This window comes from Coturnix japonica, chromosome 2 (genome assembly GCF_054131305.1).
Source record: "Coturnix japonica strain WE chromosome 2, WE-NBRP24, whole genome shotgun sequence".
In the NCBI taxonomy this organism is placed as follows: domain Eukaryota; kingdom Metazoa; phylum Chordata; class Aves; order Galliformes; family Phasianidae; genus Coturnix; species Coturnix japonica.
In genome coordinates this window covers 46,466,670-46,581,490 of record NC_140664.1, presented here as the reverse complement: position 1 = coordinate 46,581,490, position 114,821 = coordinate 46,466,670, and the positions used below count along the sequence as shown (strand labels likewise).

The following is a 114,821-nucleotide window of genomic DNA, read 5'->3' as shown; positions in this document are numbered from 1 at the left end:
CAGCGCTGCACCACTTCATCACGGCCTCACTTGCACAAAAAGGTGCACTGAATCCAATGGGATTTCCACCAGCAGTTTCAAAAGGTTTGCATCTGAGAAATGACTCAGGATTTTTGGAACCATGACAGTAGATTGCTGCATGATGAGGCTGCACGTCAGGAAGCATGCCCGCAATTACAAGGCACTACAAAGGCAGCAGCCGGAGACTAAGAGTAAGGGCCTTGCTTTCCCTTTTTTGTATGGAAACACAAAGGTGTGGGCAAGGATGAATCCAAGGCTAAGTGTGTTCCACGTGGCATAACTTACCCCTCCTGACACAAAAATGAAGGGTAGGTATTAAACACAGCACCATGCACGCTGAATTTTATTATTTGATTCATTTGCCATATTTTTTCCCCTCTGAGAAATATTTTCCAAGAGCTTTTTCCTTCTCTCCAGCACTTGCTGTTAATTTAAAAGAAAATTACTATTTGCTTCAAGCAATAAATAACCAAAGAATCATTAAGGCTAGAAAAGCCCTCTAAGACCACCCAGTCCAACCACCAGCCCACCCCCACCATGTCCCTCAGTGCTACATCCACACAGCTCTTGAACACCTCCAGGGATGGGGCCCAAAACTGAACACAGGAGCTGAGGTAAAGAAAGAAGATTTCTTCTCAGGCAGCAAAAAAGATGGTTGCAAGGAATCAAACCACAAGTATCCTCATTAGCTAAGGGAACACTGATTATCTAAGCTGACACTGCTCCCACAGACCTTTCCCATGGGAACCACACAGCCCTTCCCGAGGCATTCTGTTGGAAAATAAAGCTGCGCAAGGTAGCATGGCTTTCAAATAAAGAACAAGCTAACAGTTTGAGCTGTTTGGAATTGCATCTCCTGGTCTCCCATTGCATTGCCCTCTGTTTTAACATTGTGAGGCCTGTGTGGAGCAGTGCGTCCAGGCCTGGGGCCTATAGAACAAGGCCGCGCTGCTCCCCGCCGGGTGGGCGGTAAGAGCACACCGCCATCTGGCGGCCACTACCGAATCGGAACGATTGCTCCAACGTTTTATCTCCTGATGCAGATACATAAACGATATCTGGAAGATAATTGTGTGTGTGCACACATACAGCTTACATTTAAGGACCTTGCTCATGGAATTACCCGCATTTTTAATGAGCAACATCACACATTCGCTAGAAGCACCCAAAGAGTTACACAAACTCCCAAACAAGTGACACAAATGGTCAGTCTGACATATTAGCCTATTATTGGCTCACCCTGCTCTATTACAAAAGCTTGCTCTTCTCATGACTGCCTCCTCTACATGACACCAGCCACTCCCAAGCTCCCACTTGAATATGAGGCACCCATGCATCTCACCTTCTCCAAGTTTTAAACTAACCCGAGGTGATTAAGAAGGCAATAAAGGCAAATTTGGTACTGCATGAGCTTTCATCTTCTACAGAGCACCCTTCCATTATCAAAGCTTCACTCATTACCAGCTTGGATGAGAGCTCCAGAGAGCTGCATTTGACCCAGGTTCAGCTGTTCTCCCAAGCTTTCTCAAAGCGTGGCTCTATGAACCACACAGTCCTGCATGATGACTCAAGGCAATGCCTCAAATACTACGGAACAGAGCATCTTCACCCATCAAAGCAGTTACTAAATCCTGGTCATCACTGCTTTCTAAGCCAGCCTTCACACCAGTGCAGAAGCACACCGCACTCTGAAAAGCTGTCCCATCAGTGAGGCACTCACTACTTTCAAGGGAACACATAACTGTGGATTTAACCTCTAAGAGTCTCCTACTGTTGGAACACATTTGCCCGCAGCAGCCCAACATGGCTGGGTCTGAAGAGGTGTGTGACACTCCTGGAAGAAGCACCTCCAAAAATCAAAGGACACCTCTCCTTGGACTACCCATAGAGCAATGGAAAAATAACTTGCTGCTCCTCAGTGCAGAGCAAGTCATACCACCATGGTGGTTTTATAGGCTTAGGACTATTTATTTTCTTCTACTTGAAAAGTTCAAACAGCACCAACTTCATAAAAACCTTCTGTTATGCACTCACATGTTCTAATATTGCCCAAATGTTTAGGTGTGTTTTGGTTTTGTTGGTTTCATTATTATTCTTATTGGGTTTGGGGGTATTTCTTGGTTTTGGTGCCGTCTTTAGTAAGGTCAGGCTGTAACGCCAGTGAATGCGATCCACTGTTAAACACCTCTAACAGAGGTGTTTTCTGATAACACAGCTTCAGGGACAGAAAAGCAACAGCTACTTCTTTGAGGTGGTTCTTTAAAAGCCTACAAAAGACTTTCATGCAACATAAAGCAGCATTTTGGAAACCAAGCAAAATTAAAATACATGAAAATGGGTTGTGCCTCCATCACCCTGTCCCAACTATCTGCTCCAGCACTTGTGCCCATCTCAAAAATGAGGATGAGCAAGTCTTACTGATGAAGACTGCCATTTAATTACTGCCTGGATGCTGACCACCAGGGGCAATCTCTGAATTCACCTATATTCTTGAATCTATATGAACTCAGCATTGGTGAGGCCTCACCTCAAGTACTGTGTTCAGTTTTGGGCACCTCAGAACAGAAAAGACATTGAGGTGCTGGAGAAGGTAAAAAGAAGGGCAAGGCTTGCGAAGGGCTTGGAGAATGTGCCCTGTGAAGAGAGACTGAAGGAACTGGAGCTGTTTATAGTCTGTGGAAAAGGAAGCTGAGGGGAGACCTTATTGCTCTATTCCAATATCTGAAAGGTGCTTACAGTGTGAGCGGGGGTGGTCTCTTCTCACTGGTGACAGATGACAGGATGAGTGGAAATGCCCTCAAGTTGTGCCAAGGTAAGCTTAGGCTGGATATCAGGAAAAACTACTGTACAGAAAGGGTTGTGAAGCACTAGAATAGGCTCCTCCGGGAGGTGGTTAAGTCACCAGCCCTGGGTGTGTTTAAAAACCTTTTGGAACCTTTGGTGCTCAGGGACATGATTTAGTGGAGGGTTGGTTAGGCTGCAGTTGGACTTGGTCTTAAAGACCTTAAAGACTTTTCCAACCTGAGTGATTCTATGATTTACAACAACTTCTAAAGTTTTGTTTTTGTCGTGTTTTTGCATAAGGTGGATGATAAGCAGATTAATAAAAGAAAGCCACACTGCCTTTTTCTTCTACATGAGATTAGAAGGTAAGAATTAACAACTATTTCAGTCACCTTTCAATTAGCTTTCCATGTAAGGGTCTGAGCTGAGACTCCCTAGCTATTATCATTCATAGCTGTCTGTCTCATGTGCCTGAATACCGTAACACCCCTTAAAGATTTCTAAAGGGAGGGCGATGAAGAGCATCTTGCTGTTGCTGCCAAAAACAGGAGCTACTGTACACACCAGGATTCAATGTGCTGCTGGCAGCGTTAGCAGTGTTACATAAACTGGTACCAAGCTTTAAATCAAATGGCATTGCAGCACAGCAGGGGAGGTGACCGTACCACCATTTAATTTGTCAAACATGAAAAATCTGGATTTCATCCAAATCAGTTCCCAAGTGCAGATCGCCACACAAATGTGTGAACCCCTGTCCCGGCAAGGGTTGAAGAAGCACTAATGGCTTTATACAAGAGCTTGCTGCTATACAGCCACTTGTCATTTAAAGGGGGGGAAAAAGACACCACCACCACTTCTGCAATCCTGCCACAGTCAGCATGCAAGAACAAAAGCACAACAGACCAACTGCAAATATATACTCTGTTATGTTACTTGAATGCCCTGGAGAAGTTCAGACAGGGAATAAAGAAATCGCTCTCATTTAATTGTCACTCCTAGAGGAGCCCAATCCCTTGTGAAAACTGACTCTGGTGTTTAAGCCCCCCATCTCAGCCAACATCTAAGTCAGACCCCAGACCAAGGCTGCCGCAGAGGACAAAGCCCAGCAAGGACATTCAGTGTGGTAGCAGGGGTCTGCGCTAGCCCAGGATGTAGCTTCCAGCATACAGTCTGCAATGATGCTCTACTGAAACCTGGCAGTGAACTACAGTGTTCACAGAAACGTGGCTAAAAAAAACACAATGCAGAAACTGAATCCACCCATAAACACCAAGAGCAGGGCAGGTCAATACCGATTGATATGATGGCTGCTCTGTAACTATGGAGATCTGCCATCTCTTGCAAGACTGAAGCAAGTTTGTGCTGGCAAGCCTGCTCAAGCACACTTGTCACTCCAAACAAGAAAATAAGATAACTCTTGGTCATGATGATTACTGTAAATCACGCAAGTCATCAGCACCCAGTGCAGGGCAGATTCACTCCAGCACTCAATCTCCATCCATGCCAGTTTCATGCCATCTGCCAGCAGCACCTAAAGCAGGCACCCGTAAGATGGCCCTAAATAGAGACCTACATACACCTACTGGGTATCCTAAAGCCTAGAGAACATAAGCATTCAGGGAGAAGTTTCATAATAAAAAAGGACACTACTAAGTTTTTAATGGTTTATTAACACTTCAGCTTTTAATATCTTTGAAGAAGGCCTGAAAAATAAGTTTTGCTTATTGACTTTGTCTTTCCCCTTTGCAAGATGTCATCTTCCACCTCCTCCCTCCACCCCCTCTCCTTCCAAGACGATAATGACGTTTCAAAGCTAATGTTTGGTTGCTTCTCAAATGGAAATCAGTTTCAATCATAGCAGCAGAAAACATGCAAGCCTGAACAATAGACTCTAAAAGTCTAACAGCTTTTAGAGAATGAGGAGAATTGCACAAATAAATTGTGCATTGATGCAAATAACTGTTTTAAAATGAACTTCATACATATACGCTTTTCTACTGTGGATTAAATTTGGTGCCCAGAATTACTACAGAAGTTCTATTTTCTATTTAACAAGGCTTTTTCTTCACCTGAATAATCACATTACCCTTTTGTGAAGTGACGAGTTCAGAAAAGCTTTAAATACTACTTTGATACTGTATACTTGCTCCATCTTGTCCTTCTGAAAAGTCACAATGGGACTAGCGTTGTATATTTAACTGAAGTTGCACATTTAGCCTCACGGGACTTCACGGGCACTGTCACCTGATCTTGTCATTAGGAGCAGCAGAGGCTATTTCCCCACGCTTACATACACGAGTAAGCCGGCAGACAAAGCAAAAAGTTCTAACCATTTCAGGAACAAACACAAACAATTTAATCCATATTACAGAATTCACTGAATACAGTTGATCTCATCCAAAGTGACTCCTGAGAGCAAAATAGTTTTAGCATTACATTTTATATACAGCTATGAAGGGAATATTGGAAACCAAAGACAGTCTCCTTATACCATCAGTAAGTACACTGGTTACGAGACCGTACACTTTCACTTTGAAGACATTACTCAAACCATGACCAAGTTCTATGACCACCTGTTTTGTATTTATGAAAATAGTTCATTTCCATATTTATCTATCATTGTTTTTACCTCATTACTGCTGCCAGACATCAAAGCCTGTTGGCTGCACTGAGCGATGACTCCTTTGTCTGCTCTCAAGTCCTGAAAGATACCCTTGAAAACCTCCATGCACTACGCTGAAAACATTTTGAGATCTCCAAGGAATGATTTTTTTCCTTCTGATCAGGAATGGACTGCTCTGTCTCAGGCAAACTACATCCTGCAAACTTATATTGCCTTCATTACGTTCAACATAAGTTTGGAACAGGCTATGGAAGTCTGATGTGTCAATGTTCTATTTCAAGAAAAAAAATAAACTGGGAGAATTACACCATTTCAAACCAGCAGAACCAAAATAATCGAGACCTTAAACAGTGTTTCCAGTCACTGGGATGGAAGGCGACTTGAATGTAGATACTGGAGCAAGTAATTGGAAACATCTGTGTTTGCATGCTTATGTGAAAAGATAAACAGTATTTGTATTTTCATCATCTTCCTTGCATGTATGCAAGATTTTATAAAAAGTTCATCACAGACAAATGACAGAACATGGTAATTATACTGTTTTCTTTAAAAAAAAAAAAAAAAAAAAGCACTAGAAATCAAAGGCAACCAAGATAACACACATCTTCTCTAGAACATTTTTCTCAGCTACGTAACGTGTGCACATACCAAGGTCTAACACACTTAGCTGCACCACATCAAGTCAAGCTGTCCAAGAGCAAACACAATTTCATTTACAGGAGTATAACCCTTCGTAATTTTTCCGTTTTACAAGTAATTCCCTTGTATGGGATTATGCTTAGTTACAAGTACAGCTATTATGTTGCATTAATACTGAGTGTTTTAGGACATATTTGAAGATGAGGCAAGACTTAAGACTAAGTGCAGGGAAGCATTTTAGACCCCCAAAATGCATTCTTTAAAACGTAGCTACACGTGGTTAACATGGGTATGTCTGCCAAGAGTTGCATAAAACAACTTGTTCTCAAGAAGGGAGCAACTAAGGCTCACTCAGCAAATACCAACTCTTCTGCATCATGGAATTCATTATGGGTATCTGAATCATTCAAATTACATTTCTGATTATCTACTAAAACGGAATTACAAACCCAGTAAGTCGGTACGTTTGAATTAAGCACCCTTAAGAAATCAAAGGAGAATAACGTTGACTCCTGGAAGACACCCAAAAAACCCAAGGATGGAGCAGAAGGTTGATTATTACACTCTCGCACACTGCAAGCAAATTGTTGATATACTGATAACATTCGTGCCCGGTATTTGTACCTGCTGGATATCCAAATTATTCTGTCCCAAAACAAGTTGGATAATTATCCTCTCCATAGCTGAAAGCAGCCAGAAACCATCTGGGTATTTTTTTTGACAAACAGAATGGAGACCCTTTTTTTTTTCCTCTTCCCACTTCAATTACAACAGTCTAAGCCAAAGACTTATGCAGATAAACTTCAAAATTTGTTACAAGTAGCAAACTGCCATGGACATTGAACTTGTTACGAATCCCCTTCTAAAAGTATGACACACACAAACAGGCTACCCAGCAGAAAAATCTGTTAACGATTTTATTTCTCTCGTAATGTTAAATATTATGGGACAGGATTGTAAGGATGAAGAACTCTCAACAATGCCTCACGAGGGATAAGAAAGAAATTCTGCCATGATATTAGCAAAGTAAGGTAAGGAGAAAATTTACACAGTAAGAGGCACCATTTCCCCCAGAATACCTCTTGTCATATTCCTGAATGAGTGGGATTAGCAATCTAATAGATCATTTTTTTCCAAGAGGTAACAGCAACAGATAAAATTTTAAAGGATTATTAAAATAACATTTACAAGACTCTGAACAAGTTCTGAACTCTTATTAAAACCACAGAAAGAAAGAACAATTCTTTATTTATGAATTTTCATAAAGGACTGACTGTGCAACTGACACCTGCTAGTGATGACTTAATGTACAATTTTGTCCAGTAGCCGAACAGTTTGTCTTTTTAGATTGTGTTTCCTAACCGTGCGAGATCATTAAAGGCAAAGCCTGTTATGATGCTGTACACAAAAATGGTCACTTGGGCCATACTACCAATGAAATGGTAGGTAAACAAATCTTTGTCTGGCCAAGGAAAAAAAAACAAAAACAAAACAAAAAAAAACAAAACAAAAAAGAAAAACCAGAAGCTGCATTTTGCATGCTTCTCTCGCTCATTCTTTCTACAAGATGAATTTCCCTAGAAAGAATCCAATGAAAATGGCTGCAATTACAACAAGAAGTGATGGAAGAGAATTAGAGCCATTATCTCTGAGGGCCAAAGTTGTGGGTGATCCAGATTTATCCGAGTGTGCTATCTTTCTGAGCCTCAAGCCTTCATCCTGAGGGGGGAAAAAAGAAAACCATACAGAGATGAAGAATACAAAAAGACCTTTCTTTTTTAATTTATTATAATTATTATTTACAATTTTATATATCCTAACTCAAAGGTCAAATTTACTGTTTAACATTTAAATAAGGACAGTAATTCGTAAAGTAATACTGTAGTAGGTTAAACCCAGAGAGCAAATAGGGACATGTCAAATACAGACCAGTTTGCCCATGCTCTGCTTAAGAATGATTCTAAAATTTCTGCTAGGCAAAACAAAGAATCCTACTTTTACTTACCATGTAAGAATGAAACAGTGGTAATTCCTTACTGTCACAGAGAAACACCTGCTTTGTATTCTATTTATCAAAGTGTTCAATTGACAGCATAAGTACATGTAAAGAAACATCCTTACTTTAGAGATCATTAAGAGGCTGCATTTGCCTAGGAAATTTCCAGATACCCAATACCAAATACACAGAAAAGTCACAAAGTTGCCTAACAATTATTTACAACTCACTAAAGAAGCACCTTTACAAGAAGGTACTGGAAAGCAATGTTTGCTTACCTCCTCTGGCCAAGCAGTTGTTCCTTTCCATTAATAATCTGAGATGCTGTGTTAGTGACTTGTATATCATTTACTCATTCTTAAGAATGAATAATAAAACTATTCTATTAAAAGCTAGTATGTCTAAACCTGAGATGTAAAAGTAATTAAGACCACCTTAACTAGGCCTATATTTACCGCATTTCATTTAAGAAAACCATGTATCCTCGGTATCTCACCCATGACAATCCTCAAATCTCAATCACAGAGATATATAAATTACATAAGACAGTGAAATTACACTGCAAATCAACCTTAACATTCCAACAATTGTATCTAATTCCAGAATAAACATTTCTAAGCCTAATCACAAACCAGACTTCTCAATCAAGAAGCACAAAATCATTTCAATATAAACAAGGAAGCGGAACTTACTCTCAGGTGCCGATTTTCTTCTGACAGCTTCATAACCTCTGCCTGAAGTCTTTTGCACTCTTCCACTAGCTTCCTTGTTTCAGTATCATTAAGTGAAACACTATGTGGTTTTGGCATCGGTCCATCCTGCTTAGATGTATTCTGTACCGGAGCGGGTTTGCTTGCGTCTATATCATTCTACAAATATTAAGAATGGCTTGAGAATTTTACTTACCTAGAGAAAAATTATCCACAGCTTAAAACTGAAACACAATCCAGCTACTAATATAGACAGTTATATTTACAGTACTCTAAATAAAAGACTTCCGTGATTGGTTCAGTTCTGATTACTGAAAGTATTAAAGGGCAAGACAAGAATCCACTGTTCACATTTTATACCACATGCCACTGAGACAAAACCAAACACTTAAGCTGCTTAACACTAACTCAGTGTTAGTGATAGGGCCCCATCCCTGGAGGTGCTAAAGGCCAGGTTGGATGGGGCCCTGAGCAGCTGAGCTGGTGGGGGGCAGCCCTGCCCACGGCACGGGGCGGGGCTGGGTGGGCTTTGAGGTCCCCTACAGACCAAGCCATCTTGTGGTCCTCTAAGGGAACAGCGCAAAGCTGTGCTGAAGTTCAAACTGGACAATAGACTCATATTAAAATTCAAGCTGCGCTATGTCTACTAGATAAACTACAGAGCTATATCATCCCTTAGACCTTGTACTGCATGGAAAGCAGTCCAAGATGAACATGACAGAAAACCAATTAAAAGGTAATGTATCTACCATATCTACATACTAACATCTACTTGCATTTTAAACCTTTGACAAAGCACCCATGGGCAGCCTAGGAGACATACCCTGCTATTCTACACAGGTACTCTGCTAACTGAATCGAAGAAGACCAGCCTATTTTTACCATGAGTAAGCAGAGAAGGACTTGGAGCTTAGGTTTTTTTGGTTCACTAGCTAAAAAGAGCTCCTTTCATAGTATTGGAACTTCAACAGAGACCTTATCTCCCCCAAAGCAAACCTTCTTCTGCGGTCTCACCACCCTGACTGGTTCCCCTATGTCAGTCTCCAGGCTGTGACTGGTAGGCACCTGAAGAAAGCAGCAGCCAACCGGAGTGAAGTATTTGCACCCTGGCATAGGTACATTCTGAGGGTCCTGGCAGATTTCTCATCACAAGGCTTAAGTCAGTGCCTAAGCCTGCTAAAACATTAGGTTTCACAACCTCATGCTGCTACTCAGAAAAACATAACTATGTACAGTCTATACTATGAAGGTATCACGTTAAAGAAAGTATAGATGTACTTAGTACTACTTTGTTCTAAGTAAGAGGCATATTCAGGCAATTCGCACAGCTGAATAAAAGCCCACACCTCAGTTATCCTTAACCAAAAAAGATGACCTTCCCCTAATATACCTTATAGACTACAGTACAAACTGGACAGTACTAAAGAAAACTCAAAGCCATTACGTGCTTCAGCACTTTATCTCATGATGCTAAAAGTAGCACCAAAAAAAAAAACCCAAAACAAATTAAAGGTAAGTAGGAACGTACAGTATTAAGACTCCATAAATCAAAAGAACGAGGGTAAAAAAAAACATTAATACTAAGAATTTCAGCCATATTCCAAAAAAGCGAGATATTTGACAGTTAAACATCAGATGACACAAAACAGACATCTTCAGGCCATACAATGAAAGTGTCATCTCCTATACAAATAGAACTGATTTTGTTTGAAGTCAGAAGCATTTAAGAGGTTTTTTTCCACCTGGATTATCTGTCTGTACCACTACCTTAAATGATGCACTTAGTGCTCCCAGAGCACAAATTAATTTCTAAACAGTGCCTTCCTCATTGGCATGAGTTAGAAAGAGAATTTTTAAAACTGAAATGCATTTAATACTTCAAAAAGCAAATGATTCCATTTGCTTCTTCCTGTATGTAGTACTGAAGACTCAGTTTTTATCTGACAGCAATATAACGCTAATTTAAGTCAGTAATAAGAATAACGAAAGGATCTTCTTTTTTTGCATTACTTTGAACAACTTGAAATTATGGTACCATGGCAAATTATATACAATAGACGGCAACACTAATTTGTTTGCACTACAACACGCAAACCATGCACAAAGAATATCAGTACTCATCCTGAAATTTAACGTAGTCCACCCCATATCTTGTTATACAACCCAGTCATCCTTCCCATTTAATTTAGCAGGTTCCAATGATTCCTTTAACCAACAAATCAAACAGCTTTAAGAAAAAGTTTCAAACAAGTTTCTGTAGGATCCTAACAGTCAGGGTATGACAGCTGGTCTGGTTTTTTTACTCTTCTCTTACTTACCAGTTTATCATTTTCATTGGGCATTTCAAACACACATCTCAATTTGGAGTCCATCAACTCATCAGGTTTTGCTTCTTTCCACTAAAACAAGTAACACAGTTATTTAATAAGCCAGTCGCACACAAATCTGAACAGTTCATAAGCCTGCAATTACGGCTTCCCTATAACTCCTACAAAACTGAATACTATCCTTGCCCAGCTGACATTTTCAGACTTGCTTTTGAACACTTTTTGTCCACCTTTGACTACTATAAAAGTACTAAAAGCCAGACATGGCTCAACTTAAGTCTGAAAACGGAATCAAGTCAAGTGAATGTCAAGGCAGATCCAGAGATTTGTAGGACACAATCAGACATAGAGCACCATCTGAGTCGGTCTAACAATGCTCATTGTATGTGTTCCTCACATTCTATCCTGGAAGCACCCACTTTAAATAAATTACTGAAAGACACTTTTAGGGATTCTATACTTAGCTCCACAGTAAGTTTTTTTAGTTCTCTTTCATCACTGGCATTAACTGCACACTAACTCATATCTATTATTACTGATTTTCTGCCAGATTTGTTCCTCAATATTCTTTACTTCAACACACTGAGAAAGCCGCTATTTGAAAGGTATTTCTAAAATGGATTTTTATATTCTCACCAAATGCTTGATGCTTCACTTCTCACACATAAACAAGAGCTATCAGAGCATATTAAAAATAAGTAAACCAGACAACAAGGAGGAGAGACGTTATTTTTGTAGCTGCATGCCTCAAAAGCTTAACAAAAACTTTTCCAGTGTTTTCAGTTCAGAGAAATACCACAATAATCTTTGCCTTCATACATACGGGAAGTGAGCCTAAGCCTGCAGAGGCTTAGTGGATTTTAATGATTCATAAACCTTATCTTCACTTTGTTTACCTTCTCCTCCTCTGCCTTCAGTGAGCATGGAACTGCATGAATCACCATGTGAACTCAGGGAAGTGTTTAGAAACAGGGGCCTGTGCATCATTCCCCTGGACTCTGATATATACAAGCTCATGGGAGCCCATGTATACTCTAATGAGCATGTTCTGCAACTGAAGGCCAGCATTCCAATTGCTTCTAAGTTGTCCTTCTGAATAACAGGTGCAAAACTAAATATGCTCTTTCTGGATCTTTCATCAGATCAGTCCCACCCAAAAACAGAATACACAGCTTGTTCTACTAATAAAGAAAATAAATCTATCATTTGAGCTGCATGTAGCCACTTGGTGTCTTTGAGAGAGGCAGAATAATCCTTCAAATGTTTTGGTTCCTTACAATACCATTCAACTTTTCAGATAAACGCTTCTTAGTCCAAATGTACCCATTCCACACAACTTCAGGCTTGCTGCTTGCATATACCCTTGATTCCTTTAAATACAACCTATTTATTCCCTCCCAATGAGCTGCAGACCAGATACTATACAACAGTAACTAAACACTGAACAGACCTTACCTCTGATTTACTACTACTTTGATTTAAACAGTTCAATAGGCAAATTCTGAGAACTGAGCTTGTATTTAGTATTAAAAACCCTGAATCACTTATGGAAATGGTATTTGTTCAGAGGAAATTCAATTTTCTAAAACCTAAACATTTCAAAATGTGATTCACTTAAAGTTAAGGCTGATTTTAAAGAAACAATCCAAACTAGTCATACTATCCAATTTTTACTTACCACTGCCTCCATATCTGAAATATTTGGTGGTGCATAGATTGTTTGTACCATAAACTTGTGTTTACTCTTCTCGTTTGGGTCATAGTCAAAAGGCTGCAGCATTACTGTTCAAAAGAGTAAAATAAAACATTTAAGAACATGATCAAATCACTTCAAAAAAAAAAAAAAAAAAAAAAAAAAAAGCTATACATCAGATTCTCATTGACCAGACACCAAAAGTACAGATGTGAAGGGAACATTGAAAACACTGTAGATACACACTGTAGCAATAAGTAATGAGAGGAAACACCTTAACAGTGTAGCTTTAAAGATTCTTTCTCCACCTACTATAGCAAGAAGACATTTAGGATACAAGTAAATACAAATACATCCTGTAAGACAAAGAGCAAATAAACACCGTAGGATTTTCCCTTGGAATAAACACTTTGTGACCGAGTGAATGCAAAGGTAAAAAAACTCTGGAATGAGTTCAACAACTTCATGGCATCTACCCAAGGGAGAAAGGGAAGAGAACTTACATTAGGCTAGCCATCAACCAGTAGAAGCTCAACTGACTTCTACAGGCATACTGATCTAAGCTAGGAGCAACTACTAAAATACTTAATTAAAACCAGAAGTATTAAAAGAAGTAATGCTGTCAAGGCCTTTAATAGTTCACTGTAGAAAAGTTTCAAATTCAGTTCTTAAAAGATAAAGTGATTAGTTGTGAATAACTAGAAAACACATTTTATACAGGTTTTGACATTATTATCCTTATGTCCAGCACTCACAATCCATGTATGCATTTGAATTCTACATATTACCAGCGGAGAAAGAGGGAATTCAAAACCAAGCTCTCTGTAAAGGCAGCTGCAAGTGAAAGATTAAATACTTAAAATACAGAGTTCGTACTACAATTACCAGAGATAGAATATACAAGGGTTATTTTTGTGACAGGACAATTTCTGAATAACTGCTTTCTGAAGTTGAAAATTCTGTTGGTCAAGAAGGGAAATTCACATTTCAAAGTTGTTATTTTGAAGTATGCACAATTTCAGTGGAAAAATAAATAATATCAACGTAATATTATTCATAATCTCAATTATTACTACACTACTACGGTATTTTTAAAGGAATGCTTCAATTACAGGAGTGCAGAATCTTCATCCATCCAAACTGTACAAAGCCATTAGGAGGCTGCTTTCCTGTTAGTGAAGGTGGTTTTGTTTAGAAAACAGCCCAGAGGGGAAGCCAGGTCACCCTGGTGTCATTATTTTTGTGGTTTCTTTAGTTCAAAGTGACTGAAAATCATGTCTCTAAATTAGACCAGAACGTTATAGGATGTAGTTGCCTATCTATAGGAGTAATGGGCACAGTATAAGGAATATCTGAGCATACCAGGTTTGTCATAGTAACACTGTAGGACTACTGAAGTATAAGGATGAATAGATGACCAGCACAGTCTGCCTCCACTGAGCAGACCATGAAAGACAATTAGTTGACTCAATCCAGACAGGAGTCCAGACAGTAAGAACTTTAAGTATCTGTACATGCATGTACACACACGTTCACACTTCCAGCTTTCTACCAGAGGATGATGACCCAGAGCGATCTGTAAAGACAGATTATTTGACAACGCACTTAAACTTGAGTCTCACTGAAATTAAACTCAAGTTTAGCGCATCTTCATGTAAAACTAAGATAAATGCAAGTAATTTCAGATAAAATGAATTATGTACTTATGGAGTCCTATGAACGGGAATCTGTACTGCTAGTTGTTTTACAGCAATGAAAAAGAACCTAGAGCAGAAATATCCATTTAGCTAGAAAAACACACTGCATACTCTGAACAAGCTTCCCATATGTTCTCAAGAAGTTCAGTCAGAAGATTCCAATACTGTTGTAATTGAATTGTTGGAAATTGCATTTCCCACAATTCTAAATCTTCATTGGATGAACAGCTCAACACCCTTGCTTTCACACAAAGCAAATTCTTTACAGTAGAACTGAATTGTATAAGTTAATAAAACAGTAAGTACAATATCAAAATGATTAACTTTGTCTCTCCAAATTCACTAGTCCGTATGAAAAGTTACTTCCAAATTTAATCATACTGCCATCTAATTTTAGACCCTATGCACTATGTACTGGTTGCATGTTGCAGATGTTTGCTGCTGGGTGGTTATAAGATGTTTTTCCCTGTTGAAAGCTGCATACGGCATAATCAAAGAATAAATAAATAATCTATCATTGTATCTAGCAATCTGAGTTAAAATAAATCAGTGAAAGGAAGCGAAGGTCTCCCCCTAAGATCCCACATCTCCAAAGTGAACAATCCCAGCTCCTTCAGCTATTCCCCACAAGACTTGTGCTCTGGACCCCTTACCAGCTTTGTTGCCATTCTCTGGACATGCTCCAGAGCCTCAATATCTTTCTTGCAGTAAGGAGCACAAAGCTGAACACACAGTACTCATGGAGCAGGCTCACCAGAGCTGAGTACAGGGGGACAGTCACCCCTGCTCCTGCTGGCAACACTTGTTTCTGAAACAAGTCAGGATGCCATTGGCCTTCTTGGACACCCAAGCACACTGCTTGCTCATGTTCAGCCAAGCATCATCCAATATCCTCAGATTCATTTCCTCTACACTGTCTTACAGCCACTCTGCCCCAAGCCTGTAGTGTTGCCTGGGGTTGTTGTGGCCAAAGTGAAGGATCCAGCATTTGTTCTGGTTGAACCTCATCCTATTGGCTTCAGCTCAGCTATCCAGCCTGTCTGTAGGGCCTTGCTATCCCTAGGTAGACAGACACTTCCAGCCAGCCAACTTGGTGTCATCTGCAAACTTGCAAAGGGTGCACTCAGTGCCCTCATCCAGGTCATCAATGAAGATACTGAAAAGGACAGGCCCCAGTACTGACCCCTGGAGAACACCACTTGTGACCAGACACCAGCTGGATTTAACTCCATTCACCACCACTCTCTGAGCCCAGCCCTCCAGACAGTTCCTTATCCAGACAAAAGTGTACCTGTCCAAGCCACAGGCTGTCAGCTTCTTCAGGAGAATACTGTGGGAGACAATGTCAAAGGCTTTGCTGAAGTCTAGGTAGACCACATCAACAGCCTTTCCCCTATCCACCAGGCAGGTCACTCCATCATAGAAGGAAATCAGGTTGGTCAAGCAGGACCTGCCCTTGATGAACCCATGCTGGCTGGGCCTGATCCCCCAGTTGTCCTACACATGTCACGTGATCTCCCTCAAAACAATCTGCCCCATAACCTTCCCTGGCATCAAGGTCAGGCTGACAGGCCTGTAGTTCCCCGGATCCCCCTTACAAGCGTCTTGTAGATGGGAGTTATCCTTCCTTATTTTTCTTTCTTCATGGAAAGAATCCATGAATTCAAAATATTATTAAAAGCTATGTTAGGTTTTGAATAATCATGGAAAGCCTCATGAATATAATAAGCTGCAGTTTTCAGCACATTCTTGGAATCCAGAAATAGTTCACATAGCAGCCCTAAGAGAATTACAACAGTTATGAAATCAAGCCTCCTGTTAGCAAGGTTTTCCACATTGGAGGGCTTTATCTCCATAGCATATGTCTTAAATGGGTCTGAAAACTAGAAAGAAGAACGGAAACAAGTAACAGTAACAAGCTGAGAAGAAAGAACAGTAGCATTCGATAAAGTAAAATCAACAGGAAGCTACTAGTAGAGATGATACATAATAAACAGTTAATTTCATTCATTAAAGTAAAGGAAAAACCACTCAGACCAACAGTAAGAAATCTCAGGTCTCAATGACTTAGAATTTTTGGAAGAATGTATAAACACTGTTGGAAAATGGTTACCTGGTCATTCACAATTGAATGACACATAAAATGTCCATAGGCTTCATTAAAATGACTTATAAGTCACATTTCCAATAATAAATTTTAAAACTCCCTTGACTCTGAATCAACTGATGTATATATATGGGCTAAAGTCAGCTAATGCTGACAACATTTAGTTTTGAACACAGGTCAATATCTACTCCTTGTTCATTTTCTCGAGAACGACAGAGTCCAATCTCATATACATTTAGATCACTATATGTCCAACTATCAAAACACTTCTGACTGTTAAAATGAAGTATATAAGCCAAACCCAAAGAGAGTTTAATGGGGAAAAAAACAGAAGTATTGTGTGGCTTCAAGGTTCACAAGGCTGAGTAGCAAGGATCCTCTTTTTAATCCTTACCCAAGAAAAACAGATTAAGTCTTCCCATGTCTAGATTTTACAAATCTTAGGGCTACAGAACAGCTCTACCTAAATTAACAGGGGGAAAAAAAAAACTAAAAGCAATTTAATGACTGTCACTTCACATATGCTATGTAACACCCACAACTCTTCTATGAAACAACAGAGTTCAGACAACAGGCACCAGTACTATCAAAACAACTATTCCACAGCTGTCAACGTTTTGGGTTTTTGTTTAATGCAATGAACTATCAGATGTTAAACTTGAGACGCATCAGAGCAGTCAAGTAATGTCCCATTTGAAGACATAAACATGAATACAGTAGTTAGAAGCAAAGGTATCGTTAATGTCACTGTCCATTTCCAACTTTCATCCTTCCTGTACACATAGAGAGCTGCAGGTAAATATGACAAACAGCAATTATTTCTGGCACACAGCATCTTGCATCACTGCAAGTCTACATCATCAAAAGTCGATATTTACACTAATGAAGGGAAACAGTTTTCTTTTAAAGAAGTCTTTTGGAAAAGCTGGCATACTTACAACAGCCTCCAAGATCACCATTAGAGAACCTGATGAAGGGTCTAAAAACATACAACCCTACAACTATTTGATTTTACCTGAAACAATTACAGATGATCCTGGGTCAATAATTCCACTGTTTGGCCTCACACAGTACCGACGAGGTGCTGTGGTCTTCACTTTGAAGCATACTTTTCTATCTGATGGATTTCGTAGCTTAAGATTTGTAGTTACGACATCTGTAAAGGGACCTGAGAAGGAAAAAAAAGGTCGTTGTTTTAAATATGCATGTATCTGTGGAAAGGAAACCTTCTTGTACGGTACAAATTACTCTTAATTTAATGTAATTTGAAGGCAATATGTTTCTAAAAACTGGTTAAATCATACATCTGTTAAGCACATAAACTGCTACATGAAAAGCACACTCTATCATCTTAGTTACAATAACATATACTAAAGTAATGAAGAAATAAATAGTATGATTGATTCAAGCTGCTGGTGCAAGAAGTTCATATAAACATATATAGACAGATTATTATTTTTGCTTTTAAGCAGGAGTCATTATGTTAATTTTATCACAGCTTTCTTAACATTTTAAGTACCTGGAAGGTAATGGTCAAATGCAAAACTAAGTTCTGCTGGATCTTCCTTTAGGGATAGAGACACAACATGTACTTTAAACATTTGGAAGAGTTCCAAAGACAGTAAATACTATGATACTGGACCAGACTAACCACACCTGACATTTCAATTACTGTTAGATTTCTGAGTTGCTGCAGACTTGACAGAAGCACATAAACCTCATCATTTCAATCCAAAGCAGGCAAGGAAGACGATATTCTATTTATTCATATACTCTAACAAATTCATAGAAAAGAAACTAATTGCCACATTCACCTATCTGATGCAGTATATTGGCTGCATTAAGCCATCAAGATAGGAATTGACTCTGGGATTGGATTGCACAACAGCAGCATAATTTCAATATCAAGCTGTAAAAGCTCTTCTAGAATAGATCAGCTCCATTTGGTGCCATGCAGTAACAGCAAGAAAGGTTCGGTGTTCTGAGCGGTGCCCATCATCTGAAAGCATGAATGCACAGGCACTAAAGGAATACAGCTTAGAAAATTGTATTCCCAATGAACATGAAATGTATTCAATATTATTTCACATGCACTTTAACTTTCAAGAAGCCTCTTGACTATTCTTTCCAAATTTCAAACATAATCACTACAAAATGTAGTCATTTCACTTGAAATTGCAACAACTATTATTCTACTTTTAACAAGCCTCCTATTGTACAGGATTAAAAAATAAATGTTTTTATACAAGTTGGAAGGTACAAGAAAACCACTGATGGTAAAATACATCGACTCTGAGACACAGTGTTTCACAGAGGTCTCAGGACTACTCTGAAAGAAGTGGTACTGAGACTAGCAAGCACGTTATTACACTAGAGGGCTCACTATCTGACCAAAGTTTCATCTCCATAACCCTCTTTCAGTCCACATCCTTGATTTTGAAAGAGTACTGAACGCAGCCTTGATATAAAACAACAAGATACAAGTCAATAAAGACTAGAACTGGGTCTGAGAACCAGAACGGTGAGCTGTTCGCTGTTCGCGAAAACGCACACAAACCAGTTAAAACTCCAGACTTTTATTCTGAGAAAACAGGATTTAATTGGTATTACCGGTCTGAAAAATTCATTTCTAGTCTGTTTTTTTATGGTAGAGGAAAATAATCACCCTCTTAATCCACCCGAACTTGGCATATGACCCACGAGGAAGGTTTACAGAACAACTTCAAAGTTTCCTGCCACTCGCCCCTTGATAGCCCTAGCAGGATCCAGTTGCATTTGCTTACAGAGTCTCATCTAAAAATAACTTCCACAACCCACAGCACAAGCTGAAGTCAAAGCAGGTATCTGAATAATCCTCTGAGACTGGCGATACACTCAGACCAACCATTTCTTTTTTTTGTGCTATAGGAACGTTATTAAGGACATAATTCTTGGGTTTATTTATAGCCATGCAGGCAGTACCTTTGCAGTGCCTGGCAGCATACGACACCTCAAACTTGGCTTGGCTTTTTTGTGTTAGGTTTTTTCTTCCCACCCCTTTCATTTCCCCATTCCCTGGCTGCCCAGGGAGGTGGTGGAGTCTCCTTCTCTGGAGATATTCAAGACCCGCCTGGACGCCTACCTGTGTGACGTGGTGTAGGGAGCCTGCTTTGGCAGGGTGGTTGGACTCGATCTCTAGAGGTCCCTTCCAACCCCTGCAGTTCTATGATTCCATGATTTTGGTGGATTGTTAATTGCAAATCTAGACAAGCTCTACAAAAGCCAATACAAAACCTCTCCAACTCAAAACAGTCAGATTTAAAAAAACAGCTCATAAGGAACTTCTGCACCAACAGAAAACAAGAACAGACCAAAACCAACTTCCCCTGTTCCTGCAGCACCCAGCTATTTAGTTTAGTGCCAGTACTGACCTTAAGCAGAGGTGTAGGTGTAGACCTTCCTGACACAAGGATGGATAGTCAGAAAAAAAATCTATTAACATTCTGAGGAACATCATATTCTAAATCAGAATGGCATATCCTACAAATAAGAAACCACGCAACAGCAGAAGAGGATTCAGGAGTTTCCAATCAGACAGACATACCGCTAACACTGGGAACACGAGAACAAGTAATTGGTTGATACTAGCAGCCCAAGCACAAGAGCTTAAATCATGACAGCCCCTTGAGAAAAGCAAGAGAATGGAAGGGAGAAGAACTGGAAACGTTAAAATGATAGACTGTGGGATCTGCAACTAGGATTTCCAGAACAAGATTTTCAATATACACTGATATAACTGTGATGTACAGTGACAAGACAGCGATGCTTTTTAAACCTGTGATTTCAATCTAACAGCTCCTGGGAATCAGAGTTATTTCAAAGGGAACAGGGAGTTAAAAAAACCCATTTGGCAGTGTGGAGCCAAGATACCAGTTACAGCATCTTTCCAGAATAAAAACTCTGAGAGTGCCAGGTTATTCCAACTGTTGTGAAAGGTGCAGTGACAACCCATGCCAAGGTTTTTTCTGCCTTTTCGACTTCAAATGGCCTCAGAAAGGAATGACTGACACTGCCTACACTCTGAGAAACCAGAGATCTCCAAAAACATGATACACTGAATTTCCATTCCAGCAATCCTAACTGTGCAGCCGCAGCAACATTAATGCCGAGGTTGCCTCTGGCAACCACATATCTTGGACTACAGCAAGTAGCAAGAGGGAAGAAATGACACAGATTCTGCAGAGCCAGCTTCCACTGCTGAAATGCAGTCCCAAGTTTCCTGGCTTGCCACAACCTTGCTAGTTACACTGCAGTAGAACCTAAAGATGATGTATTACTGGAGAATTAGGATCTGTACAAAGGTCTTTTGGGATCAGTGTTGTCATATTTGCTCTTTAAATTCAGGTTTTCTGAGCACCCAGCCCCCCCTTCTGTCCAAACAAGTCAAACATAAGGGAGAAAATTATGACATGTCCAAAAAAATACAAGTATACATAAGAAGGTACATGGAACAGCAGAAAGGTTCTAAGCTCCTTAAAAGTGGGTAAGTTGCAGTAATAAGTTCAAAAATTATTTCTACTATGTGCTCTAAGTGGGATGGAGTTTTTCCATAACTGCTTCATTGCATTTCAGTATCTGGGAGCGCTCAATATACACAGAAGACTTCAAGGAATCTCTTTGTTTTGCATATAATAAAGTCAGGTTGGGCAGGCAAAGAAAAATAATTTACTGCACTTAATGTCTTCAGTACTAATGCAAGAGACAGGAGCTAAAGTCAATACTTTTCCTGATGCATCCTGGTACACCACTAGTCTTTGCGGCAAGAGAACACTGAAGACTCCCATTCAACTTGCTGTCCACCAGGACACCCAGCTCCAATCCCACAAAGCTGTGCAACTCAGTATTTCCTCTCATTGAACCCTGTGAGATTCCTGTTAGTCCATTTCTCCAGCATGACCAGGTCCCACTGGATGGCAGCACTATTCCCTGGTCTATCTACTCCTGAGAGTTTTGTGTCATCTGCAAACTTACAGAAGACGCACCCTGCTCTATGATCCAGATCGTTAATAATGTGGTTAAATGGGATGAAACACACTACTGACCCCTGTGGTACACCATGAGTTACTCTCCTCCAGCAAGTCTTTGCACCACTGACCACTAATCTCTGGGTCCAGACACTCACTCAGCCTCCTTCTTATCCACCTCCCAGTCTGCTCGTCCAGATTCATTCATCAACAGTTTTTCTATAAGGATCACATGAAAAGTGTGTCAAAATCCTCAATGAATGTCCAGGCAGAAAGCATCTACTGTTCTCTCCTCATCTACCAGGCCAGCCACTTCATCAGAGAAGCTCATCAAATTGGTCTCCCCATGGAGAATCCACACTGACTACTCGGGATGACTCCCTTGCCCTTCACATGCCTAGCAATACTTTCTAGGATTAGGTGTTCTATCACCCTCTCAGAGATCAAGGTGAAGCTGACTAGCCTGCAGTCCCTGGGTCCTCCTTCTTGAAACAGGAGTGCCATTTGCTTTCCTCCAGTCATCCAGCACTTCTCTCAGTCACCACCTCAATTAAAGATTATAAAGAGTGGCCTTACAGTAATGCCCCACCAACTCCCTCAGCACTCATGCATGGGTACATTCCATCTGGGCCCACGGACTTCAGTATGTCCAGTTCGCTTAAGTACTGCCTGACCTGACCTTCAACAACCATGGATGCTTCTTCCTTGTTCCAGACTTTCTCCTTGGCTTCTGGGACATGGGATTCCAGAAGTTACTAATGAAGACTGAGGCAAAGAAGGTGTTAAGTACTGTTAAGCCTTCTACATGTCCTATCTAATCAAGTCCAACATCTCCTTCAGCAGTAGGCACATATTTCCCTTTTATCAGCAATGTACACATTAACTCATTTATTTTCTTTTTAAGCAGTAGGAAACAGCCGCTGTGATACATCAGTTGTCTTCCTGAATATGAATACTGATTGAAATAGGTAGCACAGTTAAAAACCAGCTATTTCACAAAGGGCCTGAAATTCATTCTACAAGCTTCTTTCAGCCAGAGACTCCAGCTTTCTCTCCGTGTACCCTACCAAGAATAGTGCTGCCCTGATTACCTTCAGATTTTGCCTCTTGAGTTTATCCAACTATTTTTAAAAGCCCTTAGAAATAGTTCTGTTTCACCTCATACTACGGAAGTACACTTATTAATTTAAAACAAAGAAAAACAAACTGCCAGAATTAAGTTGCAACCTGCATGTTATTAGCAAGCAAACATCAATCTACTGAAAAAAACAAAGGTAAGATGTCTACATTTGGAAGACCGGTGTTTAGCAGTGATTCAAACAACCCTAACTAATACATAACCTCGCGGATCTTAAAATACAGACAGGATTTGAAGCACTTAATTGCTATGAATTTAATTTTATAATACTAAAATAGGTGACACAGTTGGTACAAATAAAAAAAGAACAAGAGGAATCTTACTTCTATCAACCGGTTTGAAGCCACTCATATTCCTCATATTCAAATCTTTGTCAAAAAGAATCTAAACAGAATCCATAACATCCACTGCCAATGAATACTGCTCACCTTTCTCATGAAATATCAAAAATGTGATGACATGAATATCCTATAAACTCAAAGAAAAACTCCAGCTGCCATAGATGACCAATGTTAAAAATAGTCATGGTTTACAAAGCACAACAGCTTATACTTCATGACCTGATGCTTCAACATCGTAAGTCCAAATGATTGGGAATAATCAGTAGGCGAAGTTGCAAGATTAACATCCACAAATAGTCACAGAATCACAGAATTGTAGGGGTTGGAAGGGACCTCTAGAGATCATTGAGTCCACCCCCCCCCCCTCCAAAGCAGGCTCCCTACACCACGTCACACAGGTAGGCGTCCAGGCGGGTCTTGAATATCCACCACTTCCCTGGGCAGCCTGTTCCAGCCATTGCTCTCAGGTATATATCCATATATTAGAGCAATGATGCAGAATCTCTCTTCTCATCCCATCCTAGCACTTGAGAAATAGCTCTTAATTTTGTCATCAATTTGCACATAGATGTCACCATGCAAAAAAAAAATTGTAACAAGAAATCTAATAGGCCTTAACAAGCACAGCTCCAGAAGGCTTGCTCTAGGCTAGCACTGATTATCATGGGAAACACATTTTTATCCACGCTGCTCACAATGACACACTGTCAGTATCCACGCTGACAGCCTATTCACCAAACACTTTTCTTACCAAAAGCTGAGACAACGCCCATTTTTAATCCTAAAAGGGTTCGTTTTTCCTCAAAGAGACAAGGACATCCCATTGGCAGCAATATGACTTGAGAGCGGTGCTTGTACAGATGCTCACTTGCATGCTTTTACTGAGGGCTGGCCTAAGAGAAATGAGAACTGAAACCTTTTGACTCTCGTCCAATGCAGAAAAGAGAAGAATACAGTACAGCAGCATTTCCAGCCAGACAAAACAAACTTTTTTTTTCCTTTATATTTTCTCTCTGGATTAGGCCCTGGAACAGGCTGCCCAGGGAGGTTGTGGATGCCCCGTCCTTGGAGGTGTTCAAGACCAGGTTGGACGGGGCCCTGGGCAACCTGATCTAGTAAATGTGTATGTTTGGTGGCCCTGCCAGGCAGGGGGGTTGGAACTACATGATCCTTGAGGTCCCTTCCAACACAGGTCATTCTGTGCTCAGAATTTCATATTTACTCCAGCTTGCTCCTGGCATGTTAGTGGCCAAGAACTACAGGAAAAACACAATAAGCATCTGTCTCAAGGGTAAAGTGCAGCCACAGATGATTTCCATGAATTCTGATAAACAGAACATTATCTACTTTATATGCTGGGTAAAATACAGACTAACAGGAGATTGTCCTGAGGTTAAATATGGACAAAGATTTCTTTAGTTTCAACAACAAGCACTAATAATAACACAGCAGAACGTGCAATAACTTCATCTAAAGATATTAATGCTATTATTTAGTTTAAGCCCCAAATCTAACGCTGACATGGCTATTCTTTGACATTTTTCCTATTTAAAGAGCACGGTTACTAAAGGAACGTCATGTTACCAGTGATAAAAGGAAGTTCATCTTAACCCTCCATTATTGTGAATTCTCTGCTTGGAATTTAGATCTCTGGTTATCCTGATATCTTGCCTAATATACTCTAAGCATACTAAAATTGGTGGCTCGTAATTCTACTAGGATAAAAGCTTAAGAATTTAACAACACAGCATTATTCATCCTAAAGCACCCTCTCTGCTGAAACAACAGCAGTAGAAATATTTTACTACTGATCACCTTGAGTATATTAGACAGCAAACGATGCCCAAAGTCCTTAACAACCAGAAATACAAATAAGCATTCACACAGAATCACAGAATGACCCGGGTTGGAAGGGACCTCAAGGATCATGTAGTTCCAACCCCCCTGCCTGGCAGGGCCACCAAACATACACATTTACTAGATCAGGTTGCCCAGGGCCCCGTCCAACCTGGTCTTGAACACCTCCAAGGACGGGGCATCCACAACCTCCCTGGGCAGCCTGTTCCAGGGCCTAACCACTCTCCTAGTGAAGAACTTCCCCCTAACATCCAACCTAAATCTTCCCTCTTTCAACTTAAATCCATTTCCCCGTGTCCTGCTATTGTCAGCAGCACATACTGAGTACTGAGAACAGATACTGTTCCTTCAGTACATCCTGAGTAAGTGGTTAATATGGTGTAAGAGCTACGATACAAACTCTTCCTGCTGGTGCAACTGTTCTCTTGCAGGAGGCAGAATAACTTTAATTTGGTAATTACAGGCTCTTAGACTTCAAAGAATAATATTAGATTTGAACAACAGAACTAGTTAAATAAGTAACTTCCTCCTGTCTTTTTCTTATATACTTTTTTTCTATATTTTAAGCTCCTATAGTTTATAACAGGTCTCAGTGATGCTGAAAAGCCCAGATCTGCTGATTAAAATATTCAAGAATACAGCAGATCAGCCATAAAACTTCCAATTGGCTGCACCTGTCTGATCTGAACTGCAACATTCCAGATATTCTCCAAGCTATAAAGCGGTAATCAGAACTTGCCTAATTACCTCAGCTGACAGCTGCAATAGCATGCAGCATTCTGTGCAAAGACTCATTTCCTTGAAGGCCTGACCTAAAGCTGCGTGCTTCTTCCAGCACGTGTCCAAAAGAACTGGATATCAGAGGTCAAACATTGAACAAAACACCAGAACCCTTCTGACTTTCACCGGTTTCCTTGCAAGCGGCATCCCAAGAGCCTAAACAAAGAGTATGGGAATTGTTAGGTCAGGGCTTGAGCTGGTGACAGAGCTCCTGGTGAAAGAGTGTGGCTAGCCCTGGGAGAAGAAAGGCCAGAAAGGGTGGGTACAGGACAGAGCCATGTTGGGTTCATATAAAGGCAGCCACTAAAGGGGGAGCATCTCTTTGGCCTTGGCTGCTTCCTTAGAGGGAGTGCTGTATGGCCAGAGAGCCCCTCCGCCAGCTGGGTGAGTTCAGCTTTTCATTCTGTACGTAACTATTGACCTACCTGCAAATACTTTGCCTGGTATCACCAAGAGAGCCTGTCAGAAGCATCTTGACTCCTTTGTGAGCAGAACACAACGTAACTTTAATTTCATGCTAACGACATCTAACTCCTGCAACTGGCACACAGAGCCCCACCTAAACAGGCTTATGTATCAGGCACTAATATCTTAATTAAAAGACATAGAGATTTTGGAAAGGGTCCAGAGGAGGGCCACAAAGATGATCAGGGGGCTGGAGCACCCCCCCTATGAGGACAGGCTGAGGGAGTTGGGTTTGTTCAGCCCAGAGAAGAGAAGGTTGCAGGGTGACCTCATTGCAGCCTTTCAATACCTGAAGGGAACTTACACCCAGGAGGGGAGGTAAACTCTTCGAAAGGGCTGACAATAGCAGGACACGGGGAAATGGTTTTGAGTTGAAAGAGGGAAGATTTAGGTTGGATGTTAGGGGGAAGTTCTTCACTAGGAGAGTGGTTAGGCCCTGGAACAGGCTGCCCAGGGAGGTTGTGGATGCCCCGTCCTTGGAGGTGTTCAAGACCAGGTTGGACGGGGCCCTGGGCAACCTGATCTAGTAAATGTGTATGTTTGGTGGCCCTGCCAGGCAGGGGGGTTGGAACTACATGATCCTTGAGGTCCCTTCCAACCCGGGTCATTCTGTGATTCTGTGATCTCCTAGGGACAGATGCAGCACCTCTAGAAGCACAGGACTCCAGCTCTCAGACCTCTGGAAGCTGAGTATGGCACATCCCACAGTTAATCTGGAAAACAAACATCTGCTTTGCAGCTTGCTTGGTCACCACTCCCTCTCCAACAGGATCACGAGCTCCATTCCCTCACTGCTTTCCCTTCTCAGAAGTAAGCTGAGCTAATGCAACCGCTCTCTCCAGGAGGCAGCTTACTTCCCCAAAAGCAGTTAGCTCTAATGTGAGCCCTAACAGCCTTCGTTTCCTAACAGGGAAGTGACCAAATGTCTCGTTCACATCTGAAATGAAAACCCAAACCGTTTTTCTTTTCACTGGGCCTACAAGGCTTAGCAGCCATTTTCAATTCAGTCCTATGAATTCTAATAACTGCCTTTACTTGGCATCTGCATCAGTTACTCCTATGTGTACAACTTCTTATCTTCCAAACATCTCTTCTTTATAAGAAGAAAAAAAAAAACACTGAACACATCTCTATGCTGCATACAGAATCACAGATTCATTTGAGTTGGAAGGGACCTGTAATGGTCATCTATTCCAACTACAACATCACTCCTTTTAGCAAGTTAGTTCAGACTGACACATTCAGATTTGAAATTCAGATTGTTTCTAATGACCTAAACGCACTCATAGCCACTTAATGCCAATTCATTTTTGTACCAATCCTATGCTTCAGCCCATATAGCCACTCCCCCAGTGCCTACTTTGTTACAGATAGGAATCAGATCCCCTTTCAGTCATCATTTTGCTAAGACAAACAAGCCATGCTATTCTATTTTGTTGACATTAGTAACTTTTCCCTTCTACCAGCCCCAGATAGGTGACCTGTCATGTACATAATAAGCCTATAACTAAGTATTAGTATCTAGTCTTATTCCTTCATCACTTCCAACTAAAACAAGAAAGCATCAAAGCATCAGCGCTATTAGTGGCACACACCAAAGGCACAATTTTATCATTCATCCTATGCCCTAACCTCACAACACCAGCAAGTTCCACAAGCACAATCCCATTCACACCAAGGTCACAAGGCAATATACTGAAGATTCCAGGTTTATAAATACCTGAGGTGTGGGAGCCATAGAGGTGAGGCTGGTCTCTTTTCAGTAGTGTGTGGGGACAGGACTAGGGGTAATGGGATGAAACTACAGCATAGGAAGTTCTGCATGAATGTGCAGAAGAACTTCTTTACAGTGAGGGTGACGGAGCACTGGAACAGGCTGCCCAGGGAGGTGGTGGAGTCTCCTTCTCTGGAGATATTCAAGACCCGCCTGGACGCCTACCTGTGTGACGTGGTGTAGGGAGCCTGCTTTGGCAGGGGGGTTGGACTCGATGATCTCTAGAGGTCCCTTCCAACCCCTACAATTCTGCGATTCTGTGAAGATACTAAGCCAAGTTCAAACATGAAAGAATCCATCCTTTGAAGCTTTATAAAGATATTTCTAAGAGTTCAACAGTTGCCCTGTGATTGATTTTCTAGCCTGTTCCTTCTCCACCTTAATGCTTACCCACTAAGCTGCTTCACCCACAGGGACTGGTTTTGCAGATACCTCTGTATGAAGTCACTGAACAAGTCTAAATCCAACAGTCAGGTCAGTTTTTATCTGGAGAGGGGGCACACAGAACAGACCAAAGGAGAGGCAGAGAGCAGAGAGGGGGTCATACACCACACTGACTCTATACCCAGGGCACTTTTTGTTCCATGTTCCATTTACCCTCAAGCCTTTAATTATTCTTTCCTCCAAGGCTCTGCATACTATTTAGGTAGGATCTACGCAAGCACCCAAGTGTTAAAATAAACATTACTGCAAGTGAAACCACATTTTGAGAAACACGGGAGTGCCCGAAGTGACTATTGCTTCAATATTCAGGCAGGCCACTGTTTCTCCTGTTCTTCCTTCTTTTTGTTATTAAAAAGCAAGTACCTGAAGTCCTACAGCAGGGTTATCTTTAGCAAAGTATCTGAGCTATCAAGACTTTTTCCTTATAGAAAAAATCAAAAATATTTATTTTAATTCACATAACCACATGTCTCTAAATACCTTAAAACCATAACACGGCATCTGCATTGCTCAATAATTTTCAAGGCAATTAAATACATCGACACTATTCAACAACATACTGAAGGGCAAGAGGCCAGGATCGCTAAGCATCAGATAAAATCTTACTACTCAAAGGAAAATAAAGTGACTGGGGTTCTAACTTGTGCTTCTGCATTTTTATTTTCAACAATACTTCATCATAAATTACCTTATTAGTCATTTTACTGCTTTGGGTTTTTTGAGCAATTAGCTTATATAGACCTATTTGGCTCATCTGACAACAAAAGCCTTACAACTTTACGTTACAGTGGGAAATACAACACTTATCTCATTATTCAGTCATTTTTTTCCCATCCTACGTACATTAAGTTCTCTCTGGAAGGCTTTTCCAACTCGAATTAATGGCTTGTAAGCTAAGTACGTAATAAAGACCTGCATGACAGACTAATTCCAGAGACAAACTTGGTCAGAAAGTAGAACACACTCACAAACCACAGACAAGACAAAGCAGGAGCAACTCACAACATCACAGCATAGAGTTGGTGCACTTTATTTCCCCTGTACTCAGCTCTGGTGAGGCCGGACCTCGAGTACTGCGTCCAGTTTTGGGCCCCTCACTTCAAGAAAGACATTGAGGCCCTGGAACGTGTTCAGAGGAGGGCAACAAAGCTGGTGAGGGGTCTGGAGCACAGGCCTTATGAGGAGAGGCTGAGGGAGCTGGGAATGTTCAACCTGGAGAAGGGGAGGCTCAGGGGAGACCTTATTGCTCTCTATAACTTCCTGAAGGGAGGTTGTGGTGAGCTGGGGGTTGGCCTCTTCTCTCGTGCCATTAGTGATAGGACCAGAGAGAATGGTTTCAAGCTGTGGCAGGGGAGATTCAGGCTGGACATTAGGAAATATTACTTCTCAGAAAGGGTGGTGAGGCAGTGGAATGCACTGCCCAGGGAGGTGGTGGAGTCACCGACCCTGAGGGTGTTCAAGAAAAGACTGGATGTTGTGTTGAGGGACATGGTTTAGTGGGAGCTATTAGTAATAGGTGAACCGCTGGACTGGATGATCTTTTAGGCCTTTTCCTACCTTGGCGATTCTATGATTCTATATATTCAGCTCTATTAACCAATGCATAAAACACCTGTTCCTGTTCAAGGTAACATTCTATTCTTTAACTAGGCCTTAAGCAATGGTACAACACTCAGATACAGTACAGTGTTTTTGTAATACTGACATACTATAGTGATGTAGAACACTTACTTGAGCTATCAGCAAGCAGAACGAGTGGGCACTTCATACAATGACAATGTAATGGTGAAAGGTTTATACTGATGGCTGCACTACAAGTATAAGCCAGTCATGCCCGTCTAGTGGCTCTCACTTCACTGAAGATGCAATATGGAGTCCTACAAACTGCAGGGGAAGGACAGAACATCCCAATTTGTACTTCAGCATTCTTCTTCCAATACTGAATTTCATCCAACACCTACAGTGAACGTGGCCTCACCTGGATCAGCACAAACCCTGCTCATCGGGCAGCCTGAAAGACGGTCTGAACACTGCAGTAGAAACCTAAACATGAACCACCTCTGAAGCAACTACTGGTAAAATCTCTTCCTTTCTCTTCCTCAGCACATTCCCACTAATCACTCGGTGCCTTTTGTTTCGTTTATGCTCAACTTGAAAAAACAAAATACTAACAGATATTGCATTTGAGTCAGAAAACAATGGGGAGACATACAAGATGATTAAATAATGCCAGGAAATCTTTTTGGATTTAAAAGCAAAGTCAGATACCACACAGTGAATATTCATTCTGTCTCACTGTTTAGCTCCAAAAATATTCTGGAATGAAGACACCAGAAACCTTTTCTTTTTAACTAAAGCTATCTTAGAAAGCAGGGACGTCACAAATGCACCAGTCCTTTGGATAGAGTGAAAATAGGCTTAAAATGTGACCTGATCCAGACACACACAAATAAGGCAGCAAGATCGCAGTTAAGGAGTTCAAATCCTGCACTCCAAAGACACCCTGGGCCAATTCTGACAGCAGATCCTTGAGGACAGGAGATAGATTTAACATAGAGCTATTTTTACCTTTCAGTTCCACCTTCGTGATTCGCAGCAGCACACACACTCTGGCTTTCACTGTTACCAATAGCAGGGTAATGATTACAAAATGATCAGCAGTATTAGTTTTGTGTTATTTAAAGGGAAACCTGCATTACAGATGGAGCTACGATATCCAAGAGAAGTGCTGTTTGCCTTACCTGGAAAGAGCTGTTTGAATATATGCCATCTGATAGGCGATTTTAATACGCTAACGATCCTAGAGTATGAATCAGATTAGTAATGGGAAATTAAGCATCATACAGATCTCTTCCAGTAACTCAAACCACAGAAGTGAGTATTTTAGTGCGTGGTGACATTCACAGAAGTTGATTTTAGGCTGCTTACTTGCCAATTTATTTCTGGCCTCGATAAAACAAGAAGAAATGGAAATGTTTGTCTCTCTTTTGAGACATTTACAAAGGTGGCATAGCTGGATTTCACATGCTTGCAAGCAACAACTTCCATAAAGGATGTCTATGTAGACTATTCATAAATCCTTATAGCATCTGACAGAACTGCTCGTCAGGCATCTCTGAAGCACATGAAATACAAAGCTCTGAATACTGCCTGCTGATCTTCCAAGGCTCATCAAAACAGCAAGTCTTGATTTTCAACTACATGTTAGAGGCCTCACCTCGAGTACTGTGTTCAGTTTTGGGCACCTCAGCACAGGAAAGACATGGAGGTACTGGAGCAGGTCCAGAGAAGGGCAACGAGGCTCATGAAGGGCTTGGAGAATCAACCCTATGAGGAGAGGCTGAGGGAGCTGGGGCTGTTTAGTCTGGGGAAAAGGAGGCTGAGGGGAAACCTTATCGCCCTCTTCCAGTACCTGAAAGGTGCTTACAGTGAGAGTGGGGCAGGACGAGGGGAAATGACCTCAAGTTGCACCAGGGCAAGTTTAGGTTGGATATTAGGAAGTACTTCTTTACAGAAAGGGTAGTTAGGCACTGGAATAGGCTCCCAGGGAGGTGGTTGAATCGCCATCCCTGGTTGTGTTTAAGAGCCATTTGGATGTGGTGCTCAGGGATATGATTTAGTGTAGGTTTTTTAGAGTTAGGGTTCTGGTTAGGCTGCGGTTGGACATGATGATCTTCAAGGTCTTTTCCAACCAGGCTAATTCTATGATTCTATGTCGCAAAAGCAGGTCTTATGTCTGGGTAAAGATCTGGAGTATGTTTTTTCTTAAAAGAACCATTTTCTAAGAACAACCTAAATGTGAGTTAACTTGCAATTACATCACTGTCTCTTTTGATTTCAGGAAGACCAGCTGAGTTTCCATCACAAAACTAGAAAGTTTGGACTTGAAAACTTCAAGCGTCGTCATCCCACTACATGACTGTTCAGCAGCTAAAATAGATCTAAAAAAACAAGGTATTTACTCACAAGGAACCAATTCCAAATGATGATAATCTTCCTTAAACGAGACCTACAGACAATTCTGTTCCTCTTGACACATTTGCACAACACTCCAAAATACATTTATTTGCCTTGTGGTTCCCCTTAGGCATCCCCGATGGCCCCACAACCCAAAGAAACACAGCTATCACAGCAGCAGAGGGAATCGCCCAACACCAACGCGCTATCAGTGGATTCCTAGGAATGCCAGGTACTACAAGAATGGGATTCTAATCTTTCTGACACCAAAGCAAACACAGCGTGTTAACCACGATGAGACAAGTTTATAGGCTCCTTTTGAAAGGTGCGGAATCAAATTCAGCACGTAGTTTCTCTATGAGCCAACAACAGCTTCATCAGACAGTGCTGATGAATTTTAAGTGCTGTCAAGTGTTCCTCACATAAGTTCTACCAACCCTTTAATTTAAGTCCTTGTTTGCAAAAGGGCACTTTAACACATTTCACTGCTACCCTAAAGGTTGGCAAATTCTCTACAAGTCACTGTATGAGGCAAGAAAACCTATGGAGCTATTTGTTCTGTTCTGATGGCTGGACATCAACAGTATTAGGACGATAATACCAATATTGGACAACCATCCCAGTAAACAATTCTGAATAACCAACTACACTGGAAAAAAAAAAGGAGATCATATGATTTTCCTACATCTAAGTTACGCTGAGAAACTCTGAGTCATGCACTCTCTTAGTAACCAATTATGTTTCAAAAGATAATACTTGCTGTTCTCTTCAGCCAATAGTGAACTCTTCCATGCAACACTTCAGAACTGAATGACTGCCTGTGGCCCACAGACCTTTCTGAAGACCTCAGAACAATAAGCAGGTGGAAAATATTTACCTGTGTGACGTGGTGTAGGGAGCCTGCTTTGGCAGGGGGGTTGGACTTGATGATCTCTAGAGGTCCCTTCCAACCCCTACAATTCTGTGATTCTGTGAAAGCACCAGCTGCTCTTTAAATAGGTAGGTGTTGCTGTAGCGTATTACAGTAATAATACAGTATTAGAGAGCGCTTGCCATGGTGTCCCACTGCAGTTCCATTACACTTCAGACTTCGGGTTCGCTCAATCTGCTCAACATTTTCCTACCATGTGCATGAGCCTGAAACCAAACTTCGTGCCTAATAAACGCGTTTTGTAAACGCATGACAGCACCAAGCACTGTCTGACAATAGCTTCATCCTGACAATTTCTACGTCTAGTACTCGCTGTATTCACTGTCACCAACACCGTTTCAAACCACACAAACACAGCTTGCTTCCAGCTTGAAGACAACGCAAGATGCAGGAGCTTCAACCTGCTCCTGCAAGAGTGCAGCGCATTGAAACCCAGGTGCAGATATTCTAACACAATACATAAGCTCCCACTGTGGTTTTGGTTGTACCTTTGGATGTGCAATTTCAAAACTGCAGCTATTAGGAAGTTAAGATGCGTGACACGACAGAATTCTTCCTTTTTTTCTGTTTTAAGTGATTTGATGGCTCTCCAAAACAGATGAAGCTTGAGAAAAGCCCCTTTGATGAAGCAGACTTCAGTCTTATTGCCAGGACCAGACAAAAGTATCTGGGGGAAATAGTGTTTGTCTTTGATATGACCATCAACCTGCTCTGATTGTTCGGCTCTTTAAATGGACAGGGCAGGATGCTCGATTCCCCCTTAAACAATGAAAAACGAGCCTAATAAAAACCAAACACCAACACTTACAGGATTATGCAAGTATGAGTGTTGACACCAGCTACAAAAGATGTAAGCTAAGCATATGAGCAACATCTCCTCATTCCAGCACGTTTGCTTTGCCGTTGCATTTGGCTCTTCTTAACACACACACCTTTCCAGAATCACTCTGCAGGAGCCACAGCTATCCCAGCTGTGGGAAGGGAGTGATTGGTGAGGAGGGGATAACACCCCACACACCAACAGCGCCGACCGCAGCCCCTTCTGACAGCGGCGCACCCGACAAACGTGACATGCCCGAAAACACCTCAGCCCGGGGACCTCCCTCCCGGCCCTACCTGCAGCGGACAGCGCCGGCGGAGCTGACAGCAGGGCTGCCCGTGTAGGCACTCATGGCAGGGGGCGGCCGGAGCCGCTGTGCGGGCAGACCGGGCGCGGTGCCCGCCGGGGGCCGGGCCGCGGCGCTGCCGGGGCCGCGGACGCGCCGGAGCCGCCGCGGGATCGCAAGATGGCGGCGGCCGAGCCCGCTCCCCGCCTCGGCGGCACCCCCCACCCCGCCGCCCCCACCCCGGCGCCGGCGGCCTCCTCGAGGGACCCGAGCGGGCAGGGCCCGGCCCCGCGGAACGGGGTGAGGCTCCTCGCGACGGCCGAGGGAAGCGGGACACCCCCCCGCCCCGGCCGCCCGGCGCCCCGCTGCCCCTCACCTTTGAATTTAAGGTCGGTGGGCGGATCGAGCACCAGAATCTGCTCGTGCTTCGCCAGAGCCCCGGCGGCCGCCATCTCGCTCGTTCGCTACGGCGGGAGGAGGAGAGGGGGAGGGTGGGAGGGGGAGGGGGAGGAGGAGGAGAAGGAGGAGGAGGAAGAGAACGAGGGGCGGGACGGGGAGCCCGGGCGGCGGTAGCGCTTTTCCCTACGCCTTGCGGCGGGTGCAGCCGCTCTTTAGCCCGGCGCTGCTCGCTGCTCACCGCTCGCTCCCCACGTCGCACCGGCGGCCCCCGGCAACGCCGCCACTCCGCGGGCACGAGGGCGGAGGCGGCAGTGGCCGGGCCTGCTGTGCGCATGCGCCCTCCCGCTTTGCTCGCTCGCTCCCCCACCGCCGGTCGCCGGCCCTGACGGGCGCCCTGCGACGGAGCCGAGCGGGAAGGAGCGGATCCACGCTGCGGGAACGGGCTGTGGGAGCGCTGCGCATCTCACAGTATCACAGTGTTGTGCGGGTTGGAAGGGACCTGAGAGATCATCGAGTCCAACCCCCGGGATTCCAGCCTCTGTGTAGCAGAGCGGCACTTCTACCACTTGCGCCACAGGGGGATTCGAACCCTGGGCCTCCAGTGTTGCAACGCGGCATTGCTACCACTGCGCCACCGGGGCACACGCATGCGCCGCTGGGGGTTGTAGTGTTTCTCGGTGCCTGGTGGGCTCTGTAGTCCAGTTTGGGGTGGTGTGTGGTGATGTGGCGGCGTGCTCTGCCTGGCGTCTCAGTGTGGTGTCATTGAAGCTGCCGGAGAGAGGGTAAGAGTGGGTGAAAAGTGAAAGGCCTGGGTGAGTTCATGCAAGATCTGAGTGTGGGTGATGGAATTTCTTCTCTCGTGGACTCACCAAAGATTACTCCACAGTGTTTCTCTGAAGCAATAATTCAGCCCCGGAATTATGTGGTAGTTATATACCTGAAGAATTTCTGAGTTTTTTTTCTCAAAGAATTTCGTGGTGTAGGGAACCTGCTTTGGCAGGGGGGTTGGACTCGATGATCTCTAGAGGTCCCTTCCAACCCCTACAATTCTGTGATTCTGTGAGATACGAGGAGCTGCTGCAAAACTCTAAATACCTCCAGAGGTTCTCTCCTTTCTCTTTTTAAATAGGCTGTCTTGACTCTGTTGCAGTCAGTAGCAAAACCTCTCACCAATTGCAGTGAGATGTCATTCACAGAGTCACAGAATGAGCCGGGTTGGAAGGGACCTCAAGGATCATGTAGTTCCATCCCCCCTGCCTGGCAGGGCCACCAAACATACACCTTTACTAGATCAGGTTGCCCAGGGCCCCGTCCAACCTGGCCTTGAACACCTCCAAGGACGGGGCATCCACAACCTCCCTGGGCAGCCTGTTCTAGGGCCTAACCACTCTCCTAGTATGTCATTCCAGAGGTGTCTCTAGTATCTGTATCACTGCTTGCAGGCAGCTAACATTTGCTTAACGTGAGTTTAACATTTGTCCTGTGTGCTTGTAGATCTTCATGTTTATTCACATTGTGAATTCAGCATCATTGTTGTTATAGTATCTCAGTTTGGAGACTGCCTGACATTTTTCAGAGCTGTTTGCTATTAAATATTAAATGAGTTTTCTTTATGCCTGAGAAGTATCAATGTAGGCTCAGTTTCATAATACTCTTTTCCACTGTTTATTATTCAGGTAGTTTATTCAGTTCCGCCAACTCTGAACTTGAAAGTGTCTTGCAATAAAACAATATCATGGCTTGCTTTGCAATTCCTTGGTGTTATTAAGACTGTCAGAAAAAGCAACCAAGTGCCACGTTACTTGTCATGTTAATGGAAAAACCTCAGTCTCGCTCACTGAAGTAACATACGTATCCTGTACTGCCAAGTCAATGAATATTGCAAAGTAAAGCTGAAGGTCTGTTTTTATTTCTCTTTAAGGAAATACCTGGCCTCTTGGTGCTGCAATTTGTCTTCTGAAACACAAAACTATTCATAGCATACACACAGATTACAGCAGGCCGTGGTCATAATTTACTTAGCAGCTAATGAGTTCCATATATAATTTGAGGCCTACTCGTTATATTGTAAATCAAGGGTAAAATTACAATCCATACCTCTCTGAAGATTTATGACACTATTCCAATGTTACCACAGGCTAGAAAAGTAGATCTTAACTGAGTATCACATCAAGTTTGTTAGACTACAGTGTATTTCTCTACCTAATGAGGTCATTATAAAAACAGGTGATACATACTGAATATGAAAGCAGAGAAAAGCTAATAACACATAACAGCATTCTGATACGTTGCTGTGGTGAGAATTTTTGTCTAAGTGTCGTAACACAAAAATGCATCGATTGATTATTCGTGTAGGAACAAGATAAAAATGGTGTTTTGCCCTTTGCAAAGTATCATCTAACGAACTGAATGAATCCTGAGCCAATGTTAAATGTGCTAAGGACCATTAGTCCTTTGGTAAAGGACAGCGTTGTTGAGGAAATAGGTTTTTGGATATTGTTTTCAAGAATCGGTTCTTAAAGTCCACATACGTTTGCGATGTAATGAGACAATGAATATGCAAAATGCAGGATATGCGTTGGAGGTTGTTTGCTGATGTTGCAGTTCTAAAAACACATAAACTCTATGCTGAAAAGTAGCCAAAAATAAAATATGTGTAGATAAGCATATAAATCTAAGTACGTAGCTGAAACTCTCTTTGTACCGAGAGTAAAACTGTATTAAATTACACTTTCAGCCTGAGAAGAAATCCTACAGAAACAGCATGGCGGTGTCCTACAGTCATTGCACTTCTTTTCCACTCTGGTATTCTGGCAAACAAAGCCACGGTGTTTCTCAGTCTGTTTTGAGAACTCATCTGGCAACAAGGACTCAAATTTCACCTTTCATTTACTCTGTTAATACACATAGGAGCTCAGAGATGCTAACTCTGAGTCTCCCGGGAGACCCCAACAAGCCCTCAAATTACATCTTCCAATTGTGCCTAGATTCTGTTCTAATGGCTCACAAAGTAAATATGAGCATATAGAATCACAGAATTGTAGGGGTTGGAAGGGACCTCTAGAGATCATCGAGTCCAACCCCCCTGCCAAATCAGGTTCCCTACACCACGTCACACAGGTAGGCGTCCAGGCGGGTCTTGAATATCTCCAGAGAAGGAGACTCCACCACCTCCCTGGGCAGCCTGTTCCAGTGCTCCATCACCCTCACTGTAAAGAAGTTCTTGTGCACATTTGTGCGGAACTTCCTATGCTGTACTTTCATCCCATTACCCCTAGTCCTGTCCCCATGCACTACTGAAAAGAGACCAGACTCACCACTATGGCTCCCACACCTCAGGTATTTATAAACCTGGATCAAGTCCCCTCTCAGCCTTCTTTTCTCAAGGCTAAACAGACCCAGTTCCCTAAGTCTCCCCTCATAGGGGAGATGCTCCAGGCCCTTCACCATCTTAGTGGCCCTCCGCTGGACTCTTTTGAAGAGATCCCTGTCTTTTTTATACTGATATAATGTATTGATTAGCAAAAGACGAGCATGGTACTGAGACTGTGCACAACACACATATTCCCTCTACTAAATGCTGTGCTCAAGTGCTGTGTCCAGTTTTGGGTGCTATCCTTCAGGAAAGATGTGGAGTGACTGGAGCAGGATGCTCAGAGAGGTTGTCAAGTCTCCTCCTCTATTCAAGACCCTCCTGGACACCTTCCTCTGCAGCTTGCTCTGGGGAGCCAGTCTCAGAAGGGGGTTGGGCTGGGTGATCTCTAGATGTCACAGAATCACAGAATCATTGGGGTTGGAAGGGACCTCCAGAGATCATCGGGTCCAATCCCACTGCCAAAGCAGGTTTCCTGCACCAGGTCCCTCTCAGTCCCAGCAATTCTGTGATTCTATGAACTGAAGGGAGGCCAGAAGAAAGCACCAGTAATGGCTGAGGTCCAGAAAACAGGAAGGCTGAAGCATAAGAATAGAGTGAAAAACTGAGGTTGTTTCGCCTAAGGAAGACATAACTGAGTCATGCAGTGATAACAGTTTTCAAATACATTAGAAGCTAATGCGGAGAGGAAGAAAACAGTCTGCTCTCACTTTCCTTGGCTAGGGCTGGAAGTCATGGGTGTTGATTGGAGCAAAGAACTTTTTAATGGTGAGAACAGTTAGCTGCCTGGAGGGGCAATCCATTGAGTCCCAGTCAGTGACCTCCAAGAACAGGTTAGACGTCTGTTGTGAGGTATAGATTGATCCGATCTTGCCTTGAGATGTGACCTCCAAAGTCCTTTTCAATGCTATGAGTCTTTCTTTGTATAAATTCCAGTGTGCTCAGAGATTAAACTGATCATCTGCGGTGGAATTGCACATTCCCTAAGGTCTGAGCCACGGTCCATTAAAATCAGAGGGAATTCTTCCAGTGCCTTTAATAAGCATTGGATCAGGCCCTAATTGAGTGTGTAATTTGGAGCTGAGTATGGAATTTGGTCGACAATTCTGTTAATGATATTTGCAAATGAGAGGAATCCAACTCCTTTTCCCAGGGTACATTAGTTTGCAATGGTTACAAGAGAAAGTAAACACATGCTGAACAACCAGGACTTTATTTTTATAGGAACTGAGTAGAGATGACTGAAGACAAAGACAAGAAGAAGATCTCTGGGGAAACTTCAGCAACTTTTCTCAAAGAATATTTTAGACAGTTTTACATCAATTAAAACAGGAGACAGCAAAAAGCTACAGTAACAATGCTTTAAAAATACATAGATATCATAGATGTGAGAATTAAGTGTTTGCTGAAAGACCAAATTAGGGTGAGCCTGAAAATGAGCAGAGGAAAGAAGGTGAGACGTTAAAATTTGGGCTGTCAGTGGATTCAATTGCTTGCATAGTGACTGACAGGGAAGGATCTGCTCCCCTGCAGCCTGTTACCTAAACTGCATAAAGATGTTACTCAGCTCTAAACGATCAACTAAATCGCAAGCACTTATGCCAACAAAAGCTCTGCTTCTGCAGTTGCATGTTTCTATCCACTGAAATCCATGTATGAATTCTCAAATGCATAAACTTAAGGGTTTGCAGCTTTGCAACATCATGGCTCACGTGGGCATCTGCAGCTGCTCTGCCTTCATGGGCTTCAACCAGCCTCTGGAAATGCCTTCTCTTTCCCCCTCCTGTAGAAGCAGACAAGGGCTCACAGCACCCTTGGAACAGATGCCAGAAGCTAAGGTTACTAACACATGGTTAATACACAAACGAAAGATCTTTGCTCTTGATTAATTCATTGCATCTTGAAGTAAGGATGCAAGGTTTCTAGAATCATGTCCCCATTCCAATTTGTTGCAGATATCTCCTGTATCTGCACACAAGCTTGAGCATTCTACCCGAAATATTGACTTACTTTGCATTCCAGGGGTAAAAAGTCTGCATAGCATTATTGATGGCATCTTTGACTGCCAAATACTGAATAATTTATGGCTTAATTGTAAAAATGATACCCACGAGAAGCTGTTTTGTTGCAATATGCAATTGATACACCACGCAGACAGAAATTTGTCTTTCACATCACTAAGATCGCCCAGTCCAGCTGCCAGCCCATCACACCATGCCCACTGACCGTCCCTCAGTGCCACATACACACGGTTCTTGAGCACCTGCAGCAATGGTGACCTCATCACCTTCCTGGGCAGCCTGTGATAGTGCCTTACCATTCTTTGAGAGAAGAAAAGTTTTCTGCTGCCACTCCATCAACCTGAACCTTCAAGTGAAGAAGGTGCTTCTTCTCCTTTGTCCTTAGTACAAGGCTCTTTTCAGGGTTGCACATGGAAAGGACAAGGGGCAGCAGGCAAAAACTGCAACTCAGGAAGTGCCATAAAAACATCAGAAAGACCTTTCTTAACTGTGAGGGTGACAGAGCACTTTAACAGGCTGTGTGGAGAGGTTGTGGAGTCTCTTTCTATGGGGATATTCTTTCCTGTGCACCCTGCTGTAGGGATCTGCTTTAGCATAGAGGTGGACTGGATGATGTCCAGAGGCCCCTTCCAACCCCTACGATTCTGTGATTCTTCTGTGGAGTCACCAACCCTGGGGGTGTTCAAGGAACGACTGGATGTTGTATTGAGGGACATGGTTTAGAGGAGCTATTGGTAATAGGTGAACGGTTGGACTGGATGATCTTTTAGGTCTTTTCCAACCTTGGTGATTCTATGATTCTGTGATTCTAATCTATGAGAAATTATACTAATTTAACAGAAAAACAATCACTGCAAATCTGGAATGTATTTTATTTTACGTGTGCCAGGCTATTCCTTGCTTTTTCCCTTCCCTGAGTAAGGCAAAGAGAAATAAGGGAAAAGGGGATCTATAGTGTCCCCATTCATATACTGTGCCAGCACCAGATGCAAGTCCCGCCACCAGCAGGCAGGGAATAGCACCTCATCCACACGGAGACTCATGGTATTTGTAAATACTTACTGACAGCTGAAGATCTGAAGAACAGTGCTAAAAAGCTTCATGTTGTTTTGTTCTTATCATTGTTTTCTTTCCATTTCCAGCAATTTTTGTGTCATTTGCCAAGTTAGAAGCAAAAATGTTATGTTTCCTTCCAGATCACTGATAAAGACATTGAATGGCAATGTCTCCTTTGAAGCCGTTAATAACCCATTAGAAGAGAGCAGAAACATGCTGATATAGCTGCTAATTGGTTCTGAGGGCATGTAATGCGGGTAAATTTATTTTGCACAGTACTGTTGTTTTTTTATCCAGATTGTCATGCAGAGCTACACTGAATACCTTAAAGTAATCCATGCCTCAAATCAATCCATCTACCTTAAGCAACTGCATTTTAGTCTCATCTCCTGTGGTTTGAAAGCACCTATTTTAGATTTAAAATGTATGGATTAACATTACATACATTTTTGTCTGTGAATTAATACTGATTTGCTTCCCGTGTCTGTCTTGACATTATTTTGCCCAGGCTTCATGTCATGCTTGTTATTATCAGAACCCTTCACATTTATTCTTTGCAGTGCACCAGGTTCACTTTTTATCCATTTCCCTTGTGCACCAATATTTGTTCAGATTGAATACGAATGGCTCTCCACCGGTTTTTGTAATACTCCTGGGGGCATTCAGCCCTGAATATTTAACTGTGTTTTGCTTTCACTGATGAACATTCTCTAACACATTCAGTGAGAGAAAAATTCATATCAATTCATTATTGTAACAGAAAAAATCAAGCTTTTCAAAGTAGCTTAGTAAAAACTCTGCTTTCTTATCCAGAAATTATTCCCGAGGTGCATATCTAGGTTTCACTCACATTAGAGGCAGAAAATTACTGTGTTTGGCTCTTGTTAGCTGTTCAGAGACAATACAGTTGTGAGGGAAAGAGCTGAGCTGGATTTTGGCTTATGCATCATTAATGAAACTTTTAAGTAAGTTAAGATGTGGGATGTTCAATCTCAGAGGTGGCTAAGCCAAAAGATCACTCCGTAGGCAATTTTCCCATCTCAAGCTGAGGTTGGCACGTAATGTTGAGCAAATCTTAGGAGGCATCCTTGGGATGGTTTTTATGGACAGTAAAGCAAGGAATGGAATTGTTCCATTTTTACCAAGTCCAATTTTACAATTGAGAATTAGAGTCTTCCCTGAAAGCTTTAGGTCGTGAGACTGGGTAAGGCTGTGTGTGTCAGTGACATCACATGTGTTTCTTCCAACCCCCTTTTTTTTCCTCTGTATTTATTCAAAAGTGAAATGATGTTTCAAATCTTACATTTTCTGCTTTTTTTTTTAGAGGGCAAGTTGGATAGAGAATTCAGAACAACTCTCTTGGGCCAATTTTCACAGATTCCAATAACTTCTCATTATAAAAGACTGAGGGATGGTGGGCTTCTGGCCACGACGTTGCAACTAACCAGACTTTGGATCTGTCTCAGTCCAGACAATATAGACGGATGCATCCTTAAACCCAAGTAGATGTAGTTCACTTGATGAGATGATCACAACAACATCTGACTACTTTCCTAGAAACTGGTGGAGCAGTAGAGTTTTCACAAGCTGAGCTTAATCAGGACATTGGCACATTTTCAGTTTTACTGTCTGTTACCTTCACACAGCTTGGAGTAGCTAATAACATGCAAGACTTTCCAAGATTTTATCATCTGCAGATGACAGGTGACATCATGAAGAAATTGAATGTTTGCATTTGCCTCACAGGAAAACATAGAAATGCACAAAAATGCCCATGAAGCTCTTCTATGTGACAACACTGTGGCCAGCTCTGAAGGAAGTGATGGGGTCACCATGGAGGCCTGACAGTGTGCTAACTTAGCATACACACCAACCTCAGTCCTCAGAGCCTCAGAGGGCTGTCTCGGAATTGCTCCTACTCAGGGGATTCATAGAAGGAGGGCAGGATAAGAAAGGACAGCTGCATAAATTGGAGGCATTCACCTTGGTGGAAGAAAGGTAAGTTTGTGCCACATCATAATCAGTCAGAATCTCATGCTTCATCAACCAGTGCTGAGTTCAAAAGTATATAAAATGACAAAGTAATGGACATCCTGTGACACCACAACAATTCTGTTTAAAGTTGCAGGTGTGGATAAAATCTGAGAGAAGAATCCTGCGTTGCCTCATCACACACTTTGTATGGCATGGGTGTGTATCACATCAGATAGGCTACTTTGCTTCAAACACAACTTGCTTACATTTCTAGCATGACCCAAAGATATCCGAAGGCAGTCACGCATTCCCTAATTCTAATTACTTGCCTGTGGCTGGCTTAAAATGTGCACCATAATTATCTAACTTCCAGGATATAGTTGCTACACCTTGGAGGCCCTGCTGAGAGGAAGGACAAAGATTCCAGCACTGGTTTAAAACATCAGGGAGCACAATGTCTTTCCTCAAACATCTTGAAGAGTGAGAGTCTCTCGCAGGAATTCTGGCACTGCTTCACTGAAAAATCAGGTGTTCTTCAAAAGCAGACCTGTCAGAAGGCAGCCTGAATAGCATTGGGTGAGATTTTCATGCATCTTTCACTGGGGTGTGATTTGCAGCAAGGTGAGGTGCAGTGTGTGAAAGGCATTCCCGCTGACATGAAGATAACTTGATGACTCAAGTCTGGCGGATCTTCGAAGACATTAGTTCCCTCCTGGGAAAAGTAAAATAAAATAATCTTCCATTTTATATTCCAGTGATGGATGCTTTGTTATTGTGTAGCCTTTATACTCCCAGCAGCAAGTACTGAAGAACATGAAGAACTGCTGTGGTTAAATCACTCAATGCAAATCTACTTGGATACACTTGCCCTTTCTTCTGTAGCCTTCTCTGGAATGATTTGCCCTCTTCCTACAAAAACAACCCACCATGCCAAGACATCCTTTAGCTGAAATGAAGCTTCCTGAAAGGCTAAACCATGTAGGGAGAATGGCTATACAAGTGCACGGCAGTGTGTTCACCACAGTCATTAGTCCAAGGCTCCTACTTGCTAACCTATCACGAGCTACGTGAATGGGCGTCATCTTTTATGCAATGGGCTTTGCACTCTGTATATTCAGGAATACACATAGATAAAGTCTTATTTTCCACAGGCGGAGTCTTTAGCCACCTGAGGCACTCTTCATCTTGTGTTTGTTTACACTCATTTGTGAGCCAGGGTTCCTTAGTAACGACGGTGTTAATGAGGCTGTGCCATGAAATACGTGTATATGCACTTTGACCGTTTATGATGTGATAACCCTTTTACATCAAATTTCCATTTCAGATATCTCTTTTGTTCTCTGTCTGTCACCTCAGTGGGGTTGTTACCAACCTCCAGGAGTATCTTCCAAGGTAGGAGGACATCATTATGTTGTTTCCTCCTTCTTTCCTCTTCACTATTTTATTGCCAATGTGACATTCTGGCTTTGTTCTCATTTCAAGAAAACTAATTCCTCTTCAAAAATTCTGGCTTCTGAAAAGGAACAACCTCCATTGGAAATGTCAGCTGCTGATAAGACTTCTGTCCCTCTGTTCTGTGACGGTGGGGTGGGGAACTGGTCAGGTGCCAACAGGCGGTTCAGGTCACCACCTTGAAAGCAAATTTTCCTTGAGAATGGAGAACGAATGTTGCAAATCTCAGAAGGACAAATGGTATCTCTGAAGGGAGTGGCACTGGGAAAGCATTCTGATTTCCATTCCTGAATGTCTCAAAAAATAGCACAGAAAACCTATGCGTTCATTTTGAATATCCCTTCCGGGGGCCCTTGGGAGATTCCTACCACACACTTAAGCTTCTTTTGTTAAAGATCTATCGTGCAGAATTGTATCATACAGAGAGTGATGAACACAGAGCGTAACTTGGATAGTTGGTAGTAATTCTCTGTCTGCTGATGATTTGTTTTTTTGCAGAGCTGTTGTATTGGAAAGGGATTTTGAAAAGCATGGTGTTACCCAGGCTGCATCCATTGCTCTTTCGTGCTAAACTGCTATGAAACTTCCCAGCTTGTATTTGTCAGCACAGCAGCCTGGTTTTTTGAAGACAACCAGAAGCAGGGATTTCTTTTGTAAGGTGCTTAACCTACATTTCAACCCTATTAAAACAAGCAAAGAGAAACCAGTACCGTCCTCTTATTCATTTCGTACTTATTTGCTAAGTGAGTAACAGCAGTGCTATCTCTTGCCTACCAAATCATGCTGTACCGTCAGACAGGAGGAAACGGGACGTTCATTTTCCTCAAGGGCATCTCTTAGGCATGTGAGCTGACTTCCTCATTGATTGCCACTTGTCAATATGTAATCAGAAGCCGAGCGGTTGCCTCTTTCATAGTCTGCCACAGAGCATTCCCCTAGAGCTCTATGCTTATTAGAGGGGAATAGGGATCTGGTTGTTAGGTATTTATTCTCTTATTTCAACACACATTTTACCATAGCAAAGGGAGCAGAAACGACATTGACTAAAGTAAAATAAATTGGCATTAAGAGGATTTCAGTGGATGTGTGGTTTTGTTTCCTAAAATACCCAGAGTGTGGGAATGAGAAAGGTTGAGGCTTTCGTCATCAATTTGGTGTGTCTTACAGAAAGGTTCAAAGGTGGTCGGAAAGATCAGGCTTGGCTTCGCCAGGAGCTTTTGAGAAACAAGGTCAGCACCTTTTGCAGAAAGTCTATTTGTTTGCAGTACTTCAGGGAGTCGCAGGGATGAAATGGTTTCTGATCAGAGTAATTTAACAGCCAAGAGAAGAAGAAAAATAAACCTAAATCCTTCCCAAGATGATAAATTTTTAATTCCAAACCAGAAGCCTCAAAATTCTTTTCCACACCCCAGCGCTTGACTTCTGTGCACTGAATAATGACGTCTTATTAAACACTTGTTAATTGCTGTGACACCAAATGCAAGTTAGTACAGGTCGATTGCATTTCCAGTTCTGCCAGCGTGTAGTCCCCAAGCTTTCACAACTACCGTGTTACAAAACAATTCCAATAATACTTCTGCACCTTATCTGTTGAAAACACACCATTATGAATCTTCATATAATGAGCATGCCCTCATATTTCTACAGAACACGTTGCCGTAAGTGGCCATACAAACCAATCTCTATCAGGACACACTCGGCAGTATCAGCATGATGCAAATGCAGACATTTTGCAGCAAGGATTCTTCTTGTAGAGCTTATTGCAGAGATGAGAAAATCACCTGAAATTGATTTTTCAGACAAGCCGTGTTATGCTGCATTATGCTATGACTTATTACTTCTCAACCTGATAAATGCGGTCAACTATTGATTTTGCAGTCTTTACGGAAGGGTTTTACTTTGGGACAGTGAAAGAGCAACTATGTTCAATCAAACAATGAAATCTGCACTGGCACAGATGCTAAATAGATTCTAATCCAAAGCAGATCTTATTAATGGTCAAGAACACCATCACACATGAATGCATCTCATTGTGGAAGCCGAGTCCTCAGGGAGCAACCTACACCAATTAGCAGAGGCCTTGGCACAAACACTTCCAGCCACTCCGTCCTCCCGTACACGTCTCAATGCTTTTAAGAAAATTACACTGTAGCCTCGTGTATAACAGCATCAAGGAGGGAAACAAAAATCTTGCAGCTTTCTGTTTTCCTTTCAGAGAAAAAGAGAGGTTTCACAATCTGATAATGCAGCCTAAACACTCTTACAGCTTAGTTGAGGGGGCGGAAGCATGAAGGAGATACACAGACTGTTTCATCAGATTTTCTGTCCTCATTTCAGAAGAGTGTTCAAGAGATCACAGCAGGGCGTCCTATGGTGCTCTGCAGAAAGACTGAAGCTGTATTAGGGAAGTTTTTGAAGTCCGTAACATCAAATGATTTTCCCTATCTGCCCAGAGACACAATCTTCAGTTTTCAAAAGGGAAGCAGAGGGGGTTTATTTCCCAACCAATTGTGCTGCTCCCCTCTTAAGGCAAAATAAAGCTGCAAATTAACACGAAGCACTACAAGAACACGCTTCCAGGCCACGTGAAACATCCCACTGATAACGCCAGGATATGGATGTCAAAGGGCACAGCTCTTCACAATGAAAGCAAAAACAGCACTCCTGACTCTCCAACATCAAGAATAGCTGCAAGAGGCTTCTTAGGCTTTCATTGAATTATGTACAGAATCCCGGCATGGCTGAGGCAGGCAGGGCCCTCTGGGTCCCCCAGTCCCAGCCCTGCTGCAGCAGGGCCACCCAGAGCAGGGTGCCCAGGCGGCTTCTGGAGACCTCCAAGGAGGAAACCCCACAGCCTCTGGGCAGCCTCACAACAGAGGCGCTCCTTCATCTCCATGACCCTACACTGGTCTTTTTCTAGTAAGCCCACAGTTCTCTTGTACTGGGTGACCCAAAACTGGAGCCAGCACTTCATGTGCGGCCTCACCAGTGCTGTGTAGAGGAGGATCAATTCTGAGCTCCTGGCAGTGTTCCGATGCAGCCAAGAATATCGTCATCCTTCTTAGCAGCAAGGGCATGCTGCTGGCTCCGGTTCAACTTGGCATCTGTGCCATCTTTTCCATTTTACATTTATGAATCTGACTTAAATTTTTATTTTTGAATAGCTGGAAATAAATACATAGTTTTTCAATGTGATTATGAATGCTTTTAAAGTGGGAAACAGATCCTGCTGGGTATCTTTAAGTAGGAAGTAAACTCACAGAGGCTCCTCTGAAATTCTGGTTTCTCCTTATAAAGGGTTGTTTGGGTTGCTTGGTATTATTTGGTCACCATGTTCCCAACAGATGTGTCATTCACAGGCTTTCTAACAGCGCTTCTCATGTGTTGGTGTGAGTTTATCTCAGTCATTGGAAAAGCTCTTCTCCAGAATCCCATTTTTCCTTATAGATAACAAAGTAAAAGATACATTCACAGTCCTCATTTTGATGGTAATATCTGTGAAGCTACAAATTGGATCACACAAGAAAATCACAGTGAATGTACAAACCCCTTGAAACAACATCACTGGGAAGCACTATGTACTGCATACTCTTGAAGGGAGTGTTAAATCTTAACTCTTAAGGAAAATCTCAAGAGTCATAAATCAGACATGAAATGCACTGTCGTAAATAAAAAGGTACAAAATAGAAAATGCCACAAGAGCCACACGTGTTATGTTTACTATTAAAGTGCACGGTACCTCCAAGGTCACTTCTTCCCAACAACCACTGTTCCAAGTTTCCCCACTGGGACAAACCAGTCTTCTAATGGGTTAAGTCGAACAACTTCTAGCAAAGGGATGCTCACACTTTCTGTCCACCTGCACTTTGGGATCCTCCCGGAATGCATTCAGCTCTGCTGAGAGACCAGCTGTGCATATTTCAAGCAGCATTCTTTTAAATCCCAGTTAGGCAACACGCAGACAGGAAACAGCCATTTTTGGAGAGCAAATAATGAGAAAAAAGGGACCTCTTTTGTTCTGCTTTATTGAAACCAGGCATCCTCAAATCAGAGGCATTTAAAACATTTATTAGCATTAATCATTGCAGGTTAAATAAAACACTGAAGGTACATCTCAGGGCAAAAATATAATTAGGTATGATACAATTAATATGTAAAATGGAAGGTAAAGTATGAACAGATTGCAGCATCCCATACATGCAGCATGTGGGTCCAGCCCAATCAAAGCCCTTACATAAACAAAACAGAGGAAGAGTACTTGGAAAGTGATTTTAAATGGACAATTTACCACTGACTCTGGCTTAAATAGTTAAGGGTAGGATAGCAAACTACATCATCACTGTACTGAAAAGGTCTGCGTGTAGACTGAATGCTCTTGTTACAACCTAATAATGTATACCATCATGTGCCATGAAGGATTACAGAGCAGACAAGGGACAATAGGTAACTTTCCCAGTTACTAACGTATACGCATGGTATGTTATAGTACTTTAGATAGACCTGCTATACCATGAATAAAAATAATCTGAATTTTTTTTTTTAATGCAACTTCAACTCTTCCAAATGCCAAACATTGGACAATAATGACCTTTTCTATATTTCTCAGCTGCAAGACCAGCTTTTCCACAATATGCCATTTTCATGCATAAGAACGGCGAGTCAACGATTGTACCTATGCGTATCTCCATCTTCTTGCTACCCTCAGCCTTCAGTTTTAACTTCATAAAGGTGAAACGACCATAAACAAAAAATGTACTTACAGAATACAATGTTCAGTATATGAGACCCAGCCATAGTGGAAAAAATACACTACTTGTCAGCGTAACAATAAAAAACTGCACTTATATACACACTCATATGCAGAGCTCACGATAAGCCGGAAAAGCGAGTCACCTGCAGCTGGAGGGTCACAGCCATGAATCACGGTGCAAACAGACTCCACCTGGCACCACACAGTGCCCCAGTCCTGCTGCCAGCACGCTTAAGACAAGCAGACTCCAACAGAGCCAACACCAGCTGGTCGATGAAGAACTGCACACTGTTCTTATCACTGTCAGGAGAGCAGAACAACGACAGAGTTAAGTGCTCCTGTACGGTCATGGAGCTTTCAACCGGCCATTAGCCAGTAGGGAATTATGATCACTGCTGAAAGCTTTGATTCAGAGATTGTTTGCTTCTCTGTCGTTTTTCTGGCTGTTTATGAAGGGTGGTGCTACTTACTTTGCAAACAACAAAGGCAATGAAAGAAAGCAAAAATTCTACACGTGAAGATTGCTATTTCTTAAACCAACCATTCCCCCACAGGAAGAGGCAGGCTAAAGCTGTACTTCAGCTTTGACAAACAGGAGATAAACTGACATCATCACTGAAGGCTAGCCCTATCATAAAAGTAAACACAAGCTACTACACAGCATTGTGCCGTGCTATTTCTACACGAGGCTCCAGAGTTCTCTGCCGAAGCTCACCATAACCCAAGAGGAGCTCAAGGCCAGGTTGGATGGGCCCTGGCAAGCTGAGCTGGTGGCTGGCAGCCCTGCTCATGGCAGGAGGTGGGCTGGATGAGCTCTGAGGTCCCAAGCCACCCTGTGACTCCAAGATTCCATGAACTTATTTGAGTGAGAAAAAGAAGAAAAAGGTAATTGAGATTTGGCCTACCTAACGCAAAAATACCTTTGAGCCTACTTTGCTAGCATTTGAATTGTAAAATCTGCCAGAAATCCTTTGTAACGATTTCCAATTTTACACTATTTAAAGGCGTAACTCAAAAACCTGTTCTGAATCACAAGCAGCTTGCTGGCAGCTGTGAGAACTGGTTGGTCAAGACAACATCTGTCCCATTCAGATCCGCATGAATGGCCAGCTCTAGCAAAAACTCGGAGTACAAAGTACTCGAAGAACCGTATTACAAAGCCTTCAGTCATTTCAATTTGAGCTTAATGAGATTTGAGACATCACATTATGAAGACAGATACCATAGAGATCTGTGAAAAGTTAAAAATCGGTCATGCGTGACTACTATACATTCAGCTAAATTTTGTGTTAAAACATGTGGGTTCCACCTCACCTTGTTTAACAAGTGTAGCCTTTCACAGATGGGCCACAGACCCCATCAATACCATTAATCTGTGTTGGTGATCAGTTCCTAATAGTTTAGGCCATGGTAACCTCTCTCGCCTTCCTGTTTATGATTTATAACAATAAGTTACTTTCCTCTTTTATAAGGCCCCCAGAAAAGGTGTGGTGAGGTCAATTCTCTCAGTAAGAGAACAAAGCAATGTTGGACTATGAGGTGAACTCACCCTAATTTAGATTTCCAACTGAACTGATGAAAAAGCAAAATCAGTCACATGTATTCATAAGAGATGGAAGCGAAGAACACAATTTCACGTTATTTCTAGTTCATAGCCATCCATGGGATTTATTTTTCTACACTGTGCTGCAAATAAGCTTCAAAGGCATCATGCAGTAGTCCCTCTGTATTGCATCCCACGTTGCTGAAGAAACTATTCCGCAAAAGAAGAGAACGGAACTTATAAGGAAACACTCTATGTTGCTTTATTAGATTCCAGCCTTTAAGCCCAAACAGTTTTTGCACAGAACTGTCATCCTTCCAACAGCCTTCTGGAGATGTCTTGGAGCGAGTTAGGGAAGGGGTCCTCCTGACCCACTGGGGCAACGTGGCACTCTCTTCTAGAAATAGAAGTGGGATTGTTAAGCTGAGAGATCTTTAGCCTGGGACACAGATTTGGAGGAAACTTGATAATAGTAATTAAGCTGATATTTGTGGTTTTTTTTTAAACAATTTCAGCAATTAATGAAGCGTATGCCATGGAAATCACTTCAAGCAAAATGCAGCTGCTGCTACTTCAGTTCTTTCCAGAGCAATGGGGACTGTGTGGGGTCCCAGCAGCCTCCTTCGCGACAATTCCTTCCTTCACATGGCACAGCTCCTCCCGGCGCAGATGTAGACTTGCAGCCTGAACAAACCGCACTTGCTCATCCTTTGGATCCATTTTTCTAGTTAGTAAATTAAGTTCAAATCTTGCTGGTATTTACTGAAAGCACAAGATGAAGCTTCATCTCCAGAAAAATATAGAAGCAGAGTCCAGCTAACAAGGCAGAGAAACTTTCCCAAAACTCAGGAGTTATAGGTTTTTGCACTTTGTTATTACACAGAAAACTCTAAAAACATGCCAAGTCCACTTTGCAGTATAAAAAGAGATTTCTTATGGTAGCAAATCTAGAACTTTTATAAAAAGGTTCTTTTTATTAAAAAAAAAGAAAAAAAAAAAAAAAAAGACAGTCATTAGCTGAAACAGAGGATCAGAACACCCTGACACTCTAATTTTGACAGGATATTTAGAGAGGATTTTCCAAGTAGGTTTTTACAAAATCCATTTTAAAAGCAAAGCTTTCTGCTTCTGGTCCTTGTGTTATCACTCGCGGGAAGTATTGAAATTACTGCTTTCAAGATCAGGAGCCGCATCACTGAGATCATGAAGTCCTTTCTCCGTGAATGTGTAAATGGAGCTGTTTTTCAAGTAAATCTCAAAAGATCAAGTTGGGTCAACAGCACCGCCTACCCGTCTGTGAAGTCTGCCTTCCAAGTTTGATTGCTCCATTGTTACCATTTTCATGAGGATCTAAGGGTGGAATTTGCTGACCTGAAATACATGAGGAGACAGTTAATTCAATTTTCCTGATGCAGTAACAACACGGGCAGATAACAGTTATGGCGATTTAGCTTGCGTAACAATTACATCTGTAAAATTTAACCAGAAAAGAAGCATCTTCTCTGCACCTTAAATCTTTTTCCCTTGCATCCCGCTTATGCAAGAAGAGTGCGTTCACACACACACATATATAAATATGTCTATCAAGAAAGTATTAAGGATGCTAAAATTATTATACATGTATTCCAAAAGCAGATATCTTACTGAGAGCTGAAACACTAAGATGCAGAAAATTCTCATCTTTCTCCTAGTTGCACTTAAATGCGAATGGTGCTGGTTCAATGAGATCCTGACATTCCTAAATTTGCATGGCATTCATTTGTTGTACACCAGAGTTTTACAAAGCGCTGTAATTACACACATGCTGCCTGCACTTGGAAAAGAAAAACAAATCTGTTCTTTCCACTGCATTTCTCCATCCTTTGAGGGCTACCTGTGTCTTCACAGTTGAAGGCACTCATTAATTAACAGCATCCCTCCCCAGCTCTTCTGACTTCTTCATTTTATGGGATGATTACTTTAAGCATTTGAAACACTGTCAGCCAGGGCTCTCTCCTCGGGGAACAAAGAACTGCTCCTCACTTCTTCAATACTGCTCCATCCTTGCTCTTACAGGTTTAACCACTCATGGACAACATAATATGTGCTCAATAATCAGAATTATATGAAGGAAAATAAGATCCTCCCTGGTCCAGTTTATACTAAGTCTCTTGTCAGGCCTGGCTTTTCAATTCCTCTCACTGAGTGATCTATTTTTTCAGTATCGTAGAGAGCTTGCAGTCATGGTAACTTACTTTCTCACTGCCTTGTGGACTTGCTGGATGTTTTTTTTTCCCTGAAGCTGAGTCTACTTGCTATGAATGACTCCTGTTTTTACTACTACCTGTGTTAAACAACGAGACTAAATGTTTAATATTTGCTATGTGCCACTTTCAGTGGCAACGATCATAATTCAGGTCAGCCTCAAGAGTTCAGATTTCCCCATCCTCTGCCATATTTATACACAGCTGTCTCCTGATTGCTCCATGAATTACATTTGTATGTTGAAATTTTAGTCCTGCAAAAAAAAACCCGAATGAATTAAAATCATTCAGGTAGAATTCAATCCCAATGAAATCACACAGCAAAATTTCATTTGTAAAACTTACCCATAAATAACCTTTGATCAAATCCAGTAAATTTTTACTTATATTATTCCATCATTTCTGAACAGGTATGTTATACCACAAAAGCGTGACTCTTGAAGCAGATAATCCTGGGATCTCCATACAACTGAATGAGAGGACAAACACTGCCCATACTAATAAGCAAAAATACTTGGTCCCAAACTGAGAGAAACAGGCATCTGGAGGACGTAAGCATGTCTAAGCACTGATATTACAGTGCTGCACTTGCACTTTATTTTAGGTCACTGAAACAGCGGCTTTACACCCTGCTTACAAACATGAAGTCTCACCAGAACACAAGTGCCCTTCTAAAGTAAAATGAAAAGCAGACGAGGTGGGTCAGAGACATCACATGGCATCAGTTCTATCAGTACTGTGTGAGATGGAGTCCACTCATTCTAAAAAAGCTCTGTAAAATATGTGGAATGTGTCATCCATAAGATGTTTTCCACAGAGGTAACACTATTGTTTTAGAAATCCACTTAGCATTTTTAATGTGCCATGACCTCAGTACCAGCAAAAATAAAACTTTGGCCATTTGTCTCTGGCTAAAAATAGTTGGGATCTATGGACGTGGTTTCCACACAAAGCCATTAAGCGAACAGTGCCTAAACATGTTCTCCTAATGGCAAGTTTAGAAGGGGAAAGTTTGCACAGACAAACCAGCCTAGCTTTTATTTCAAAAGCTCACATTGAACCTCTATTTGTTTCTCATTCAACATTTCACGGTTCTTATGAGCTCTGAGTCTCTCCAATAACACTCTGATGTGTATGCAAAGGACCAGGTAAGTTTATCTTTGGAGCAAAAACTCTGCAGGTTTCAAGGTCAGAGAGCATTCTGTCCAGTTCAGAACAGGACACCATGAAGGTAGTTAAGAATCAACCTGGTTCATTTCATTTCTAAAAATGATAAAGAATAAACAAAGATAACAACTGCAAAGAATAAAGGGAAAAATCTCCAGACACGGTATTTGTCGATTCATTATTCCACCTTTGATCTTAAGTATTGTTTGTCATTAACCAGTCTTGTTTTCTGCTGTTTGGTTAATCCCCCTGAATTCAACACATGAAAAAGCAGTTTTAAACAGCTTAAAGTTTACAAAAGTTTGAGACTTTTTCTTTAATAGGTGAGGTTTTTTTTTCCCCCTCACTATTTCTCCTGTCATCAGATTTAAGTCATTGAGTGAAGCCATTTTAATCCTAGTAACAGGATTTATCCCTGCCGAGGGAACTTGTACCATCTCATGTGCAGCCAATGGGTAACTCTGCTGGAATATAAAGCTCACATAACTCTCACTACAGAGCAATGGATCTAGGTAATAAGAAAATAACTACAGCTGTCTCACAACCAGGTTGCAACAGAGAAAGGCTCAAGCACCAGCAGCACACCAAGGATTAGCAGAGAAATGCTGAGCCTTCATCTGTATCTGGTGCTTGTGCAACAGCTCAATCACTACTGTTAAAAGGACCGTGATCACCTTAACTTGTAATTCAGCTATTGACAAATACAGCGTCTATATTGCTGACATCAGTGCAATCCAGCTGGCGCTGAGTCAGAACCAAAAGAGGTCATAAAATGAATTAATTTTAGAAAGTGTGAAAGTGTATACTGATTTCATGAGTATTTTTCACTGTCATACGTGGCCTCTGTTCCAGAGGAATAAAAGGTACCCACATAGGAGATAACCTATAGCATCATTAAGTTATGCTATTTTTCTCAGGCAGTTGACATCAGGTAGGAGCAGCAGCGCCCCAGCACTCAGCCTGACAGTTCTCCTGCTCAAAAAATAAGTAGATTAAGAAAATTCCTCTTCAGATCAAAGGCTGCTCTGTTAAAATTTAGGGCTATTTTATTAAATCATCCTGTTAGAGAAGGTGGAAAGCTCCATATGGTTCCCACTGCTGGCATTTCTGTGGAGCAAAGTCTACCTGACATCAATTTGAAGTCAGATCTTTGCATCTACATTAATCATCTAATTATATATTTTGAATTAATTTCAGCAATATTCAGAGCACGTTTCATGTATTACTTTATGCAACAAAACTGTTTGTGACATTCACCTCTATGCATCTGTGTGGCAGAGCTGGGCTCCTCCACGAGCTCATTCCAGTAAGCATATAATGGTGTGCAAAATAAACATCGCAAGAGACTGCTCAAAGGTAGGATCACAGGAATGTCAACATTCTGAAGTGAACCTTGCAGGTTAACGGGTGGGAAGCATTAAACCCATCGCATCTCCCACTTTCTGGCACGCCTGAGTTGGGCTGAGGCAGCCCAGAATGAAGGTCAGGGTCTTCATGATGCCTGGCTGAGCTCCAGCTGCTGCTATTAAATCTGAGATTTGTAATGCTAAGAGATTAATTGGCACTCCGGGAATTGTGGTTCAGAGAGAGCCAGAGGCAAAGGGATTGAGAAATGAGAGGGAAGGAGGGGCAAGAGGTAAACAAAATAGGAAGGGAGAAAAAGAAAACTGGAGCAGGAAGCAAGAGAGACAAGAGGGACTGGGTGACAGCTCTGCAAACAGAACTGACAAGAGGCAGACGGAGATTGCTCTGTTGCAGCTGGAAGCCTGATGCATCATCAACAGTAACAAAATCTGCTCTTTGTTCCTTTTTGAATGCAATGCTCCAGTTCTAAGTGTTGAACAGATTGTCATTTAGCGTGTGCAGCAGAAAGGGAAGTGGATGCCATCAGCCTTAGCTAGTACAGGCAGGTGATGAATTTCAAGTCCAAAAGCAGTGCAGTATTATTACCTGATAAAACCACCGTTTAGCTAAGGGTAAGGGGCAAGACATCATCTTGCCCCACCAGGGCTTCCTGGGCATTTCTCCCATCTATTTCCTCTCTGGAAATGGGTTACAGCTTATAGAAGAAGGGGAAATTTTCACTGGGATGTGAAATCCATCTTGCTTGGCTACAAAGCAGCGGCCACAGCTTTCTGACAACATGCTGATGAGAAGAGCTGGACTGCATCAAGCAGCAGTTAGGCAATGGCCAGAATCCCTTCCTAAAAATGCCACTGTATCACAGCAAGGTGAACCTGCAAAGTGTTGCTTTCCGTAACCCACATTATGAAGCTCAGGATGAAGCAGGCACATCTTATCCAACATGTTGGGCCTTTGCATATATAACCCCTTGTGCACTTGTAGGACTTAAGACATTCACACTTATCTCCTCAAATCCTTTCATCCTCTGAAACCAGTTTCACTGGTATTGCAGAATTTCCTTATATCTCCAAGGTGGGTTATAAAGTTTGGCCCAGTAGTCAGTCTCTTTTCCTTTTCCTCTCCATACTTGCAGTGAAGCAGAATACTGTTTACTTCATGTATTAAATTTTCACACAAGGTAACACACTTACGATAAAAGGATATTGCGTAATTAAACAGTTACATTGCAATTCTTTTAGTACTTCTAGCACCTCCAACAACAAAAATCCTTCCTGCAAAGGCATAAGCTTTTGCCAGGTGAAACAGCAATACAATGACACTTTGTTCACGTCATCAAAATACACAGGAAAAACGACAAATCTTAAATGCGTCAAAGTAAATAACAGAATGCCTGATGGCTTCGATTAGTCAGAGCTCTAATCTTGATCCGAGGTAATTAACACTGAGCTGTTCTGGTTCACTGTCTGGTTCATGCAGAAGAGCTCTCTTACTGTTGGAGGAAAACCACGACCTCATAAAGTCAGAGTAGTCCAAAGGTGAGTGAATTTTGCTTCACTAATTAAAAATTGGAAAGCAAGATGAAAAACAATCCTTGAAAACAGCAAGCATAAAGACTAGTTTCAAATGTAGGTAAGTTAGGGCAACGCTGTTCCACTTCATTCATTCACACCCCCAACACCCCAAAAAAATTCATTTATGAGGTTGGACTCATAGCAAATCACATGCCAGAAGCGGTACATGAATTACCTTGCAGTGTAAGTGTACTTGATCTACCTAAGGCTTCTGTTATAGACCTCTCTAAGGTAGCTCACAGATCTCTGCAAATCAGCAGATAACAGGACAAAAACCACACCAATCTCTGTCATTGTCTACCTGCAATTCCATCCATGGCAAGGCCATTTGAGTTCAGGGCAAACATCGAGTGTCTGCTGGAGGGAATCCACGCTGTCCCACAGACAGACATCTCACACACTCCTCTGCAGTTTGTTGAATAGATAACTAGATAAACTGTAAATCCTGGAAGTTTTTTGTTTTGGTTTTCATCTCCCAGTACTTCTAGGAAATGAATATTTGGGTTACATTAAAAATTCAGTATACCTGCTGCTGGCAAGGCATCAGAAAGTCAATAGCTTAATATATTTGTAACTGAGCATTTACCACATGAAAGCTTGTATCTGGAGACAGAAACTCCCTGCTCTAATTAGCAAGCCTAACCTAAGAAAAGCTTTCTTACACAGCTTGTTAAACATGAGCCCGCCTCATTCTCTTGGTGGTAGCATCAATAAGGCCAAATGCTGTAACAGCTCTTCACAGGCTCTCTGCAAAGCGATTCTGATTATCATTCCTCAACACCTTTCTTGCCCTTCACAGACAACGCAGAAATGCTTCAACCTCAGTCCCTCTGTCAGCACATCAGCCCCCTTTATTTGCCAGACTTCAAGAAACAATGCACAATCAGCATGTATTTGTCGTCTAAGTGCATGTTTATTACATATTTCATTTGATAGGAATTCTCCATCAGCCTATTGCCCTGTACCTGCTTACCTTTGGACCTGCGGAGGCAGAGGGCTGTTAACCCAGAAGGCACGGCCTCGGCTCCACCACACACGGAGGATGACTTTATGCAATCTTCAGCTTCCTATCTGGGGCACCTCTGTGCTCAGATAACAGGCAGTATGCACACACCAAAGAGAAACAGCTGGGCATGTACGAGACTCAAATAATGTAACTGAGGCTTATTTTATTTGTTAAATGAGCGGGTGTCTGAGAATTAGGAGGGCGTGATTGCTACTAAATTACAGTACACCTGGGGAAGCTTGTTTAGTCATTTAAAACCAGATGCGTAAACTGCTTTTGCAGGCACCATCAGCGGTCAGAGTATTAACACCCCATGCATAGAAGAGAGAATGCAGACCTGGCATGACTCAACGCACAATCACAACTCTACCAATATTTTTTAACACATTCCTGGCATTTTTGCTGTTGCTGAAATCTGTACCAGTGATGAGCAACCAGAAGCTTCTGGGGCTACAATTCTGCTAAGGAAGGGAACAAATAAGACTGACAACATTTATTAATAGCTAAGTGTCTATGCAAGCAAAAGGAACAAAACCAACAGAACTACAGGAATGCACTGGGGAAAAAACCAAACCCCAAACCAAAAACACTACATCTTAAGCCTTTTTGATGTCAAGAACCTTTCAAAGAGATGTTTGACAAAATCTATCCGAAGCAGGATACATACATATGGCTGTAGTAATGACATTCTTTTCTTGTTTACAGAGAAACAAGCAGCCACACGACGTTTTACAACCACAGCCAGCCTTCAGCCAGACGCTGCTAAACGTGATCAGGTTAAGTTGCCTGGCTTGCCGCTGGAAATCAGAGTTACAACACACAGCCCAGAGCTGCACCCTGTTATGCAGTTCAGTGAAAAGTCTCCAGCACAGAGGACATTGGCTTTCCTGACTTTCCTTAATCTGTACACCCAGCTTTATTTGCCCAAGCAGACTGCCTGCAAAGTCCCTGTCCTGACAGGCTGGCACAATGGTCAAAAATCAAGAACTTTTATGCATTCTAGTCTTTCACATCCTGAGATTTATCAGGAAGAATTAAAACCAATGTACTTGTGTTGAAGCTGTGTCACTAAGACATACCTCAAAGGTATTGAATCCTGAAATCCTAAGGGATGTATTAAGAAACAATTAAAAAATAATAATAATAACCAATACAATAACTTCAGAAATTAAGCGATCTCTACTTTTTTTGTCAAGATTGATGTGGTTGCCAGCAAAACTAGCCAGTTTTCATTTTATTTGCCACCTTCTCTGTATCATTATTTTGATGATCCTAGTGATGTTTTCCAACCTTAACAATTCTATTATATCATATTTTTTTCCCTTTTATACTATTTTTGCCCCATTCACAGCATTTTCCCCAGAAAGGAGACAGTTGTCAGCCACTCTATGAAGGAAAAATGATTAGAACATCACAGAATCACTGAATTCTGGGGTTGGAAGGGACATCTAGATATCATGGAGTCCAACCCCACAAGTCCTTGGCAAATAAAAGCAGAAGCTAACAGGAGGTAACTTTTTAGATAAAACATTATGCTGTAGTCTACTCTTTCTGTGCTCTGTTTCAAGAAGATCTCTAAATGGAGGAGCTCTCCACACACAATGGAATCTCCTCTTAAATCTAGGCTGCCAAACAGGCAATACATAAAGAGAGGCTACCTACAAAAGCCACTGTAAGTACCTCTGCCTCTTCACCAAGAGGCTGGGAAGCTGCACCCCGACCTTCTGTAGAAAGACAGCGAGAAAGGCACAAGCTCCCGGATAACATGAAAACAGAACCAAAGTACAACCTATACAACACTACATGAATAAAAATGTCAGCAGGGTTGGAAATGTGGCCACTGGGAGACTTTATATACAGGAAAGAGAAATGCTAACATGCAATTTTTGGGCCAAAGTGAGATTTTTTTGGAAGCTGCAGCCTGCTCACTGAAGCCCTAAATGTTGAAATGGTATAAGACATCAGAAAACTATCCATCCCCTTTTCCCAGTCTTTATTACAGTAAGTCATTCTCTGGCTAGTTAAGTACTGTTCATGTGGTTTACACTGCATTTCTGTAAACACATACTACTAAATCTTTCCTTTCTCTCCTTTGAGCGCTTGATAAGGTCATGAGTACATTCACCGAGACCTAATATTTCTATATATAGATATAATTGCCTGTGGTATTAAGTTCACTTGCCTGCTTATCTAGTTCATACAAAATTCAATTTAGCTGATTTTCCTCATCTAATATATCCATTATTGGGGCATTGCATGCTGCCAGATGCAGTGCTGCCTATCAAAGACAGAAACTAATTAGCTAATTATGTGGCAAGGATGAGTTCCTCCGTTAGAATATTCACAACTATCAGACACAGGCAATCAAGTAGACTATCTCAAGGAAGAACTGCTTCCTCCAGACAGCCATGTTACAAATCCATGTGTTTTAGAAGGACATAAGAGAAAGGTAGTGTACTCTAGGAATATCAGTTCCCAATAACTGTTTCAAATACAACCCCTACAAACAAAGCAATACTTGAATGGGCTGCGTCTCTGGCAAAACACAGTAGGTAACGCAAGCTGATTATGATTGAGAGGAGCATTAGATGTCATCTATCTTGTCTTCAGCAAGGCTTTCAATGTTTTACCCTACAGCATGCATATATATAACCTGGAATCCCAGGTTGGGATGTTATAGCCCAGACAAGCAGATGCATGAAAAGTCATCAGACCTGAAGGTTGCTGCTTAACAGCATCTACCCGTAAGCCATTTTCAAGTGGAGTGACTCAGGTATCTAGTACAATATTTTACCAGCAGCCTGAAGGAAAAAAAGATATGCATGCACTTCAAGCCTGCAAATGATACCGAGCTCAGAAGTGCAGTGAATACACTCAAGGGCAGAGCTGCTGCTCAGAGGGTGTTAGGCTGGAGGGAGGAATGGGCTAACAGGAGTCCTAAGTGATTCAGAAAAGACAAATGCCAAGTCCTGCATGTGGGGAGGAAGAGCCCCTGGCTACAAGACAGGTTAGGGACTGGCTGGATGCCCAGGGAAACGTTCTTCCATCAAGGACCTGAGGGCAGTCAGTACGCTGAATGCAAGCCAGCACTGCACCCTAGCAGCAAAAATGGCCAACAGCATCCTGAACCATACCAACAACAGCCAAGCCAATAGATCACATCAAGCAGTTAGCACCTTCTAGATAGTGTAATGCCCACTAAGTAACACATCCATTTTGGAGCACCAGGATTCAAGAATAATGTTGACAGACTGGTGTGGCAGTAGCCATGAATTGAACCAGGGAAGGTTCTGACTTGATATGGAGTTGAGAGGGGAGAGGAGGGCATGCTACTGGGAAGACTATTTTAAGTGCTCAGCTGATTGGAGAGGCTTTGGAACCCCTATTCTTGGGCCCAGCTGAAAAAAGATCCTGGCAACCTGGTCTGAATTCATTATCAGCCCTGCTCTGAGCAAGACAATGGACTGAAGGTCTTCCAAAGCCCCTTCCAACCCATGAGGTCCTGTGATTCTATGCCAATTCCAGCCAGAGATTATAAGTGGAATACCTAGAACAAAAACCTAACATTTTTCTGATCCTTGCAAGGAATGTCAGTTTCATCTTGTTCAAAAGATCTGGAGAGAAAATACCATTTTTAAACAGATTCCACTGCAATGACTGTTTTCTACTTATCTTAGCTTTCCAGGCACATTTTTTTTAACGCTTAAGCTTTTATCAACATCATGATAAGATCAACGTTATCTCTCTACAGCAGACTTGGTCTGAAACAGAAGATATGACCCCAGTTCAGGATTCAGACACAGATTTAAAAAGGAATAGGCTTGCCCTGTATCCACTATATGTACTATATTTTGCACTAGAATATTCAAAGTCACTCTTAGCTTACATCTGTTTGAACAGCAGTCATGCTACAGGCCCAGTGCATTTCTTGATATCTGTGGTAAATAATCTTTTAGACAACAAACAACTATTTTCAGAAGCCCTCTAAACAATTACTGCTAAAGATAAATCAATATATACATTTTGTTTGCAAGTTAATTTACTTACTTATTCCTTGAAAGAGTTCTTCAATGTTAACAGCATTCTTTGCACTGGTTTCAACAACAATTGCACCTATAGATTCTGCATATTCTTTGGCATCCTTCATAGGTACCTCCCTAAAAAAAAAAAAAAGAAAGAAAATAGACAAAAGCAATTTATAAAAAATTAATTAGTTTCCAAGTCGCATTTGCTCAAACGTTTAACACGTTTTACTCCTTCTGAGATAACGAATGATGGTTTCTGCTTTCAGCTTGGCCCACACTGGTAACAACTAAATAAATCAAGACAGCTAAATCTAAATGGACTTTAGAAAATAATTTGTATCAAAGAGCCCTGCTGGCTTTTTTTTTTCCTGAGTGCATCATGTAGTAATTCCAGGAAGCTAATCAGATCCTCATTCAAATTTCTGTTCAAATTAGCCATTTTGATCACATACTCGATTCCCCTCGAGATCTCATAACACTGAGAGACAAGCGCTCACAATCAAGACCACCACATCAGAACAATGGGTTAAAGCGCATCAAACATCTCCAGGCAGTTATTTCCCATTATCTTCCAAAATAGCTTCACTTTCAGGCTCTTTTTAATTTCTCAAACATATTTGACATGGTTTTGACTTACATCTCAGGTTGTCAGAGATGCCTGCCTACCTGAATTTTCCCTAACAGAAACACACTCAAAAAGCATTGCAGCTGATGTTCCACTACAATCCATATGTTAAATAAGTTTGAAGGTTCCTGCAGTGAAGCACTGAAATCTCAAAACCTGCCTTAGTCAGAAAAACATTACTATGTTCTTTTCCCCTGCCAAGGAAGTGTCATCTATTTCTTGTTTTGTCAGTTAATCAAACTTAAAATGTCAGAATTCCACCAATGACTGACTTGATGTTTAATTTATGCCTGGAAAAAAGTGAGTTAATTTGAATGGCAATCACACTTGTTTGTCCTTTAAACTTGACCTTGATAAGTACTGAACACTACAGAAAGACCTACAACCCTGACAAAACAGGAAGCAAGCAGCACTGCCCTCACCCAGCACTCAGACAACATAGTGTATGGCTGCTGTGAAAGAAAACAGTAACAGCTATGAAAGAAAATAGGTCTGAAATGTGTAAGAAAGTAATATGGATGTTGAAAGAAATATGAAAGACATTGATTTCAGATGCATTGTCAAGAATTACTTAAGAATAGAGTATGCTGATGGGAAAGAAATCTATCTGTGCTATGTCACCAAAGTGGCACCATCCTAAAAATCACTGGTGCAATGTCCTTATTTTGCAGCCATCACTTCATATGTGAAGAGTGAATAAATGCAGTTTGCTTTGCTTCAGACACACAGAAAACTCCAGGCTGATGCTGCATCTGCTTGAGCCAGCTGGCAAAGCTGATTGTTACTGTGTGCTTTATTGTCTGCAACCACTGCTCTTCCTATCTTTGAGCAACAGCTCAGAAAGTGAATGTTGACACATGAACGCACGCTGAAACACCAGGCTGACAGTATTATTTTTCTTCCAGTTGTTCTGTATGTCAAATGGTGTGTGTTTTATGTGGCTTTACTGTTGCCTGCTGCATACCCAGTTTGCTTCAACAACTTCACCACACCACAGCAGTGTATTAATCCAAAGCAAGACTTGAGAATTCCAGGAAAAATTAAAACAGCAGCAAGGAAGTGCTGCAAAACTTGTTATCCCTTTCTTCAGACTGGATGTTAGGAAATACTACTTTCCCAAAAGAGTGGTCAGGTGCTGGAATGGGCTGCCCAGGGAGGTGGTGGAAACCTGGAGGTGTTCAAGGAACATTTGGACGTCGTGTTGAGGGACATGGTTCAGTGAGAACTATTGGTGATAGGCAGACAGTTGGACTGGATGATCTTGTAGGTCTTTTCCAACCTGGATTACTCTAAGATGCTATGATGACATTTCTAAAGCATGTCTATAAATGTATAAGGACATAGGCAGTGAGCATGCCACCCATGCTGGAACTGCAGCATACAACAGAGTTATCACAGCCTGGATGTCAATAGGGCTGAGATTCTACTTAATCCAAAATCCAAATAAACACCCAAATGCTCAGATTCTAAACTATTGATGAACACGATAATTAAGCTGAGGTGAAGAAGGCAAGAAGCATCAGCGTAGTGTTAATAAAGCGTTGTTCTGGAGCTAGAGGGAAACTCTTAGGAATATTTATTTTGAAATACGTCAATTATTTTACCTTATTCTCTCACTAACACATTGTGTTGATTCAATTCTCATTGAGTTATCCTAAAGAGCTACTAAGTAAGAAAGAATTCATCTTTGAAACTTTTTCCATGACCCATCAGAAGGAAGATTACTATTACTTAAAAGCATACCAAATATTGAACAGTACTGTACTTAACAGTAATTATAACAGGGATAGAGATTTATACTAATAAAATTTTTTGCCTAGCAATAGAAAATCCCTCAGCGTGGGGGAAGAAATTTACTTTAGTAGCGTGCCAAGAACTGCTGATAACCTATTAACAACACTGAGAAAAGCAGCACGGCTCCTGAATGACCCACATCCATCTGACAGATCACACACAGTTTTTAGACTCTAAATGAGGTAAAGTGGTCAATAATTATGAGAAACAGCGCCAGCCTTTTGCCAGAGGAAAAGAATAATTTCTTATTGCTCCCATTTGTCCCTCCTTATATTGTCTCCTACAGTCACAGAGACGGCAAAAGAAAATGAGCTGGAATCTGGTCAGCCAGTGCTCTTCTGTTTCTATTTGTGTTTGTCTGCAAATCAGCTGTTTCTCATTTTTAAATTCTCTGTGCCCAAAGACATGTCTCCAACGAGCAGAAATACAACATGATGAGTCGGTGACACATTTCACCTATGGTCACTTTTACTGAAGTCACTTCTAAGACAGAGGATAAATACAGCTGCATGTACGGCAGGTATCAGAGTTCTGGAAAACCTGAAAGTATCCCTCACTGTCTATCCAAAATCTGTTAAAATGGGCATCACTGGACCAGTTTTTGAAAGAGAGAAGGACAGGGGATACATAAGAAAATAACTGAAATTTAAAAATACTCTAAACTTGTCATAATTATGGTGGGGGAAAAAAGAAAAAAAATCACCAAAATGAATAAGAAACATTAGTTCATTGAGGACAACGAGCACCACGCAAGCACCAAGACATTTAAAATGTCAAATACAGAAGAAGGGCAGTAAACAAGGAGTTAAAGTACATATTCAAGCTGAGCTGCTTCTGGTGAGGTCCCACGTTTGTAGGAACACTGGTGTTTTCAGGAAAAGACTTGATACAATTGATCAAGATGATACGCTACCATACAACAAAGCAAAGTGGCTACCCGAAGGAAGAAACTGCAGTCAAAGTCACCACAATGAAAGCAAGAGCAAAAATGGATGCATTACCTGATATCAGAAAGATCACATTTGTTTCCAGCGATGGCCATTACAATGTTTTCTGGACCATGTTCTTTCAGTTCTTTCACCCATTTCTTCAAAGTATGAAATGAATCCTAGGTCAAAGAAATAATAAAAGCCTAGTTGCCATTGATGTATTTACTAATTTCTTTCTCAAGAGAGAGGAATGCAGCTTTGGCAGTATTAATGCAATAATAATTTCATAGGTAATAAGGCCAGAAGAAGACTGCTGGATCTGGATAATATGCTTTTCAAACTTCAGGTCATAACATTGCCCCCATTAATTCTCACTTGAATCTGTTCTTTTTTTCCCCTCCCACCCCCTCAAGTAGTACTGAATGTTTTCCTTAAATCCTCATTGATGAAGAAACTGACACAGCTCCTCTATTAAGTTTGTTTAGGACCTGATTTCCTTCATTTTTAATGTAAGATTCATTTGTCTCATTTCCACTTCTGCCTTAGCTTGTCTCAATCACTGTCATGTTTTCAGTCTGTCCAGGAAAGCTTTCAGAGACCCCTTTCCACCCTTCAGCCACACACACCTCTGCATTTCCAAACATGTGCCCTGGTAAGCCCCAATTTACTCATCAGTAATCCTAAGGTGACAATTTATCTGTTTGGGTTTTTCTCCCTCTCCAAGTACAAAATTCACTTTCTGATTCCACCCATCTCTCACGTTTTCTTATTTCAACACTCTAAAGAACTAAATGCATTAAAATCACTTTTGTTCCTTGAAATATTAATTTTAATACATGTTTGAAATTATTACTGAGATTCTAAAGTGAGATTCTAAGCATATTTAAAACCATTTCCCCCCTAGGGAAATACTGCACCAGAAGCCTTACCTGTTTGGTGATATCATAAACTATCACAGCTGCTGCTGAACCTCTGTAGTACATCGGAGCCAAGGAATGAAACTGTTAAAACATACCCCCCCCCCCAAAAAAAAAGAATAAAACACCATGAATAAATCAGAATAACCACACTTTGTCAAGTCACAAAGACATAGTCATGGCTGGACTACAGACTTTCATCCACTGCAGTCCAGGCCTCTGTAGCTGTTGCCAGTCTAATTTTCCTTAAATCCCACCAAATTAATGAGTCAGTCCTCCTTTTTCTCCTGATGCTCGTCATCCTGCTGGATTTATGTGAACAGCACTATAGGCTCTGTGCATCTTTTAAAGTAGTGCACAGAAGCTTTGACATGAAGATCCCCTACTTCTTACAGGCCGCACCTGACAGCACACACATCCCATACAGTGACAAGGCCCAATGCTTTGCCCTCAAGTTTTAACAGACTGAATTCAGCTTGGAGTTGAGGTTTACAACAACACTGCAAAACCAGATAAATGACTTGTTAGAAAACTATAAGCACCAGCCACACTTAGTTATCCCATACTCTAACAGCGTGAAAAACATGGGTTCTTCCATTTGAAGCTGACGTTACTCCTCGGCTTTTTGTTTCAAGTCAGACATCCTTTCACAGAAAGTAAGCAATAAATATTACTGTCACAACAGCTTGCTGACGAACGGTGTAATTTTCATAATTGACCATGGCTAAGCAGCTGATATAGAATTCCAGCTTATAATTACACAGAGAAAGGAAGTCAGGAAGTTTTACTGCTGACTCACCAAAAGCTATTCTTAAGTAAAGCAAAAATAAGCTGTCTCAGAAAACACGCATAGGCTCACAGAGCCACATTGAAGATTTTTGTATGTAAAGAAAGGGATCTGTAGAAAACTGCAGCCAGTAACTGAGGCCAGCTCCTAAATCAACAGTGTTATTAGGGCAGGGTATGCCTTCCAGTGCGCAGTGCCTGTGCACAGGTCCATCTGCTACACCACAAACATCTTAAAACTGTAGCTCCAGGCTGAGCACTTAGACCTACACAGCCAAGGAACACAGGCTCCATGTTTCATGCTGTTTCACACACAACAGAAGAAGCAAGTTATTTGTAATAGTCTGAGACAAGGCCATTTGCCAGTGTGTGAGCTGTTCACAGACCGCACTCCCAGCCCAAGGTCAGTGCTTTCCCTTAACAAGGATGCCAGCACAGTGTGACAGATGGCCAAGGGCTGAAATGCATTGGAAAGCAATGCAGGTGGAATCATTCATTAATAAGAGAAATGAGCAGGAAAGGGAGCGTAGGAAAGAAGAGAGGAATCCATCAAGAAGCCAGTTCTGAAGGAGAGGGATTAGCCAAGATCCTGAAGGATCTGGGTAGATGCCCATCCACTGGGCTTTTAGACTGTAGCATCACACCTTACAAACTTAATGCAGCAGGTGCTTTCCAGAATTTTTATATCTCCAGATCACTACAGAAATCTCCAGTGGGTTGTACTGAAGTTCCCTGAAAATTAGGGAGCTTAACTGTGGGAGTTAAGTCTCATCTTCCACTGCACATACATGCCCATCCCAGCCTGTAAACTTCTGTAGGAAAAGAAATGACATATTTCCAACACACTCAGATTTGCTTTTAGATCTAGGTGATAAGGTATTCACAGAATCAGAGAATCATAGGGGTTGGAAGGGCCCTCTAGAGATCGAGTCCAACCCCCCTGCCAAAGCAGGCTCCCTACACCACATCACACAGGTAGGCGTCCAGGCAGGTCTTCAATATCTCCAGAGAAGGAGTCTCCAAATCACAAATGGCTTTTAGAGAGCAGGAATCACACTCTGCAGGAGCCAGGCAGTTAAGATCCCATGCTTCAGATTCCTTCAGCTCTGGCCCAGAAGGTACACACTGGGAAGCTGCACCACTTGTAGGGAATTTCAGCCCACTTTCTTTTGAACAGGTGACAAGAACACTTCTCATAATAGCTGTTTCACTGAAGAATATTACCAGTGTTAACCCCAGAATCTTATAGAAACGCTCAGCAAAGCAGGCATCTTTCACTGGATTCTGGACAAGTACATTTTAAATGGAACCAGGATGCAACCTCGTAATTTTTTAGGTAGGATTAAGTTTTATCTGGGTTCCTAAACCAGTTTGTTGTGTGTTAGGTAAAACCCCAGGCTGAGCCAAAAGGAAGGGGTAGAGAAGTGTGGTAGAGAAAAAAAAGAGGAAGGACAGGAACACTGGACACCAGATAGACACTGGTTTTTAGGTCACACTCAAGTAGTTCTATGCTTGTAAAGCTGCACACCTGTCTGTGGGTATAGTCTACTCTCACAATCATATTTACTCTTTCTTTTTCTCCCCCTCCTATAATCATAGGATTGTATGAAGATTGGAAAAAAAATCACTAAGATCATTTAGTCCAACCACTGCCCCATCATCACCATGCCCACTAACCCATGTCCCTAATATAATGAAAAGGTAAAAAGCAGAAACAAGAAAAACCTATTTTGAAACCTTTGCGGATATTAATTAATCGCTTAACAGCGCATTGAATTCCAGTCGCAGCAAGACCAGATTAAGTCAGCTGAGCCCTTCCTTGTGTCAAGAAACAGAAACTGGTACGCAGAGGTGCAGCACACAGAAGGAATGCAGTTCCTCTGCTGTTTAAGACAAACTAATCTGTTCAAATACTCCAACAAGCTTGGAAAGAGGGTGGGCAAGACAACAGCATGGGACTTCAGAAAGGCAACTGCCTATGAAAGGCCCTGAGGTTCAGTATAGTTGTTGGTAAAGAAGGTGCGATTTACCTGACCCTACAGTGCTGAAAATATATTTACTTGCTCAGCCAGCAGAATAGTTATTTCCTCTTTCATTATTTTATGGTAATAATTTAGCTACAAGGCATTTTAAGAAGAGAAAATATATCATCTATATTGGGGCAGGTGTTTGTTTGTTGTTTTTTAACATTACAATCAATTTCATCCAGGATAAGTTTGTATTCCTATTTGGATAAACTTGACACTCAGGATCCCATATTTTACATTGCAAAAAGTGACCAAAATCAGTATTTCAATGCACCTTTATGTAATTTCCTAAGGTCTGTGAGGAAAACAAAACAACAAAGTACACTAGAAACAGCTACCAGTTATTACAGTTCAGATTACCTATCAAATAGAACAAAAATTATATCCTCTTCATGATTACTTCCATATAGTCTCATAACAAGTATCATGATATATTCTGTCCCAGTCATAATGAATCACTGTTGTTCTCAATAAAAAAAGAAAAATTGTATTTGCAGCACTGAATAAATCAGCAGGCACTGAAAAAAAATTGTAACTGGGAATCATTTTGATCAACTAATAAAAGATTCTCTTAACAAATGTGTTTTATCAGCATGGATTTTCAAAGGTTACAAACGAAGCAGTAAAAATACAAAGCAAAGAACAAGGCCCATTGAATGCCTCCCTGCCACCCTTTCTTTTTTTAGTTTCACTGCCCCAAAGCAAAGTCATCTTAAATGTTTTCCTGGCCTAATTACCTGGAGAGGAAAAAATTCATGCAAAATTAATTAAAGAGATACAAAATACTAATGTGCACATTTCTTACCTGCTGAGGACCAAATGTGGGACAGAAGCCCCAAAACAAGTGTCATGCAAAAAATAAAAAGCAACCCACAAAATTAAATCTCATGAGATCAGCTTCCGCATTAGAAAATTACAATGACTATAACCTTGATTTTATAGCTCGGTATTTCTGTATCCAGAAATTCCCAAGAAAATTAAGAGAAACAGGAGCAGTTCAGGATTTGGAATGAGAACAACTCTGTCCCTCAAGAAGAGCTACCTGAAAGCTGAGGGCTGCAACTATTGAAATTCTGAATACCTAGCTCCAATAACTAAAATTTGAGCATAACACTTCCCTTTACCTGAAAGATCAATACTGAGCTGTCTTCTGCTTTGCCAGTCCACTAAACCAGGCCCTTCTGGTCCAAAGATGAGGTATGTGAGGAATGCAGGGTCGAATGCCAGTGTCCCTTCTGGACATTGGGAATACCTCCTGTCTTTACGATGCATAAACCATCCTTAGTACCTCACCCAATAAGGAAATTCAGAAGTCCTGTACATATCATTTAACAACCACAAAAACATTGCCAAGTTGCACAAGAGTGCCAAGATAGCACACAGTGAATACCAATTTGTCACACAGTAGCTTAAAAAGCCTTTGTGGGGTTTGTTAAGAACTTACAAGGCTGAGGTCACTAACGCAGCTGATACAACAGTCATATTGTAGGGGCATGTTCCAGTTCAACAGCTATAAGCAGGAAATATGGGCCATTCGATACCTAAGTGAGGAACCTATTTTACCACAGACATCCCAAAGAACAAGATTCATAAGTTGAGTAGTTTTGGGCAGTCTTTATGACTCTTCCCCTTACAGCAAGTCACACAAACATTAGTGAGAAGCTCAGCTGGTATCAGAGCACCTTTGTTCTCACCAATGCATTCCCTCCACAACTTGTGGTTCACCATCTTCCCTCTGTAAGGAAGAAGCTATGAGGCCAAGTATGTGTTATGAAACTTCCTCTGCAATCAGGTCCCCTTTTTCTCTCACCATCTGACTAGAGAGAGCACAACCCTCATAGCTGCACAGCCCTGCACCACACCGTGGGTTCAGTCTTAAGCGATGCAAATGCAAGTTCAGCACAACCAAATTCCAGGAGTTTGGGGAGACTTTGCAACCCTAGATTTGGCCATCTCATTGAAGTCCTTGCAAAGGGCAGAAAATGGAGGCAAGAAGGTATTAAGGATCATCACCTACTTAAAAGCTTGGCAACTTTCTCCACGAAAGCCCTTCTGCTTTGTATTTCCTGTGTATCTCACTGTGGAGAGAGGTATATTTGGTTTTAGGAAATGCTTTTTACATTTCCGCTGTACTAACTGCACAGAATGGGGAAGAAGAAAAAGCCACAAAGTATCTATATTGGAATACTTAGAAGAAAAATTATGAAGGGAGCGTAGCATAAATCACACCCAAGCTGTGGCAGTGAAAGTCTCTTAGCCATGTCTTGTGTAACATTGGTTTAGAAAGAGAGGCCAAATGAATTTAAAAAGAAAAAAAAAAATCCACTGTTCCTGCCTATTTATAACAAGGCTGACAAATCCTGCTGAAGACAGCTTGGCTTCACTCAGTCTGCCAGAAACACCAAGGAGCAATAATTCACGTCTGCAACTCTTTGCATCATCCTGGAGTGCTACACCCCAATGCTGGCTCACTGCCATGCTAGGCTGCCTCCTCCAAACTCCACAAATAAAAACAACAACAGAAAACACTCAGCCTCTCCTCTGGATTGCATCCTGCACTGCAAAGAGCATCATTTGCTCTTGCTGTAAAAGGATTATAGTTTTGCCCACCTGCATAGCCGTAAGGGTAAAGATGAGAAGCACAAGATGAACCAGAGCTCTGCAGGCACTGCATACCTCACATTAAGGGCTGAATTTGGAGCGTATTTCCCACATGCTCTTTTAGAGCATCTGCAGGTACATATCAGCACAAAACTACCACAATCATTTGACTAGATTTCATTCCCATGCTGCTCTTTGATTCTAATTACATACAGGCAACTGATTGGCCAAGACCCTGGTTCCCTGGCTGCTCTCAGTGCGCATTGCATGAGCCCATTGCATTCTGTACCACTAACAGCACACATCTATAGGTATTTATAGGCATTTAATGCTTTTTTTAAATAATCTTCAAGGCAGTATCTGCCAAGAAACAGAAAATCCCAGGTATGGAGAGAAGCAAAGGCAATGAGCCATAAGTGTCAAACAGATTATCCCGAAACATAAGCTTCAAACAAGCAGCAGCAAAGGGAGGGATAAAAAATTCCTGACATTCTCAGCTGGCAAAGAGTGAATGGAAAAATGTTATGCACGAATGCCACTATCAGATATGAATTGGCATTTTATAACCTCGAGTAGTTTTTGCTGCCATGATTCAAGACTGAGAAGAAAGCTTAAAAAATGTACAAGTTTTCTCATATCATTGTTTCACAAAGGCTAGAAAATGAAAAATGGAAAAAAAACACATCAGCCAGATGTTACTTATGTAAGGATATACAAGGAGTCTCAGGTTCCACAAGCTCAGTAAGTCACATAAGATACATCTGCCCCTGAGCCCCTGGCCTTTTTGATAGATAAATTGATGAAGATTTGGTTAAAGGAGCATTTTTCTCAGATACCTCCAAAAACGAGGAGGGGAAAAATATCAACATCTTAGGATAATCTTTCTGAAGATACTTTAAGTAAGCAAAAAATAAATAAAAAATAAAAATCACAGCACATCACAGTGAGCTGTGCTGAACTGTCCTGAAGTTTCCAGTCATGAAGAGCAACATTAAAAGGATACCACAACTAAACCACAGCCTGGGCTCAGACTATACGTGCTGCAGGACCGTTGAAGCCTATGAAAGATGTCTGCATGCACCAACTTAACCTTGCTTTATGTTCATCCTAAAAAAATAGCTGAAATTAATACATTCGCTCACTCGTTCCAGTGCCATTTGTGCTCTTAAACACATGCAGCGCCAAAGCACCCTTTGAACTTCACAGCACTCTGGCAGTAGCTCACCATGGGGATGACTTTACACCATGTGTAGGAAATCATCTCCACACTGCAAAGTACCATCAAAGCATAAAGAGCCACTTGGACGTGGTACTCAGGGATATGATTTAGTGTAGGGTTTTTAGAGTTAGGGAACTGGTTAGGCTGTGGTTGGACTTGATGATCTTCAAGGTCTTTTCCAACCTGGGTAATTCTATGATTCTATAAAGTGGTAGAATAAAATTCAAGTGATTCCTTCACTGCAGAAGTAACTGAAGCCACTGACACATGCTGTAACCTCCTCTCAGAATAGCATGGTTTCAGTGGAAACACCCAGAAGCCTTGTGTTAAATTGGTAAGGCACATGGTGCTCATAACTGCTGACCTGTCCCCATCTGAGATTGTGTCCACGCAGCATGGCCAGCTCCAGCAACACACCGAGCTCCAGGGTTTTGTTACTGGAGAGAAGTCCTCCTAGGATCCTCGGATGCAGCAGGATGTCACTGCTGAACCAATTTCTCATGATTTCATGCTACCAACAGCAAGGTATCCTGCCTCCCCTTGTCTTTAAAGAGCAGAAATCCACTACCTCGGTTTAGCTCCAACATCTAATTTCCAGCACAGGAAAAATATGAGGCAAAGCAGCTCACCTATCAAGGAACACTTAGATATCTTACCTTCTGACACTGCCTTCAAATCACCAGAGCAACCACTGTCACAAAAGAGAAGGCTATGAATTGCTACAGATATCTTTGCCAGTCTTTGCCTGGAAACTGAGCAGTTTTTAAAAAAAAGAAGTAAATCTGAAAAGGACAGAGATAAATTTTCCTGCCCTAGAAACGTAGCCCTCAGGCTCCCCAACTATTTGCTATAGTATTCCTCAGCTAGCAAAATGGAAAGCTGGCAGCTACCCAAAGTATTCAGACAAAGCATTGTAATTAGAAGCTACTTAGGGCATCATGAACTAAAATATATGCTAATAAAAACACCATTAGCTAACTCGTGAACAGTTCCTTCTTAAGGAAGGGAGTCTTTGCAAACAATAATGTAATTATCATGAATTTAATTCCTGAAGTTCACATCAACAATTTTAATCTGATAGCGAAAGGATGGGTGGGGGGAAATGACATTTGAAGAACAGAAAGGCAGAGGGAAGGTGACAGTCTGAAAACAGAGTAAGTGAGCTCATTTGAAAACATAGCAACAGCATTCAACTGGGTCTGCAGAGACCAGCACTTAGACTCAGATAGGCTGATGGATTTTGTTAAGCGTGCTGACTGCTTGAGGCTCTGCCTACCCAAAAAAGGGAAAAGAAGAAACAAGATAACAGGATTAGCAGAAGCTCTCTCCTTATTTTTTTTCCATGGTAAACTACAATACATATTATCCACAGAAAATGCTGCAGGAAAGCCACGTGCCCCTCCTTAGTTCTCTTCTAGAAAGAGTGCTGAGCATTCTTTCCCATCAACACTAGTACAGAAATTCTTTTGATTTCCACTTTCTGCTGTATTAATGTCACTGTGCAGGAGCTACATCTGCTCAATATCTCTGTAAAATGGCAATTCTTGACTCTGACTATGATTCTAAGCACACTGACACATAAAAAAATAGATATCTAATATCCACATTGATTAGAAGTTACCTGCTGTATATGATCATGCTCTGACCAGTCAGCCTGTATATTCAGTTTCTTGAATAAACCCAGGTATTACTACAAGCTCTTAAAATCAATAGGGACCAACACTTTTAAAAGCTTGACAAGTGACAAATGGGTATCTGAATGTAGATCTAACGCCTCGGGAGGTGCTGAGCACTTCCAGCTTGCTTCTTTCTTGTCTGTGCTTCCTCAGTGTGACTTTTCCAGGAAGGACCATGTGAATTTCCAGGTTCTTCCAACTGCAAGAGGGTGGCCAGGAAGTGCACAGCATGCAGACACAGCAACAGCTGGCACAGCTGGGGAAGTACAGTGTGCCCATATCCAGAACATGTACATGTGTGTCCTATGCTTAGCCTTGCACTTTGGAGAACAAAGCCAAATGGACGCAATGTTCAAAGAGCAGGAAGTCCTGAACAGAGTTATCAGTAGGAGCACTGACGAAACTCACAGACTTTATCACTGGAACACAAACACTCAACAAAACCACAAAGAACAAGGGAAGGACAACAGCTCTCAAAGCAGAAATACCATTCGGAATGCATTTATTAGCACATTACGACAGACAGCAGACTGTGGTAGGATGGAAACGTGGGTCAACACTGTTATTCAGAGGATCATTAGATATAAGATGATAGGACAAGAGACATGTGTTCCTGAACATCAGATCAGAAGGGCCAAAATGATGAAGGTAAAGTAATAAGAGCTTCAAATTAAAATCAATAAGCTACTGAGAAGCACTATGTGTTCCCTTGTAAAATAGGGATGTACCAGGACAACCACCCAGGACAACAAGGACAAATTGGGAAACTCAACCACCTTAGTAACAAGCGCTCAACGTCCAACATCATTTAACACCCAACATCATTTAACACCCAACATCATTTAACACCCTAGATTTCAAGAATCCTGGCAGAGGGTTTGGGAATACATTGTGAAATTGATAAAGATGGTCCTTGGCCTACAGTGGCTATACTTTATTATTATGCATGAACACCCTTAACATAACTTATCTGTAATATATTTAACTATATTTCTGGTTGTCACTGCTCATCATTGTTAGAAAAAAGAAAGAAATGCAGATGTTCGGAAAAAAATTAAGAGGAAATATAAGGGACTGGATAGGAAGGACTGATCTCATATCCAAATGATGAATTAATTAGTTTCATAAATACTACTTATTATTCATCTACTTCAAAAAAAAAAAATCTAGTATTTTTGACATGATTTAAAAGTCCTAATCTTTCTCATATAGACTTAATATTTATAAGTTTCACATGAAGTACCTGGATGTTGTGTTGAGGGACATGGTTTAGTGGGAGCTATTAGTAATAGGAGAATGGTTGGACTGGATGATCTTTTAGGTCTTTTCCAACCTTGGTAATTCTGTGATTCTACCTAATGTGATGAGCTCTCAGAGAGCTTCAGTAGATAGAGTTACATCAGGCAGGTGGCCATTCACTAGCAGGGTCCTTCATGGACTGGTGAAAATGATAGAACCCAAGGGAATGCCATAGAGTTGTGTCAGGGGAGGGTCAGGTTGGAGGTTAGGAAAAGATTTTCCACCAGAAGGCAGCGGGCATGGAACAGGCTGCTCAGGGCAGCGGTTGTGGTACTGAGCTGCCAGAATCCAAGGACCATGTGGATACTGCTCTCAGACATAAGGTCTGAATTTTGGGTGGTCTATGGGGAGCCAGGAATTGGACTCAATGTATCTTGAGAGTCCCTTCCAAGTCAGGATAGTCTATGATTCTACACTTATGGGTCAAAGAGCTACAAGGGAGAAAAAAATAAAAATAAAATGAGTGGGGCAGTGGAGAGAAGACAGACCGCAGGGAAAAAACAACCAGAACCTTTACCACCTCTGGCCACAGGAACACAACACACCCTCTTGCAATACCCAGTTCAATTCTAGGCCATGCAGAAACAGAACAAACAAGGTTCAAGGGAACAGGTGATGCTATATTTCATTAATGTTTTAATTGATCCCCGCTCCCATCATAAATAACGTACTGAAATGCTAGGAGTCAACAGATTTCACCAGGCACACTTTACGTCACGCTACACATTGTAAACAGAAGCATTTCCTGCATTTAACTGCAAGAATCTTTATTGTCTGCAATTCAGGTGCCAGGTTTGGAGAACACAGCATGATGCAGCACACCGACACTGCAGCTTGTATAAGCTTTACCTCACCCTACCATGAGCATACCTACATTTTTCTAAGAACAGAAACAGTGTAATTTCATAAGAAAGTTTAAAGCATGTTTTCAAATAGTTTTTAAAATACATATTTTTCCATTTCTTTCAAATTTCTCATGTCAAATGTGGGCATATATTAGGAGAACTCTACAGCCAGCCTCTAATTAAATACCACTGCCATTAAGGCTATTAAGAGAAACAAAAGACCCGACAGCTATATATACAATCAATGTGAACGATTGCCCAAGAATTCCATTATGGCTTTTCTGAAAAGCCAAAGGAAAAGCTATTTAATTTAAGCAATTCACTTGACAAAATAACAATGAAGATGCAAACTCAATGTGGTTCAGGACTCCAGTGCTACTTTCAAAACAAAAGCCTACAACTTGTGCCCACATTCAGTGCCCCAGCTCAGTACAACCTTGGTGTCAGTGCTAGCTCAGCCAAGCACTTTCCATTATTCATGAAAGCTGCCACACATGAACTGGGGAATACAACAGGGATTGCCCAGCCCTCAGTCAAGGCCCAAGCCATGGCAAGGCTACCCTAAGTGATAAGAGCATGGGCAACATCATGAAACCAGAGCTGAAATCCACAGCTTCTTTTTAGGCCTGATGTACAGTCAGTTTGCCTCTCTGAACTTTCCCCAGATGTGAAATGGGAACATGCTTAGTAGCAATTGACAAGTGCCTGCTTTGCAGAGCCTTGCAAAGGTTCAGCAGATACACCCTTGCAAAGTCTTCTGAAGATGAAAACTGTTTAAAAAACTAAAGTGCACCAATGCACTGAAGACACCAAGATAACAAACATGCACTGCAGAGTAATACTCACCCGTTCCTGGCCAGCTGTATCCCAGATCAGAAATTTATGAAGCTCATTCCCACAAGGCACAGTTTTAGTCATGAAGGATGCTCTAAAAAGAAGAGGAGACAGGTATCATTTATAGCTAAGAACAGGAAGCAACAGAAATCTGTAACGTGAGTGACACCAAATAAAAACCCACTGACTTTAGGCCAGTTCTGCTTTGTTAGACTGCATGCAGGGAAACTCTAAAACCTTGATAAAATGCCTATGGAAGGGAAAGGCTCCCTTTACCAGACTAAGTATACAATACCTTTATTTGTACTTTTACAAGAGCAGAATGCCTCTGAGATTTAGAGGGCCCATGTGCATTGGCATGGGAACACAAATGCTCCTTCCACACTCACTCAACTCCTGCTGCCATCTGACCATTTTGGTGATACAGACCCGAGAACAGCAGCCAGTGTCACATCAGGCAATAAATGCACAAATTTTCAGTCAAGTCTATGAGGCTAGCCACGTGCACAGGTGATTTAAGCAGCAGGGAACAGACAAGCCACCTGCTGAAATACACATAGAAACAAACTGAAACAAGCTTTCCCACACTTCAGGGAGGGGAAATTCATTTCTTACAGAAATATTAAGTAACGCAGCAGCAGCATTTTCTTTGGTTATTTTCAGGGTGCGTGCTTTCAGATATAATCCCCCTTCTGTAAGTATTAAGCAACATATTTACAGTTCCAAAACCAGGAAATTCAGAGCCTCAGCAGCTACTGCAGATTCCAAGGACTGTATTCTTTAAAATACTGATTATTTTGGAGAAAATAACAAAAAGCTTATCCACAGTTGTCCTACACAGATGAGTACTACTTAGTGCATGCAAGCTAGTCTTTTAATCACATTTTAATCCTCAAATAGAAAAATATTTTCCCTGTTATCGCAATCATGAAAATTAAAGGGATTTTTTTAAATTTTATTTTATTTTATTTTATTTTATTTTTGGAATCAATTTGAGCAGAAGATATTTACTTAGCAACAACTACTCAAGCTCCCATCAATTCCTTCACTGCCAATAGGTATCCTCCAACCAGTAATGTTATTCATTACATGCTTCCTTGCTTCCCTCCTCTCTGCCTGTTTCCCTGTGTTTATTACATTTGAAAGTCCAGAATTGCCCTGGAACTTTGATGTGCAACATTCAGCTGAGACTCCTTCACACATCCGAAGGCACAGACTTTGAAGAAATCTTCCCACCCTCCAACCACCACTCAACAAACAAGACCAATCCCTCACTGAAGATTTAAGACAGCTCTAACACACAAACAAGCTAAGCCTTTTCACCCAAGTTACTCCTTTCTGAGTGTTATATATTAGCTTTCTCTGCCCTAAAAGATACAGAATTTCAAACTTCTCCCAGTAAAGCCGGACTTGGCAGATTTCTGTGAAAACTGAAGGAACTAACATTTACCTACACAGACTCACTTCTTGTTCTGGTACATACAATGAAACAGTGGTATACACACCACAGCTATCCAGTCAGGTCATATATACGTGAGCTCTCTCTATACAAATATATATATGAGTGTGTGTGCATAACATACCTAACACCATACCCTGTGCGAAGGGAGCCACAGCCATGCACAATACAAGTAAACACAGAGTGGTCCTAGGCAGCTCCAGAAAGAGTGATATCAAGAGACATCAACCCAATGAGAAACATGGCACAGCTCTGTCAGCCCCTTCATCAGAGAGCATACAGCAAGAAAAATACACACACACACACACACACACACACACACATCTACACAGTGGAGACAAACATACACAGCGTTCAGAGCCCTGAAAGTAAAGAAATGGAGCTCAACTGAGGCCATTAGTGTGCGTGTGTGTGTATATATATATATATATATATATATATACACATACACACACACACACACTAATATACATATGTGTGTGTGTGTGTGTGTGTCCATACATACACACACAATGATATGCAAAGTACTCACCCTATAGTGGGACTGATATTGTGATCAAAGTGGTCCTGGACGAATCGGCAAACAATGCTTGATTTCCCAACCCCAGTATCCTGAAAAATAAAGGAAAGCACACAGTGAGTCCAGGAGACCCTAGATACTTACTGCCCTTACTGCCCCATCACAACCAGTAAAACAAAAATAAGAGCAATGCAATACTGGTATCAGATACAGAATCCCTCCCAGACAAAGAGTAAAAAGGGAAAAGAAGGGGGTGAGAAGAGGGAGAGGGAAGCTTGACATTAATCAGAATGACTATTTTTGGTCTTTAAGATATGAACAAGTTCCCCAAAAAGCAGCATTTTTTCAATTTCTCTCTGCTCTCCCAAGAAGCCTTGGTAGAAGAACATAAATTAAACAGTCATAAAGGAAAAGGTACAGATGGATCACCGCATCTCCCCAAGAAATGCAAAGAACCTCCTCAGAGAGGAAGGGAATGCCAAGAAATCGATCCTGCCCTTTTCCAGACATCAACAACGACTGCCCAGGGTCCAATCTAAGGCATTAAGAAGTCAATGGAAAGCTTTCTATTTTACCATCATTAGAACTGACTGCAGAACCTCACCTGTACCCACATTTTGAAGACACTTGAGTAATTTACACAAATTTATCAGGAAGTGCCAGGAAAAGACAGGACTATGCACATAACTGCAATTAAAAAGAAAAAACCCTTGGCCTTTCCTGTAACCAGTTTTGCATCTTTTCTAATATCCTTCTCAAATATAAAAGGAGAGCCAGTATTTAATTTCTTTCCCCCACATTTAAACAAAACTGTATTGCCACTGCAAGCAAAGTCTTTATATCCCACACTTAGTAGAAAGCCATCATTTCAGCTCCCATATTTAATTCAAAGCTGTCCTTAGTCAGCTTAAAAGCCACAATAAATGTTCATGCTGCACAGACAGTTGTTTATCTACTGTGTTCAATCAATAGTAAAAGATAGATCAAAGCCAATAAAAGTGTTTAAAGCCAGCCCTGCAGCCTTTGATCAATAGCAGCAACACACCCTGTTGCTTTTCCCAAATTTGGCCTCCATTATCGACTCCAGCTGAGATCTCTGTGTGTTCACTACACCAGGGTGGCACAATGCATAATAATAATAAAAGACAATCCTCTCTGCTGAAACTGAGAATTAAGTAATTATTATCCTGGATTTTAACAGCTGTGGAGAAAAACAGAGCTACCACGTACTGAATGCGAGGAATCATGTTTCCCTCTGGTGGTGACACTGTTTTTGCCACTGCAAAGAAAGATATTGGTTCCTGTGACCTGATTGATGGTGCTCTTATTTCAGAGTTTTTTCCTGCTTCCTCATGGGGTCACTAAGATGGGCAACTGCAATTACATCCCTTGAGGAAGGGGAACTCTGGGGGGCTCCTCAACATCCACAAGCAGGGACCAAAACTCAGATCAGCTCAGAGGTTGGAAGGCTCAACCTCTTCAATTTTCAGTTCACCACCATTTAGTCCTAAGGTTATCTAACCTCTAGAGGTTTTAGTTTCTCCCACAGCTAAACTCAAGTACATGCCAGCTGTGCTATTAGCCCTCAAATACCTTAAGGGCTCCCTTAAACTTTGCTGCTGTGGTTGCTTTGACTACAGAGGGCAAAACATACTCCCGCTATAACTCCAGTGAAGCCAATGGAACCCCAGCACAATGTGAGCTGACTATGCTGTTCAGGAGCAGCCAATTTACAGCATGAAGGTGTTCAGCTGAAATAAGCCTCCCAGTCCCTGCTTCATTGCCTCAAAGACCAACTACATGAGTGCCATCAAACCACAGAGGGGAAGAAAATGAAACAGAAAAACGATCAGTCAACGATCACAATTCTATCGCTCTACTGGAAAGCTTCAAGGAACAGATCCTGTGATTCTTCCAAAGAATCCTTATCCATGTGAAACCCAATGGTTTCAGCACTGCATCACAATCAAGAGCATACCAATCCATGAAAGGAATAGCAAGCATGGAATATGTTCGTAGTAATTACTTTGAATCAGGGTGTTCTCAATGCATTTGCAATGAGCAAGAACAGCACACGCTGTCATTTACATAGTGAGAACAACTGGATGAGTCACTCACAAGACCCATTTCACGTTTTTCCCTTCTTCACAAACCTTGTAGCACACTTATGAAATATCAGTTATAAACTGCACTGAGACAAGCAAAAGAGGTTGGAACACAACCCACAGTAGGCAAATAGCTATTAGCACACCAGAAGCAGCCACAACTTCAGAATCTCCCCAGTCTGCAAAAATTGATATGGAGAATGGATATCAATGGAGAATTGATATGGAGAATGGCTTGAGCCCTGAGGAGAAGGATTTGGAAGTTAAAGGAAAACTAACCGTGAGTCATCAATGCACACTTGCAGCCCAGAAGGCCAACCAAACCCTGGGTTGCATCAAAAGAAGCATAATCAGCAGGTTGAGGGAGGTGATTCTGCCCCTCTACTCTGCTCTCATGAGACCCCACCTGGAGCATTGCATCCAGATCTGGGGCCCCCAACACAAGAAGGAGATCAAACGGTGGGAGCAGTTCCAGAGGAGGGCCACGAAGATGATCAGGGGGCTGGAGCACCTCCCCTATGAGGACTGGCTGAGAGAGCTGGGGCTCTTCAGCCTGGAGAAGAGGGAGCCTACAGAAAAGCTAGGGAGACTTTTTATAAGGTCACGTAGCAACAGGATGAGGGGAAGCTGTTTTAAACTGGAAGAGAGTAGATTCAGACTAGATGTTAAGATGAAATTCTCTACTATAACGGTGGTGAGATGCTGGAACAGGCTGTGGATGCCTCCTCCCTGTAAGCATTCATGGCCAGGCTGGATGGGGCTTTGAGCAACCTGGTCTAGTGGAAGGTATCCCTGCCTATAGCAGGGGGTTGGGACAACATGATCTTAAAGGTCCCTTCCAACCCAAACCATTCTATGAGCCTATGATCTCCAACAGCATCAGATATTTCTGATAAACACAAGAAACCAATGCATGCATGACCAAATTTTTAATTTTTTTGTGCCTTAAGCCTGAAAATGCATCCTTTCCTCTAAAATCCTTCACCCACAGATTCAGACATGAGGGTTTAAGAGCACAGAGCAGCTCCCACCCACACTTCTGCTCACAAAGAACCTCCTCAGCTCCTCTCAGCTCCCATCTCTGAAAAGGAGAGAAGCTGCATTTCAAGCCAGCAGAATTACAGCAAGCTGGCGACTCACTTGCAGGCAAACAACTGAGATGCTCATTTCTGTGCTGCTGTGGGTCAGCCAAAAGATTAAAAAGTAAAACACCACAAAGTTTAATACGAGTAATATATTAAAATAGAAAACTGTTTTCCCATTACAAATAGGCAGTTGGTTTAATCCTCTGTCCACGGTTCCAGACATGTGCATCCTGGCAGGAAAAAGAAATCAGTTCTTTAATTTAAATCTGGATGTCTCATTTATACGTTCACACCACGGTAGGACTCAGTCCTCCAAGCACTTCTCCAAATGGCACAGAGCTACAGGGCTCTGTAAACACACCCACAGTTAGGACCTTATTCTTCAGCCTGACACATGACAGCTTTTAATAGATTCAGATGGGTCAGACCCTACTGTGCTGAGCAAACTAAATCCTTCATGTAAATTCTTTCTACATCTGAAATGGAATAAATGTTGAATTCACAAGAAATCCACACATATTGTGACTGATGACTAAACTGCAGCCCCATAATTATGCACACTGCTGCAACAGCTATTTTGCTCTTGACGATGCAGAATCGTTCTATGCTATCTTAACACACATAGCTTTTTAATATGTGTAAAGTTAAATTAACCATTTAAAAAATCTTTTATGACTCTAGGATTGTGGAAATGCAAGAATACTATATGGTATTTCACATAAGGAAATAGCATGCTAAAAATGAACATACTGAAGAAACTGCCTTCTGCCCCCTCCAGAAAAAAAAAAACAGAACATCTGGCTTGTAATCACTGCAGATCTCATGACTAACTTCCCATTTCAGCTTTAAAAGAGGGTTCAGATACCCTGGTGACGGGTGCCATGACCTGAGCTGAGATGTAAAGAAGAACTGATCTCTACAAAATGCGAATGAAACGAGATTCCATTGAAAGGAGAGGAGATTTCTCATCAACTCAGTTAAATCCAACATGCAGTCTAAGGTATTTCAACTTGTTTACATTTTTACAGATCAAAAACGTCAGCTCCTTTAAACATGGTTGTTTGCTGTTGTTTTTTGGGGTTTTTATTCGGTAATAACTAAGATTCATTGAGATGTAGCCTCAATTAAATGGAGGAGTTGGACTGGATGATCTCCACAGGTCCCTTCCAACCTCAACTTCCAAGTGAAACATAGAATCACCAAGGTTGGAAAAGACCTAAAAGATCATCCAGTCCAACCATCCACCCATCATTAGTAGCTCCCACTAAACCATGTCCCTCAACACAACATCCAATCATCCTTTGAACACCCCCATGGTCAGTGACTCCACCACCTCCCTGGGCATGCACACAAACAGCCACACTCAAATACAGCCACCAAGGATCTTGTCAGCAAACCTCCTGGTGAGATAATTCTGCCCTGTGTCACCTTACATTTACAGAGAAACAGGAAGAGAAAAAGGCCAGGTTAACATACAGAACAAGGGTACAGTCAAAGAGCTGTGCTGCTCTCATAGAAGAGGACTTGCTCAGAGAGGAAGCTGGCTGTTCCTTGTTATTGAAATAAGGAACAATTCCTGGCTCCCAGTCATACAGTCATGCCAATGGACAAATTTCTTGGCTGGTTTGTTACTAACTGGAAAATAACAGAGGAGCTGGTTTATGCTCAAGATTTCCCAAGTTTTGTTACATTGACTTGATGCCTGCCAGCACCATCACAGATAGGAAGCAGAGGTTGTTGCTTTGCTGAGGGCAGAACTCCCATTGCTGAAGCAATTAAGATATTCAGATGAGAATATCTGAGTTGGTATGAAGTTGCCAAAAGGGAAAAAACTGTCCTTTATTATCAATACATTAATATTTTTTAATGCAGAATAAGGCACTCAAAATCTCTGCAACTAGTCAGGCAAATCTGAGGTAGAAAGATGTGATTTCAGCTTTTGGGACAGAAAAAAAAACCATGCAGAGGCTTTTCATTCTAGTAGCTCTGTATAGCACAGCTGGTTCAGACTTGGCAGTTCAGCCACTGCACATTAAAATAGCCGTTCTTTCCACTGTCAGAATTGGCCATGATTTAGTTTCTGATTTACAGCTGAATCCCCCTGGCCCGTTTCCATTAGCCACAGTGGGACTTTGATGGAATCTGAAAATTCACAGCAGCATAATCACATCACAGCGCTGCTAGATGGCTGGCATTTTATTAGCTATCAAACAGATAGCTAGGCCTGCACTCCCACATAGTGCTGGGCAAAAGCAGAGATGTGTGCTCAGCTCTAGTCAAGCCTGGTATCTCAGAGGAACATCACTCCTTGTGCAAGACCTTGCATGCAGCACTGAGATACCCAGCCTGCATTTCTGCTGCTTGCACTGATGCCAGCTCTTAGCCAAAAGGTTTGAGTAAAGCCAAGTACGGGAATGTTGCTGTCTTCAGTTCCAGTGCAAGGTAAAAATTCATGAAAACTGCTTCAGTTTACAGACTGCTTTACCCCTCTACGCCTGCCATTAGCATTTCAATCATTACTCAGAAGATCAGATGCAGGCAGCGTTGCAATATTTTCCATGTCTTACTAATCCAGTTACAGCTGCTCTTTAAGGCTGTGGCAGGCAGCTTGAGGAGCATCTGAAACCAGCTCTGGATTTTAATCAACTGTATGAACATACAAGGAAAAGTTATGCACAAGTGATTCCTGATCACAGTTTCCATGAATCATCCTACCCAATAAACTTCTGCTCACCTTAAACACATCCCTTGTCTTTCCCTGAATTTGGGTATCGCTTACATTTCTGAAGACACTGCTATAAGAAATAATACCTTTCACAGGCCCGGTGTCTAGAAACAGCCCTCGCACTGAATGAACCTGCCAAGCATTGGGCTTGTCCCAGTAAGGACCCAAGCACCTGCAGAGGGGTGGCCACTAGGAAGAAGTGCGTAAAGCTTCTTGCTGGATTCAGTTTTTCCATCTGCAAGACGTATCAAGTGAGCAAACCCCACGACAGCATAAGTACATAAAGGAAAATGCAAGAGCAGGCCTCAGGCTGACGCATGGGCTCCCAGCTGCTTCAGAAACATAATACTGCCTGTGACTGTGGGCTCAACCAGGGGAGAGCAGGCTGAGGTGCTCTGAAGCTCTGCATCCACTGTCAGAAGGCACTTCTCATTCAGGACATATAACTTCTGTAAATTCCAGTTCTCCGCATTGTAAGAAATAGATCGTTTCCATGATGAACAGATTGATTCTCAGAGCAGGTCTCTCTCCTATTGGTTTGCTAGCAGCCACCTTCCAGAACTGCAGCACTGGGCCATATTCAGCCTGCTATCCATATTAGCTGTTTTTTCTGCTCTGAAGCCCCTCCCAGACAGGCCCTCTGCCAAGCAGCCCATTCACCACTACCTTGAATTGACTTTATTCATAACCTCTGGATTCTAAAGAGCTTGAAGAAGCCTGGTGTTACAATGTACCACTGCAAAAAGCCCTCCAAGCAACATCGGGCACAGTTTTCATCCACAAGGGACATACTGAGCTTGCTGCAAGTTTGTGGGACATTTGATCACAAAACAAAGACCCAAGTGGGAGAACTGGAAGTGCAGTTTGCCTGCAGGACCTTTAACAAGCTATTGTGCAGTTTCCCAAACAAAAGGTATTTGCCAAATGAACAGGAACTCTACTGTTGGACACTGGAGTAGAAACACATTATCATTAAGGCTGGAAAAGACCACTAAAAACATCTAGTCCAACTACCAGCCCATCACCATGCCCACTAACCACATCCCCCAGTGCCACATTTACATGTTCTCTAATGCCTCCAGGAAAGGTGATTCCACCACCTCCCTGGGCAGCCTGTTCCAATGCGTTATCAGAGCTCCTCAAGATCCCAGAACAAACACATTCATATTGATGCAACTGTGTTTGCAAGGGCCGGGTTACTCCACATCTTATCACTTTTTCAGGTCCAGCTCTTTTGGTCCTCTCAATGTGAACTGCTCAAGAACATTCCTGTCTGTGTTTCTATTCTCTACTGTTGAAATACGTAGTAACATCAGCATCTTTTTATGCAAATGGATATACTACTCCCCCATCAAGTTAAGACAGTTTGTGTTTATTCTCCCACAACAAACACCCAGTCCCCTACTACACATCACTTCTAATTGCTAGCAGAATCTCAGGCCAACACAGGTGTTGAGGAGCATGAAATAGCTGCGGAGTAAGGTGTTTTCCTCTGGTATGCATTAGAATTAGATTAACTGTAATTCCCTCTGCTGACAGGGAGCACACTGCCTGTTCCCAGAGATGTTTTTCTATCCCAGCCAAGTCAGTCTTGTCATATTACAGCACAATCCCTCCTCGCAAGTTTGCAAGGACTACATTTGGCACAGAAATTTTGGCTTCACAGGTCCCAACTCACTGACTCTTAAACGAGAACAGGAGTTAGTTGATTTTACCTCATAACATTACTTAGACTGTACGTGTGCCTAGATCATACAGTGATAAGGAATCTCCGAAGTGTACGGAGAGTGAGTTTGTTTGATAAACGCATTCTCACTACTACCATAAACCCTAAAACATAACCCTAAAATCCATCTTAAAAAAAGAAGAAAAAAAAACAAAAGTATCTGCTAACCAAGCCTTAGTGCATCACACACTCACAGATAAGGTAGCATTATCTGATCCCTTCTCTATCTGTTTTCATTTGGCCACACTGAGTAGCAAAACGCACACAGTGACTGCCCACTCTGCCTCTCCTTGGATCCGGACGTCTCTACAGCCACCTCTCCTGACACTCATTCCTCATAGCAAAACATCTGCTGCCAGGTTCTGGGCTGACATACTAATGTGATTATTCAGCATGTGGTTTCCTTCCACGTGCATCCTGCACACATCCTACTGTGGTAGGAAAGTCGGGCATGTACAGTTCCTCTGCTATCTGCTTTACTTGGAGCCAGTGAACACTGTCCTATTTCTTCTGCCATTTTGCAGATTTTCTCTGAAAGCTAAAAAAAAGCATCAAAAAACAACAAAACTTTTCTTACATTCACTGTGACAGGTTCTTTTCCTTGCCCCATACCAGGTCCTTATCTCAGTAATCTGCCAGAGATAGAAATGTCCAAGTTTCAGATACAACTTCAGTATTTTGTGGCATCCCTTCCTCTTGCATAGGCAAAAATGCACTTCCTACATTCCCCCAAACCTGTTGTGCAACATTAAGATCTCTCCATCTATCTACTTTTGTCAGAGGCTCCAATACACACAGTGGCCTCGCCAAACCAGACAGTACAAAAGCCAATAACATTTTGTCATCCTTTCAAAGGGATGTGCTTGGCCAGAGATGAGAGCAGCTACTGTCTGCATAGGAGCTAATGTTAACAATAAATTCACTCTCCAAGAACCATTCACATCTTTACACGTGAAATATTTTATGAATCCAAAACCAAACTCTCTTCTAAAGAGCTTACAAGATTATTATTCCACTGTCCTAACAAAGGATCCAGATGTGGGGACTCAAGGGATGGTACATTATCACTTTGAAGGAAGTCAAGACTGCTGGAAAGACAACCTCATCATACATGGTCCAGTGACTGAACTGGCATTAAAGCAGCAGTAAGGAACAAATCCTTGTTTAAAACTGCAGTAGCAGTGGGTGCAAGGACTATCAGTCACTTGAACTACCCACAGTCCAGGAAATCACAGAGTGGCACATACAACTGCTCACTCAGAGCTTACAAACTTGGCTGCTCCTCACTGACCTACAAAACTCCTTCTCCCCTTCCTTACCCTAAAATTGGCACGGGATTACAAAGCAATCTTTATACATAAAGAGGGTGGTAGAAGGAAAGGGAAAACAAGGTTACTCCCTTTAAAGCTATTTTTTAAAATAACTCCAAGACAGTAAAAACAAAGCGACAGTGCAAAACAGAAACACAGATAACACACAAAAAAGCATGGCCCGTGGGTCAGCCTCAGAACCATCTCAGCTCCTCCCTCTTCAGCTTGACTTTGTAGACACAACACTGCAGAATACATTAACACTGCAGTCAGCCTAGAGATTTAAAGCATAGGAACACTCAGTTTTTAATGCTCACCTATTTCAGTCATAAAAACTCAAATCCATATTCTTAATTTAAATATGTATGTCTCATCGATGCTCATACTGCAGCATAAGCCAACCACACTGCCATGTTAGCACAAGGGTGGACAGCAGAAACAAAAGCATCCAGACGTTATTAACATCATTTAGAAACTGCTTCACCATAACAAACTTCCATCTGGTTCTCTGCATCTTCTCTTACACATTCCCTTCCCCTCACGAGTTAACAAATTCAGCACAGTAGCTGAACCATCGAGAAAAACAGAAGATATTAAATTAAAATCAAAGAGCAGAATCTCAATCATTCATTTCCTTCTGCCCTTGCCAGCATGTGGCAGGGAGAACTGCAGAGGAAGAAGTGCTTAGTCTGGTGAAAGACAGGAAACTCAGTGTTTACTTGCATTCCATCACCTAAAATTGTGGCTTTTGGGGATTCTGGCTAGTCCCTTAAGATGCTGAATTCCTTGTTTTGAACATCCTCTACTATTTCAAGTAAAAGCGTGACCTTTGTGAAATAATAAAAAAAAACAACAGCTAGAAGTAAGGTGGTATCAGTGCAGATGAATGCTGAGATGAGAGGATGAAACAAGAAGGAGCAGCTTTCAAGAAGCAATCACTTTGGATTTATGGTACATGCCAAGGAATTTGCAAATTAAAATAACCTCCCCCAGATGCAAGGGGACCAGGTAGGAACCCAGCAGTGCAAAGGACACCTTAATTTTTGACTTGCTCATGCTTTCACTACAGCAAAGCAACTTTGGAACATGCCAGCATGGTCACAAGCTGCGCAGAAGCAATTCCGTCTTTCGGGGACCTCGAGGTCAAACAAGCCACTGGATGATGAAATAATAGGGAACACCTCTGATTCAAATGGGCTGCTTCTAAACAGATCCTATGGCAAAGAGCAGCAACCCCTGACACTGCTGCCCACGAAGGAAGCTGCGCCACAAAATCTAAGGCTGTAAAACCCTTCTCCAAAAGCTGGAGGGCACTGCAATGCAAAAGAGGGCATTTATATAGGAAATAGCACCACCTGGTGACTCCTGGTACTAAGGGAGGAGGAAATGAGACAACGTGGCCATAATAGAAAGGGAAGAAAGGAGAAAGGAGCACTGGCTTAAATGCTCAAGTGAGTTAGGAAACAAGAGCCTGGGTAGGGAGGGAGGAAGACAACATGGTAGAGTTGCAAGAACTAGACAGCTGGGATAGATAGATGGAAAGAAGAGTGACTGACCACCTTCCCTCAGAAGCTTAGGCATCTCGCTGCTGTCACCAAGGGACCACTGCACAGCAATCAGTGGTGTGAACATAGCAAGGGCAGCTGGAAAGGGTTCTCCATACCTCATAGAAAAACTGCTGCATTAAAAGAAAGAAACAAAAAACAAAACCCTGCAAAGTACAATTGTTGAACAAAATGTCAACCTGAGGGATTTTTACCTGCTCATTTTCCTGTAGCTGTGGGAATTTATAGAGCCATTATCACCCAAACATGATTTGTGCCTTTTCTTTATTTGCCCTCTACTCGTCTCCAAATCATAGGATCCTCTTCACCAAAGCATAACAAAGAAGGTATATTTACCCTAACAGAAGTCCTGAAAGCAGCAAGAATCATCTGATACTCTTTGACACAGCCTTCCACCTCTCCACTCTACCACCTCAGTTTACCTTAATATCTCCCTGTTGCCCTCTTGCTGATGTCCCCACTCAGCACCACCAGAGATAGTCAAATACGATCACTTCCATGCTTGCCACTTCATTTTTTGGGTGAGGAAGTGAAAACAGAGTGCCAGTTTATCATCAGATATTTCCTATGGTGGCGCTACAGATGGGTGGTGATCACCACTCAACACCTCCCTCCCCAGCTATGAAGGAGCCAAGCTCAAGCCTAGATGATCTCTTGAGCATGTGAGACCTTATCAGGGATCAGCTAAATGAAGCTGAAGTAAAACAAAGAAAAAAATTAAGCCCTGTTTTAATGCTTATGTATTAAACTGATAGTGACAACTATCTGGCAACTCAGAGATTATTTTTGGACAAACTTGGGAGACCTTTAACACACACAATGACATCCTTCTCCTACACTCTCTAAATGCCTGTTTGATATACTGCTCTTCACATAGAAATTCCAATTAGAATACAGTAAAAACATTTGTGAGTAACATCTGCTTAAGAATTCAGATAATTAGCCTTCAAGCTGAAAAAAGGGATAGATGTACAAGTCAACATACCTCCCATTTTCAATGATAACAAGTATTGATTGCAGGCTGTTATCTCTACAGGCCGCATGTAGACACACCAGCATAACAATCTGGTCAAATACTATTCATCATCATTGTGCAACGTAGCAATGAGAGAAACTAAATTCAGTTTTTAGACTAAAAGACATAAATAACCTGAGGCTTACATAATTCAGTAAACACATTAGGCAACAGCATCCTGACAAATGTTTTCGAGTATAGTTTGGCAGCAAAAAAAGAGAAACAATTCTGTGTTATTCTTCCCAAACCAAAATCTTTTCTTAAGTGAACCTTCCCTGCATATATTTGCAGCAGCTGAAGCTTTCCAAACAATTGTACGACAAGGAGGTAGTCTTTGACCTGAACTGCTGTTTCTCATAAGCCCAAGACACCATCTCTCCTGTTGAGAAATCATATCACTAAAGCCAGAATCTCAAAGTACAGACTTGTTACTATACCTTACTAAGTAATAAAGGAAAAAATATATATATACTTTACTCCCATAGAGATACTGTCAAACCCTCAAGTCAGTCTGGAGTCAATAATCCAATCCAAACATTTATAGTTTTATATTACAGACTGTCCACAAATCCCAGCCTGGATGAAATCTACTTGGTTTACTGCTCAAATACATTGGTTTGATTTCTCCCACTAAAAGAAGGCAGCAACTCACACGCAAGCACATTTTTACACAACAGTTCTATATACTATTTGAAGAAATGGCTCTTGGTATTCAGCTTACTATTTCAGTAATACCTATATTGTCAGGCAGTTGCCTGGAAAATGTGGATAGGTAAGCTTGAAGGGAATTCAGCCCTCTTACAGTCTCCTCTAATTCGTTCCCAGGTCACCTGCAACTTATTATTGTATTTAATACCTAAGAGGAGGAAAAAAAACACACATACTTTGAGTGCTGACTGAAACACCAGTTGAAACTTCCACGCTGGAGAAAGGACAACCTCTCTTGCATCAGTGTGTGACAGCGAGGAAGGCGGCATAGTTTCAGCTATATAAAGACATTTTCCCTAACAAACGGAAACCAGCATCACAGCTCGAGATCTTTGCTTTGAGTTAATGATGTTCTAGCAAGTGACACAGTACCTAAGAACCACAAAAAGCAACTTCTTACCCTCATACACTTGCTCTGCCCCATGCTTTCTCTGCACATGTTGAACCCAAGCCATTTGTGACAACCAAGAGAAGATTATAGTTGGCCAACTACCAGAACCCTGACAAACTATCTCCCCCCTACTTACCAGTTCTTTTCAAGCTGATGCACCCAGCACCTGTAAAGTTTGGAATCTCTTGTAGCCACAGAAGCCCTGAAGTAGTGAGATTTGGTCAGCAGTCTAAAGGTTGTTCTATTGCCAACAGCATATGCTCTTGTCCATCCAGGATGCTGTTACAATTTCCCACTTATTTAAAACAGCATCATATAGGGACCCACCTGGTGCATTCTCCTCCGCCACTCACAGAGCAGGTAATAGCAAGCACAGCACAATAAAATCCAGGGCTGAGTTTTGTTGTCTGTGGATTTATTGTGTGTGATGTTATGAACATACTGAGGGCAAAGCTATCTGGACCAAACAGGCTAATAAATGAAAGACAGCATGAGGCTGTATCCTTTAAGCAGCTGTTTTCTTAAATGTTTTCACATCTCACTGATTTTCAACTTGATATCTCCCAAAGCTGGTACCACTGCTGTCATGGAATTCATGTTTTTAGGGAAAAGCCCCTTAAATGAGCAAAAACCATTTTGGTTGTTGTTACTGTTTATGTACCGTCCTCTCTCTACCACAAAAGTAACTAAGGGTAAGTGTCTAACTTTCCCCTGTGAGTCAGTTTGAGTGTTGATAATGTAGCCAATTTTTCCCCACTTCTCTCAGAAGCTGCAGTTCAACCACAATGACCAAAAGCACAGAAGCATTGCAGCCCTCAGTTGAAAACACAAGGGAACATGTCGAATGTCTGCACTAAGCCACAAAGTTCAGTATAAGCAGAGCTCAGGAAACAAGAATAGCTGGGCACTGGTACAATAGGATGTAACCCACAGTTGCCACTGACCATAGGCACAGTGACAGGCAGAGGGACTTATTGTATGACACGTAAAGTGGTCCATAAAAATCACACTGGACCTTCCCTTTTAGCTACAAGATTTACGGCAGGGCATTCTCAACCAGCCAAAAGGTACTGCTTAACTTAGTACAGTATAAACAACTATCCTGTGAGTTCAGTGGGAAAAAATGTTTTGAAACACAGACGAAGCAAAGCTAACTAAGACAAAGTTACATCTTAAAAAAAGAAGGAAACTGGAGGCTGAAACTAAGGAAGAAGCAGCTGAGTTTTTCACCCCATGTTTTTTTGTTTGCTCTGCATGACTTTGTTTCCCTACTTTCAGCTTCTCTTTCCCTCGCCCCTTCTCAGATTTTACTGTGTTCCTCTTTCTCCCCTACCAGTCCTTTACAACTCTTCCAGTCTACAAGCCCCCGAAGTTCTCTCCCTCATTCTTTACTCCAGCCTAAAGGAAAATGCAAACCTAATCACAACATTCTGCATCAACTAAATTACCTAGTCAACTAAAGCAGCACCTCCATAGAGTTTAGCATATCGCGAAAACCAAGCAGAAGGAAAACTGAGCTTTTAATGTTAAATGATAGCAATAGCTCAAGATCTACCTTATTTCAAATACTTAATTAGGATAGACTTTTTATCTCTGTCCTCCACATAGCACCACATTCAGCTGTGCAGGAAGGTATGTGAAGAGCTTTAAGATTGGAAATCAGTTCAGCCTGTTCAGCTAAGGCTGAAGGATGTATCCCAGTGCTTTGAATTCAACGTGTGCTTCACAAGGACCCTACTCAAATTAGGGCTCCTGTAACATAAATACTGATGTAATCTTCTGTTATCTGGTTTTGTAAAGCTGACATTTTTGTTGCTTAAAACATATTCCAGACACTTGTCCAATGCTCAGGCATGCTATTAAAGACACCTTGGAGAGGCAAAAAGATAAATTAATGTAGAAGACTAATAGTGTGCTACTAGTCTTAGATCATAGCATTAGATTATACTGCTTTGCAGGAGTAGTAATGGTTGATGAGACTAAATGTGGGACTAACTGCTTAATTTCTTCATAGATGTTCAAGCAAACCGAGACAAAAACAAAGCAAGATTTTTGCTGAATTGTTCACAAGAATGATATTAAAAAATAAAAAAAAGCTGATGTAAAGAAGGAAACTAAAAAAAACAACCCTGTTTGTAGCACCCTCAAGAACTGATAATCCTAACAGCAAGATTATCATCACAGTAATTACAAAAGTTGAAAGCAGTATGGGATACACACCACGAAAGGTTTGTGGCCTAAGTGTAATTGGAAGCTTCCAGGTCGTACCATCTTTAAGAAGATACACTGAAAGGGCTGATTTTCTGACTCTTAAAATACACTGACTTATATTTAGTTCACTTAAAGGAAAAAAAAAAGAAAAAAAAAAAAGTGGAAAAGTACTTCCTATTCAATAAAAGAAATGCGTTCTTTCTCACTTCCCACATCCCTCCAGGAGTTAACCAGTTGACAGATTCACCCAGCCACATTGAGGAAGTGTGCCTTTGTGCACTGCTAGCAGTGTCTGTCAGCCAATGGCAGTTTTCTTGAGTTAACAAATGCTATCTTAAGTAAACAGTCATAATATTTGCTTCCACAGATGGTAGAAACTGCTTGAGATTAAAGTTGCAACTGCATGTGGACAAATACCAAATACCTGTTTTAATATGCTTCTAACTCCCAAACTACTAACCATAGTGATAATGTGTTTTCTACTAACCATAGTGATAACATGTTTTCTCTCTTTTAAGTCAAGAAGCTAAAAAAGCATTCAAGTCCCAAGAGCCAAACTGAGTCCTGGTATAATCCTATGCTGCAATCAAGTGAGTGCTCTCTGGTATGATCTTCACATCAAGCCCTTGAAGCCCAGTGATCTCCACTACAGCTGCCCTCCATTGGCACCAACCAAATGTTGACCAAACACCTAAGGATTCATCTTCTGCCACTGAATTCCCAGCAATACAAAAGCAAGGAAACAGCATGTCTAAACATACACAAGGTGGCAAGCTACCAGCAGGGCTACAAAGATGGTGAATGGTCCAGCGGACAGGATGGATAAGGAATGGCAGAGGTCCCTGTGTTTGCTCAGCACGGAGCAGAGGAGCTGAGGGGAGGCCTGATGGTGGCTGCTGCTCCTCACAGGGAGTGGAGGAACAGCGCTGAGCTCTGCTCTGTGTGACAGTGACAGGGCCCGAGGGAACAGCACAGAGCTGCAATGTGAAAGTTGAGGGTTAGGAAGAGTTTCTTAACCAGACAGCGGTCAGGATCTAGGAACACGCTCTCCAGAGCAGTGATCCTGGCACTGAACTGATAAAGTTCAAGGAGCATTTGGACATTGCTCTCAGATGCAGAGACTGAATTCTGGGTAGTTTTGTGTGGAGCTGGGAATTGGAGTCAATGGTCCCTTCCAAGTCAGGGTACACTGTGGTTCTATGAGTTTATGACTACAAGTGTAAGATAGAGAAGGTCAGTTATTCCAGTGCATGTCACTGGCCACCAGTGCACATAGAAGGGTATGTGAGTGACTTCAGGCCTGTCTCACCACTCTGCAACATAGCATAGAAGAACTGTTAAGATGCTATCTGTACTTGAGCTTTGTTTGCTCCAGAATTAAATAGGCAAAAATAAATCAATTGATCAAAACTAAGCCTACTTTAAGAAGCTCTTCTAACTCTGTCTCTGCAGACAGGCTCAAAAATAAAGGAAAACCTGCTTCAAGCAGTGCCAACTCTAGGTATAAGACTGATACTATAAGGCTGATAGTTATCATTTTAAAAGATTGCTCTGACAATGTTTATAATCCACTGCGGTTGCGCACAGCAGAGCAACCAGTCCAGCCGGGACATTCAGTGACGTCAGCCACATCCTGTCACCCTGCTGACACACAGGAAACGATCACATTGGGACACGAAGCATTCAGGAGCCGGATCTCATGCACGTGTGCTTCCATGTGTTTCCCAAAACAAGAACTCCAAACACTAAGTGCAAAACCAAAGAGACTACCCTACCCTCCAAAAAACATCAAAACCGCACACTAGAATTTATGTTTAAAAATAACCATGTGGAAATAAAAAACATTTGTTCCCCTGACTGCTGTTCAGCTTCATTACTGGCTCTGCAAGCCTGGAGACTGTAAATTATAACATTGGCATTTGCTTACACAAGACAGCGCGCCAAAGCATCCTGCCTTTCGTGTCCACTGACTGCTTGCAAAAGCTTCTGCTTTCCTGCCTGTGGTGGTGTCCAAACTTAAGGGGCACAGCAAGCCTCAAAAGGGAGCAGAGCATTGAGCTCGCTCTACCCTGCCAACCAGCAAGGCACAATCCAATCATGCAGTGCAATCAATTAGTGCTGAATGTAGAGGAATATAGAGATATATTTCTGTTGCTATCTGAAGGAAGCAAAGGGGGAGAATAAACTGGCTTAAACCTGCTGCAAAGTTGAGTAGGCTCAGCAGTCAAATGTGCAGATGGGACCTCACTGTTCTCTACAACTACAACAGGGATGGCCTCTTCTCCTAGGTAACTAGTGACAGGATAAGGGGTAATGAGTGGCCTTAAGTCCTATCAGGGAGATTTAGGCTGGATATTAAGGAAAAATGTCTTCTCTGAGAAGTGAGGCAGCGGCACAGGATGCTCATGGAGATGGAGTCACCATCCCTGGATATGTTCAAGAACCCTGTGGATGCTGCAACTGAGGGACATGGTCAATGGGCATGGTGTGATGGGCTGATGGCTGAACTAGATAACTTCAGCAGTCTTTTCCAACCTTAATGATTGTATACATAAGGGAAAGTCCATCAGAAAAATAGACCTCAAGCAAATAGGAAGCCATCTTCCTCCTCCCTCAGAAGGCAGGGCCAGTCAGAAACCCAACAGCCAACTCAGTCCACAAAATGGGGAGCTCCCATCTCACACAGGGGGCTGTGGACTTGGCTCCTGCACCAGACCACAGGGCTGAAATGCCTGTGGAGCACACTGCCTATCTTATTCAGGGCAAAAATTTCTTCCCTGCAAGAATCCACTCAGGATCCAACGTACCAATCAGGGTGAAACCTCCCAGTTTTCTACCAGCCTTCCTGACCCTTTTGGAGGAATCTCTGACTACCCACCTGCTGAGCATTGTCTGGCCTCAGAAGCAGCTCTGGGAAACACAAGGAAAGGAACTATAATGCCTCCTGATAGAGGTAGAGGTGATGACCAAGAAGTAATACCATGATCTCAAACCACCACCCTATATCAACAGAAGTTGAGATATGGTCACCAGAGCAAGAAGAAAAGTGCTGCCTTACACCTGCAGAGTCTACAGCCTCCATACATTTTCATCAGATACAACATCCCACCATCAAAATTCACCAGTACTGTAATCTCTATACAAATGCAAAAGCCCTGCAGATTCAGACGCATTTGCCTAAGATCAGCACAGCTACTGCCTATTCTGCCACTTCCCTAAATCGGATTTGAATTGCAACAAACAGTAACAAAGCAAACTACTGCTGTAAAAACAAGTCTTACTATCAACACAAATCTCAGACAACAGACTTTAAATGTAAGTTTAAAAATACAAAACAACAAGAGGGTTTTCTTCCCCCATGCATTTTTCAGGGTTTGTGACTGCCTCATACACTACCTCAGCACTACTTCAGCTCTCCAACAACAGTCAACCACAAGCAATTCTTTTTCTGCTTAGTTTATTAGTGACAAAAAGCTTCCCATTAGGACAACTACTGAAAATAAAGCATTTTCAGTTCTGCCTTCTGCTACTTCAGAACTCCCCTGTAACTACCAGCCCAGTTGAGCTGCTGTACACGAAAGCAGAATTTGGCCTCCACGTTATCCTTTCCCTAGAAAGATATTCAGGTCATAACATAGTTTACTGACTTATCTAAGTAATTCCACTAAAATTTTTGGAAGATGCAACAAAATAAGTGTTTGGAAATACATCAAGAAAGCAGTAAGGACCAATTGCAAACAGCATCTGAAGACTATTTGCTAGCAGAAAGCATCTTCCAGTAAGCAAGGAAGTAGAAACACAAACAAGTGGATGAAAAAAATGAAGTATTACACAAGCAAGGTTTAGGTGCTATGTCTGAAATAAACCTTTTATGCCAAATACATGTAAGCTTTGGAAGGTAGCCCTGGGGAGAATAGAACACTTTGTATGAGGTTTTAGAGGAAGTCTATCAGAAAAGCTTTAAGAGAAGCTTTAGAACCAAGGGATGCCCTCTAAGTGTCTTTCAGTCCTAACTCATCTGGTCCTGTGATGAACAGTCAGAAGATAAAAATGTAATGAACAAAACAAAAAGGAAGGCAGCAATGGAGGTCACTTGAGATGATAGTTGGCAAGTCACCTCCCTAAGCCTCTCTGAAGTGCTGTTAAAGTTTCCTCAGGAAGTGACAAAGACAAGAAATTTCACCTCAGTTCTAGACCAGGCAACGTCTGCTGTGGCTGCCACACATCCATGCCAGGACTTGGCAGAGGGCCGTAAATCACTTCTCAGCCTGCCTGAATACAGTGTCAGCAGCCACAGCACAGAGCACTCCATGGCCCCATTAGGACAGTTGGACGCCATTCCCCCCAGCCACACTTCAACACAGGAAGAGCACACTTGGCCCTTCGCCCCACGCTCCTCTGCTCCCTCCCTTGGGAGGGTTTTCACTCAGGACAGGAAAGTCAGCCAGGCCAAATGGGAGCTGCAGTTCACATCCCCCACACCACAGCTGAACCCTGCTCAGCACCAGAAACCACTAACATGGGGGCAACTGATGTGAACAAATGTGTCAGAGTGAGAGGCTAAGAGGAATTTGGGGCGACATGACAGGGCTTGGGGAGCAGATGCTCAAGCAGTTGCTTGTACTAAGATGGAGGCATTCCACAGATGGATACATCACTGCCCAGCAGCGATAATTTACCAGGTGAAGTAGTTCCAGAGCAGGCTTGAGGCCACTTGCACGGCTGCATTCTCAGGATAGCTATAAAATTCTATCTGCCTACTCTTCCACCTGAGGCCATGAGGCACCAAGCCATTAGGAAGGCATCCTGTTCCTACCAGCGCAGGAGCAGACAGAAACCACCTCACTTCAAAGAGTACTGCTTTCCCAGATCCATGGGAATAACTAAGCTCCACAACCAACAAAGCCAGCCTTCCAAATGACTCACACACAGCTTCATTTGCCCCAAAATTCCCCTCCATCATTCTCCTGCAAGTATTTTCTTTAGGTAAACCTCAGGATTATCTCCCTCTTGCGTCCAACCCCAGGCTGCTCTAAATTCCTCCTATCACACCCACAGAGTTTTAAAAAACACAAGCTACTTCTGAGGAAGAACGAGTGAAATGCAGACACCAAAATCCAAGTTTTGATAGATTTACATTGAAAACAACAGGCCAACTTCTCTTCTGTGCTGCAGCGTGACCCAGGCAATGAAGAGCTTCCTCCAAGAGCCATCAACTTACTCTGTATCTCTGCTGCTATGGCTCCAGGACAAATGTTGGTCCTGTAGCATGACAGGAGGAGTAAGCAGAATGGAGCACAGCCCTAGTTTCTCTATTCTCACCCTCTCAGTCACACCTTCTATAGCCAAGATGGGCTTCGAGGTATGCGGAGATGCTGCCTTTGCCAAAATTAAGCCAGCTACAAGCTCCCCCTCCCTCAGGAATGCTGAGCTGGCAGAAATAGCTGAAGTCCAGGCTCTCTGCACAGCTGAGGACTGCAGACCATCAAGGTACCAGGGCAGAATGAATCAATGACCCTCCTCCTCTGCTTTGTTCAGAAATGGAGAGCAAGACAGGTTTATAAAGCAACTAAGTCCTTAACTTCTAATGAGAATATAACCTCATTTTAGGACTTGGATATGTTGGACTCAACTGATTACCAAGGGCACTACCAGATACAATACGGCCTAGGACTGATGGAGAAGGCAGCTGTTAAGGATCCTCTCAGTAGATGCACAAACAAATTTTAAGTTACTGTCTAATTTGAAGTAGATCAGCTGACTGATGACTGCAGTTGTTCACACAGACAGAAAGTATCCCCTTTTTGGGAGCCTGAACCTCATGAAGGGATTTGACATATGAAGGATTCCTTACTTTTGGAAAACTAGAGCATCAACCCCCACAGCAAAAGAGACGCTTGGGATGAGAAGAGATAGCTTTCTAGAATTATACACTATTAAAACCCAGGAAGGAACACCCCTCTAATCATAATCTACTAAACAAATATAACTACAGATGCTTACATCTTCCTGAGGGTTTCAACTGCCACCCTGCCACTTTAATGAATCTATAGGAGTATGCAATTACTCTAGGAACACAGAGCTGCATTATAGCTTTCTTTTGCTCTAAAAAAAGTAAACAGTTGCCCTGCAAAACCTCCAATACATGTCAATCCTACAAAACAGCAACAAGCAGTGGGCAAGAGGAATGTCATTTCACAGGACACTTCATCTCTATAAAATTACAGGATTTTCTACTGGGGGATAAAAAAAATAAAGATATATCCACATGTTCTACCACAGGCTTGTATAAACCACATTTATTTTGTCTCCGTGCCATTTTAAAAGCTGAAGGGGGGAATTCTCATCAAGAAAGGAGGCATGGTCATTGCCAAACACTTTGGGTTGAACTCCCCATGCCCTGGCACCAAGTCCTGGCATAGCCTCAGAGTAAAGTACCCATGCCATCCAGACTAAGGGTCAACACAAGCCACAGGAAGCAGGAGGGATGGCAGCAGTTTGTTTTCCAAACCTTCAGCTCAGTTGTTTTGCATGAAAGAATTCACTCTAAGTTTTCTTCCTCACGTAGCTCTCTGAATGTTTATGGAGATATGGCACTAAAAGCTGCCTAACTCACATCCCACATATAGGACATCACAGAATTATTCCATTTGGAAAAGACCACTTAGATCAGCAAGTCAACCATCAACCCACGACCACCAAAGCAAACAACAGCACTCAACTGGCCGCTGTTGGAGGGGGACGGGGCTGTTTGTCACCCCACCAGCACGCTAGGACAACACAACTCCATCCGTGCAGGGCAGAGCGGGGGCAGGCGGAGTCAAACTGCACAGCTAAGCACATTGCTGCTCCAAATGTTAAACGCACACACACACAAAAAAAAAGAAAGAAGTGAAAGACGAGACAAAAGTTGCAAGAAAGACACTCCTGTAAGCAGTCGAGTGAAAGACGCTTGCAAATAAACCCACTCCAAGCCGTAAGCTCAGCATGCGGCGAGCAACCAGGGGGCTGAGGGGCTCGCACCACGCCAGCGTCCCGGTGGGGTCGGGCCGCCACCTCCAGCCGCCCCGGCCCCACGGTGACGGGGCTCGGAGCTCGGCTCGGGGGTGGATCCGGGGACCCGCCGGGGTCTCCAGCAGTGGGGAGGGGGCGACAAGTCCCGCCCCCTAACAGCTTCCTCTTTTCAAAAGAAGTTCAAAACTAACAAAAACATTAGTACCAACTAAAGAAAGGGAAAGCCCCCTCGCCCCCCAGAGGCTGCTGAGTGGAGGAATTCGCTCCGCCGAGCCGCCCGTCTCGGCTCCCACCGCCCGCCGGCCCCGGACGGGCCCGCTGGAAGGGAGGCAGCAAATCTATCCCTTTTCGCCCTCCACCAGCCGAGGGAGAGGGAAGCCCCCCGGCACACGGCTCGTCTCCGCCGCTACTCACTCCAAGCAGACACACTTTCAGCTCGCGTATCGCCATCATCTGCCCGGGGCCCGTCCGCTCCGCATCGCCCAACGCCGCCGCTCCGCACTGCCCCGCCGCGGCACGGCACCGAGCCGCCCCCGCCGCGGTCACATGCGGCCCCGCCTCGGCGCTGCCCCGGGGCTGTGCCGACTCAGCTGCGGGCCGCTACTGGGATGTGCCTGAGGGTTCGTGAGCACGGAAAGGAAGGGAAAGGCCGACTCTGCTTTTACACAGCCCTAGTGCTAACCAGCCCTGTTTTAGTTCAGTCAGCTTCTGGGATGCGTCCCACACACAGGAAAGTAATGATGGATAACAATTTGCAGCTGGTGCCAAGATCAGTCCTCTGAGATCAGCCCACCACCACTGTACCCACTCACCATGTCCCTCGGTGCCGCATCCACACGGTTCTTGAACGCCTTGGAGGATGGTGACTCCACCACCTCCCCCGGGCATCATCACATTGAGAATCATCACATTGATTCTCAATGTTTAATGAACCTTAATTTTTTTAGGAGCATTTAGTAAAGAGAAGAGAAACACAGCAGGTTTTCAAGCAAGCCTTCCTGAATCTTTCTAGCATTCTATCTACAAGGGCTGCTCCAAAAGTAATGCCTTCTATTTTATTATTTTGGCACTTGACATCAGAAGCAGATGGTGGTGGTACGGCAGTAGAGGCTGAACCTTCCCAACAGTATGGGATGATGTCGTCTGACATGGAAATGCAAAGAGGTGAAACTGAATTCCTCCATGAGGAAACAGTTGAACCTATGTTCATGCACTGATGCTTGCTGAATGCTTATTGAGACTAGGCAGCGGATGTGAACTCCATGAGGGGGTGAGTGGTGTGTTTCAGCAATGTAGGATGCATGGACAGGAGGTAGGAAGTTCCAAATCTCTATACCATCCAGCTGCACCCTTTCTTTCAATTTTAGACCTGGGTTAAATGCTGCCCCTATGACTTTCAATCAGATTTGTCTACTGCCAAGGGACTGAAATTCACATACAGTGTAATGATTCAGGGCTATCTTTTGCAAAAAAATCATTTTTTAGACCCATTGCTGTGTCCCACGTATCCTAATGGTTATCTGTCTCTTTCCTTTGACACAGATTTTGTAATTCTTGGAATTCAGGAATTTAGGGCTTTGTGTGTGTGTGTATGTGTTAGATGTTGTTTTAGCTGGGCTAGTTTCAGAAAGAAACAGGGAAAGAAAGAAAGAGAGAGAGAAAGAGAGAGAAAGAAAGCGAGAAAGAGGTTGAATAAAAAAAAGAAAGAAAAGGGGAGGGAGGAAGGAAGAGAGCGAGGAAGGAGGATCCTTCAAAATCAGGGAGGTCGGAAGAGAGAAAAACAATACAGACAGGCATGTGCTCAAGTTTTAAAAAAAGCTAATGACGTTCCTTCTTCCAGGAACTGGCATCATCCTTGTGTTTGTCTGCATGCAAGGAGTTGTGGTCAGGAAAACATTTTTGAGGTATTGGTCATGTTTCAATGTTTTCAAATGGCTGGTTAAAAGCAAATGAAAACAAGCCTCTTCATCCCAAAGGCTTTCTTTTCTTTCTTTTCTTTCTTTCTTTCTTTATTTCTTTCCTTATTTCTTTTTTTTTTTTTTTTTAGCATCTTTTTCAAGTAATATTTATAAGTTTAGAAACAATTGTTTGCTTCACTTCTTTCAACCCAACTGTGTTTAACTTTTGGGAAGTAACATTGTTTTCCAGTAGCATCAGAAATAATATAATCATAGAACTATAGAATCATTTGAGCTGGAAGGGACCTTTAAAGGTCATATAGTCCAACCACCCTGCAATGAACAGGGACACCTACAGCAGATCAGGTTGCTCGGAGCTCCATCCAGCCTGACACTGAGTGTCTCCAGAGATGGGTCATCCACCACCTCTCTGGGCAATCACTTGCTTCTGTTTCCCAAAAATGGTGGAACCAGGCCATTCTTTGTTTTCATCCTGACTGATATCAGATCAGTCACTGTTGATCTATTATTAATGTAAGAGGGAGCTCCTCAGGGCTGGGCTTAAGCCAGGGAGACACAGTCTAGCTCAAGGTGTTTCCAAGTGTGATAACAACAAGGTATGTACAGGCCTGTCTCTGGCTGGAAATACAAGGTAGTACTGGCTGCTGTGGGAGGGTAGGATTGATTCCCCATCCCTGAAGGCATTCGAGGCCAGGCTGGATGGGGCCCTGGGCAGCTGAGCTGGTTGGTGACAGCCCTGCCCACAGCAGGATGCTGGGCTTTGAGGTTCCTTCTAACCAAAGCCATTCTACGATTCTATGTATCACCTTTCTCATCGTGGTCACTCAGGCTACATTCTTTCAGTGTAATATCAGTGGTTTAATGTGATTAGACCCATTGAGGAATAGAAGGAAGAAAGCCCTCTGGTGAGACACAGGATTCAGGAAAACTTGGGTATTCTGCTGTCTGCAGCATTGCCCAGCTGTGAAACCTGGGATAAGGTGTTAAGAGCACTTCTTCCACTGTCGCATCTTCTTGGACTGAATTATTGGAGCTGGAGGACTGGCTTCCAGCCCAGAGCCCACATCTTGTGTCAAACTATGTGGTTATAAAATGGCTAAAATTCTGGAAGTTGCTGCTTTCTCTTTGTTAGTTTACTTCAGTTTCAGTTTGTTTGCTTAACTGCCTTGTTTGTTTACTTTAGAAAGTCAGAAAAAAAGGCTGTTCTGGCCAGGCTCCATGAGACACCCAAGATATGAAAACTAAGAAAGGGGAATGGCCTGACAGAATCTGATTCTGACTTCAGTCACACAGGTCTTAAACCACTGCAACTTTTCATTATATTTTTTTAACTCTGTAGTGTTGTTTCATTTTATTCCACATACAAAAATAAAATAAAATAAAATAAAATAAAATAAAATAAAATAAAATAAAATAAAATAAAATAAAATAAAATAAAAAATTAGGCAATTCCAATAAATAGCCTTGCGGGCAAATAAGTCCCAAGAAGCAGTAAGCAGTAGCTGAATTAAAATGCAGATGCAAATTGGCTTTAGATCTATTCAGATTGGAAGTTAGAAGTAGGGCTTTGCAAGGCTTTGGACAGTTTTTCTGATAGTACCTGTGAGAGCAACAAATGGAAGTGCAAAACAAATTCATTTACAGTTTGTCTGAGAAGAAACTTCTGAGATGAGCTGAAATAGCAAAAGTCAAGTCCCTGATACGATGGATTATTTGTCTGTATTGCTAAGTATATTTGCCAGCCAGCACCAATTATTGAGGTCTGGATATCAGGCGTGATGGATCACAAATGAAGCAAGTTAGAAGTCTTTCTGCTGAGACTGAAATCACTGAAGTATTTTATTTAGTCCAGCAAAAGCCATCCAGCTGCTATGACCTGAATTCATGCTCTCAATTACTGGTGGAAGTTCCATATCTCAGTCTCTTTTTCTGCATGAACTCTACAAAAAGCATTTATAGGAGCCAGTAATTTTGGATGAGTACTTTCTCATGTTGCAATTAGCACAAAAATCTGCCTCAGCATGCATTTTCTATGTAAACAAAAAAGGCTGTTGTGATTGCACATCTGAATGCACATCTCAAAACAGGGATTCCACAAGCTGCAGGCTCCCAGGACTGCACTTTGTGATGCCTGTAGCTGCCAGTTTTGAGTGCTTTGGAAGCGGCATCATGATGACTTGTGGATCAGTCTAGCAAGGTGATGAGACCTGTCTCGGTGTACTTCCTGTGTTGCTGACCTTGGTTTGCATCATTCTTTTCATGCTCCTGGCGTGGCTGATACTTGTTAGATGCTGCCCCAAAAGGAGGATGTAAGGATCAGCTTCTCCCAGTAAGATTCTCTCTGACTGGGAGATAATTAAGGAGGGAGCTTTTCTGGCACACAACCTCCCAGACTGCTGGGACGCTGCACAGCAGGACAGCAACAACTTCTTGCCTTCCATCTCATTGTAAGAGCAGCCCAGCAAGGATCTCATGGTGAATTACAACTGGACTTAATGAATAAGAATGCTGTTTCCTTCCAGCAGTCTATTCCACAGTGCGCTAGTCTCATACAGAACACTATGGTATCTAGTGGCTAGCTTCACCCAATTTACCACCATTAGCTTTGTATGGGGTGAAGGAGCCTGTGTTTACTACCAAATGAAAGGAGGCCATCCACAATTCTCCTTTTAATTAAGCTGAGCCTTGTAAAGTATGAAAAGAGTATTATACTAAGGCCAATGTTTTACTGTCCAGTAAGCAGGCTCCTATTGTGCATGTTGCCAAGTAGAGATAACAGGGCCCTTATGCAGTCAGAAATTTGTCCTGCCAAGTGGGCATCAGGTTTGTCTAAAGCACACCCAGTGCGTGTGTATGTGGGTATTGCCAGCCAGAGATTTGAACTTCACATTGATTTTTCCCATGAAATCCTGAGGCAGAGAATGCACATTGATAGGTGCTTCCTCTTTTTGCAGAAGGTCCAAAAGATATCTCATCATTCAAAAAACCAAAGCAACAACAACAACAACCTTGCAGCATGAACAGTAGAGTTCCTACTGTTTTTCTTTCTTTGTTTCTTCTGTTAACAAAATGTTGATCTGTTTGAGTTTCAGTTTGAGTTTGGGAGTGTAAATTTTCCTCTCACCACCAACTTAAACAGTCCTGAGATGGGGAGGATTATTTGATTTAAACTCCAGATCCCCTTTGGAATCTATGTCCTTTACAAAGACAAATTAACCCCTAAAGAAACTTGAAGTTTTGCAAAGTTTTGGGAATGCTAACACAAATTATAATTGTTGCTGTTACAATGTCGGTGATTATTTTTTTAGGGCAAGTACTTATGTAATCCTTGTTTCGGTTTCCATATATGTCAGTGATAGAACTGCCTGGTTATGAACTTCAGAATTTGCCTCCAACGCAGATGATCTACATTTGTTCGAACTTAAAAATAAATGAGAAGCCTGTATATTTCATTTTGTAGTTTTCTGTCTTGTAGTCTTTGCTGCCCAGAGAAGAGGTGGAATCACCATCCCTGGAGGTGTTCAAGAAACGTGTAGATGTGGTACTGAGGGACGTGGTTAGTGGGCATGGTAGTGAGGAGCTGACAGTTGGAATAGGTGGTCTTGGAGGGCTTTTCCAACCATAATGATTCTATGATTCTAAGTCAAATTGTATGACCAGAATCAGTGCAGTGAGAGAGACTCCACACATCCTGAGCAATTTTATTTTTCTCAAATATTTAGTAATGAAATGCTCTCTACCAGGTGGAAAGGAATGCATTATTTGATCAATAGCTTTATTTTTCTAATGAGAAACAACAGTACATTAATCTCTTCAAAAAAGCAATAACTTTTCAGGACGCTGAGTGCATCAACAGGTTCTGGTTACCCTGATACAGCTAATAGCTGAGACTGCTTTGAAGAGCTGAAGTTGAAAATCTGCACAATGAAGCATATTTTCTCAGTCCAGATTTGTGGTCCTTCCCTTTCATTTTTTGTGATTTCTTTAAAGATAAACACATCAGGTACAAAGATTTTGCAGTGCATTGAAAGGCTGTAAATATTATTCAGAGCAGTTAAATGACAAGCAAAGATTTATACACTCTTTTACGGTACACAAGCAGCAGTGGGTCAGAAAATCATGTGTCTCACCACCACATTTAGAAAATGGCTAAGTAATGAGAATGAATATAATAGAGTAATAACTGGAAAGAGAACTGTCACAACTCATCTGTAGTAACAGAGTAATCGGCTGTACCTACAGTACAGACCTAGAGGGAAGCTAGCGCAGAATCTTTGTACAGATATCAGAAAGTTGATAAAATGGATCAAAAAATAATTGAAACTGACACTATAAAGAAGACAAAATATTGTTTCATTAAAATTCAGAAAGGGGTCAAAACTTTCATTTTGGTATTAGGACACATTTTAAAAGTTCTATTCTTGATGGAGGTATGAGTTTGAGGTGTTTCTACCATGGCCTACTCTCTTCAGTGAGTCCAAGGCCTAGAACAGAAGAGCGGCAGCCAACCACTGGCCCAGAGGTCATGTAGTCATTGCAGTGCAGGAGCTTTCCATGAACAATTCAGACTTCTTTCAAGCTAATTCTGTTCAGTGCACTTCTAGGCATGTGCCTTTGGCTACAGCCCCTTTTAAGAACATCAGGAATAGAGCATCCTGTGGGAATCGCATTTCAGCTGGTGCCTAGCATCTTCCCCATAGGCACTTGGGTGAAGCAGATCTCAGTGCTGGCTTGTGGTTCAGGATGAACAGCAGTTTGGCAAGAAAGGAAACAGATCTGTACAGCTCACAAAGGATTTGTACAGGGGAGTCCCAGAGCATTTGTACAGTGGATGGCGGAAAAGTGGATTCAGATGGCTTCATCCCGTAGGAAGGGGAGGTGAGCTACACTGTGCAAATAAAAGACGTGATCCAGAATGCAGAGCTGGTTGTGTGTTACTCTATGGCATCAGCAAACAGATAAGATCTATTTATTCCAATATGGTCATGGGGATGTAAGCATCACTCTGAGGGACACCTGTTCTTGGCTGGGTGACCCTGAAAAATAATCACAAATGGAAGGCTGTGCCTACCTGGTGCAAGAGAATAAGTAAAATATGCAAGTAATCACACTCAATGTACACATGCCATGTTAGTGGCATGGAAGGAACTAAGAGAAAAGGATGCAGAGATTTTTGAGGATAAGAACACACAAAGTGTATCTTAAAGCAAGGTGTGCTGCTCCCCGCTCTGTCTTTACAAAAACTATCTCTGAATCAAAGAAACAAAATAAGTCTAACAGCTTGTTTTTTCAAGATAAGCCATATTTTCATTGCTTTCCCTCTAACTCGCATTGGCATGCTGTACACTGCATGCTTTTGTGTCTGCTTACCAGAAGTTATCAGCAGATAAGCAATAAGTGTAAACTAAAGTTTTCAAAGTGAAAGGACTTTTCATTTCTCATCAAGTTCCAAATACCCTGAGGTTTTGTTCCTGAACAGTTTTGAGAATGATAGGTAGCATACACCAAGCAAACACAGCCTCCTATTACACCTATTTCTCATTGAGTCAAGTCACAAACTAAAATTGTCCAGGTATATTTAATCTGATTTAAATCCTAAAGTACATTTGAGTGAAAGGATGTAATGCATTGTTTACAGCTGGTCCATTAGCCTATGGGTTAATGGCATTCGTGTCCATAGAAAAATAAAAGTACTGTTGATAGGAAATTTTGAGAACTAGACAGCATCTGTGAAATACCAATTCCCTATGCACAAGTCATGAAGAACAACAGACTGCTCTTCCAAGTGAAAGGAAGTCCCCCGGAAGCACCATAGCTGCACTGCTTCCTATATTGAATATTTTCCAGCATTAGTGCTGGGATTTGTCTTTCTTTAAATCCCTGATAGCAGAGAGTTGACTTTGTCCCATTCTGCCTCTATTTTGCCAGCATATGAGACATTAGTTAGCCACTGAGCCCTAAGGAAGCATCAAAAAGTGGCACGAGTATAGTTAGCTATGAGAAAGTGCATCTTCCCTGTCTTCCCAATGTATGCATGGGAGTGCATCACAGTGGAAAAGACAGGGATAAGTGTGCGCTGCTTCTACAGCTTAGCAAGCATTATAAAAAAGAGTCAAAATATAAGGAGACAAAGAGAAATTAAACATAATACATCTATGCAGATTTTTAAAAAATAAATATAACAGCTTGTTTCTGAATAATTGAGCTTAGAAAACCTTTATCACTTGCACCAGTATGAAATTGTCCAAGCAGGACTTAGTTCCCCGCTGTTAGGGCTCCTTGTGCTCAGCACAAGCAGCTCTTTAGCCTGAGTGGTTTTCAGGCTCTGTGGTTTTTAAAATGCTGCCTGGAAAGAGATGTGAACAGGAAGAGTGCAGAGAAAGGAAGGTATGTGCATGCAAATGTGCAGTCACAAATCCAGCTCAGAGGGCTTAAGTGTGCTCAATTAATGACAACATTTTATCTAAATAAAAAAATTATAACCACCCTGTTATAGAGCAGATAGATTTTTGTGTGTGTGTTTGTGCTGGAATTGCAGAGTGTCCTTTTAAATCAATGTCATTTCTGCTCATTTTACTCATTTTCCTGCCCTTTGCTCTCAGCAAGTCTCATTGCCAGTGGAATATCTGAGGGTGAATGATGCCGCTTTCTTATTTCACTTTGTGACTTCAATATTTTCATGGGGGTTCACTGGAATAAATGATGCTTGGACATGTACCGATGTTCTCAAGGGACCAATCCATTTTTATTCACAAAGAAGATTTCCTGTATGCCCTGCTTGACAAACATATTCCACTAAATCATTACTTTGATCCCACCCACATTCCAATACCACTGTGCATACTTTGTCTGACTTTCTTTATGAATCACCCAATAAAACACATCCAGCTCAAGATATTATTGGCAATGTTACAGACTATGTACATTAAATCTCATTTTAAACAAAACCCTTTGAAACTGAAATGTTACCAGCACTCAAATCCAAGAAAAAGTCTAAATGCAATAATGTAAAGCTTCTTAATGTGCTGATGATAAAAATATTCCTGATGCCCCTGAACTGTTCTCACAGTTAAGAAATATTACAGCTTATGCTTGTACCACAACCAGACACCTGGTGGTTCAAACCTTGTATGATGTACAAATTTGATTTGGAAATGATTGAGATAACGAGCCAGGAGTTGTTTTAGGAGTGTAATTTCCCATCCAATTCTCCAGCAATTTAATTAAACAAAGGAACTGTTTTAGGATTAACAGTTCTTTAAACTTTTGGTACTTGGTATTACAGTCTTGCCCTATATTGCTGATTTTCCTAGCTCCTACTGTATCACCATCTCCCTCAGAGATTATACATGTATTTTTTTGTGTATTTGTATCTTCTCTAGTTTTGTGTGCATTTATTTCAGATACATCACCTCATGAATTGGGTTTCCTCCCACTTCAATAACTAAGAAGTTCTACTTAGAAACTGGCAAATGTCAGGAGCCACCGTTCAGCCGTCCTCATTGTTTTGAGTAACTTTTGGAGATCATTTTCTGCTATGCCAACCTTGCCCATAGTCTGTAAATTCTACTAATTTTATAATGCTGCAAATAGGACACAAAATGAGTCTTTTTAGAATGTCCTCATCCTCTGCTTTTAGAGGCACAACAATTTCAATTATTTTTAATTGAATTGATCCATTCTACGCTTTGCATATTGTTCACTGTTTTCCTAATATGATGCCTCTATCTGTCTGCATGAGTATCTTGGCTCAGTGCTGCAGGAATGGCAATTACATGGCTGACGGCTGAGTTGGAAGATGGGTAGGATGAGTTTGTACCTACCCTTAAAAGACAATGCAAACACACACATCCAAAGACCAGCTCCTCCTCTACAAAAATGTGTGTAACTGACCCTGAAATTTAATAAGCTTTCTTTATGTGCTGAGGTTACCTAAACAAAGAGCTCTTTGGGTATAACCCTTTGACTTCTCCACCCCTGGCATTTTTTAGGATTGACAGATCCTAGCAGTTGCACAAACTGAGATAACAAGCCATGTTCCAGAGCAATCACTCTCTTAACATGCATCCTATTGGCACCTACCGCCCTTTCGATCAGCAAAAAAAAATTAGAAGAGCGTAGCTTCCTGCATAGGCATGTACTCAATTCTCCCTGACTAAATGGATTACACCATTGTTGGCTGAGCAGGGTGGCCAAAAAGACTTCCAGTTAGGTAGTATTCACACAGCTTATGAAATGGTGTCACTGCTGAATCTGACCTAAACCTATCTGAAATCCAAAGAAAAGGCCTTCAGACAGGTTGCCAGACTCTGCTTTTGCCAAGATTTGGGTTTTGTTCCCATTCTACTTTGGAGAAATGCAGTGTGAGGACAAGAAAACAGAGGGACAGTTCAAAAACTGTTTACAAAAACAGAATTAAAAGTCCTGTATATAAGAAGCTGGCTGAGAGGATTTCAGGTTGGAGAAGCAAGAGGGCAGGCAAAGCCAGTGCTGCAATGGGAATAGAAAGGGAGGGACTGGTTGGAAGGGTGTGAAACTAATGTTGGAAAAGCAGGTTTGGTGACAGCTGTAGTTCAGCTCCATTTGTCTCTCTGAGATGTGCTCTGGGATCTGAATAACCCACCTCTGATTCAGCAGAAGAGTGTGTGCCTGTAATATGTGCCAATATCTGGGCAGACCTAGAGAGATGCAAATTTAAACTTGGTAGACCAGGAAATGAAGGAACTAGCAAATGCAAATATATTCATCCGAAAATCAGGTTGGGTAGTGCCAGGTAGGAACTGACTGGGTGGGGAAGGGAGACTGTGTGGGCTGAGGGAAGGCTGGAAAGCCCAGCTGGCTCAAGGGCAAGTCCAACAGGGTTGCAGGGTCTGTCCTGGCATACAGCTCACAGCAGACACACGCATTTTATTGATACCTGCAATATATATAATGGCATCAGAGAATGAAAAATAGCAAAGATCTTTCTGTGGTTTATTTATTTATTTATTTATTTATTTATTTATTTATTTATTTATTTATTTTCCATTGCAGGAAACTTCCTTCTTCAGGAAAACTGCTTATTTCCTGACAAGCAGTACTAGGCAGGCCACTTTACTTCTTTTGATCTCTGTTTCTTTACCTAAGAGAGAAGAATAATGACAGCATTCCAGCTTCACATATGTGTAGTTGTTGGAATTTCAAGAGATAGCAAGCTCAAATGCAGCCTTTTTAAAATTAAACAATAAATTTAAAAGTGAAAAATCTCAACAGGCAATGGAGGAAAGGATTCAGGGTTTCTCATTGCCCAGTCTTGTTTCCTTACCGTATGCTGGTGAGTCACAGACCTCTGAGAATCAGGAAGCAGGGAGCTAAGGCACATCAGTACACCTGAACTGTTTGAGCAGTGATTCAGTCTTCCCACACCAAATGTCAGCATGACACATGATTTCTGAAACAGAGCACCTCAGAACTGCAGCACAGCTCTCTGCTGAAGGAAACTCACGTGCAGGTATGTGATATTGAATGAGGAACCCTGTGCACGTGTGGTACTACAACACTGAGACCCAACTCCCTGATGCAGCCCCTGATGTTTCTTTTTTGTTCCTCCTTCACAGTAAATTTCAGAACCAGTAGAATCAGATATAGATACAGACTTTCACTTGCTCACCACAAAGACTACCCTTATGCAATGTCTATAGCCAAAGGAGTTAGGGACATTCACACTAGTAGTGGTCTTAGCAGGAAAATAAAGAAGCTGGAATATCTCCTACGTGCATGCCTTTCCTTTGACCACACACAGTACTGCTGCCATCCTTGTGCCTTTGGTGTAACAGTGTTACTTGCAGATAAATTATCATAACCATTGCAAGCTGCAGGTGCAGCCTTAACATGGTATTATTATCTATCTGATTTAGTATTTCCCAGTGTTGAGATGCTTGATCATTTGAACTTGTTACTGTTCTGGAATGACTGGAATGACGTGAGATACCCACATTGCAAACTTAACTTTGTCTTAACAGAGCTCTTTGTCAGCGAATTTTGGTGTTAATCCATCCTTGGCTATCGAAATAAAAAGCCTGCTTGGGCTGTCAGCTCAGCAGAGCTCTGAACAGGTGCAGCTCTTTACCCAGGAAATAGGTGAGATTAAAATGCTTCCATGAGATGCATTTGAAATGCACATCAACAGTTTTCCAGGCTTCAGCCATGAGGTTTCCATGCTCATCCTTCCATATTTCAGGTACCCAAATGCTTATGCACCTATATGTATGTATCTTAGCCTGTCTCCTTAGCTGTGGGCCTATTTTGGTTAAGCACTACAGAAAGAACAGAAAGATAGCTTTAAAGTAAGGAGCGTATGCCTTAACCAGAAAGTGTCGCATATGTGTGCAGACAGAATCCTGGGGGTGGGCAAGAAGATATGAGTCAGTATTGCTCAAGAGGAAAAGCATTTGTATCATGCACCAGCAGTGTAACCCCAAAGCATTTTTGTAGGCTTTACAAAAAAATAGCTCTGCAGAGGAGTCTGGAGGAGGATGGTGAGATGGTTCTGCAGATATTTAGGGTAAGCTCATCCCACACGGGAAGGGGAGCTGGGAGAAATGCAGAGCTACTTAACATGTGGACAGTGACAGCTGGCACTATTGCTTGGTGACACGATGACTTGCTTCATCAAAACAAATGTAGGAAATGGGGTATTTCATGTATGAGTTCTTGGGCTTGAATTCCTCACACCTGGAGCAGTTCTGACTGAAGAAATGGTTATCCAACTACTATACTAGTAGGATAACTAATGGTTATCCTACTACTAACCAAATATTTCTGGATGGATGTTATGTATCGCACACATAATGGTCATTCATGCTGGTTATAAAGGATTTACGCAGTACTTATTGTAAATGCCATAATATCTCCTTGATTGCTACGGGCCTTTATGAGATACTCCATATAGGTAGCAGTACAGGTGTGTTCTGTCCCATGCAAATCATCTTGCCAATGAGTCTTTCACCCGTTCCTTTGCACCCAGAGCTTTCATTTCCATTACTTACAATGTGTTTTTCCATGAGATGCAGTGTGTGAACGAACATCAGCTTACTCATTTCTTAAACTCTGTATTTTCCAGTGCTTCCATAGGCACTCAGATTACGAGAACTCCAGCACAAGATCTGTTAGAACATTTTGGCAGGTGCTGTTTTGCTT

The 114,821-nt window shown here is 41.9% G+C and overlaps 2 protein-coding genes and 1 long non-coding RNA gene across 5 annotated transcripts; 1 reads left to right on the top strand and 2 right to left on the bottom strand.

The window, feature by feature from the left end:
• Positions 1 to 6,970: 6,970 nt before the first annotated feature.
• VAPA (VAMP associated protein A) lies at positions 6,971 to 35,120 on the bottom strand. Of its 3 annotated transcripts, none has more exons than XM_085539734.1 (6): positions 35,031 to 35,120; positions 17,613 to 17,765; positions 12,779 to 12,882; positions 11,092 to 11,172; positions 8,756 to 8,932; positions 6,971 to 7,786 (listed from the first exon to the last, which is right to left on the bottom strand). In XM_085539734.1, the coding sequence occupies exons 3-6, from the start codon at positions 12,878 to 12,880 to the stop codon at positions 7,628 to 7,630; spliced, it is 519 nt and encodes a 172-aa protein (XP_085395860.1). In that variant the 5' UTR covers positions 12,881 to 12,882; positions 17,613 to 17,765; positions 35,031 to 35,120; the 3' UTR covers positions 6,971 to 7,627. The 3 variants fall into 3 exon arrangements, with proteins under 3 accessions (XP_085395860.1, XP_015710759.1, XP_085395859.1); XM_015855273.3 differs by lacking the exon at positions 35,031 to 35,120 and adding an exon at positions 34,770 to 34,864; XM_085539733.1 differs by lacking the exon at positions 35,031 to 35,120 and adding an exon at positions 34,404 to 34,603.
• Positions 35,121 to 43,652: 8,532 nt separating this feature from the next.
• On the top strand, positions 43,653 to 45,374 carry LOC146761799 (uncharacterized). The gene is made up of 3 exons (XR_014943434.1): positions 43,653 to 43,792; positions 44,541 to 44,608; positions 45,167 to 45,374. It is a non-coding gene; the product is annotated as an uncharacterized LOC146761799 (long non-coding RNA).
• Positions 45,375 to 48,675: 3,301 nt separating this feature from the next.
• RAB31 (RAB31, member RAS oncogene family) lies at positions 48,676 to 102,227 on the bottom strand. The gene is made up of 7 exons (XM_085539735.1): positions 102,139 to 102,227; positions 79,882 to 79,961; positions 77,903 to 77,984; positions 66,616 to 66,687; positions 65,759 to 65,865; positions 62,361 to 62,470; positions 48,676 to 52,332 (listed from the first exon to the last, which is right to left on the bottom strand). The coding sequence occupies exons 1-7, from the start codon at positions 102,175 to 102,177 to the stop codon at positions 52,235 to 52,237; spliced, it is 588 nt and encodes a 195-aa protein (XP_085395861.1). The 5' UTR covers positions 102,178 to 102,227; the 3' UTR covers positions 48,676 to 52,234.
• Between the last annotated feature and the right edge of the window lie 12,594 nt (positions 102,228 to 114,821).

Coding starts and splice junctions, on each gene's coding strand:
- VAPA (XM_015855273.3), bottom strand. CDS start 34,845: ATGGCGGCCGCCGGGGCTCTGGCGAAGCACGAGCAGATTCTGGTGCTC. Junction 8,933..11,091: donor CCAATGAAAATGATAAACTG/GTAAGTAAGAGA, acceptor TAATATTTGTAG/AATGATATAGACGCAAGCAA. Junction 7,787..8,755: donor AAGAAAATCGGCACCTGAGA/GTAAGTTCCGCT, acceptor TTCCCCCCTCAG/GATGAAGGCTTGAGGCTCAG.
- RAB31 (XM_085539735.1), bottom strand. CDS start 102,177: ATGATGGCGATACGCGAGCTGAAAGTGTGTCTGCTTGGA. Junction 79,962..102,138: donor TGAAAGTGTGTCTGCTTGGA/GTGAGTAGCGGC, acceptor TTTATTTTTCAG/GATACTGGGGTTGGGAAATC. Junction 65,866..66,615: donor TTTATGATATCACCAAACAG/GTAAGGCTTCTG, acceptor TCTTTGACCTAG/GATTCATTTCATACTTTGAA.